General features: G+C 42.3%; 1 protein-coding gene across 1 annotated transcript; it reads right to left on the bottom strand.

The window, feature by feature from the left end:
- Positions 1-4,845: 4,845 nt before the first annotated feature.
- Positions 4,846-67,744, bottom strand: LOC140494012 (uncharacterized). The gene is made up of 31 exons (XM_072592944.1): positions 67,706-67,744; positions 62,843-63,022; positions 61,247-61,318; positions 61,051-61,156; positions 59,245-59,343; positions 58,515-58,689; positions 57,674-57,836; positions 56,817-57,005; positions 54,787-54,979; positions 53,798-53,808; positions 53,406-53,672; positions 51,465-51,602; positions 48,631-48,833; positions 47,330-47,487; positions 44,861-45,085; positions 41,135-41,470; positions 30,950-31,351; positions 29,318-29,488; positions 27,227-27,384; positions 23,836-23,976; positions 22,809-22,950; positions 20,051-20,220; positions 18,068-18,193; positions 17,394-17,589; positions 16,544-16,696; positions 16,065-16,222; positions 14,090-14,176; positions 12,619-12,765; positions 8,195-8,392; positions 7,560-7,681; positions 4,846-5,200 (listed from the first exon to the last, which is right to left on the bottom strand). The coding sequence occupies exons 1-31, from the start codon at positions 67,742-67,744 to the stop codon at positions 5,005-5,007; spliced, it is 5,121 nt and encodes a 1,706-aa protein (XP_072449045.1). The 3' UTR covers positions 4,846-5,004.
- Between the last annotated feature and the right edge of the window lie 58,055 nt (positions 67,745-125,799).

The raw sequence follows: 125,799 nt of genomic DNA, 5'->3' as shown, positions 1-125,799 counted from the left end.
GAAGTTTGGAACTGAGGTGAGGTGGGGGAAGGGGAAATGAGGAAACTGTTGAAGTCAACATTGAAGCCCTGGGGTTGAAGTGTTCCGATGCGGAAAATGAGACGTTCTTCCTCCAGGTGTCGGGAGGTGAGGGAGCGGTGGTGAAGGTGGCCCAGGGCCTCCATGTCCTTGGCAGAGTGGGAGGGGGAGTTGAAAGTTTGGGCGGTGTGGTTGATTGGTGTGGGTGTTTCAGAGATGTTCCCTAAAGCGTTCTGCTAGGAGGCGTCCAGTCTCCCCAATGTAGAGGAGACCGCATCTGGAGCAACAGATACAATAAGTGATATTAGTGGACGTGCAGGTAAAACTTTGGATGTGGAAGGCTCCTTTAGGGCCTTGGATGGAGGTGAGGGAGGAGGTTTGGGGGCAGGTTTTGCAGTTCCTGCGGTGGCAGGGGGTGCCAGGATGGGAAGGTGGGTTGTTGGGGGGGCGTGGACCTGACCAGGTAGTCGTGGAGGGAACAGTCTTTGCGGATGGTGGAAAGGGGTGGGGAGGGAAATATATCCTTGGTGGTGGGGTCTTTTTGGAGGTGGCGGAAATGTCAGTGGATGATTTGGTTTATGCGAAGGTTGGTAGGGTGGAAGGTGAGCACCATGGGCGTTCTGTCCTTGTTACGGTTGGAGGGGTGGGTCTGAGGGCGGAGGTGCGGGATGTGGACGAGATGCGTTGGAGGGCATCTTTAACCATGTGGGAAGGGAAATTGCAGTCCAAAAGAAGGAGGCCATCTAGTGTGTTCTGTGGTGGAACTGGTCCTCCTGGGAGCAGATACGGCGGAGGCGGAGGAATTGGGAATACGGGATGGCATTTTTGCAAGAGGTAGGATGGGAAGAGATGTAATCCAGGTAGCTGTGGGAGTCGGTGGGTTTGTAAAAAATGTCACTGTCAAGTCGGTCGTCACTAATGGAGATGGAGAGGTCCAGGAAGGGGAGCGAGGTGTCAGAGATAGTCCAGGTAAATTTAAGGTCAGGGTGGAATGTGTTGGTGAAGTTGATGAATTGCTCAACCTCCTCACGGGAGCACGAGGTCGCGCCAATGCAGTCATCAATGTAGCGGAGGAAGAGGTGGGGAGTGGTGCCAGTGTAATTACGGAAGATGGACTGTTCTACGTAGCCAACAAAGAGGCAGGCATAGCTGGAGCCCATACGTGCACCCATGGCTACCCCTTTGGTCTGGAGGAAGTGGGAGGATTCGAAGGAGAAATTGTTAAGGGTGAGGCCAAATGAATGAGAGTGTCGGTGGAAGGGTACTGTTGGGGACGTTGGAGAGGAACAAAACGGAGGGCTTGGAGGCCCTGGTCATGGCGGATGGAGGTGTAGAGGGATTGGATATCCATGGTGAAGATGAGGCGTTTGGGGGCAACCCCACCCTCCTCTAGCTTATCTCTCCATGCTTCAGGCTCTCTGCCTTTATTCCTGATGAAGGGCTTTTGCCCGAAACGTTGATTTTACTGCTCCTCGGATGCTGTCTGAACTGCTGTGCTCTTTCAGCACCACTAATCCAGAATGAATTTCTCCATTGTCTGTTCGCTGTAGTGTGATATCTAGGAATGGCAGTTTGTTGATGTTATCCTCCTTTTTAGTGAATTTTATGCCAGTAAAGGTATCATTGATAGTCTTGAAGATTTCCTCTAATTCTAGGACAAGCCAAACAGAGACAGGCACGAAAATTCCTAGAAACATGGCATTCCAACTGGAACTCTATCAACAAAACATTGAGTTAAACCCCATCTACCACCCCCTGAAAAAAAAGAACAGGAAATTACATCACCACAGGAAATGACATCACCAACCCAAAGAAATCCAAAATGAAAAGCAGGAATTATCAACAGTGTGTTGCCCGGAGGCCCACTGAAGATGTTACCTAGTATGGTGACGAAACGTCTGGAAATGAACCTTTCAGCTGAACGAGCAAACTTACATCCGGAAAATGAGGTGCTGTTCTTCCAGCTTGTGCTGAGCTGCACTGGAGGACTGCAGCAAGCCTGTGACAGTGATGTTGACCAGGGAACAGGATGGTGTGTTGAAATGGCAGGCAACTAGAAGCTCAGTCTTTTTTGTGGACAGAACGTAGGTGTTCTGCGAAGTGGTCACCCAGTCTATGCTTTTTCCCCCAATGTAGAGGAGACCACATTGTGAGCACTGAATGCTGCTGAGCTTTTCCGGCAATTTCAGTTTTTGTTTCTGATTTCTTGCTTCTGCAATTCTTTTGGCTTTTTATTCAGTTCGGACTACAATCACTGGAGTTTATAAGAGTGCGGGGCAATCTTAGAGAAACTTATAAAATTTTAGGATGACTCGGCAGAATAGATGTAGGAAGGGTGTTCTCAAATATGGAGTTGGGGCAGAGTTTAAGGATGTGGGGTGGATCATTTTAGACTAGATTACACTCCCTAGAGTATGGAAACAGGCCCTTCAGCCGAAAATGTCTCACTGACCCTCTGAAGAGAAACCCACCCAGACCCATTTCCCTCTGACTGATGCACCTAACACTACGGGCAATTTAGCATGACCAATTCTCCTAACCTGCACATCTTTGGACTGTGGGAGGAAACTGGAAAATCTGGAGGAAACCCACGCAGACAAGGGGAGAATGTGCAAACTCCACACAGACAGTCACCTGAGACTGGAATCGGACCCAGGGCCTTGGCGGTGTGAGGCAGCAGTGCTAACCACTGAGCCATCATGCCACCCTAAAGATGATTAAGATGAAAAATTTCTTCAGCCGGAGAGTGTGAGCCTGTGGAATTCTCTTCCACAGAAAGTAGATTAGGCTAAAACGCACTGTTTTCAAGAGTTAAGAATTCATCTAATCTCTTAAGAGTTTGAAATAGTTCTTATGGCTAAAGAGATGAAAGGTTATGGGGAGAAAGCAGGAACAGGGTATTGAGTTGGATGGTCAGCCATAATCAAATGAATACCAGGGCAGGCTCAAAGGGCCGAATGGTCTATTCCTTCTATTTTCTGTGTTTCATTGTCATTCTAGTTGGTTTATGACTGCCCCTTAGGCAAAGAAATCAGCCATCCTTACCTGTTGGAGCCAATATGTAACTCCTGACCCATAGCAATTTGGTTGATTCGTAAATGCCCTCTGAAATGGCAACAAATTCTGACTCTGCTATACAAGGATAAAAGGATTTGTGCCCTTGATCACATCCAGTTTGTAACCCAGACAAACAAAGCTGAGACCAGACAAAAGGAAAACAATCATTTGTGGCAAGAAGTCTTTGTGCGATGCACAATCTAGGTAAAAAGCAGGTAACGAAACACAAAATTGCTCATGTGAGTGCTAAAGATTGACTTTATTTGATATGATGTTCTGATTGTGACCTTGAACTTTTAGCGGGGTATTCAGAGTATCCTTCAGGTGCGACAACAAAAGCAATGTTGCAGATTACTCATTTACAACTGCACTGTATTATTATGAATTGCAATTGAAAGCAATTAAGTAATCACTGTTAATCTTATTTTAAAAGCACCTGAGGAAATTAAAATAAATCTTCAACAAAACCTGTAAGGATTCAAGTTAACTGCTGTCTCTCACTAAGTGCAAACTATTTCAATTAACTGTTTTGAAAGAGAAACTAAACACACAGAGCAGTGTTGATAATGATCCACAGCAAAAGCAGTCACACAGTTCAAAGATTTATCAATCCTCTGCAGAGGTTGCCAATACTTCTTGAGGAAAAGATGAATTAGTATATAGGAAGAACAAAATTGCTCATAATAATAACAACACTTTATATTTATACAGCTCCTTTAACATAATAAAACATCCTAGGCGCTTTACAGGAGAGATACAGAATTTGACACTGAGCCACATGTCAGTTGATCTAAAGCTTGATGAAAGGTAGTTTGGAAAAAGTGTTTTAAAGGAGAAAATGAGTGTGTAGAAAGATAGAAAGGTATAGGATAGGCACTCCAGAGCTTAGTACTGGATTAGGGGTGCTGGAAGAGCACAGCAGTTCAGGCAGCATCCAACGAGCAGCGAAATCGATGTTTCGGGCAAAAGCCCTTCATCAGGAATAAAGGCAGTGAGCCTGAAGCGTGGAGAGATAAGCTACCTTGTTTTTACCTTTTTACTCCAGAGCTTAGGGCATGGGTAAGGAAGTCATAGAATCATAGAGATGTACAGCATGGAAACAGACCCTTCTGTCCAACTCGTCCATGCTGACCAGATATACTAACCTAATCTAGTCCCATTTGCCAGCACTTGGCCCATATCTCTCTCAACCCTTCCTATTCATATACCCATCCAGATGCCTTTTAATTGCTGCAAATGCACCAGCCTCCACCATTTCCTCTGGCAGCTCATTCCATACACACATCACCCTTTGCGTGAAAACATTGCCACTACCAATGTTGCCGAGATTAACGTCGGCCTGCTCAAGAAGCCAGGTTTGGAGCAGCACAAATATCTTAAAGTGTTGTAGGGCTGGCTTTAATGTGCAGGTAGGTTGCTTTTGAGTGCTGGTCTTTAACCTTCAAACCAGGAGATGTGAGTAAAATCTGTTTCACTCAGAGGGCATTGGGAACCTGGATGTCACTGCCCGTGGGAGTGGGAGACCATATCACAGAATCCCTACAATGTGATTCAGTCCATTGATTCTGCGCCAACCTTCCGAAGAGCATCCCACCTATACCTAGTACCTCCTATCCAATCCACTATGGCCAATCCACCCGAACTTGTTATTCTTTGGACTATAGGATGAAACCAGAGTGCCCGGCAGAAACCCATGCAGACATGGGGAGAATGTGGAAACTCCATACAGACAGTCACCCAAGGCTGGAATTGAACTCAGATCCCTGAAGCTGTGAAGCAGTCGGGCTGACCATTGAGCCACCTTGCCACCCATTTATGACTGGTCCCACTTCAATGCTTTTCTCTGTAGCCCTGCCAAATTCTCCTCATGAATGTATGGTATGATTTTTCCAGGCGCAGTAGTACAATGGTAGGACATCAGGGAAGAGTTCATTTTTTCTTGCTATCTAATTCTGTTTCCAATTCTTCAATTTCCTTTAGGAAGGCTCTTTTCTTGGAGATGGACACCATGCTCCGTTGCACCTTCTGCTCTGCGTCAAAGATTGCGGACAGCTCCATGGTTATATTATCTATCTTCTCTTCAATCTCTTCCAGGTCCAGTTCTGATTTGAATTCGAAGAAACTTCTGCAAAAACATATGAATTTAATTTTACCGCTGCAATGCATTTTATTTTTAATTAATGAAGCTCAAAAAAACCCCACAGAAAATAGGATAAGGAGTAAGCCTTTCAGCCTTCGAACCTGCTCCACCATCTAGTATGATCATGGCTGTTCATCTGACTCAATCTCATGTTCCTGTTTTCCCTCCATCACCTTTGATCCCTTCAGCCCATGAACTCTTTGGTTCAGTGGTCAGCACTGCTGCCTCACAGTGCCAGAGACCCGGATTCAATTCCAGCCTTGGGCAACTGTCTGTGTGGAGTCTGACTCGTTCTGAAGGCTTCCCTCTGGTTTACATTAGCTAGCACTCTATTGTCAAGATTTCACAATGTATAGATCACGATTCTGAATTAGTCAAAACCATGAGGCGATAACCAAATTTAGTTCCATTTCATAGAATCCCTAGAGTATGGAAACGGGCCATTTGGCCCAACAGGTCCACACTGACCCTCTGAAGAGTAACCCACCCAGACCCATTCCCCAACCCTATTACTTTATGTTTCCCCTGACTAACCTACACACCCCTGAACACTGTGGACAATTTAGCATGGCCAATTCACCAATGCTGCACATCTTTGGATTGTGGGAGGAAACTGGAGCACCTGGAGGAAACCCAAACAGGATGTGCAAACTCCACACAGTCACCCGAGGCTGGAATCAAACCCAGGTCCCTGGCACTGTGAGGCAGCAGTGCTAACTACTGAACCACCATGCTCCAAATGATGTTCTAACAGAACAGAACTTATCACAGCCATGGACTGAGAAATATGTCGTAGTAATGGAATGGATCAAAAGTATAATGATAACTGGTTAGAAACATAGGTTTTTTGACTATTAAGTATAACTCATTCTGTAGCACGTACATAGACATTTAAAAATATTTAAAAGATATAGATACATTTACCATTTAAAATTGATAAATTCTATTGCAAATAGCAGAAAAAAAGTGCCAAAGGTGACACACATATGCTGGTAATTAAATTAATGTACAGGACAGATAAAAAGAATTGTAAACAATAGTCGCTTAAAAAAAAGTCCAGAAAGACAAATGGCAACAACCTGGGCATGCAAGTAAAATGTTAATTACAGAAGAAATACTGGAATCATCCAACTGATAACAACAAAATTCATATCACCTGAATACCAATAGTAACCAGGGTGAGACAATACTCAAAGGCAAAGAAATAAAATATCTTTACTGATTATTGTTTAATGAAGGATTGAAGTTTCAATGTATAAGTGAGAGACGGAAGGTGTTTAAACATTGATGATACAAAACATCACAACTTCATTATCATTAAAGGTTTTCAAATATTACTCCTCAGAAGGAAGAATATATCTTACAAATTCAGGGCTTTGTAGTAAAACAGCTTGAATTATTGATGATCGTTCTACTCTTAGATATTGTAGGATATCTTATTTTTGGTTGTTCTAAGATATTCCTAGATATTTTTGGATATTCTTGAACTGTTATAAATAACATCAGAAAGTACTGCTCCTTAGAATGCTGAAGATACATGTAGGTATCTGAAGAAAAGTCATACTGGACACAAATCAATCTTATTTCTCTTTCCACAGACCTGCTGAGTTTCTCCAGCACTCTTTTTTTTCCAGATTTCCAGCATTCATAGTATTTTGCTTTTATGTTAGGTTTGGCACTACATCTTTTGATAGATTTTGGTACAGCAGTGTGCTTATCTGCATAAATTATATTACTTGTTCATTTCTTTTAATAAATTGTAAAATTAGTAAATCGGCACGTGGAAGTTTTTTTGGTTACAGCAGAAATAAACCATCATCTCTTACTTTCTGGAGAGAACAATCCTGGACTCTTAAAAATACCTGGGATGTTTATAGCATAGCTAAGTATTATTAAAATTAAGCAGGCTAGTTGGAGGACAGTGACAATCTCGGACAGCTGCTTCTTCTGTTCAAACCCAAATCTTTAAATATTTGTGAAACAGACCAGCATGAACTCAGCAGCAGAATTTAGTTAAAAAAAAAGTTAGTTCTAAAAATACTTAAAAAGCTATAAATCACTTCAGAAAGAGACATTGAATGTTTTAAGATCTTTTGAAGACTAATTCCTTGTTCCAATGGTGGCTCATTAAGGGATACACCAAATTATAATAAGATGTAGAAATATTCTATAATAAACTTGTGTTCACATTGTTCCAAATGATTTATTGTAAGAATGTATTCTGAATAAAGAAAATACTGAGTACTTATTGATATAGTTTAATATTTATCAAGACATTTCACAACGTGTGTAAAGCTCTAAAAGTAATAGGACGCACATGTTAGTGAGTGCATTGATCCCTTACCCATTGTCCTTCTGTATTTCACTCTCGCTCTGCAGACATTCCTTTATTATGTCAGCTTGTTGGTCTTTCGCTGGCATCCCAGTTGTCTTGCTGTTCCAAGCTTCTGTGTGCTGCTGCAATTGCTGAAAAATACACACATTGATCCATTTAGAAAGCACATGTTCTCAGTGAAGATTCTTAAAGATGAATCCAAATCGGAAGTCTTCCGATGAATTTACAAACTCCCTCCATAAGTTTTCTTCTATACATTTGCCATTTTTGGTTACCTCACACTTTCCACTTTGATTATGACGACTGAGATTTTGGAATTTAAGTGCTCTGAAGTTGCGCATTTACCACACAGTCAGCAACACCAATCACAAAAGAGTTGTTATTTATTACATTACTGAGTCTTTATAGGTTCTTGCTATGTGCAAAATATTTAACATTCAAACAGTCACTGCATTTCAAAGTACCTATTCATATGCAAAGAACATTGTGATGATTCTGAGGGCAATTGGTTGCAAGTCTTTACTTCCTTGCTCTGATTGCTTTAGACAATTGTGGAGCTCAAAGTTTCTCTAAATCAAGGAAAGAGTCAAACTAACAATGCACTATCTATATACTTAGAGGAAAAAAAAGTCAACAACTAATACCTCTGCAAACATTGTTGAGGCTTGTGAATCCTTCATATCAAAATTCAGTAAGTCAGAAATTGCATCAGTATAGATTTCCGGGTGGAATTCTTTCTGGAATAATTTGTTTGAGGTCGGGGCTCTTGGCTTACGTGCATTCATAGGAGGCAGAATCTGGAATCTGATGAAGAACATGTCTTCGAACAAAGTCTTCAATGCCTGAGATCAGAACACAGGAGGCATTTAATTTCAGATTTACCTGCTTGGGGAGAATGCAACAATCAATAAAGTGATTGCCTTTACTGTTCATCCTTTAATTTTTCAGGGAATGTAGGTGTCACTGTCCTTCAATTGAGGGGCAGGATGGGGCAGTTAAGAGTCAACCCCATTCCCTGGAGGAAAGCCAGTAAAAATCTGTGAATGATACATTTGCATTCCAACCTCACCTTGTAGACTTCAAAATGGAGCTGCAATAAGATCATTACCGAGTATTACTGTTTTTTTCTTGTTGGGCTGCTGTGGATTTGGACTCATGGGCAAGATCAGACAAAGATGGTTGATTTCCATCCGTAAAGGACATTAGTGAACGGAATGGGATTTTCTTTCAAACAGCAGTTGATAAAACCATAGAGTTCGAATCACGAATTGAAATTAAATTCCAGCAGTCACCATGGTGAGATTTTAACCAGTGCCTCCAGAGCTTGGCATCTGGATTACTAGTCCAATTACTTCACCACTGTGCCACCGTCACCCTGAAAGGTGTTGTTATAACACGATGATTCCTTTTCTTTATCTGTTCATGGAATTTGGGCTTTGCGGCTGAACTAGCATTCATTACCAATTCCTCTTTTCCCATGAACTGAGGACTTGTTCAGCCATTTCAGAAGGCAGATCACTGACAACCACATTGCTCTGGATCTGGAGGCCAGACTAAGTAATAGAACAAAGAAGAAGAGCAAAGAAAATTTACAGCCCAGGAACAGGCCCTTCGGCCCTCCAAGCCCGAGCCGATCCAAATGTACTGTCTCAACCTGTTGGTCAATTCCTAAGCATTTGTATCCCTCTGCTCCCCACCTACTCATGCATCTGTCCAGACGCATCTTAAATGAATCTCCCGTGCCTGCCTCTACCACCTCTGCCAGCAACGCGTTCCAAACGCCCACCACCCTCTGTGTGAAGTACTTGCCGTGTGTATCCCCCTTAAACTTTCCACCTCTCATCTTGAAAGTATGATCTCTGGTTAATGAATCCTTCACCCTGGGAAAAAGCTTGTTTCTATCTACCCTGTCTATACCCTTCATGATTTTGTAAACTTCAATCAGGTCCCCCCCCTCAATCTCCTTTCTAGTGAAAATAAACCTAACCTACTCAACCTCTCTTCATAGCTAGCACCTTCCATACCAGGCAACATCCTCATAAACCTTCTGTGCACCCTCTCCAAAGTGTCCACATCCTTTTGGTATTGTGGTGACCAGAACTGTACACAATATTCCAAATGTGGCCTAACCAATGTCTTGTGCAATTTTAACATAACTTGCCAGCTTTTATACTCAATGCCCCATCCAATGAAGGCAAGCATACTATACACCTTCTTGACCACTCTATCCACCTGTGCAGCAACCTTCAGGGTACAATGGACCTGCACTCCCAGATCTCTCTGCCCATCAACTTGTCCTAAGGCTCTCCCATTCATTGTATAATTTGCTCTAGAATTAGACTTGCCTAAATGAATCACTTCACATTTGTCTGGATTGAAAGCCACCTTTCCACCCAACTCTCCAGTCTATCTATATCCTCCTGTATTTTCTGACAGTCCCTTATACTTTCTGCTACTCCACCAATCTTTGTGTCATCTGCAAACTTGCTGATCATACCAACAGTGGTATGATCATTTCTAGATCATTTATGTATATTGCAAACATCAGTGGACCCAATACTGACCCCTGTGGGACACCAGTAGTCACCTTTCTCCATTTCAAGAAACTCCCTTCAACTACTACTCTCTGCCTCCTGATGCTCAACCATTCTTTATCCACCTAGCTAGAACACCCTGCACACCATGTGACTTCATTTCTCCATTTGTCTACCATGGGGAACCTTATCAAATGCCTTACTAAAGCCCATGTATATGACAACAACAGCCCTTTCTTTATCTATCAACTTGGTCACTTCCTCGAAGAGCTCTATTAAGTTGGTAAGGCACGATCTCCCCCGCACAAAACCATGTTGTCTATCACTGATAAGCTCATTCTTTTCTAAATATAAATAGATCCTATCTCTTAGTACCCTCTCCAGCAACTTCCCCACCACTGATGTCAGGTTCATTCGTCTGTAGTTACCCGGAATATCCCTACTACCTTTCTTGTACAAAGGGACAACATAAGCAACCTTCCAGTCCTCCGCCACCTCACCTGTATTTAAGGATGCCACAAAAATATCGGTCAGGCCCCAGCTATTTTCAATCTCGCCTCCCTCAGCAACCTGGGATAGATCCCATCCGGTCCTGGTGATTTGTCCACCTTAATAGCCTCTAGCATACCCAACACATCTTCCCTACTTATGTTAATGTGATCCAGTCTAATCAAACTTCTATCGCTAATCTCAATATTCATCATGTTCCTCTCCTCAGTGAACACTGATGCAAAGTAATCATTCAGAATCTCACCCATTCTCTCAGGTTCGGCACACAGCCTTCCTTCGTTATCCTTTAGTGGACCAATCCTTTCTCTAGTTACCCATTTGCTTCTTATATAAGAATAAAATGCTTTGGGATTTTCCTTAATTCTGCTTGCTAAAGCTATTTTATGACCTCTTTTAGCCCGCTTGATTCCTTGTTTAAGACTTGTCCTACTCTTCCAAAATTCATCCAGGGCCCATTCTGTTCTTAGCTGCCTAGACCTTATGTATGCTTCCCTTTTCCTCTTGGCTAGTCATACAATTTCTACTGTCATCCACGGTTCACGAATCTTGCCCTTCCTACCTTTTGCCTTCAACAGGACATGCCTATCCTTCACAGCCGTTAACCTATCTTTGAAAGCCTCCCACATCTCAAATGTGGACTTCCCTTCAAACAGCTGTGTCCAATCCACATTTCGCAGCTCCTGTCTACTTTTGATATAATTGGCCTTGGCCCAGTTTAGTACTCTTCCCTGAGGACCACTCTCTTCTTTATCTATGAGTATTCTAAAACTTACAGCATTGTGGTCACTGTTCCCAAAGAAATCCCCCACCGCAACTTCTACCACTTGTCCTGGCTTGTTCCGCAGTACCAGGTCCAATATGGTCCCTTCCCTCAGTGGACTATTGACATATAGCTCTAGAAAACTCTCCTGCATGCTTCATACAAATTCTACCCCATCCAGACCTCTGACACTAAGTGTATCCCAATCAATGTTGGGAAAATTAAAATCTACCCTATTGCCTCTACATCTATTCATAATCTGTTTCCCTAGTTGTTCTTCTACCTCACGCTCACTGTTGGGAGGTCTGTAGTACAGCCCTAACAATGTAACTGTACCCTTCTTATTTCTCAGCTCACCCATAATGCCTCACTACCCAAGACCACCATAGTGTCCTCCTTTAGCACAGCCATGATATCGTCCGTGACCAGCAATGCAACTCCACCCTCTCTTTTACTTCCCTCCCTGTCCTGTCTGAAACATCTATATCCTAGAACATTTAATTGCCAATCATCATGCCCTTCCTTCAACCAAGTGTCTGTGATGGCAATAATGTCATACTCTCAGGCACCAATCCAAGCCCTAAGTTCATCTGCCTTACACACTATACTCCTTGCATTAAAGTAGATGCATTTCAGGCCACCAGTTCTTTTGTGCTCACCTCCTCTCTGCCTATTCTTCCCTTTATTAATGTTATCTTCACAATTCTCACAGTCTCCAGTCTCCACCTCGCTACCTACTCGTTTTCTCTTCTGGTTCCCAGTCCCCTGCCACATTAGTTTAATGACCATGGATTTCCTTCCCAAAAGGACATGAGTAAACCAGATTTTTTTTATTTACAATGATGGTAACATAGTTTGTATTCGGCAATTTTTAAATTCTAGGTTGTGGTGATTGGAATGAGGTTGGCCGGGTGGATCTCATTGAATATGAGATCTTTGATTGGGGCTGTTCACTTGGAATAATCAGGGAGCCCTAGTTCACAGACATACACAGGAGTTTCAGGGATTCTCCTTGTTGCAGGAATTGGCTCTGAACTAGCTGGTCAGAGTCCATGCACCGTACACATGTAAATAAAGAGTGACTTGGCAATGGGAAACTGGCCTCCATGCAGTTATTTCAATTTTTTTTACTAAATTGAAAATTTTATTATCTACTGACAAGGGATTCAAACCTATGTTCCCTAGAACATTAGACTGGAGCTTTGGATTACTAATCCAGTGACATTACTGCTATATTACTGGCTCCCCTTTCCTCCAACATTACCTGGTGAAAGAGCTGAAGGAACAGAGGATTGGAGTCATCACTGAGCTCATCTGTGGCAAGGTGAGACAGACAGTGGACCAGAAGGACCGAGAAGGTACCCACAGATGCCAGCTGTTGTCTTCGTATAAACAATATTTTCTGAGAATGCTGAAAGAAAAAGCTTTGAAGGTCACTTCATAGTCTTTGATGCTACATTTAGGTTATGAATTTAAGAAAATAGCATTTATTCTGTTTCTGCCTGTATTTTCTAATAAGCAAGGCTACCCCGATTTCTACTGAGTTGACACTAGAAGAACAATTCAACATTATCTTAAAATCAGATTAGGAGAAGCTGTTCCTGCTGCATCAACTGGAGTATTCCTCATCTTTCTATACCTTATAGACAATGTGTGTGACAGCATCAATTGTGGGTACGTCTGTCCACTAGATCATCATGAACTGGGCTAGGATCACATATCAACAATAAAGGAAGATTGGACTGATTTCTTCCTGTTAGATCGAAATCGGTTTTAACACCATAGTAACTCTGGCCAAAAGTGTGTTATATCCATTGAGAAAATTGACAAGTAATGTAAATTTGCTTGTCAGAGAATCTTTGCTATTATCTTTACCCCATTTTTCTAATCAACCTGTTCAGAGACATTATTACACAGCACCGGAGCAGGTGAGACTTGAACTCAGGTCTCTCAGTCTAGGGGTATGGACACTACTGCTGTACCACAAGAGGGCATTTTCACTATTGTACAGAGATTTCCCTCAACTGCAAATTTGAACATTAAGGAGTTTTACCATGCAGTTTTGTGTCAGATAGCAGTATTTTAAAATTTAGCAAAAAAAAATTACTTCCTTTGTGTCTTTTCCTGAGACGTGATGCTTATATTTAACATGGACTTGAAATTTGTGGCTCATGGTTCTAATGACCACAGTGGAATTTTTGCTTTTAGTTTCCTGTGGCATTGATCCCACCGGGAGCTTTTGAGGTCAGCTGGTAGGAACTCCAAAAGGACCTGTGGGCGCCAGCGTAATTATGGGCACATCTCCAGTGCCCACCCACACATTGCTTCCAAAATCTCTGGTACCTTGATATTACTGACCAGGAATGCCCAGAATGCTTCCCACAACCTGAAATTATACCTTTTAACCCCACAAGAGCACAAGCTTCAGAAACATGCTTTTTCATTGTGGATTATTACTCCATCCCTTGTACAGAGCTTTACCCATCATGCCGTACCCCACAACCCCTAACTCCACTGCCCCTCCCTGCCCCCCAGGTACACTGTTGCCCATCTGGAGGCTGGTACATCTCAGTCATCTCTGAGTTACCATGTGGGAGCCCCCAACATAGTAGGTCTGTGTCCCTAGATCACTCAAGTCTGATCACTGACACTATTGACTTTGTAAGGGATGGGATGAGGTTTCATCCCTTCTCAATTCCTGTTCATAAAGACACAAGTTCCACTGAACTACATACCTGATAAAAAAAGGAATTGCGGAAAGCATTGTGCGTGTAATTGTTAGCCGGCAAACTTGAGGCGAGAAGGATATCGACCTCCGGAGCCTTTAGAGAAATGTGAACACGTTATTCTTCAGTTAGAGTAACAGCTAGCAATGAGTACAGCAATTTTAACTTAAAGAGCCAGACAGAAGGTTTGTGGCACTCATTCACCCTTAGTTTAAGATATCATCGCATTGTCCCACTGTTCAATAGACTATAAAATTGAACAGGGTCTAAAACCAGCATTCTATCAATGCTATCCTGATCAATGACCCCCACATTCTATGAATAAAAAGAGGGAGTAATTGTAATTTTACCTACAGGAGAACAGAGTTGGTTATGGGGGGAGAGGGGGGGTTGATGTTGGCATAAATAACAATGTAAAATGTTCTAAAGAGTAAGAAAAGGTTTGAGAAAAGTACAAGGTCAAGTATGAAATATTGATTTGGTTTTCTTTATCATTGCTTTTGGAAATTGTTACTAAATGGATCCTGTTCTCTGTATTTATACATGGAGCTTTGTTTGTAAGAGGATGGGAGACTGTGGTGTCTGGTGCTTACACAGGTCTTAATTTTAAAAAGGCATATTAACTCAGCAAACAGCACTTAAACAATACCAAGGCTAAACTTAAAAGAACCATAGAATTTTATGAAAAAGACCATGCAGTTGTCACACATCACAGTATTAGTCAATCTTAATTTTTCAATTGGAACTAATTCCGTTTACTAATTTTATCTTAATGTCCTTATATATTCTTCCTTTTCAACTATCATATTTCACTTAGCAATGATGTTATAGGTTCTGTTTCAATATTAGGCTGTAATGCATTCCATGTTATAAAACTCATATACATAAAAATATTTTGAACTCCCCCTTTTGTTCTCCTCAGTCTATTCCACCTTGTTTAACCAATATAAGTAATCAGTGATGTAAGTATATGATGCATTTATTTGAAAGTTTGGATTTTGAACTAGTGGCATGTGGGTTTTAGATGATGTGCCTGGAAGGGTGTAATGATTAACTTGTAGCTACTTCTGAAGCTATGGTGATTACTTGTGGAAAAAAAAACTGAGAGAAATAGTTGTTGGAGGTTAATAGGCATTTGTTTATATTTGGAGAGTTATGCACTAGAAGGGTAGGGATTGATTTTTTTTTCTTTTGATTAGGGGCAACATTCATAACTTGAAGAAAGGTTTTGGGTTTCACTTTGGCAGGTTTTGCAGAAATCTTGGCTGAATCTGGATGTGTAAAACAGTTGCTCTGAAGAAAGGGATGTAGTTCAGAACGGTTAAGAAGTTGGTTATCTCAGTGTAAGAAATTTAGTTTAAATATTTCAGACCAGAAATGTTTAGTTACAAACCTGAAGGGATTATTTGAAGCAAAGAAAGTTTAAGCATATTTGTCGGAGGCTCTAAGAAGGGGCTATCAGATTCTACAATTGGAAATTGAAGCCAAAGTTATAATAGAATTGATAGAGAAAGAAATTCTCTATGGTGCGAGTTGTATAAAGGAGTGTTCTTGGGATTAATGGAATTGCAGTTTACTGCATGTTTTGAAATCTTTAAACTTGTCTTATATGTAAATATTTTGGCTTATTCTATTTTAGCATAATTTCTTTTGCATAATAAACTTCTGTAACATTGTCTGCTTGTGATGCAGTGAAAGACTACCTCAGTAAAACACAACAACAAAATATGATCGATCATGCCAGATTGTAGTGCCAGATCTGACATGTCCACGAATAATATTTGCTGAGATCATAACAAATCTCTCAGCATTTGCCCCTTTCATCAGTTTGGAAACCATAATTAATCTTAGCTTTCCCTGTCTCAGTGAAAGAAATCCCATAAGCAACTGAACATGAAGAACAAGGAAGATGAATTAGTTTCGTTTTTGAAATCTTATAAGGAAGGAATGAATTTTGAATAAAAATTGCATCAGAAGCTCTTACATTGATTGATCTCTTCACTAGCTTGGCCACAAAGATTCCAAACCGATAGACAACCAGCTCGGGCACAGAAACCATCTCAAGGGACACTGGCACAAGTTTTCCTTCACATGTCCACTGGGCATCTGTAATATCCATGTATGGTCTGTCTGCTTCTGGAACTAAACAATACCTGATCTCAATTGACAAATGTATGATTCCCAAAAATGTATTTAATCAGAAAGTACAAGTTCAAGATCAAAATTTTTAGTTTGCACAAACAATGTTCTGGTTAAGCTCTGTAGTTTCACTGTACCTGTAAATATTTCTGAAGATATGTTGATTACTTGTAAAAATACATAAACAATTTTAGAGAGAGAGTTCTTGGAAGTTAATACGAAATTGAAAGTTTTTAATGAGTGAACAAAGTAAACGGTTGTGCATTACAAGGTTAGGGATTGGGGAAACTTTCACAACTTGAATCATTTATTAAGTCAATGTACCTTGGTATTTGGCCTCTGTTTGTGTAGTGTTCTGCAGATGGCCATTCCCTTGCCAAAGCTCTTCTGTTTTTGGATTTGTTTTCAGTTGCTCATTGATTTCCTTGAGGAGCTTAATGAGTGGAGATTGGGATAACAGCTTGCCCTTGTCTTTCTCTGCAAGATTGAAAAGATCTACGATTGAGTCAGCATCACAGGGACACAGTGATATGGAATTCCCCTATTGCTCTTCAAATAAACCTCTGGATCAGGTGGATTGATTTATCCAGATTGGTTGAGTTCTGCTTTTGTTTCTTTTTCCAATCAGTACTGTCTAGGTGGCATGCCCTCAACCTTATACCCCCTTCCCCTAGGCTGATTTCTCATTTATCACATGTCTCATTGTAGATTGGCCAGCATCACATTGTCTTTAAATTAAAAGTGCTACATTAATGCAAGGTGCTGTTGTGTCTGCCAAGCCTTTTCTTTAAGCCCATCTTCTGCTTTGAACACAAGGTGGCACAAACAAAAGAGCTGGATGTCACATCTGTTAAAGGTATCAACAACCTTGAATTTAGACTTTCACATTGTACATGATGGATGTGAGCTAGCAGGCTCCACTTTGATGGTATCAGTTGCGAGAATGGCACCAGGTTAATTGCATGGAGGTTGGGTCATGCTGGACTGGAGAGCAATGGTATATTCAGCCTGAATGATGATACAAGATAAAGCAGTAGATGGACATGGGATCAATGGAGTTGGAAAACCATATTGGATAAATTACACATTCAGACCACTAAGCACATTCAATATTTAACGACTGAAGGTAAAGAGATGGGAAAACAATAGAAGTTGGAAAAAGTCCAGTGCTTACCATGATATGCTACAAGATTCAAAGTGTCTGGAGATAGAATGATGTTCTTGTTAGTCTCTAACAGGCCTATTAACTGTTTGAGAAGAGGAAGTAACTTTTGAGTCGTCAAATATGGAGCCTCATACAATTCTCCCTTGGCTCCATGTCCAATCAGCTGGTAGTCTCCAAAACAGTAGAGCTTCCCAGAAAGAATATCCTAAAGTGGAAACGTATAAGAGATAAGAATCACTAATTGCCTAAGCCTAATGATTGTTCTCCATGGCCAACCAAGCAAAGTTACCTGGTGTGTGTGTGAAATATTCACCCTCTATTTAGAAACATTGCTTTTCCAGACAAGATATTTTTTTAAACATCCTAATAATGGCTGTCATGCTGTTGATTCAAGGAAGGTGAAAGCATAGTTTAGGTTTAACAGTCTATTGTAGAAGATAGTGAAAGTAGGAATTGAATTGTTATGGGAGACTGTGGGGGTCTGACTAATAATAAATTCAAGAATGGGTTGGATCAATAATGTGAGAAAAAATTAGTATGTGATTGAGAGGGATCACGAGACACCGTGTTGTTTATAAGTTGGGACTGACTGGATGGACCACAATGACTTCTCCCTCTCCTGGAAGCACACATTCCTGTGGATAATGCACCAACTATCATACAAATAAATGAGCTGTGCTTACCTTGGCTCCCAAAGCACACAGCTCAGCCAAGTCTCGGAGGTGTTCCAGCCTGATGCAGGCAATCTCAAGGCCAGTCCACCTGCTCATCATGCTTTTGTGAAAGTCTTGAGTGAGAAGCATTTTCACCTTCAGGAAAGAGAGAATGGAAGATGAGCAACTAATTCAAACCATTAAATGGGTGAAAATCAAAGGAAACTTCATCCACTCTCAGGAACAAGCCAAATTGGTGAGGACTTGACTCACATTTGTGTGCATTAAAATGAACTAGAACAGATGTATGGCAGCACGATAGCTCACTGCTGCCTCACAGTGCCAGGGACCTGAGTTCGATTCCCGCCTTGAGTGACTGTCTGTGAGGAGTTTGCACTTTTTCCCAATGTCTGCATGGGTTTCCTCTGGGTGCTTTGCTTTCCTCCAACAATCCCAAAATGCGCAGGTCAGGCAAATTGGCCATGCTAAATTGCCCATAGTGTTAGCCAGGGGTAAATATAGGACAGGGGAATAGCTCTGGGTGGGTTACTCTTCAGAGGGTCGGTGTGGACATGTTGGGCCAAATGGCCTGTTTCCATATTGTAGGGAATCTAGTCTAAACCAATCAGATGAGGGGAAGTTAGTTGGTATAAATAATGAGATTTTGAATCCTCAGTGTGATGAAATCAAGGACAGAGTTTTCCGGAAGCAGCAGTGATCCGATTGGGAGAGACTCCAGTCTGGCAGGTGAAAGGACTGAGGACTGCATTACATGGCTACCATCGGGGTTACCATCTTATTCAGGATGATGGCCCATTGCCAAGGGCTGCTGGTCCAAATAGAGAACCAGTAGCCTGGCTGTCTCAGCAGCATCCCCACTGCTGGTGGCCAGTGATGGAGCTGCACCCGGAGAATGAAGGCACATTGATGGTTGTGAACTTGTGAAATTGGCCATGCTAAATTGCCCGTAGTGTTAGGTAAGGGGTAAATGTAGGGGTATGGGTGGGTTGCGCTTCGGCGGGGCGGTGTGGACTTGTTGGGCCGAATGGCCTGTTTCCACACTGTAAGTAATCTAATCTAATCTAATCTAATCTAATCTAAACTTTTAAGATAGGTTAGTGGGATTTGTGCATGCCACTGTCAGTCATGTTGGCCCCTGTGAAGTAGAATAAGATGGAAAGATATTTCAAAATGCCTCCACCAGAGGAAACATTGTTTCAATATTTGCCCAATCAAGGCCCCCTTCAGAATCTTATACATTTCAACAAATTTGGCCCTCATTCTGCTAAACTCTAATGAATGATATTCCTGATGAAGGACGTATGCCCAAAATGTCGACCCTCCTGCTCCTCAGATGCTGCCTGACCTGCTATGCTTTTCAAGCGCCACACATTTCAACTCCAATGAGTAAAGGCCTGACAACCTCTGAACTTGTTCAGTAATGGCTTCAAAATAGAGTGGGTGCCATAGCAAGCCACAAACTCTGACATTTGACCAGTTGCAGTTTTCATAGTGACCTAGTTGGTTTGTTTTCAACGTCACCACACTATTTGAGTTTTAAATTTTTATCTGCTTGCCTTCTCATCTTGTTAAAGTTGTATATCTCAGACAAATAGAATTATTTCAACATTGAGAAGGCTGTTCAGCCCACCATGCCTGTACGAGCCCTCTAAAAGAACCATGCGCTTAATCACAATCCTCTGCTTTCTTCCCTATAGCCCTTCAACTTTTTCCTTTTCAAATAAAATCCAAATCTAGTATAAAAATCACTACTGATTCTGTTCCCACTTTGTTTACAGGCAGCATGTTCCAGATAATCAAAATGGAATTAAGAAGCAGTGTCTTGGGAATCTCTATAAGGCACCATTGCAGAGAAATACCATTCACATTGTTTGGCTGGAGAAATCAACAGCTTTAGTAGTTAAGGAGTAGGATGCTTTTAAATTAATAAATGGTGACTATGAAAAAACAAACTGGACTTAGATGCATCCAACATGGATTAGCATTGCTCACCTGTTGGTGCCTCAGTCTGAAAGTTTCTTGCTGGTCGATATATTCCTGCAGTTGACCCCTTAGATGAACCTCTTCTTGACGCATCTTTTGAGTAAACTGTTTGACCTTCTCGATGAAGGTGTGAGCCATGGCTAAATACAGAAGCTGCTGCTCCACCTCTTCCTTATCCACTACAGATTGAAGAACACAGGATAATATCTTTAAGGACAGCGATTGGTAGATGCAACAAAGAGTGAGGAGAAAAGCAAAGGTTCTGTAGTTATAGAACATAGAACAGTATAGCACGGGAACATGCCCTATGGCCAACTGTGTCTGTGCCAACCATGATACCATTCTAAATTATAGTCATCTGCCTTCTGTTATGAAGATGTGGGTGAACTACACCTTTTAAGAGAGTTAAAAGTGTTCTTACTAAGACACAATGCTCCAGCTACTGGAGTAGCTGGTTGCCTGGAAACAACAAAAAACAGATTCGAATTAGGCAAATCAATCCCCGAAAAAAATACCAATTTCCAATCAAGTTTGAGTATATTGACAACCTTAAAAGCCAATGACACAATCCGATGCTCTGAGGTAGAAGATCGGGGAAAGTTGAACAGTTGGGAGGAGAACTGCCAAGCCCTAGTGGGTAAAAGACTGTCTGAAAAATAGCTCTCTTAAAAGTACCTTTTTCAATAGTAACCTGTGATGCAGAAATTCCTAAGAAGAAGAAAATAAGACACATGAAGATCAAAATAGAAGAACCGAAAGCTGTGTGGTTTTGAGATAAGAAGTGTTATTTTGTAAATCTTAATTGGGAGTTTTATTGGACGAGTATTATAGAAGGGAAGGTAAAAGACAGGTTAGAGTAAGGACTTGTGAATAGTTGTAAGTTAATTATTCTCTGTTATACTTTAAGAGATAAAGTTGTTAATTTTTACTTTAAATAGTTCTGGGCTACTTGAAGTTTTACAGATTACTGCATGGGATAAATCTTTTCCGTGTTGCTGGTTTTAAATTAAGCAGGGAAATTTATCTTGTGTCATAACACTACACATAGTCCATATCCCCCTATCCCAGCATCTCTGAATCAACCTGGGAACATAACTCATTTCTCATATATACAGATTAATGCTAAGACAAGAGGCTCGAGTTCTGAAGGCTACTGCTCTCTCCTTGGACCATCTCCTGATTGGGGTTTTATGGGGGCTAAGGAACATGATGGGAGGATTGGAGATGGGGAGGTGGTTTATAATATCAGGTAAGATGGTGAGGCAGTAACATGTCTATTGCCCTTCCCTACCACTGGCATTTGTCAGTCGTTAGTGGGCACGTTGCCATGTGGAAAAACTGGCAAGTATATAGAGACCAGCCTCTTGCTAGCTCAGGGCTGTCCTCTGACTGGGCACAGTATGTGCCACTGCGGGGAAAAAGGACAGTATAGGGATTCTGATCGTCACAAGCACGTAATGATAGAAGATGTGAACATTTTATGACATGGTCAGATAATTGATCACATGTATTATTGGTAGTTTCAACATGATTGGATAACATAATTAACATTCCAGTTTGGGACCCATGACTATGTGAATACAGGTGGATAGCGAGATGGGTGAGGAAGTGTGTAACCTTTTGATTGGAAACTTATTATCTGTAGAATTAATATAAAACCATTTCCTTTTGTAGTGGAGTTTGAGTTGTGTGTCATCTTTGATGGGTACACCTCCCACGAGCGGATGAATAAACATTTAAACAAAGAAATCTGAGTCTAGTCTGGTCTGGTCCAAATAGAGGATAATTTGTTAACATTGTCCTTTCACTACAAATCTCCCTCAAACCACATCAGTGACAATCTCCTGCCCTCACCACTGACCCTCCCCACTCTGGAACCAGCTAGAGTTCCACAAACTCACTTATTTTGGGGGCTTCCTCCATGGTGACCGGTCCAGGTTGGCTGCAGTCCCATCAGTGGCCATTGCTCCTGGTGGCGCTGTTGAGATTGAAGAGCTGCCAGCTTTCAGATTGACCAGATTAGTTACAAGGGGCGGAAAATAAGAGCCCACTGTAGGCAATGAGCTGCCTGGTTAATGCAAAATCCTATTGGGGCATCTGTATGCAATAGAGATAGTGTTGCCCCTGACTTCCAGGCTGGCAGACTTGGTTTACCACTTTGGCAGAAAACCCTGGCACCTTCTCCTTGTGTCTTTATAACAGAGTGGAGACTTACACTGACGGCAACTTTAAAGTAACATCAGCGCTGAAGTGGCATCACTGACTCTGGAGATCCCAGATCTACCCAGAGAATTTGGTTACTTCTGCCCCCTCCTGGAGTGAATCTTCCCCAAATATCAGATAAAAGTGAAATACTGCGGATGCTGGGAATTTGAAATAAAAACAGAAAATGCTGCAGAGACCCAACAGGTCTGGCAGTGTCTGGAAAGAGGAACAGAGTTAACATTTGGAGTCCGAAGTGAGTCTTCTTTAGTAGTTTCTGTTTTTATATTGTAATTATCAACCACTGCAGAGAGGTCTGCAGACTTTAGATTGTTGATTCATACACTGCCTCATGGATTCCCTCTTATGATAGAAAAAGGGCAGAGTAAAAGGGCATCATGGAGGTAAAAAGGCCTTTAAAGTGTGGATGTGGGAACAGAATTAAATACCTAGAGAAATTGTCTCCACAGTTTGGAAATACTTGGAGCTGGGAGATGGAATGAAGGCTTTGGAAGAAAGACTCGATGGAAAGCTGAATGTAAACAGCAGCTGTCACCGATTTTACCTTGAGAAATCAGAAACAAAATGTCTACCGGCATCAAGGATGCAAGCTGCGACTCCTGTGTGCATCTGCGTTGGGCTTCACTTTGTGCACAGTCTCGCAACGAGTCAATGATATCATCAAAGGCCACCACGTTCTTCTCAACCTTCGGAAATCCAGATAAATAGATTCAGACCTGCTACACACTCTATAGAGAAACAGAATAGTCAAAGCAGGAAACAGTTGATCTGCTGGATGGTCCACAGAGTGTGCACCTTGGGTCTGAAGAAACAACATCTCAAGTTCATTTGTCTGGTTCCAAAAAAGATGAAATAATCTTACTGACTAGTAACTGGATACAAGTGATTATTTTCATTTGTCAAGAGGATGTGGGTTTTGCTGCCCACCTAATTGCCCTTAGTTAAGAGTCAACTGCAGCCAGGCAAGGATGGCATATTGTCTTCCTTAAAGGGCATTAACAAACCAGATGATATTTTTAACAATTAATGGCAGTTTCATCATCATTACACAGACTAGCTTCAGACCAATAAATTGAATTTAAATTCCACAAACTGCTGTGAGTGGATTTGAACTCACATCCTCAGAACATTAGTAGGTGCCTCTGGATTGCTAAACCAGTGATGTCACCAGCACACCATCATCTCCCCATTTAGGGCTGCTCAGTAAAAGTGAAACAAAGTCTTTTTTTAGACCATTATGTATGGAAAACTGAAGTTATTGATCATGGGTAAATCAATTAAATGTCTTTTATGTACTGAGTTGCAGTTTAACATTTATATAGAGATGTAATGTGACACACAAGGATTTTAATTTAGTTCATGAAAGAGATGCATACAAATGTCAGTTTGTGGTGACTAACTGGGTATGTAAAGGCCGAAGATATTGAATTGCAAGCTGTTTGAGTGACCGACCAAACATTATCAGGTGTGATTGTAATACTAAGGAAATGTTTACGTCTGACTGCAATGTTGTATATTTAATAAACTGATGACCTGGCTTTTTTGTAGATCTTACTTTAATGACAATGTACCTTCATGAATTTGCAATCAGCTTTGGTGTCAGATACCTCCTGCAGCAAACCCTTCAAAGCAACATACAGATCTTCCTCTTTCTGCCGTTGATGTTGCCAATTATCTTGCCTATAACGGAGTTCCTCTTCAAGGACATTGAGCTGAACAGAAACACAAATATCACCATCAATTTGGAGCACTGAGTCTTCTTGTAGAATTGAAGCTGTGAACATTTTCAGGATGATATACCTGGCACTTCCACCTCTGCAGTCAGGTTTTGAACCCAGCCAGCATGAGAAGCTGTTTTCAGTATTTTACCCACGCAGTCCCCATTCAATTTCCCTAATCTGACACTCATTGCTGATATTACACATGAAACCTGTTGAGCAACATCATGGGAAATGAATAAATGTTAGTGGTGCTGTAGGCTACCCACACTTTTGAGGGGAGGCTGAAATACTTTAATGGCAGAATGAATATAAACAGGAATAGGACATTCAACTCCTCAAGCTTGTTCCACAGTTCATTAGATTATGTTTAATTGGCATCGCAATTCGATTTACCTATTTTTATGACAGATTACAAGATAGCTTGAGTTAACAAAATTTCTGTTGGTCCCCAGCATTCCCAGACGTTATTGAGAGGCTGTTTTAAATTTCCAATACCCTTCGCGAAAAGGTGATTACACGCCTTAGCTGTAAGCCAGTTATTAAACTTCCTTATTTTGTTTGCCAGCACCACAGAAATGAGCTAAATAGTTGCATGGTATCTTCCATATTAAATCCCTTTATCATGCGTATACCTCATTTAGATGACCTGTCCACCAACAGATATATGCAATATCTAGTGTGAGAATGACACAGGAATGACCAATATGGAAGAAGATCCATTCACTCCAGCATGAAATCCCATAGAAATGGCTTTAGAAATACACACCTCATGTAAGAAAAGTAGCATGACTCAGTTTGTCACCCCAAGGATACAAATACAACAGCATGTGCCTTTCTTCCAGTGAATAATGACAAACAGAAACATTTACACTTATCATTCCATGAGACCATGTTCCAAGAGGGCAGCATTGGTCACAGGGTTGTAATGATATCTGGTTAGAAATATAGTTTTGATTGAGAAATAAATATAATGGATTAGGCAAATACACATAGATATTAAAAGCTTTTAAAGATAAAGATTTTTGTCAGAATTAACCATGAAAATGTATCACAGCCAGCACAAAAATTATAATGGGGACATGGAAACACAACTTATATGCTATTAACTAAATTAATGCGCAGCACAGACAATAATAAAGTATAAACGGTATTTAGTCACTAAAAATGAGATCTTGAAAGACAAATAGTAACATCATACCTGGGCGTAAAATTTAAAATGGTAATTATGGAAGAAATACTTCAAACAGCCACTGATAAGAATGCCAAAGATCCTTATCATGTTAGAAAGATTCAGTGAAGAGTTCATTTAAGATGAGAAGACTAAAGGGAGAGCTGAAAGAGTGTACAGTAAATATTGACTATGTGAAAACTCACAACTTCATAAATGAATCTTCACAGAACAATAAAGTAATAAGAATAAAAAACTGGTGGCTCAGTGCTGAGCTCTGCTGCCTCACAGCGCCAGGGACCCGGGTTCAATCCCTGCCTTGGGTAACTGTCTGTGTGGAGTTTGCACATTCTCCTCATGTCTGCGTGGGTTTCCTCCGGGTGCTCCGGTTTCCTCCCACAGTCCAAAGATGTGCCGGTCAGGTGAATTGGCCATTGCTAAATTGCTCATAGTGTTAGGTACATTAGTCAGGGGGTAATAGAGGATAGGGTAATGGGTGTGGGTGGGTTACTCTTCGGAGGGTTCAGTATGGACTTGTTGGGTTGAAGGGCCTGTTTCCATACTGTAGGGAATCTAATAAAAAAAGACAGCATCAAATGAAAGAGGAAGAAAACTACACAGAGGGAGACATCACATTTGCAAAGCAGGAGAAATCAAGCTAATGTAACAAAGAAACAAAAACACGAAATTGCTGGAAAAGCTGAGCAGGTCTGGCAGCAGTTGAGAGATACACCTGACAGTTTCACTTCTGCAGCCTGGTATTGATCCCAGCTAGCAGAACTTGACTGGAAACATTAACTCTGATTTCTCTCCAAGATTCTGCCAGGCTTGCAGAGCTTTTCTAGCAATTTCTGTTTTTTTTTTTCTGTTTTTGATTTGCAGTATCTGCAGTTCTTTCGGTTTTTGTTTAATCTAAAATAGAATTCTTCAGTGAAATTTTAGAAATATTAGAGGACCTCAGGTAACACTTCTCAAAATATTTTCTCCCACAGGGAGGAGATATCATCCTCGCTCAGAACTTTAAGGTAAAACTTTACTTCATGATGAATATTCTTAGCTATTTTTAAATATTTTATTCTTAGCTAATATTATAATCCTAGATGTTTTTAGGTGCACTTGAATAATTAAAAGTAACATCAAACTATTACATGCAGTATTACATCTTTTGATTGTTTTTGGCATAGCAATATATTTGTACACATGAAACATATTACTTGTTAATTTCTGTTAATAACATGCTAAAGTTAATAAATCATCTCATTTATGTTTGTGTTACAACTAAAATGACCCCTAATGCCGTATATACTTCTTTATGTTGGAAGTCTATGTGCTGAAGCAATAAAAATTGGACCTTAAAGTATCTGGGATGTTTATAACAAAATGAATGATTATTAAAATGAAGCAGGCTATTGAGAAGATGGTTACATTCCTGGGTCACTTCTTTTCCTTTGGGATGGTTATATAAATCTTACAAATCCACAACTTTAAACCTTTAGAAAATTGACAAGCTTGAACTCAGCAGATAGAAGTTTTCAAGGAAATATTCCTGATCTAAGTTCGCTCCAAAATAAAACTGTAAATCACATCAGAGACTATGTTGGAGATAACTATACAACAGTACAGCCTGGTTGTCTGCCAACATGGGTGGCACAGTGGTTAGCACTTATTGCCTCACAGCGCCAGAGACCCGGGTTCAATTCCACCTCAGGCACCTGTCTGTGTGAAGTTTGCACATTCTCCCCGTGTCTGCGTGGGTTTCCTCTGGGTGCTCCGGTTTCCTCCCACAGTCCAAAAATGTGTAGGATAGGTGAATTGGCCATGCTAAATTGCCTGTAGTGTTAGCTGTAGGGGAATGGGTCTGGGTGGGTTGCTCTTTGGAGGGTCAGTGTGGACTTGTTGGGCTGAAGAGCCTGTTTCCACACTGTCAGTAATCTAATCTAAACATTGCATCTCCTTCGTCAAGAGAATAGTTGCTGGAAAGCAAGGCTTTTTGTCTAAAGCACTTTGCTGAAATATTAGCTGAGAAACTATTAAGAGAAGATTCAGTGGTGTCCCAGCTATCTATTACATTACCATTTCTAGAACTGGTTTTCGTCTTACAGAGATTCGGGATGACTGTGTGATGGGTACCACAATTCTAGTTTGTTGATCGATACGAGCGCCAACAACTGGACCAATTTCACCCGTGAGCTGATCTATGCTTCTGGCACCAAGAGTGATTGGTATCAGACCTAGAAAACAGAAGAAACATGATCAGTTCTGAAATGAGGAAATGCATTCTACATTTAGTTTTCAATTGAATGATTTTGGTGAAGATACAAAGCCACAATGTAGAAGGCCATGTGGAGGCTGAAAAAGAGTTAGAAGGAAGCATGACGTTAGTCTGTAGTGTCATAGAATCCCTACAGTGTGGAGGTAGACCATTCAGTGCATCGAGTTCACACTGACCCTCTGAAGAACATCTCATCTGAACCCACCTCATCCCTGTTATCCTGCATTTCCCATGGCTAATCCACCTAGCCTGTACACAATGGGCAATTTACCATGGTCAACCCACCTAACCTGCACATTTTTGTACTATGGGAGGAAACCTACGCAGACATGGGGAAAATCTGTAAACTCAGCACAGACCGTGACCCGAGGGTGGAATTGAACCTGGTCCCACATGCTGTGAAGCAGCAGTTTATCCACTGAGCCGCCATGCCACATGGTAAAAGCTATGGAAGAGCAAGCTCTGGTTTTAAACATATGCGCATTGTTGGAAAGGGGCATATTATAGAAAAACATAAGGAGACCTATCATTTTGAGAATTAACATTGGAAATGGTGATATGTTGGTGTAAACTCAATGGGCTGAATGGCCTCTTTCCACACTGTGGATACGCTATGATTCTATATCAATTCAGCAAAGAGGAAGAATGTGCAGGATGAAATATTTGAAATTTAAGAGGAAGAAGAAAATTCAGAAAAGTGCTTGACAAATGCAAGTAATTGGAAATGGTGGGGAATCTTGTTGCACTGATAAATTGGAAAATGATTAAACCTTACAGCTTGGACGCTGAAGGTCTGAGTGAGAAATGCCCATCAGGTGGCAGACGTTTATTAGATTAGATTCCCTACAGTGTGGAAACAGGCCCTTTGGCCCAACCAGTCCACACCAACCCTCCGAAAAGTAACCCACCCAGACCCATTTCCCTTTGAATGATGCACCTAACACTATGGGCAATTTAGCGTGGCCAATTCACCTGACCAGCACATTTTTGGATTATGGGAGGAAACTGGAGCACCTGGAGGAAACCCACGCAAACACAGGGAGACGTGCAAACTCCACACAGACAGCTACCCAAGGCTGGAATCAAACCTGGGATCCGGGTGCTGTGAGGCTGCAGTGCTAACCACTGAGCCACCGTGTCGTTTATCTCGCGCAAGATCGTAAAACGGGGCCATGATGAACTTCTGATTATGGTATTGAAAGTCAAATCAAAGTAAAAACAAATCTTGAATCACCAGTTTAAAATTTAATGCCAATCTAATGAAAATGGAATCTGAAGAGAGAATACTGGAGATACACAGCATGTTTAATTGTCATTTTCAGAAAGAAAAAATGAGGTAAAGAGTCACGTTGCCTCATAATGACAGTTCTTGCTGAAAATAGGATCCTGAATGTTTTCTTTTCAGATGTTTTTAGATTGTAGACATTTTTTTCAGAATACTTCAATAAAAGTCTGATTTCAGGTGTATGACGCCTCAAGGAAGAGGCTGTCAGAATTTCAAGATTGAGAATTGAAGCAACAAGACAAGCTGAATAGATATGAGTATTATAGAGAGATGCTGTTAGAATTAATGGGATTGCACTTATATGTTCTGAAATGACTAAACTTGTGTTATATGTCAATAGTTTTGTTTATTGTATTTTATCTTAATTTATTCTATGTAAGTAATAAACTTCTGTTTTATAACTTAAACAGCAGCATTGTGTGCTTGTGTTTTAGTGAAAACGATCTCGCTAAAACGAAAGAAAAACAAAATATGATCCATCAAGCCCGATTTTGGTTAGGGATTGGACTTGTCCAGTAAAGACATCAGCTAGGATCACAATAATTCACAAAAATGCAGGCTTTTAAAGGCAGGATTCAAGGCAACAAAGTAACCATATGAACGGTACCTCTTCCATCTGGATCCTCCATGGTTCCAGCAAGAGGGATGAGCTGACCAGTTGCCCTGTCGGTTTCCACCCCTAAAATAGGCACTTCCAGGTCAGAACCTCCAGGATCAGGTATCTGCATCCCAATGACAGCAGGGATCGGCAGGCCAGTGCTAGCAAATGAGATCATCCCTATAGGCAAAACAAAATCAACTTAAAAAATACGTTTTGAAGTTCTGAAAAGGAGACAAAACATAAACAGATGCTGCCAGACCTGCTCAGTTTGTCCAGCCCTTTGTGTATTTACTTCACATGAACTCTGTTCCAGAGTTTTTTTTTAGATTAGATTAGTTCTTTCTCAACTAATGTTGTTCTCTATATACTGTTTTGACAGCTTCCCTGTGTCCTATCTCCTGAAAAGAATGAAAAGACAGGAATAAAAGTATGGAAATGGGAAAACAATGTTCAGCAAGATTGGGATTTTTGAGATTTATTTCATTGGCCGGGGAAAACATGGACCTGGGTAATTTTAAATGGATGAACCAGAGATGGCATTTCTGCGTGAGCCAGGAGCTTTGGGTTTGAGTCCCACTCTGGGGTTTGATGGCTGAGGATTAAAGTGCATTCATAATGTGGCCAAACAGTTTGAGTGTCAACTTGTGCAATCTTCCCGCATACAGCAATAGCAGGTGGTAGGAGTAGGAGACATTCCTAATCAGCCACTAATGGAAAGAAATTGGAGCCTCTGCCATCACCATCCATAGCTCCAGGCAACAAAGTGTTTATAAAAGTGTGCGTTACAACAGCACAAGGACTCCCCGAGTGAAGTGTAGGACACTGCCACAAATGGATGGTCAAAGTAATTTAATGGAGACTAGGACAACATTCAACAGATTGTCAGCCATCATTTACTTGCAACGAGGTAATCAGCTGCTTCTCATACACGTACATGTTCACACACACACACACACACACACACACAGGACACACACACACACACACACACACACACACACAGGACACACACACACACACACACAGGACACACACACACACACACAGGACACACACACACACACAGGTGGAAGACTCCAATTGAAATTTTCAGGATGGATGGAAAGACCTAACCAGAGAAATATTTGGAAATACCATTTACAGGAAGTTTTTTCGGAGGCCAGGAGAAGCAGCGTTGGTGTTGGATCCTTCCTTCTCCTGCTCACTCCCACCACCCCACTCTCCCAAGCTGCCAGTTCATTCATTGGGGGATTCCAATGGATTCCCATCCTCCCAAGTGACAATGGGTCTCTTCTTCAACAGCAACAATTGCCCAGCAAATGAGGCGAGACTCTGAAAATGATTATTTTTATTTGTTCTTGGGAAACGGACATCACTGACAAGGCCAGCATTTAATGCCAATACCTTATGATGGTGGTGCACAAGGTGGGTACAGGGAAATTCATGACACAGCTTTAGGATGTTAACCAAATTTACATGACTCCTGTTGCCAGGGAAGAGGACTGAAGACTCAATTGATTTCACACTCATTTTGAGTAGAAATAAGACTCCTAAATGTTTCAGCAGACCATCAGTGGCTGTCTGAAAATCTCCTACAAAACCTTTTCCAAGTTCAGTTTGATGCATATGTAAGCTTACCCACACTTCCACCATTGTCTGCTAACTCCTTGGCTTCTTTCCTCTGTCTCTGCAGGTTGTACCCTGTGTGAATGATGTGTGCCCAGCTTCTGGCCCGTGCCTTCACCAAATCATCTACTGCGCCCATTAGCAAGCTCAGCTGCTTCTGAGGACAGGAAGGTGTCTCTGACGTCCCCATTGCCATTTCTTCCTTCAACGCTTCCAGCACTTGGGTCTCACAGGATAGAGTGATAGCATCTAGCAGTGACTGGTAACCGCCAGCACATGGTAACACCCGATTCCCTTGTATGTAAGCACCTGAAATTCGAGTACACTTTCCACTGAGAGGCTCCAAGAAACTGTCCCCAACTATCAGGGGAGTGTTTGAAGATTCTGCAACTCCTCCGAGAGGCACCACCAGACCTGAATGAAAATTACTCTATTAAAGACACGTAACTTCTTTTCCAAAATAATTTATATTTATGTAACACATTTAATGTAATTAAACATTGTAAGGCACTTCACAGCAGCATTGTAAAATATATCTATCACACCGAGCCATCTAAAGTAGACATTAGCTCAGTTGACAAGGAAGGAGAATCTGTTAAGGAGAATCTTAAAGGAGGTCAGTGAGATGGAGAGGTGTAGAGATGGAATGCCAGAGCTATGGGCCTTGGCAGCTGAAGGCAGCACTATCACTGTTAGAGGAGTTGAAATCAGTGAAGCTCAAGAAGCCAGAGAATTAGATAAGTGTTAAAATCTCAGATGGCTATGACACTGGAGGAAATCATAGTGATAAGGAAGGGTGAAGGCCATGTAGGTTTTAGATATTTTCTAACCAGCCTGCTCAGAGATGGAATGATATTTCTGGAGAAGTGGGATGTGAACTTGGGTCTCCTGACTTAGAGGTAGGGACACTACCACTGTGCAAGACCCTTGTGATGGGCTTTCTTGTATATAGGATTGAAAAAAACTATAAGCTAATAGCTAGAGTGCCTCATTAAGTGATGTCAGGTGGTACTGGCTCACACGGGATTGGGAGTTTAAGGAGGAGGATCCAATGAACCTCTCCCCTGCTGGACAGTGCCATTGTGTAATAGTTAAAGTCTATTTTGGTGTCTAGAAACTTCCAGAACCTGCTCACAATATTTCCACTGAATTAAAAAGCGTGGACAAGGACTTTAAAATCAAAATGCTGCTTCACCAGGATCCTGAAGATAGAAAGGACTGCAGATGTTGGAAGTTAGAGTCGATAAGCTGGAAAAGTCAATGTTTTGGGTCAGGACTCTTCATCAGGAGCCAGTAAGCACAGGGCCTGATGGGAGAATGGGACTCAATGATAGCGAAGACACAGGCAGCTGAGTTTTGAATGACTGCTAGTTTATGGAATAGACAATAGACAATAGGTACAGGAGTAGGCCATTCTGCCCTTCGAGCCTGCACCACCATTCAATATGATCATGGCTGATCATCCTAATCAGTATCCTGTTCCTGTCTTATCTCCATAACTCTTGATTCCACTATCCTTGAGAGCTCTATCCAACTCTTTCTTAAATGAATCCAGTGACTGGGCCTCCCCTGCCCTCTGGGGCAGAGCATTCCACACAGCCACCACTCTCTGGGTGAAGAAGTTTCTCCTCATCTCTGTCCTAAATGGTCTACCCCGTATTTTTAAGCTGTATCCTCTGGTTCGGCACTCACCCATCAGCGGAAACATGTTTCCTGCCTCCAGAGTGTCCAATCCTTTAATAATCTTATATGTTTCAATCAGGTCCCCTCTCAGTCTTCTAACCTCAAGGGTATACAAGCCCAGTCGCTCCAGTCTTTCAGCGTAAGGTAGTCCTGTCATTCCAGGAATTGACCTCGTGAACCTACGCTGCACTCCCTCAATAGCCAGAATGTCTTTCCTCAAATTTGGAGACCAGAACTGCACACAGTATTCCAGGTGTGGTCTCACCAGGGCCCTGTACAGCTGCAGAAGAACCTCTTTGCTTCTATACTCAATCCCTCTTGTTATGAAGGCCAGCATGCTATTAGCCTTCTTCACTACCTGCTGTACCTGCATGCTTACCTTCATTGACTGGTGTACAAGAACACCCAAATCTCTCTGTACTGCCCCTTTACCTAAATTGATTCCATTTAGGTAGTAATCTGCCTTCCTGTTCTTGCCACCAAAGTGGATAACCATACATTTATCCACATTAAACTGCATCTGCCATATATCTGACTACTGACCTAACTTGTCCAGGTCACCCTGTAATCTCCTAACATCCTCATCACATTTCACCCTGCCACCCAGCTTAGTATCATTAGCAAATTTGCTAATGTTATTACTAATACCATCTTCTATATCATTAACATATATTATAAAAAGCTGTGGTCCCAGTACTGATCCCTGCGGTACCCCACTGGTCACTGCCTGCCATTCCAAAATGGAGCCGTTTATCACTACTCTTTATTTCATATCAGCCAACCAACTTTCAATCCAAGTTAGTACTTTGCCCCCAATACCATCCGCCCTAATTTTGCTGACTAACCTCCTATGTGGGACTTTATCAAAAGCTTTCTGAAAGTCCAGGTACACTATATCCACTGGATCTCCCTCGTCCATCTTCAGAGTTACATCCTCAAAAAATTCCAGAAGATTAGTCAAGCATGATTTCCCCTTCATAAATCCATGCTGACTCTGACCTATCCTGTTACTACTATCCAGATGTGTCATAATTTCATCCTTTATAATAGACTCCAGCATCTTTCCCACCACTGAGGTCAGACTAACTGGTCTATAATTTCCTGCTTTCTCTCTCCCACCTTTCTTAAAAAGTGGTACAACATTAGCCACCCTCCAATCCGCAGGAACTGATCCCAAATCTATCGAACTCTGGAAAATAATCACCAACGCATCCACCTCCTTCAGTACCCTGGGATGTAGACCATCAGGCCCCGGGGACTTATCAACCTTCAGACCTAACAGTCTCTCCAACAACAATTCCTGGCAAATATAAATTCCCTTAAGTTCAGGTCCTTCAGCCATTGTTACCTCAGGGAGATTGCTTGTGTCTTCCCCAGTGATCTCAGATCTGAAGTACCAATTCAATTCTTCTGCCATTTCTTTGTTCCCCGTAATATATTCCCTTGTTTCTGTCTTCAAGGGCCTAATTTTAGTCTGAACCATTTTTTTGCCTTTCACATACCTAAAAAAACTTTTACTATCCTCCTTTATATTATTGGCCAGTTTACCTTCATACCTCATTTTTTCTCTGCGTATTTCCTTCTGAGTAATCCTCTGTTGTTCTTTAAAAGCTTCCCAGTCCTCCGTTTTCCCACTTATCTTTGCTATGTTATACTTTTTCTCTTTTAACTTTATATGTTTCTTAACTTTCCTTGTCAGCCACAGCCACCCATGCCTCCTCCTAGGATCTTTCTTCCTTTTTGGAATGAACTGATCCTGCAACTTCTGCATTATACACAGAAATATCCGCTATTGCTCCTCCACTGTCATCCCTGCTAAGGTATTGCACCATTGAACTTTGGCCAGCTCCTCCCTCATAGCTCCATAGTTCCCTTTATTCAACAGAAATATTGTCACTTCTGATTGTACCCTCCCTCTCAAATTGCAGATTGAAGCTTATTGTATTATGGTCACTACTTCCCAATGGCTCCTTCACTTCAAGGTCCCAATTCTGGTTGACCAATTCTGGTTCATTGCACAATACCAGATCCAGAATTGCCTTCTCCCTGGTCAGCTCCAGCACCAGCTGTTCTAAGAATCCATCTCTGAGACACTCCACAAAGTCTCTTTCTTGAGGTCCAATACCATCCTGATTCTCCCAGTCTACCTGCATGTTGAAATCCCCCATAACAACTGTAGTAACATCTTTGTGACAGGCCAATTTCAGCTCCTGATTTAACTTACATCCGACATTCAGACTACTGATTGGGGGCCTGTAGATAACTCCCAAGAGGGTCTTTTTACCCTTAGTATTTCTCAGCTCTATCCACACTGACTCTGCATCCCCTGATTCTAGGTCCCCCCGCGCAAGGGACTGAATATCATCCCTTACCAACATGGCCACCCCACCCCCTCTGCCCGTCAGTCTGTAGAATGTCGGAAAGGAGATAGGAGTGTGTTGGAATAGTCAATCTCGAGTTAGTGAAAGTATGAGTGAGGCTTTTAGCAATAGATAAACTGAGACATTTTATGGATTCCATTAACCCTTGAAAAGTGCAATGTTTCTGACATGATAATGCACCTGGATACTGTTGTCTACGTTAACCCAGAATGAAAAAAATGCCAATTTTGGACACTTGAAAGGCATAGGGAAATAAATAAATACATTTTGAAAATATTGAAAATATTGAATTTTATGTATAATCTTCCCCAACTCAATTATCTGTCCCTTTTGTTAAGATAGGATTCTGAACTTGTGCCAACTGGTACTTTATTTCATTGTCCTACTATCATAGTTGATCTGTGACTCTACATGACAATGGAAGGTAGTACACTTGACTTAAAGCCTTTACATTGCATAAGTATCAGTTTGGCTCAAGAATAACTCTCATTTTTGTGCCAGACACCTCAATACAACAATGAGGGAATGCTGCACTGTCAAAGGTATTGTCTTTTGGATGAAGCATTATTTTCTTGATCTCATGATGCTCTTGAGGAAGAGCAGGAAGTTCATTCCTTGCCAAACTATCCAAAAGTTATCTGTGAACCACTATTACCAAGAACAGATAAATTACTTGCTTATCAAATTGCTGTTTGTGAAATCTTGTCCACAGGTTGTTTGCCCCATTTCTTAGATTACTTACAGTGTGGAAACAGGCCCTTTGGCCCAACAAGTCCACACCGACCCATCGAAGCACAACCCACCCCGACCCATTCTCCTACATTTACCCCTTCACCTTACACTACGGGAAATTTAGCATAGCCAATTCACCTAACCCATACTTTTTTGGACTGTGGGAGGAAACCAGAGCACCCAGAGGAAACCCACACAGACACGGGGCAAATGTGCAAACTCCACACAGTCAGTCACCTGAGGCGGGGATTGAACCCAGGTCACTGGCGCTGTGAGGCAATAGTGCTAACCACTGTGCCACCGTGCCACCCATATTACTTACAGTGTGGAAACAGGCCCTTTGGCCCAACAAGTCCACACTGACCCGTCGAAGCACAACCCACCCAGACCCATTTCCTGCCGTAAAAACACAGTGACTAATTTCCGGAGTAAATAATTGACGATGAAGCACTTGGAGACTTTGAGAAGCTGTGAATAGTGCTACATAAATGCAGTTTTCATTTCTTTCACATGCAAGTATTTTAAAAAACATCACAGAGGATATATTTTGAAAGCTGTACAAAAGTAATGACACTCTGCGGCATTTGTAACACAGGGAGAAAGCGAGGACTGCAGATGCTGGAAATCAGAGTCGATATGGAATTCCTGACGAAGGGCTTTTTTCTGAAACGTCGGTTCTTCTGCTCCTTGGATGCTGCCTGACCTGCTGTGCTTTTCCAGCATCACACTCTCGGCATTTCTAACATGTCAAGTAGTGTCCAGCACAGCACAGAGGCAGTGGAGGTGACAAGGGAGGTGGCAATGGGTTAAAGCTTGGTGGCTTGTGTTGTAAAACAGATCTTGTATTTGTGAATAATGTTACAAAATGGAAGAATGTCGATGAGGAAGAGGCTAGGGCTAGAGATAGACCCTTGGGATTCTCCAGGGACACCAGTGTAGAGGTGGGAAGAGAAATGATTTCTAGAGATGATATGTCTTGGATTGCAACAACTGAGAGCTGTGACACTGAGCTGGAAGATGAAAGAAAGCCATTAGAGGAAGATGGACTCTGAACATTGTCAAAATATTACAAAGGTGTAGAGGAAGATGAAAAAAGATGGTCATGGTCAAAAATCATTAATAATCTTATTTGTGATATATTGTGAAATATTTTGATAAGTTGAGTGCGTGGGCAAAGATTTGTCAAACGTTTATGAAATACCGGGAAATGTGAAATTGTTCCTTTCAGCAGGAAGGCTAAAAATGAAACGAAGTCACATGACACTAAGTTATAGTCCAACAGGTTTATTTGAAATCATGCTTTTGGAGCGTTGCTCCTTGGTCAGGTGACTTCACCAGTTGGACTAAAACCTGGTGTCATGTGACCTCCGAATTTGTCCACCCTAATCCAACTTTGGCACCTCCACATCATAAAAATGAAATGACAGCAGATCTCTGAGATGTAGCGGGATCTGGGTTTCCTAGTGCATGAACCACATAAGGCTGGAATGCAAGAACAGCAAGTAATGAGGAAAGCTGACAGTATTTATCATAGGGAGAATTGGATAAAACAGTAGGGAGGCAATGTTTCAGTTATACAGAGCATTGGTGAGATCACTTCTGTAGTGCAGAGTGAAATATTGGTCACCTTATTTAAGGAACAATGTAAATGCACTGAGGTCAGTTCAGAGAAATTTGCTGGACTAATGTGTGGAATGAATGCTTTGTCTTATGGGAAAAAGTTGGACAGACCAGGATTGTATCTGCTGCAGTTTAGAAGAGTAAGAGGCAACTTGATTGAAACATACAACATACCGAGTTCACTAGCAAGCAGGAAGGTGGTTTGAAGTGCATTTACTTCAATGCCAGGAGCATCCGGAATAAGGTGGGTGAACTTGCAGCATGGGTTGGTACCTGGGACTTCGATGTTGTGGCCATTTCGGAGACATGGATAGAACAGGGACAGGAATGATTGTTGCACGTTCGGGGATTTAGATGTTACAATAAGAACAAAAGATAGTAAAAGAGAGGGAGGTGTGGGATTGTTAGTCAAGGACAATATTACGGTGGCAGAAAGAACACTTGAGGACTCATCTACTGAGGTAGTATGGGCTGAGGTTAGAAACAGGTAGGGACAGGTCACCCCATTGGGAGTTTTCTATAGGTCTCCAAATAGTTCCAGAGATGTTGAGGAAAGGTTAGCAAAGGTGATTCTGAACAGGAGCGAGAGTAACAGGGTATGTTACTTCACCCTATTTGCCAATGACTTCTCATGCCCCTGCCTTGCTCCAGGGTATGTTAGTTATGGGGTCTTTAACATTCCAAATATTGACTGTAAATACTATAGTTTGAGTATTTCAGATGAGTCAGTTTTTCTGTTGTGTGCAGGAGGGTTTCCTGACATAGTATATAGACAGACCATTAAGAAGCAAGGCCACATTGGATTTGGTGCTGGGTAATGAAACCGTATTGGTGTTAGATTTGGAGGTAGCTGAGCACTTTGGTGATAGTGACCACAATTTGGTTATGTTTACTTTAGTGATGGAAAACGATAGGTATATACTGCAGGGCAAGAGTTATAGTTGGGAAAAGGCACTTTTGATGTGATATGGGAAGATTTAGGATGCTTTGGATGGGGAATGAAACTGCAGGGGATGGGCACAATAGAAACATGAAGCTTGTTCAAGGAACACCTACTGCATGTCCTTGATAAGTATGTACCTGTCAGGCAGGGAGGAAGTGGTCGAGCGAGGGAACCGTGGTTTACTAAAGAAGTTGAATCTCTTGTCAAGAGGAGGAAGAAGGCTTATGTAAGGATGAGATGTGAAGACTTAGTTAGGGCGCTTGAGAGTTACAAGTTAGCCAGGAAAGACCTAAAGGGAGAGCTAAGAAGAGCCAGGAGGGGACATGAGAAGTCATTGGCAGATAAGGTGAAGGAAAACCTTAAAGCTTTCTACAGGTATATCAGGGATAAAAGAATGACTAGAGTAAGATTAGGGCCAATCAGTGATAGTAGTGGAAAGTTGTTTGTGAAGTCCAAGGAGATAGGAGAAGCGCTAAATTAAAATTTTTCATCAGTATTCACTCTGGAAAAAGACAATGTTGAGGTGAATACTGAGATACAGGCTATTAGACTGGATGGGATTGAGGTTCACAAGGACGAGGTGTTAGCAATTGGAAAGTGTAAAAATATATAAGTCCCCTGGGCCTGATGAGATTTAACCTAGGATTCTCTGGGAAGCCAGGGAGGAGATGGCTGAGCCTTTGGCTTTGATCGTTATGTTATCATTATCTACTGGAATAGTGCCAGAAGACTGGAGGATAGCAAATGTTGTCCCTTTGTTAATTTGATAATTATAGACCAGTGAGCCTTATTTTGTTTGTGAGTAAAGTATTGGAAAAGGTTATAAGAGATAGAATTTCTAATCATCTAGAAAAGAATAAGTTGATTTTGGATAGTCAACATGGTTTTGTGAAGGGTAGGTTGTGCCTCACAAATCTTATTGAGTTCTTTGAGAAGGTGACCAAATAGGTGGATGAGGGTAAAGCGGTTGATGTGGTGTATATGGATTTCAGTAAGGCATTTGATAAGGTTCCCCGCGGTAAGCTATTGCATTAAATGCGGAGGCATGGGATTGAGGGTAATTTAGTGGTTTGGATCAGAAATTGGCTAGTTGAAAGAAGACAGAGGGTGGTAGTTGATGGGAAGTGTTCATCCTGGAATTCAGTTACTAGTGGTATACCACAAGGATCTGTTTTGGGGCCACTGTTGTTTGTCATTTTTATAAACGACCTTGATGAGGAAGTAGAAGGATGAGTTAGTAAATTTGCAAATGACACTAAGTTCGGTGGAGTTGAGGATAGTGCGGAAGGATGCTGCAGGTTACAAAGGGACATAGATAAGCTGCAGAGCTGGGCTGAGGGGTGAAAAATGGAGTTTAATCTAGAAAATGTGACATGGTTCGCTTTGGAAGGAGCAACAGGAATCAAGAGTACTGGGCTAATGATGGATTCTTGTTGGTGTGGATGAACAGAGTGAGCTTGGTGTCCATGTACATAGATCCCTGAAAGTTCCAATCAGGTTGATAGAGTTGTTAAGAAGACATACAGTGTGTTAGCATTTATTGGTAGAGGGATTGAGTTTCGGAGCCACAAGGTCATGTTGCAGCTGTACACAACTCTGGTGCGGCCAAACTTGGAATATTGCATACAATTATAAGACGGACGTGGAAGTTTTGGAAAGGGCTCAGAGGAGATTTAATAGGATGTTGCCTTGTATAGAGGGAAGGTCTTATGAGGAAAGGTTGAAGGACTTGAGGCTATTTTTGTTAGAGAGAAGAAGGTTGAGAGGAGATTTAATTGAGACATATCAAATAATCAGAGGGTTAGATAGGATGGATTGTGAGAGCCTTTTTCCTCAGATGGTGATGGCTAGCATGAGCGGACATAGCTTTAAATTGAGGGGTGATAGATATAGGAGAGATGTCAGAGATAGTTGCTCTACTCAGAGAGTAGTAGGGGTGTGGAACACCCTGCCTGTAACAGTAGTAGACTGGCCATCTTTAAGGGCATTTAAATGGTCATTGGATGAAAATGGAATAGTGTAGGATAGGTGGGCTCCAGATTAGTTTCATAGGTCGGCACAACATCGAGGGCTGAAGGGCATGTACTGCGCTGCAATGTCCTATGTTCTCTACTTGAGTGGTCTTGACAGCAACAATGTGGAGAGGATATTTCCTCTTATGGGAGAATCTAGAACTTGGGGTCACCCATTTAAGACAGAGCTTGAGTATTGGATAATTTAAAAGCGGATTCTTGATAAGTAAGGGAGCAAAATATTAAATAGGCAGAAACGCAGATGCGAGTATACAATCAGATCAACCATCGCCTTATTGAATGGTGAAGAGTGTGTGAGGTGTTGAAGATCTACCCCTGCCTCTTTGTAAATATGTACATTTAGCTTAGAAAGAGCTATTGCTGCGCTTCTGATATTTTCTAGCCAACAGCAACAGCAGACGATGGTGTAACAGTGACATCACTAGCCTAGTAATGCAAAGGCTGGCTTTAATGCTTGGGTTAAAAAAGATCAAATGCCAACTGGTGAGATTTCAATTCAATGAATAAGCCTGGAATTCAAAGCTAGGTGTAGTCATGATGACCATGACAGCTGTCATTAATTGCTTAAAAATAAACCATGTGAGTTTTAAAATATTTTACATAGCCAGAAGTACAAGGGGAAAAAAAATCTTGCTTCATTTAAATTACCTCCCCAGTATATTCTGAAACTTATTCAATATGCTTTTGCCCTCCTTATCCAAACCCAACCTCACTTCCCCTGACAAACCTTGCTACATTTTAGATGTTCTCTATTTTGGAATGACATTGCAGCATCATTCACAGATCACTTGCCCTTCACTGATACCTGTGTTGGAATCCAGACCAACTCCAATGATGGATACCACCTGGCCAGTCTTCTCATGGATGATAGGTGCTCCAATTTCAATCGGTGCCAACATGTTTGTGGCTGGGCTAATGTACGTTCCCCCCAATGGATAGGCCAGCCCTGTCCTCAGATGAATGGTCACAGCCAAGATGGGCACCTCAATGCCTGTCACTGCATCTCCAATTGGTCCTCCCAGCCTCAGCTTGCACTGCTGATGCAGGCTCCTTAGCTGAATCTTCACTGGGAGGCCAGTGTTTGGATTCAGTGGGTGAGGCACATATGGAATCAAATGTTCCACACGTTGACAGGCCACTCCTAGGATTTGAAAGTAAGGAATAAAATGAGATTACTTCATATGCATAAATCCAAAATTTCATAAATATGTCAGTAATAGTACAGCACCAACTACTCAGATAGCAAAATTAAATGACATCTGTATATTTTTAGCTTTCTGCCTTCAGAACTGAATGAGGCACTCAAAGCAACCTTTTGTTATTCATTTTTATTTCTGGAATGTGGGCACCACTGGCTAGGCCAGCATTATTGCCTTGACAGCTACTACATTGTTATAACCCGAGAGCCTCATATCGGTCAGACCAGGTAAGGACAGCAGTTTCCTTACCTTAAGAACATGAATGAACCAGATGGGTTTACCTCATAATGTTGTTCTGGTAAAAACTTACACTTACTTCCAGATTTCCCATGAATTCAAATTCCACCATCTACCGTGGGAGCAGTGGGGTGGGGGAGGTGGGTGGGGTGGGTGGGTGGTTGAGCCCAGGTCCCTGGAATATTAACTAGGTCAACAGCCCAGTGACAATACCATTAAGCCATCACCTCCTGATTGGCTTCAAGCATTCCATATTAACAAGCTTCTGCTTTCCTGATTATTGAGCTAAGGAGTTGGAAAGTCATGTTGAAGTTCTACAGGACATTGGTGAGGCCCTTTCTGGAGTATTGTGTCCAGATCTGGTCAACCTGACATCGGAAGGAGATAATTAAATTGGAGAGGGATCAGAGAAGATTTGCCAGGTAGGATATTGCCAGGAATGGAGGGTTTGAGTTTTAAGGAGAGGCTGGATAGGCTGGGGTGTAGGAGGTTGAGGGATGACCTTATAGAGGTTTATAAAATCATGAGGGGCATAGATAAGGTGAATGGTAAGATTCTTTCTCCAAGGGTGGGAGAGTTCAAAGCGAGGGGCCATATTTTTAAGGTAAGAGGAGAAAAGTTTTAAAAGGACATGAAGGGCAACTTTTTTTACACAGACAATGATTTATGTGTAGAATGAATCATAGAATCCCCACAGTATGGAAACTGCCCATTTGGTCCAGCAAGCCCACATTAACCTTCTAAAGGTCTTCCCACTCAGGCTAACCCTATCCCTGCATTCCCCATGGCTAACCCACCTCACCTGAACACAATAGGGCAATTTAGCATGGCCAGTCTATCTAACCTGCACACCTTTGGACTGTGGGGGGAAACCAGAGCACCCAGAGGAATCCATACAGACACGAGGAGAATGTGCAAACTCCTCACAGATAGTCATCTGAGGCTAGAATCAAACCTGAATCCCTGGGGCTAACCACTGAGTCACCATGCCACCCTCAACTGCCAGGGGAAATGGTATATGTATTACAGTATTTAAATGACGTTTGGATAGGTACATAAGTAGGAAAGGTTTGGAGGGATATGGGCCGAATGCAGGCAAGTGGGACTTGGTTTAGTTTGGGAATATGGTTAGTATGGATTGGCCGGATGGAAGGATCTGTATCACTCTAGCACTCTAGAATGTTCACTGGTTATTTCTTTCAGGTTTTTAAAACTGCTTTTGCTTTTTGTTTTAAAAGTCATTTACCTGATGCTTTATGTATAATTCTAGCACAGTAGCATAATGAATTTGTCATAGGACTCGTAATCCCAAGGACTGGGCTCATGATCCAACAATTATAAGTCAATTGCAGGTGCAGCAAGCGATCACGAAGGCAAATGGGCTGCGGGCTTTTACAGCAGGACGATGTGAGTACAGTAGTAAATAAGTCTTGCTTCAGCTGTGTGGGACCTTAGTAAGATAGGACGTGGAGTATCGTGTGTGTTTATGGTCCCCTTACCTCAGGAACAATATAGATGGCATAGATGAAATGCAACAAAGCATCTAAAGACTAATTGCTCGGGTGATGGAACTATCCTGTCAGGAGAGTTTGTGGAATCTGGGCCTGTATTCTCTAGTCTGTAGAAGAATGAAAGGCGATCTCATTGAAACTGACAAAATTCTTAAAGGGGTAGACAGGATAGATGGAGAAAGAATGTTTCATCTGCCTGGGAATCTAGACACACGGTCATGCACTAAGAGGCAAGCCATTTAGAACGGAAATAAGGAATTTCTTTGTTCAGAGTCTTGTAAGTCTTTGGAATTCTCTGCCTCAGAGAGCAATAGAAGCTTAGCATCTTCAAGACAGGGATTAACAGGTTTCCAGATACTCATGAATCAAGGGATATATGGATAGTGCAGGAAAATGACGTTGAGATCGGCAAATCAGCAATGATTTAGAATGGTGGAGCAGGCTCAAGGAATGGAATGACCAACCCCTGCTCCGATATTCCCACGTTCAAATCCTAGAACAGCAGCTCGGAAGTTTAAATTTAACTAATCAAATAAAACTTGTAATAACAATTAACAATGAACACGGTCAGTATGTAATAACTAGGTTGCTATAAACACCTGGAGACACGAAGGACTGCAGATGCTGGAAGCCAGAGTCAAGAGATGTGAAGCTGAAAAAGCACAGTCGGCCAGACAGCATCTGAGGACAGGGGAGTCAACATTTCAGGCCAAAACGTTAACTTTCTTGCTGTAAACATCTATCTGGTTCACTAATGTTCCTTAAATCAGAAAATCTGCTGTCCTTACTCAAGTCTATATGCAGGTCCAGATCCACAGTAATGTGCTTCATTCATTTTTGCCTTCTGATCTACCAAGCCACACAGTTTTATTCAAGATAATGTCTCATCACCATGTTCACAATGACAACTAAAGTGGACAAGAATTGACCTTTCCAGTGACACCCATATTAGATAAATGAATAAAAAGGAGGACTTGTTCCTCTGTAATATCCAGGGGAATAGAGCAAGTGAAAAAAAAGAGAATAATGCCTAGTGGAGTTGGCTGATGGTGAGGGGTTGGAATGAGAAGGATCTCACCCAGGTGTATAGAACAATTCTGTGAGGCATGAAATGGTCCTCAAATTCTTTAGTTATTCAGTGCCTTTGAACAAGATAAAGAGGGTGAAGTGGATGAAAAGTTGCTGAAAGCAGATTAAAACAGCAAGATTCAAAAAGAGAATTAGATAAATACTAAGTTGAAGGGAGAATATTCACAGGACCATAGGAAAAAAGCAGGACATTGGGGGTAATAGGGCAGCTGTGTGAAAAAGGTAGAAATACTTTCCATTGCATCACTCTATAATTCTATGACTGAGTTGAACTAATTACTAGTTTCATCTCTCTGCTCAGCTTGATTGCTCATGAATTATTCCCTTATTTATCAGTATTTAACAAAGTTATTAGGCAAATGTTTCATGTATTGTGTTAAATATAATTATTCTAGTTAGCACACATGATGACTCTGATGCATTGTTTCTACAAGGGTCTTTAACATGTATCTTTTTCTTATATTAACAGTTGGCTCTTTGCTTTGGGGAAGTAACCTGTTGAGTCCGTGAGCGGGATAAGCTGAGATCTTGTGGAATCGTAACACACGTTGCCAGCAATAGGCAGCACCTTCCCAGTCTGAGGGTGCAGGAAATGGCCTTCAGGTACAGGCATGATGTATTTGTTGGCCAGAAGCATAACAGTTTCCGGACGTGGAGTGATCAGCCCTGTCAGCTGATCCAGCTGGAGGAGGTCACAGGCTCGGATTGTTCCATCAGTTCCTGTCATGTGAAATTAAAGTGAGTATTAAAATGACAACATTCTGACATTTCACAATTGGAGTATCTTACAATACCTGCTACCTGCAGAGGCATAGAGTTATGTGGCACGAAAACAGACCCTTCGGTCCAACTTGTTCATGCCGATCAGACATCCCAATCTGACTTTGTCCCATTTGCCCCGCACTTGGCCCACATCCCTCTAAACCTTTCCTATTCATATACCCATCCAGATTACTTCTAAATGTTGCAATTGTATCAGCCTACACCACCTCCTCTGGCAGCTCATTCCATATGCGCATTACCCTCTATGTGAAAGTTACTCCTCAGGTCCTTTTTAAATCTTTCCCCTCTCCCCTTAAGCCTGTGCCCTCTAGTTTTGGACCCCCCCCATCCGAGGAAAAAGACCTTGTCTATTTACCCTATCCATGCCCCTCATGATTTTATAAATCTCTGTAAGGTCACCCCTCAGTCTCCGATGTTCCAGGTAAAATAGACCCAACCTATTCAGCCTCTCCCGATAACTCAAACTTTCCAGTCCCAGCAACGTCCTTGTAAATCTTTTCTGAACCCTTTCAAGTTTAATAACATCTTCACTATAGAAAAGTGACCAGAGTTGTATGCAGTATTCCAAAAATAACCCAACCAATGTCCCAAACAGCCACAACATGACCTCCCAACCCTTATAGGGAGAAAGTGAGAACTGCAGATGCTGGAGGTCAGAGTCAAGAGTGTGATGCTGGAAAATCACAGCCAGTCAGGCAGCATCTGTGAAGCAGGAGAATCAACGTTTCGAGCATAAGCATCAGGAAGAGTTCCCATACCCAACCGAAACACAATGCATTGACTAATAAGGCAAACATACCAAATGTCTTCTTCACCACCTTGTCTACCCATGAGTCCACTTTCCAGGAACTGTGCACCTGCACTCCTAGCTCTTTTTGTTCAGCAGCATTCCCCAGATCTTACCATTAAATGTACACTTCATGCCCTGATTTGCCTTTCATGCAGCACCTTACATTTTTCGAAATTAACCTCCATTTGCCACACCCTTGGCTCATTGGCCCATCTGATCAAGATCCCGTTGTACCATGACATAATCTTCTTCACTGTCCAATATACGACCACCTATTTTGGTGTTATCTGCAAACTTAATAACCATACCTCTTTTCTTCACATCTAAATCATTTATATAAATGATGAAAAGCAGTGGACCCAGCAACAATCCTTCTGGCACACCACTGGTTACAGGTCTCCAGTCTGGGAAACAACCCTCTACCTCCGCCCTCTGTCTCCAAACTTCAAATCAATTTTGTCTCAAATTGGCTAGCTCCCCCTGGATCTCGTGTGATCTAACTTCACTAACCAGTCTACCACACAGAACCTTGCTGAATGCTTTTCTGGAGTTCATATGGACAACGCCTACTGGTCTGCCTTTATTAACCTTCTTTCTCACCTCTTCAAAAAACTCAATCTGGTTAATAAGACACAGCTTCCCACACACACAGTCATGCTGGTGAGGTGCGGTGCGAGGGGAGAATTGGAATGGGGCTCCGTGTTCAGGAATTATGTGTGTTGTAGGTCCATACAATCTACAATAGAATTTAAGGGAGTCATTCTCTTTCACTGGTGCTATGACCTGCAATTTTCCCCTTGCATATTAACTCATCAATTTGGGATGTCTTTTGATTGCATTCATGAAAGACCCATTCTTCATTAAAGGGTTTCAGGCACAACTCAGGAGTGTGATGAGATACTCTCCATTTGCCTGGATTGATGCAGGAACACTCAAGAATCTCATCAACGGTCTGTCATAAAACAGTCTATGTGATTAGCATTCCATGTACCTCCCCCGGTGCAGAGATGTCTGCGATCCGTAGTCAGGGTGCATTGTAGATATTAACCAAGTACAGGATATTCCTAAATCTGGCATATTTAAATAAACATTTCAATGCATTCATTGCACATCTCCTCATGCGAGATATTAACAGACAATTAAAATAACTGATATATTTGACAACTATTGTCAAAATCATTCCTGGCTTTCTTGAAAGATACAAAGAATTAGCAAAATATATATGTTTTTGATTACCATTTTCAATAAGCCATACCAACAGTTTACCCACCTGATCAACGCCAGTTTTCACACCTCACTATCACAAGTCATCCAGCATTCTACATTACTTTAGCAAGAAATAAATCTAGTATTTTAACTGGGAAATGATAATGAACATAATTTTTCTTTACCAATGAGTTCCTCCTTCGAGAGAGCTTTTGATGTGCTCCTGTTCACTAGCTGGGCACCTGTTCCATCTCCCAGGAGAGCCCAAGCGTTTAATCTCTGACACTCACTTGTGATGGCGTCTGACATTTGTAATATCAATGCTTCAAACTGCTCAGCAACTCTGCAAGAGGACATTACAATGGAATAATTTTGGAAATGAGTTTCATCAGGTTAACTCTGCTGCTTGACACTTTTGAACTGTCGCTTTTATGATTTTTGTTATGTGGAAATTCTCAGTTTATTGCTTTGACATTGCAGTCATTTTTACTTAGCAAGTTGGTTATGACTTTTTATAATTTCTATTTTGAAATTTGTGTTGAATCTTGTGCCAAACCTTATTTTCCTGAATAAACTAAATCTCCGAGACCTAGCACTCTGCAAATGGATCCTTGACTTTCTGACCCGCAGATAGCAATCATTAAGGACAGGCAACAACACTTCCTCCATGATAATCCTCAACACCAGTGCCATGCAAGGCTGCATACTCAGTCCCTTGCTAAACGCCTTATACAAACACAACTGTAACCCAATTCAGCTCTCACTCCATTTACAAATTTGCTGATGAAACCACTGTAGTGAGTCAGATCTCAACAACGACGAGACAGAGTACAGGAAAGAGATAGAGTGCTTAGCAGCATGATGTAAAGACAAAAATCTCTCTCTCAATGTCAGCGAAATGAAGGATTTGGTCATTAACTTCAGGAAGTGGAGTGGAGGACATGCCCCTGTCTGTATCAATGATGCTGAGGTGGGGATGGTCAAGGGCTTCAAGTTCCTCGGAGTAAATATCTGTCCTGGTCCATCCACATGGATGCTATGGTTAAGAAAGCACACCAACTCCTCCACTACCTCAGAAGACTAAGGAAATTCAGCATGTCCACAATGATTTTACCAATTTTTATAGATGCTCCATATAAAGCGTCCTATCGAGATGCATCACAGCTTGGTATGGTAAATGCTGTGCCCAAGACCACATGGAATTACAGAGAGCTGTGAACACAGCCCAGTCCATCACACAAACCAGCCTTTCATCCACTGACTCCATCTATACTTTCTGCTGGATACAGAGGGTGAGAAGCAGAGAGAGAGAAGCAGAATGAGAAACAGAGTGTCAGAAGAAGAGGTTGAGAAACAGATTAAAACTTTTATGAATGGTATATGAAGAAAGAAAATTACAATGAATACTTGTAGCCTACTAACTTCAGCGAAGCAACTACATTCCCACCTGCCAACACTTGGTTTTACAATGATCCAGGATCACTACCTAGTGCTTGGCAGTATCTTGTCTCCCTTGCTGTTGACAGTGTGTTCCTCCAGAAACCGGACTGATTCTCTCAGGACCGTGTTGAAGGAGATGTGATGCTCCTCTCGGCATCTCCAGTCACTGTGAAGCAGTTGCTGCTGTCTGTTCAGAACCTCCTTAAACTCCACTCCAATATGCTTTCGCTTCTCAATCTCGGTCCTTATCTGAAAGGATAACACAGGCATGGATTCAGCCAGTCACGTCTTCAATTCCAACCCATTCAGGAATGTGAATTCCAGACACAAGTCTTCAGTTTACAAAAACAACATTTTCAGCTGGGTTCCGAGTGCAATATCAAGGAGTTGTCTCCCTATTAACAGCCACTGCTGTTAACCCTGATCTGTTCTGCCTTCAGAATCTGCTATGAAAGTTATCCAACTTACCAGGCAATGATGGGCTTTTAAACTTCTGCAGGGTATTTACACCTGATTAGGTTACATTTATGTTAGCTACTGTGCCATAGGTACGGGATAATACTGAAAGATTCATTTGACACCATTATAGCTCCTGGTATCTACATATATTACAGTCAGAGGCACTGCTACGTCTGGTAGTACTGAACATTTTAGCTACAAGCTGTAGACTACTTCCTTCAGGGTATCATGACGCAAGTGGTCTCAGTAAGATGGAGACTGAGACCATACACCATTAGGCCACAGTCAAAAAGTGAGGTGCTGGAAAAGCACAACCGGTCAACAGTATCTGAGGAGCAGGAGCGTCAGTGTTTTGAGCATAAGCCCTTCATCAGGAATCAGGTCACATGCTATAATATGGTCATGGTATCATGTGCATGTCTATTAAAGGAAATTCACACACTATCTGAGAGATATAACTTAACAGTTCCTATTAGCTACAATGAGTATGCAACCCATTCTGTAAGCTAACAGTCTTAGTTATGGTGTTTTTAACATTTCCTCTACAACCACTGATTATTGGAACAATTTTAAAGGCGAATATATTTTTGGAAAGGAGGGATCTGGGGACTTGCTCGATCAGCCAATTTCCTTTTATTTTATTTTCTTACTTTTCTACTAGAACTTGCTCCACTTGTGCAAAACCAGAATCCACCATGGAGAACAGCAATCAATAATACAGGCAATCCTTATTTAAGGTTGCCCCTTTTAGCATTGTTTTGCTATAATGTCACTTAGTTCTTAGGACCAAACGTTTCATTGGTACACAAATTGCATAATGCTCAATGTTGTTTACTGACGTGTTTCACTGGACCCATTGCTGACCTCTCTCTCTCTCTCTCTCTTTCTGATACTTCAGGCCACCCTAAGCCTCTAGCTTGTTGAGCTGCATCATACCTAAGGTCCACACTAATCACTCCCCATTCAACAGGCTTCAGTGCTAGGTCCCCTGCTCCTCACCTCTCTGTATCTGCAGCATGCAGGTCAGTGCTGGGCTTGGTAGACCATCCTCTCCTACCCTGACCCACAATCTTGGCAGCATCCCAGCAGCACCCCCTTCCCTCCATCGGCAGTGGCTGGAGGAGCACGGCCCCTGTCACAAGCTGTGGCCCACAGCCAGCAGGAGAGTCATCCGGACTAGAGAGGCCATTACCCCAGTCTCCAGCCCAGACAAGACTCAGCAGCTCCCCTCCTCCATGCGTCCCCATCTACCACTCCCTCGCAATCCACCACAGGAACCAACATCAGAGAGAGACACACTCCCATTGTCCACTAGCCAAGAGGAGGGAAGGAAGTACAGGCCCTGACAAGAAGCACATTCTCAGCAAATAAATGGCCCAAGTAGACCCCAAGGGACATCAGTAGCCAGTAAGAAGGATGCCACGGATCCCCCGAAACACGCCACCAGACAACAACTACAGTGTGGCTTGGAACCTGTTACAGTCTCAGCCTGTGGCCCAGAGCCCAGTGAGCACTCGTTCCTACAGAAGTCAGTGCTTCACCTCAAACTATGTTTTTTTAACACAAGTTCACAATTTTTAGGAATAACACCCCAACTTTAAATGAGGACACCCTGCATGTACTTGAGTCTACTCCAAGTGTCCATGACTCATCTTCAGGTTGGAATCGTTAAAAATCTGGAAGCTAGAGCAAAACAACAGCCAGTAGAATTTGGAGCCTAAAAACTGTCAAGAGTTTAGGACATAGAGACACAATGGAGAGAGCTTGTCCACTTGAGGAGAGCTGGAGATGTGGAGGAGACTAACGTACAACTCAGGAGTCCTTCATAGCCTTGTCCCCATGTTTAATTAAAGTAATTTTTCCTTTCTCATTCAGATCTACTCATCTCATTCTAGTTGCACCCTGTAAGAAAGACCTATGTATCGATTTTCATTGGCACAATACTATTTGATGATATGTATATTGATTACTTATTGCAGATAAAATCATAATGTGCCACGTAAGTTAGACATCTTCCATCAAATTTGCCTCTTTAAGATCTTGGGCATCACTTGGAGACATACACGATGAAGAAGTGGCTACAGTCATGTGCGCAATGTTGTGCCAGGAAGATGATTGAGACTGGCAGGACACATGTTTCATCTGCTGGACATGTGCTACCTAAGCGGCAGTGAAATGGGCACCACCAGTTGGGTGAAGAAGAAAGGGACGGCCAAGGATGACCTGGCAAATTATATTTAAGGAGGAACTTCAGGAGTGAGACACCACTGGTTTGGGGTGAAAGAGATAGTGATAGACTGGGGCTGGTGACAGAAGCTTACTGTGTGTTGTACAGTATGCAACTAGAGGAACAAAGTCCAAGTAAGTTATTCTAATTAGCATCCACAAGCTCAAAATGCAATGGCAGTTTTAAAAACCAACCTTGAGGCACATTTTCTCATGCATTTCCATGTCTTTGTTGTTCACATCTACACATCTTCCAGCGAAGTGCATTCTCTCCATCCATAGTTTCCTGAGAGAAGTGGTCTCCTGATCTATTTTTTGGTACAATGTTTTCACCTGTCAAGAAGAGATTTAGAAGACATCTTTATATTGAACTTCTTAATACTTTATTTGACCTCTTGGTTCCCTTTGTGCAATGGTCATAGGACACTGATATGTATGTCCTACATTTTTTTACAATGAAAACTTAATTTAAAAAAATGCAAAACATGGTTCTATTGGGTTGTCAATAGAATAAACAGAAGTGAGTATACTTGAATATGGATGTGAAAGTTTCAGTGTCAAGTCAGAAATATTAATTAACAAGTTGCAATATCAAATTACACTTTCACGACAAGTGTCAGGCAATGAGCACCTCCAACAAGAGAGCATCTAATCATTGCCCCGTGATATTCATGATTACTGAATGCCCCACTGGAGGTTACAATTGACTAGAAAGTGAACATAGCCAGACTTATATATAGATCATAGAATCCCATTCGGCCCATTGAAGCCACACCAAACCCTCCCCCAACTGAAGAGCATCTACCTTGACGAACCCCCTACCTTATCCACGTAACCCTGCAATTCCCCACTGCCAACCCACTCCCCGAACACTATGAGGCAACTTAGCATGGCCAATTCACCTAACCTGCACATCTTTAGACTGTGGGGGGAAGCCGAAGCAAATCCACGCGGACACAGGGGGAAAGTGCAAGCTCCACACAAACAGTCACGAGAGGCTATATTCGAGTCTGCATCCCTCATGATGCAAAGCAGCAGTGCTAACCATTGAGCCACCGTGCTGCCCTACATATCACAGCTACAAATGCAAGTCAGAGGCTGTCATTCTGCTGTGAGTAACTCACCTCCTGTCTCTCCAATATCTGTCACCTTCTACAAAGTTCAAGCCAGGAGAAGGGATGGGTGCAGGAGTTCCAACACCAGCTAAGAATCCCAGCATCATCCAACACAGAGCAGTGAACTTGTCTGGCATCCAATTCACCACCTTCAACATTCTATCCCTTCATCACCAACACACCTGTGCACCATCTACAAAATACACTGCAGTATTTCACAAACACAACTTTGGCAGCGCTTTCCAAACTTTCTCCACCATCTAGAATGACAAGGCAGCAGATGCATAGGAACATCACAATTTGTAATATTTCCCTCCAAGTCACATACCATCCTTATTTGTGACTATATCACTCTTCCTTCCTGGTTGCTGGGTCAAAGTTCTAGAATTTCATTCCGAGTGGCATCATGGGGTTCCTACATAGCAAGGACTGCAGCAGTACAAGAAGGGACTCCACCAACTTCTCAAAGGCAATTGGCGATAGACATTAAATTCCAGACCAACACACCCACATTCCATGAATGAATAAAAAAGAAGCCAAGTTATCACCTCACACCTGGCAATTTTATGAAACAACAAAATTGCTTTTGAAATAATTCGCTGTGTTGGAAAAGACGATGGATATAAATGTGAGGGAATTGTTTAACTGAAAGCTCTTAGTGGGTGGCACGGTGGCACAGTGGTTAGCACTGCTGCCTCACAGCGCCAGAGATCCGGGTTCAATTCCCGCCTCAGGTGACTCTCTGTGTGGAGTTTGCACATTCTCCCCGTGTCTGCGTGGGTTTCCTCCAGGTGCTCTGGTTTCCTCCCACACTCCAAAGATGTGCAGGTCAGGTGAATTGGCCATGCTAAATTGCCCGTAGTGTTAGGTAAGGGGTAGATGTAGGGGTATGGGTGGGTTGCGCTTCGGCGGGTGCGGTGTGGATTTGTTGGGCCAAAGGGCCTGTTTCCACACTGTAAGTAATCTAATCTAATCTCTTTCTGAGGCTACATCAATGTACACAGCTCACCATATGTCTTACCTCATTCTTATGTTGACTTAATCTGATAGACACAGCAAGTGATTGCTTCAGCAGAATTTGATAGAATGTGTTGGCATTAAAGGACTCCAGGTCAATTTGCTTCTCATAATCCCAAAATTCATCATTTTTCAGAATAGAATCTAAGATAAAATAGTTCTTATTTAATTTCTGAAAGAAATTGTGAAGATCGAAAAAGATCTTAAGAGAACTTGATCTGTGGGATCTTGCTGTGTATGAATCACTGTGATCCCGGGTATGCTTGTCGTACTGCAAAGAAAATCATTATAGATGAAATACTTCCAGGCATTTAGAAATGTCAGAACTTAATTGTATTAATACAAGTCTTTCTCTCTAAATTAATTTTACTTTGTTTAAATAAATTCATGACCTACCTTAAATGAAGCTGCTCAGTACAAAATGAAAAGTCAGCAATCCATGCAGCTAGATGCCAATTCACATGACAGGTAGGATCTCATCAGTCATCTAGAATGAATTCTTGATACATGCGCTTTGTTACTATACATCTGTACAGTTGTGACGTCTGATTGCGGTTGACTTGGAATTAAATGCCAAGTGGCAGATGGAGTTTAATTTAGATAAATGTGAGGTGCTGCATATTTGAAAGGCAAATCCAGGCAGGACTTACACACTTAATGGTAAGGTCCTGGGGTGTGTTGCTGAACAAAGCGAACTTGGCGTGCAGGTTCATAGTTCCTTGAAAGTGGAGTTGCAAGTAAATAGAATAGTTAGAAAGCATTTGGTATGCTTGCCTTTAGTGGTGAGAGCATTGAGTTGGGAGATCATGTTGTGGCTGAACAGGACATTGTTTAGGCCATTTTTGGAGTACTGTATGCAATTCTGGTCTCCCTGCTTTGGAAGGATGTTGTGAACCTAGAAAGGATTCAGAAAAGATTTAAGAGGAGGTTGCCAGGGTTGAAGGGTTTAAGCTATAAGGAGAGGCTGAATAGGCCGGGGCTGTTTTCCCTAAAGTGTCGGAGGCTGAGTGGTGATCTTATAAAAGTTTATAAGATCACGAGAGGCATGGATAGGGGAAATAGACAAGGTCTTTTCCCTGGGGTCAGGGAGTCCAGAACTAGAGGGCATAGCTTGGGAAAAGGTATAAAAAGGACCTAAGGGCCAACTTTTTGACACAGAGGGTGGTGCGTGTATGGAATGAGCCAGAGGAAGTGGTGGAGGCTGGTACAATTACAATATTTAAAAGGCATCTGGATGGGTATATAAATAGGAAGGGTTTAGAGGGAAATGTGCCAAATGCTGGCAAAGGGGACTAGATTTATATGGGATACCTGGTCATCATGGACGAGATGGACCAAAGGGTCTGTTTTCATGCTATATGACTCTATGACTCAGTGATACTTACCATCTCCTTGTTCCCTATCATCTTCATTCCCCTCAATTTGTTCCTTGAAGTGTAGACTCCGATGGAATTTTTTAATGGTGGTGACAGCAGCTCCTTTCGAAGAGTAATCATCAAAGTTGTACACTTTGTGTAGTTCCCGATAGGTTGGTTCAACAGTTGCTTTCTCAGGCCATTTGCACTTTCTAAAGAGAAGCTGAAGAGTTGAGCTTAAACAAAATTTTCCACCCATCAAATTTATCATTTCATGCTTCTTCCTTTCTAGAGGAGAGTACGGTACAAGTTCACCTTGAACCAAACAAACTGTGAATGCTACAAATCAGAAACAAAAACAGACTTTGCTGGGAGAGCTCAGCAGGCCTGGCAGCATTTGTGAAGAGAAATCAGCATTAACGTTTGGGGTCCGGTGACCCTTCCTCAGTCCTGCTGAGCTTTTCCAGTTTTTTCCCCTTGAGGGGAGGCTTGGCCATTTTCCTTCAGATCCAACAATCATTTCACTATTCTCAATAAAATTGATTATTGGATGGAATATACATCTGGCAACCATCATAAGAGATCCTGTTTGGTTCTTCTGCCCAAGTTAAATTTATTCCCATTACTTCACACTGAGATACCTCTCCACAGGAACCTTCCAGTACCTCAGCCCAGTGGCCATTACTTGGACACCAGCAGAGACTCCAGTTGAGGTTGCCAGAAAGTAGCTAGGAGGCAGGCACCTTGCTTTCCTTTTTTGACTCTGACATCCAGGAGTGCTGAAGCCAATTGTAACATCCAGTTCATATTCCCCACCAAAGTCTGAATAAGTGACATTATAAATGATTATCCTGCCAACCTGGAATAAAATAAAAGACTTACATTTATATAGCACTTTTCATGTCAGAAGGGCGTCCCAAGTACATTTCAGTCAATAAAGTACTTTGGAACAGTTAGTCATGTGGGAAAAGCAGCAGTTAATTTGTGCATTGAAATTGCACCAAGAGAAAATAAGCTTCATTAAAATGACTGTTTTCATACACTGTTTTTGTAAATTAATGTCTCTTAATTTAATTGAAAGAAAATATAGTGAGCGATTTGCACACAGCTTACAATATATGTGGAGTATTCATCTGTTACCTTCTTGAGGTAAAAACCCGAATTGTTCTGAAAGGTTTGAGCAGAGCTTTCCTAAATTTTTTTAATGATGCCAAATTCATCTTATAATGCATATTCAAATAGAGCTGCCATATATTTCTTCTTTTGATTAATGGGTTTTAGGCATTGCTGGTTAGTTCAGCATTTATTTCCCATCCCTACTTGTCTGGAAGGCAGTTAAGAATCAATTACATTGCTGTGGTTGTAGAGTGAGATGTAGGCCAGACCAGATAAGGATGGCAGATTTCCTTCCATCAGTTAACCAGGCAGGATCTTATGACAATTGAAAGTGAGTACATGGTTGCTATTTGGTTCGTTTTTCAACTCCACATTTTTACTGATTGCATATTTCACCATTTACCACGGTGAGATTTGAACCTATGTCTCAGAACATTAACTTTAGGTTCTGGGTTATGAACCCAAATAAATGCCTCCCTTATTATTCAGGTAATATTATGCAGTGACACCATGAAATCACATAGATCAAAGTTAGGGATGACCAGCCGAGGAGCAACATCTCCCAATTATGTTAACAATTATACTCAGTGGTTAGCACTGCTGCCTCACAGTGCCAGGGACATTGGTTCGATTCCAGCCTCAGGTGGCTGTCTGTGTGGAGTTTGCACATTCTCCCCGTGTCTGCTTGGGTTTCCCCCAGGTGCTCCGGTTTCCTCTCACAGTCCAAAGATGTACAGCTTAGTGACTTGGCCATGCTAAATTGCCCATAGTGTTCAGGGATGTGTAGGTTAGGTGCATCTGTCAGGGGGAAGTATAAGGTAGGAGAATGGGTCTGGGTAGATTACTCTATGGAGGGTCAGTGTGGACTTGTTGGGTCAAAGGACCTGTTTCCACACTGTAAGGATACTATGATTCTATGAATTATAATTGGATGCCTTGCTTACCAATAATCCTGCATAAACACCGACTATTATGACTGTTGCTAACAGCAAGCTGGAAATGAGGAGCCAGTCTGGTTTCAGCAGTAAATCTGGGTTCCTGCTGATACCGATGCGGATCATGTTTCTAGCTGTGGTTGGGAAGAAGGGGCCTTCTTCATAGCACTGGCCCCCGACAGGCATCACTCGGATATACTGGAAAAAGAACAATTGACCTGTGAATATTTCTGTTGCGTGAGGTAATGGTTCTGACATGGTTCAAGCTGAAGACTGCAGTAAGCTCTACCAGATTGGATGACAGCACAAGGACTTTAGTGAGGAAAGGCAGAACAGCTGTGGATCTTAAAGGAGACTGACCTACCGACCAGATCTCTCCATAATCCTTATAACAATGTCCATTACACCAATGTAACATGTAGCCGTTTTATATCATGCAGCAAATTAGACTTAACTTAAGACAAGAACCTCTTCTATTAGATGACCAAATAGTTTTGCTCCATCAGACAAGACCAAGTGGGGCCTGCAGATCCCAACTTAAAAAGATGGTGACAAAACATCTACTTTATTGGAACCAAAGGTCCAGCTGACTGATACACACAGTGCCAGCAGTAGTCATCTGAACATTTAGTGAAACTGTTTTATGTTAACAATTTCTCATCAAGAAGTCAATATAATCACTGTGTTTTTACAAAGTTCACCATGAAGGAAATCGTAACTTTGGAATTTAATGGCTGAAAATTTAATTCAGAAATGCGGAGTACTTTCAAGGTACATTGCATGCGAACACCTTGCATCATTAAAAATTCAGAACTAAGGGTTCAGAGACAGAGAATCAACATAAGAGCAATAATTGGAACACATACCATCTTCTTGTTAGGGTCCTTGTTCAGTTGGAAGACATGCACCCCAGGTTGTCTGAAGCGATACAATAAAAGCCAGGATGTGCTTGAGTTGGGTTCCATCTCCTCTGCAAGGCCACGGAATGGTCCCCAGTCAAACTCACTATTAGTGTTGTAAAGATTTTCACTAGAAAGTAAAAACAATTCAGTCTTTCTCTTGCTAATTTTGTTTATCAACTTTGTGTATAAACCTCACGAAAATGTTTGGATATTATTAGTGTCTCCTGTCTCCAGGCGTCCCGTCCAAATGGGTGATGGTCTATGAAACCTTGACCAATGTGTAGTGATAGATATAAAGGTTGAATAACCTTCATTGCGTGGTAACAAGACATTCAGCTCAACCAGTCTCTGATGGTATTTACCCTTCACACATGAACACTTTCTCATGCACTGAGACAATTTCTTTTCTTATTCTTTTATTCTTCTAATGAATCTGAAAATTGAACATAGTTTCTGCCTCAGTCACTAATGAGAAAAAGAATTTTCTAATCGTACAACTTTGTATAAAGTAATTTTTCAGTGTGTGTGTTGTAAATACCTTAATTTAATTCTGAGCTTATAACTCTCCAGTCTCACATTCTATTTCTACATCTGTGCGCTCTATCATTCCATATTACAAACAGGTAAAGTTACCTGTGTCAATATTATTCTAATGATAGAAGATTCAATTTTAAAGAGAGTTTTTCTTTTTCTTTGCCACATGCTTATCAATTCTCAGGTAATAATTTTCCTAAAATCACATGCTGGGATATTAAATCGGGTGAATAGTGCTAAAAGATGTTAACCGATGAACTATGATACATACATATTGTACACAGGGTAATATCCACAGGACACAGTGAACAGGATAATACTCCCAAGGTGGATGCAGGTGGTGGGGTTGAAGATGCCAAAAAACAGAATGCCATTCGTGGTAGAGTCAACAAACTTTCTTGACCAGCGAGGTTCAGGATCACCAGGACTTCGTGATGTTGCATTATCTAAGGGATAATAGACACACAGTCTGAGAATAAATTCAAAATGAAGCCTCACGCCAAAGAAGAATAAGTGTGGTTCAGAAAAATCCCCTTTTTGTGACAGAAAGTAGATTAGATCAGGTTAATGGATGATTAGATTAGATTCCCTACAATATGGAATCAGGCTATTTAGCCCAATAAGTCCACACCGACCCTCCGAAGAGTAATCCACCCAGACCCATTTCGCCACACTTATACTTTACTAATGCACCTAACACGATGGTCAACTTAGCGTGGCCAATTCACCTGATCTGCACGTCATTGGACAGTGGAAGGAAACCAGAGCAAATCCACACAGACCCTGGGGAGAATGTGAAAACTCCACACAGACAATCACCTGAGGCTGGAATTGAACCTGGGTCCCTGGTGCTGTGAAGCAGCAGTGCTAATCACTGAGCCACCATGCCACCCAAGAGATTACAAACAATAATAAAGAACAATAAAGTTATAGCAGGAGATACACAAGCAGTGACAAAATGGTAATGAGTGTGAAGTGATATTTAAATAATACATCAGTACCTGGAGACACATTTATTAATGGATGATGTTGCAGGTTCATCTCCAGCAAATTCTTTAACTTCATGGGATCTGGATCATAAACACCCAGAAAACCTGCATCTGAAAAACATGATTAAGTACAGATATCATTTTCTACCTATTCTGTACGCCTTGAACTGTAAGCTTGCTAAATGACAAAATTAAGCATCAGCAATACATTTTCATTATTCAGCCATTTGTAGTCAGAGTACTCAAGGGCTGCTTCTTTTTCAAACATGGATCATAGCATCAATGAGAAAACAGGGCAAAGAATTTACTGAATGAGATGGAAGTAGGCATCGTAAAACATACAAAACATTAGGGTAGATCTTGAAAAGGTTCAGACTGGTGGCATGACTGGACAGACCAAACAACCGAGAGTAGGCTTAAAGTCCAACTAAAATTGCACTTCTGGCCTACTTTCAATGAGAAGTCTCCAGCAAAGAGGATGTTGGTCAGATCAACGAAAACTCCGGGGAAGCTGACAGTCGGGAAGAGACTGAGGGTGGGCTGCCTTTAGAGTCTTTAGTGGTTCTGTAGAACTACTCGTGTTCCTCCAGGGTCCACTTGCAGGTGGGGCAAGCATAAAGAATCCTCCCTTTTTGGTCATAGCTTCCAGCGGTCTTTTCAGGATCAATGGTTCAGTTATAAATTGATTGGAGTATGAGCAGCCTAACTTTGGGAAAAGGCCCTGAGACAGGCATTTGGTCCCACATTTCTGTTAATAATGAACCAATGCCTGGTTCTAGGCGACATCAAGGATTCCAGAAAAATTGCCTGTCTCAGAATAATATCAAATCTATTTCAAGTCATCGCTGTGACTAAGGATGTAGCCCCACAAAAGAAAAGGTCATTCTTCCCATCCAGGAAACAGTTCAAACATTCCTATTTCTAACACATTGTGTCTAATCTCTGCCCTGTCACATCATAACCAACTTCCCTTTTGAAAGGTTTCAAAAAGAAATATCTTTAGTGGAAGGATTACCTCAACAAGAACTATATTTCTTAATCCAACTGAACTGCAAAGATACAAGAATTATATTTCTCAATCCAGCAGAACAGCAAAGATACAAGCCCTTGATTTCAGTTCATTGCCAATTTATTCAAACATTAGCTTCCTCCCTCAGTAAAGGACAACCATTGTGTTATCGCTTATTGAAGCAGACCAGGGCTTAGTTCGTGTGTTTGTGTCTAAATGAATAGACCAACCCATGAACACACAATAATGGGAGTGAAACTTAGTAATCTCTCCACCTTTAGGAAGCTGAGATTTGAGAGAGTGCTGTGTCTTTTATAAAGTCGTACAGTACAGAAACAGACCCTTTGGTCTGAACATAATCCCAAACTAAACTTGTCTTCCGTGCCTCCTCCTGGCCCATATCCCACCAAACCTTTCCTGTTCTTGTACTTGTCTTTTAAACATTGTGACTGCACCTGTATCCACCATTTCCTCAGGAAGTGTATTCCACATGCGAGCCACCCTCTGTATAAAAAAATTGCCCCTCATGTCTGTTTTAAATCTCTCTCCTCTCACCTTAAAAATATGCCCCCTAGTCTTGAAATCTCTCATCTCAGGGATTACTATTAACCCTATCTATATCCCTTATGATTTTATAAACCTCTATAACATCACCTCCCAACTTGCTCTGCTCCAGTGAAAAAAGTCCCAGTTTATCCAGCCTTTCTTTGTAATTCAAAGCTTCCACACCTGTCAACATCCTGGTAAATCTCTTCCGAACCATCTCTAGCTTAGTAAGTTCTATGCAAGTGCACACAATAGATTCTTACCAGACATTTCCACCAAGTGCACTGGTTGTTGCTGGTGACACTGGCCTCCCTCGATGACATTCCTGCTGTTCAAAACTCTTCCAATACTTTTTAAAGGCAAATCAATCTAAAGAGACACATATAGTTCTGTTGTATTGAAACAATTCCATGTTTTTAACCCCTAGCATTGCTGATAGGTTTACAGTGGGCAAATTACCTCAACATCAATTCTTCCACGAGATGCACAGGAGCCAGTGTCAAAAACTTGTGGGGACATCAGATCTGAGCTCTGTCGTGTTCAATGTTACAATCAGTTAATGTAACAATCAGGAGAAAGTGAGGACTGCAGATGCTGGAGATCAGAGCTGAAAGTGTGTTGTTGGAAAAGCACAGCAGGTCATTCCTGAAGAAGGGCTCATGCCCAAAACGTCGATTCTCCTGCTCCTTGGATGCTGCCTGACCTGCTGCGCTTTTCCAGCAACACATTTGCAGCTCTAATGTAACAATCAGTTCTGTTCACTGTGTAATGGGAGATCAATTGATGGAGATTAAACCCAACTTTATCTCATGTCAAAGTCTACGTGTTTCAAGTAAGGTAAGGTCTCAACCTTGACATACTCAGAGTTAAAATTTCATTGGTTCTACAACAGATGAGGCAACGTATTCGACCAGATCGCTGTCCAGCAAGTGAAGAGGACAATCATCCCACTGGAGCATGAACCCTGGTTGACAATATCCCTCTCTCGTACAGAGGTGCTGGAACTAATTTCACTCCCTTTCCTGCCACCTGTCTTCAATTAGTTAACTCAACTATCAGAAGGATGTGGTAAAACTTGAAAAGGTTCAGAAAAGATTTACAAGGGTGTTGCCAGAATTGGAGGATTTCAGCTATAGAGAGAAGTTGAGTAGGCTAGGGATGCTTTCCCTGGAGCATTGGAGGCTGAGTGGTGACCTTACAGCGGTCGATAAAATCATGAGGGGTATCGATAGGATAAATTGACAAGGTTTTATTGCTGGGGTGGTGGAATCCAGAACTAGAGGGTATAGGTTCAGAGTGAGAGGGGAAAGATATAAAAGGGGCCTAAGGGGCAGTTTTTTTACATAGAGGGTGGTGCATGTGTGGAATGAGCTGCCAGAGGAAGTGATGGAGGCTAGTGCAATTGCAACATTTAAAAGGCACCTGGATGGGTATATGAATAGGCAGGGTTTGGAGGGATATGGGCTGGGTGCTGGCAGGTGGGACTAGATTGGGTTGGGATATCTGGTCAGCATGGATGGGTTGGACCGAAGGGTCTGTTTCCGTACAGTATATCTCTATAACTCTATGATTCTATAACACAGATGAGAGCAGACGCTGGTTATTTCTTTGCTGGAGTTCAGTAAAATGAGGGGGATTTCATAGAAATCTCGAAAAGTCTGACAGGACTAGAGAGGGTAGAAACAGGAAGAATGCTCCTGATGGTGGGACAGTCCAGAAACAGGGGTCACAGTCTAAGGATACGGGGTAAGCCATTTAGGACTGAGATAAGGAGAAATTTCTTCACCCAGAAAGTGGAATTCACTCCCCCAGAAAGCAGCTAAGATGGAAACTTTGTGTGATTTCAATAAGGAGTTGGATATAGCATTTAGTGCTAAATGGACTGAAGCATATGGGGGAAAAGTGGGAACAGAGCACTGAGTTAGATGATCATAATGAATGGTAGGGCAGACTCGAAGGGCCTATTTTCTATGTTTCTACATTTAACTCAGTCAGTGCAATCACCAGATGAACCAAGACAGAAGCTGCTTTCTTTTCAATAGATCCTGTCATTACCTTTGAACCATCTCTGAAAGTGATACGGAACTGTGCTCCTCTTTCACAAGCGATCTGCAGCCTGCTCCACTGTAACTGCCTGCATTTCCAGTTGCACACTGAGTCCAACCTCTGTGCCTGACAGAGACACAGGCCGAGAACTCGATCAAACCCCTGGTAATCGACAGGGGAAGCGCAAACCTGTGACATAACCAAATATTCGGTTATCTTAGATCAGTTAAAACAGCGTGGCAGAAATATCAAAACAGCTGCATTGCAATGTACGATAATGACATTTGTTTGGACCGATGTTTCAGTACGTGAACTGTTCAAAGTCACATGAAACATTGTGGGAAATAAAAGTAAAATAATGTGGATGCTGAAAATCTGAAATAAAAAGCAGAAATTGCTGGAGAAACTCAGCGGGTCTAGCAATATCTATAGAGAGAGAAACAGAGTTAACAGCTTGACTCCAATTTGGCCTTCCTCAGAGCATTAACCTGTTTTTCAAACACTTGCCCCATGTCTCAGAACACAACCTACTCTACCAATGGAAGTATTACTTTTCCTTATGATTTTACTGAAAACATTAATATTATTTTTCACAAGTAATTGTAGCTGCTTGACTCTAGATGGATGTAAAAGGAGTTCAAACAAGATAAAAGTGGGCATAACATTGACAATGGGGAGTGGTTGTTACTGGCGATGCCCTTGTTGACTATCAGAACAAACATCAGAAAAACATTACAAGGAGAGTGACAGAAGGTCCCATCAAACCAAAACTGCACTGCGTTATGTATTCTGCTGAATATTCCCACAAAAGATGGCCAGAGTCTAATAGTTATATCTAAAGCTGGCGATGATGTGCGGTTGAAGTTTACAGAGTGGTGTGGTCCCCATCCCCTGGTGAAAAAGCCAGGGTGGGAAGAGAAACACCCCATGATTCTGAAGTTTACCCCATACCAATTTAATGCTGAGCAGCTTTAATTACTCCAAGGAGAGACTGTCACAGGAGGACGCCTCATCTTAATTTCCACATCTTTCTCGTCTCTGCAAAGGCAGATGGTAACATTGCCCACTGCTAGAACTGTAGGCAGACCCACCGAGAGCCCAGGGAACTCAGGGTCAGTGGGGTATCTTGGAAGTGCAGTGCTGGGGTCAATGGACAGGAAGAGGATTAAAGATTAAAGTGGAAGGGCAAATAACCTTTGGAGGATTATTTCCATTGGATCCAAAGGGACCTAAAGGCAATCCCTCCTCGCATTGCCTAGCTTACTACAAAGGCCTGGGTGTCCCTCTGCAGCTGGTAAAATATTAGCAACTGTAGGATGGGATCCTTAAATGGCCAATAATTGAGCACTTCAATTCTTCAATAGCCCAAGAGCATGTGCGTTTCCCTGTCCTCTAAATATGGCAATTATTTTGGGGGTGGAAGATGTCAGGAAAGCTGCCACTGGGTTTTATGAACTCCTGGCTAAAGGTATGAAGGAATAAGGTAGGAGTGGATTAGGGTATTGAGCGCAATGATCAGCCGCGGTCATGTTGAATGGTGCAACAGGCTCAAGGGCTCAAATAGCTCGCTACTGCCTCTACATTCTATGCTTTTATGTCTCATTACTGTACCATGTAACCCTCCTCACTGGGTGCTGGGGAGCAGGTAATCAGTGTGTTTGAAGGTTTGTGATGTGAAAGGTGAAATAAAGCTCTGGTTAGGAAAGTCTATGCCTAGATTCTGTCCAAATAATCTTTTAACTTCTTTTGTTTGGTGGCAAGATGCACATTCACTATCCATCCCATGTTGCCCTTAAGGAAGTGGTGGTGAGCTGCCTTCTTGAACTGCTGCAGATGTAGGTAACCCCACAGAGCTATTAGGGAGGGAGTTGCAGGATTTTGACCTGGTGACAATGAAGGAAAGGTGATATAGTTCCAAGTCAGGACGGTGTACGATTTGGAGGGGAACTTGCAGGTGTTGACGTTTCTACATATCTGCTGCCTTTGTCCTTCAGGTGATAGACATTCTGGATTGGAACATATTGAGTTTCTCCACATTACTCCAGAGACAACATCTCTAAAGCTATGCTCTGGGATGTCCCGTGCTCATGAAAGGATCTTGATTAAGTCCTTTTTGGATACACACCTTCAGAGAACAATATTCTTTCCACTCATCATTTGTGAGACAGACTCCATCCTGATTTCTGCTGGTCCCATCTCGGCAGATATTGTACAGCTTTCTGACGCATGCTCTTGTTCCTTTAGATACCAATCGGTGTCTCAAAGCACATGTGCAATGAGAATCACTAGGCTAAGAAAGATCCAATCATTAATTTGTATAAAACACATCCTCCCTGTCTAACAACTGTGAGGATAAGTTGGAAGATGCCTCAGAGCTCTTGACAGAGGGTGGGGGAATGGAAACAGAGTCACAGTGACTGAATGGCAAAAAGCTCGGTCAAAATGATTGGTTTTAACAAAGTTGTAATGGAAAAGGAATAAAGAGAGAGCAGAGGGGCGCCCAGAAGTTTGAGACAAGGAAGCTGCTGGGTTCCTCGATTAATGCTAGAATGCTTGGAAGGCAGATATACGAAAGACCAATGTCATGGGATCGATAGGTGCAAAGGAGGTTGTCAGCAAGGACATGAGTGGGAAAGCCTATTGCAGGGTCAGGATATGGTGTCACATTTCGTTCTTTTCTGTATTGATCCTCCTGTGGTTCTGGAACTTTGCTTTAGTCAGCTTTTGTCCATGGGGCTACATAGGCCTGAGTTGAACTTGTGGTTAAAACAAATGACCCACTCCCTCAAATCCCATCATTCCTCACTGGGAGATGACACTGCCTTTCTTTTCTTCTCTCATGGGATCTGCATGTTTCACTGACAAGGCCAGGACTTATCATCCATCCCTATCTGCCCAAGGCCATTTCAGAGGACAGTGAGGATGCACCCACATGACTAGGCTTCTGGAGTTACATGTAGGCCAGACCATGTAAGGATGGCAGATTACCTTTCTTAAAGAAAGATCATTATTGAACCAGAATAAATTATTTTGAAACAGCAATCCATGATAGTTTCAGGATCATTATTGCTGACACAAGTTTTCAATTCCAAATTTATTAATGAAGTTGAAATTGCACCAACTGCTGGGGTGGCCCACGTCTCCAAAGCCTAGATCTCTGGCTTACTAGGCCAGTGATATCACTGTGGCACCACCAACTCCCACAGGGGCAGGTAGCCTCATCATTTGAAATTGGGCAAGCATCTGGTGGTTTAGGGTAGGATCTGCTTTGCATTAGCAGCATAGTTTTAACAGAGGATGGACTGGGCAGTGGAGACTAAAGTTGGCCATCAACATTCTTAATGAAAGTTGATTGACATCAAATGCACTGCAAATGTCACAAGTTGGAAATTACTAAGCACAAGACTGTATTGCTTTCTCATGCAATAAGAGATCAAGAAGTCAAATGGTTTAAAATGAGAATGTTGACATTGCTACCTGGAAGATCTCCCCTTTCTGATGGCAAACACAGATGTCCTGTCCTTCTTCAGACTGCTCAGCCTGGGAGCCACAGAAGAAGCAGGCTCCCTGGCCTGTTAAATGGTTGAAGTAGTTTGTAGGACATTTCAGGCAACTGTCAGCACTCACTGCTCTTTCGCTCGGATTGTAAGTACCTTTCGGACAGGGGATTGGCTCAGGGCTTGCCTGAGGGCAGTAGTGACCTGCAAACAATTGTGGAGAACATGATTTCTTTCATTGAATTATCCATTCTGACAAGTTGTGTCCTTTAGCAAACTCTGTATAGCAGGCTCTGAGCAAATAGTAGCTCATTAAGTTGTTCACTTTATTCATGAAGGTTTCAGAGTTTACAGTTTATCTGGTGGAAAGGAGCAGATATCAAGGGGACAATAATATTTTGGCTTAGTAGTAAATTTCTGTTCCCTTAAATAAGTTTCTGTTAACTGTTAATCTGCATTTTTGTACAATGCCCATTCAACCCAATTTTGTTAATTTAATGTTTAAAAGAGTATAGAGGTCTGAGAAGTAGCAGGACTATTAAATCCCTGCTGAGGATATTTGCAAATGTTATATTAGTACAAGTTAAGTTTCACAGCCAATAATTAGCTGTGCCATCAATACAGTATTCATGATTTGGAGGAGCCAGTGTTAGACTGGGGTGGACAAAGTTAAAAATCACACAACACCGGGGCTATAGTCCAACAGGTTGATTTGGAAGTACAAGCTTTCAAAGTGCTGCTCCTCCACAACCACCTGATGAAGGAGCAGTACTTCCAATTAAACCTGTTGGACTATAATCTGGGGTTGTGTGATCAGTATTCAAGACGGATTCCCTGGGGAGACAGTGGAGACAGCAATTCCACAAAGCAATGGGATAGAGTATTAAGCATGAGGGCTGGAGAGTATTGGATACTTTTCAAACTTTGAATGAGGTGTAACTGAATCTCTCTGCTCTCTATATTCCTCTGTTTTTCGTACATCACCAAAATGGCAGGAATTCAGTTGCACAATTAGTTCAATATGCAAGTATCTCAAATGTATAAATAGAATCAAAAGTGGACTAAAATTGTGTTGTTAGACATGATGCTGGTTCAGATATCAGTCGTTCAGTGAAAGGGAAGCCATGATGTGAAGGTGCCAGTGTTGGATGGAGCTGGACAAAGTTAAAAATCACACAACACCAGCTTATAGCCCAACGGGTTTATTTGGAAGTACGAGCTTTCAGAGCACTGCTCCTTCAGCAGGTAACTAATTATCTGATGAAGGAGCAGTGCTCTGAAAGCTAGTACTGTACTTCCAAATAAAGTGTTGGAAGTATTGTGTGATTTTTTGTTAGCAATGAAAGAGAAGATATTGCTCTTGAAGCACACATACCTTTTGGACAGATGTAAGATCTGGCTGATACAACCCCATCGTCATTCACATTCGATGGTGGATCGGTGGTGGTAGCTCCTTGAAGACAGACCACCCCTGCTTGGCATTTGAGACAGACCTGACGATCATTGTGGTTCCCATAGTAACCAGCAGGGCACGGTTCACAAGTATTGTTGAAGGTGCTTCTGTTAGATCCATTGTACTCCCTGTATCCCAGAGGACACTTCACTGGCTTCCTGGCACCAATGACTGATAAAGAGAAGTTAGTGGTATGTTTGCCTTGTGGTCCCTTGAATGAAGCTGTCATTCCATTCCCACCAGGCCATTGTATTGAAGCCATATGATCAGGTAAGGGATGAGTAGAGGCCTTTCAATCCTACCCAGAGGCCACCAACATTCTATTTTCACAGAGCCGTGGAATAATAAAAGCATTTTGTGCATTGAGCCCATGTTGGCTGGCTGTCAAGCAATCAGCCCATTTATAGTTTATTTCACCCTCAAAAATAGAACCGTAATATGTTAAAGTACAGAGGGAGGCCATTTGATCCATTGTGTCTGTATCAGCTCCCTAAAGAGTCACACGACTAGTTCCATCCTCCAGCCCTACCTCTGTGAACATCCCTTTCAAATATAATCCAGCTCTCTCTTGAAACCTCCTGTGGAAACCGCCTCCATCACTCCCTGGGCAGCACATTCCAAATCCTAACAGCTCTCTGAGTAAAGAAGTTTCTCCCCATCTCACTCAAGCTGTTTTGCTGACAAGATTGAAATTGTGGCCCCTTGTTATTGACATTCCTTTTGAATTGCATATCTGCTTCCACGCCATCAGAGGGAGCACTTCTCACTCATGACGACTTGCTGCAGAAAAAAAACCTCTCAAATTCCACCTGTATCTCTTGCCTAAAATGTAAATCCCTTTAACAGTCAGCTGATGGGAACAGCTTCCTATCTGATCATGAACTCTATATGAGCATTTAATCCCTTAAGTTTATTTTTCAGTTTATAGGTGGTTCTTCTATAATGCAATGGCTGAGTTCTTGTGCAACCCCACATTATAGAAAAATCTCACTTTCTGTTTAAAGTGCTGGCAATGTAATTGTGTTACAGCCAACAGTGTCCACAATTTGTCAATCGCATTGCAGCCAATGCGCCTTAATGAAATGCGCGTTATAGCAGAACAACCTGCAGTTTGAAATCGTTTGTGTTTAAATTAATGGCTGACTATAGTTATTTTAACTTTCTTACCCCATCTGGAGCCATCATGGCTGAGAACAATGTCCTGAGGACAATAGTGACCAGCTGGACACTCAATTGGGACCTGGGATCCTGTAGGACAGTAATAACCAGCTGGACAAGGTAAACGGAGTATAGGTATGGTGCAGCAGTAACCTGGAACACAGAACAGAGTTTGCAAATTCTTTTCCTGTCATTTCAGCTTCTAAAAACACATTCTTTCACAGAAAAGTGTTGTTTAAGGGTGTCTTAATTCCTCAGCCCACATTCATGTACATACACAGGATGAGAGATGTTGTAAATTCACCTCTTGCTAATGTCAGCAGAATGGAATTATGGTGAGGTTTTCAAACATAAGAGATGTAATAGTCGTTTAACTCCAGGCCTTTTCTGTTATTCAATAATTTCACAGCTGATCTACTTGAGGTCTCAGTCTGCACCCCCCAAAATAATTTCATTTCCTTGTCTATCAAAAATCTAATTCAGCCTTGAATTAAAGTTCATCTTCCAGTACTTTCTGAAAGTCCATACTCCTTGTGTGATGCTTTGATAGAAAAATATTCACCTCATCTGAAAACAGAGATCTCTTATTCTTCTCCTGTTTCCCTTGTTTTAGTCCCCCCCTCAAGAGGATACGTTCTCTCTGTGCCCCCTTAATCCAGCCTCTTCAACATCTTTTTTGTTTCAGTAAGATAATCGTTCATTCATCTTAACTTCAATTAGTATAGGCTGAGCCTGTTCAACCTTTCTTTATAAAATATGCCCTTTATCCTGTGAATGAGTCTGGTTTTTCAGATTAAAGAGCAGGTCGGATCCTATCTGTTTTGCTGAAGTATCTGGGGAAGAGATATGCAACATATGGGGAAGAGATTTTCCCTTCTATACATAAAAAAGTTGCCAATTCATTTATAAAGAATTATTTACAACTTCTCAAAGTGATTGAAATGGAGAAAATCTCAGTCATAGAGTCATAGATATGTACAGCATGGAAACAGACCCTTCAGTCAAACTCATCCATGCTGACCAGATATCCTAAATTAATCTCGTCCCATTTTCCAGCATGTGACCTGTATCCCGTTAAACCCATCTTATTCATATACCCATCCAGGTGCCTTTTAAATGTTGTAATTGTACCAGCCTCCACCACTTCCTCTGGCAGCTCATTCCATATACGCAATCCCTCTGCATGAAAATGTTGCCCCTTAGGTCCCTCTTAAATCTTTCCCCTCTCACCTGAAACCTATGCCCTCTAGGTTCGCACTCCTCTACCCTGGAGAAAAGACCTTGTCTATTTATCCTATCCATGCCCCTCATGATTTTATAAACCTTTAAAAGTTACCCCTCAGCCTCTTACGCTCCAGGGAAAACAGCCCCAGCCTGTTCAGCCTCTCCCTATAGCTCAAACCCTTCAACCCTGGCAACATCCTTGTAAATTTTTTATGAACCCTGTCAAGTTTCACAATATCTTCACATGCAAGATGACGCCTCTTGATAATGTCATAATACTTCAGTTGAGATTCGATTTTTGTACACATGTTCAACAGTGGGACTTGAACACAGAACTTTGTGATTTAGGTGAGGGTGTTACTCACTGTTGTTACTTTAGAGGCTGTGAGTGAGAAATTAATATTTGAAATAGCGGACACTTTGAACAAATATTTTGGATGAGCCTTCACGATAGAAGACATGAAAGGTCTCTCAGAAATGTTAAAAAAGTCAAGAGGTGGCAAAGGAAGGAAGGAACTTATAGTGATCACTAGAGAAAACAGATTATTAAAATTAATGGATCTGGCAGCTGACAAATCTCCTGAACTTGGACAAAGTGAGGACTGCAAATGCTGGAGATCAGAGTCGAGAGTGTGGTGCTAGAAAAGCACAGCAGATCAGGCAGCATCTGAGGAGCAGGATAATCGACTTTTCGGGCATAAGCCCTTCATCAGGAAGGGCATAAGCCATCCTGATGAAGGGCTTTTGCCCAAAACGTCGATTCTCCTGCTCCTTGGATGCTACCTGACCTGCTATGCTTTTCCAGCACCACACTCTTGACTCAAGTCTCCTGGGCTTAGCGGTCTCCTGGTCTTAAAAGATGTAGCTGCAGAGATAGTGGATGCTTTGGTTGCAATCTTCCAAACTTTTGTTGATTCTGGAGAGGTTCCAATGGATTGGAAAACAGCAAATGTAATACCACTAATAAAGAAGGAAGAGAGATAGAAAATAGGAAAGTATAGTTTGCTTATCCTAAACCTATCACTCAGAAAATCCTGGAATCTCATATTAAGGATGTAGTAATGAGACATTCAGGAAATCATAACATCATGCAGCAAGAACCAACACCATTTTATGAAAGTGACATCATGTTTGACAAATTTATTAGATTTCTTTGAGGGATGTAGTGAGCAGGATGGTGTATAAAAGTAAGGAAATCTTGTTACAACTGCACAGGACCTTTGACAAGACTGCACCTAGAACATTGCTGACAGATTTGGTCTCCTTACTTTAAGGGGACATACTTGCATTGGAAACAGCTCAGAAAAGATTCACTCGGCTGATTCCTGTTAGTAAGCTATTGTCATAAGAGGAAAGGCTAGGCAAATAGGGCCTATACTCAGTGGCATGTTGAAGAGTGAATTATTGAAACATAAGATTCTGAGGGGGCGCGGTGTTACAGTGAACAGAAACATTTTTTTTGCAATAGCATTTTCTAGGGATTAATGTACGGGAAACAGTATAACTTGTGTGTGCTGATCAGTCCACTGTGTCAGAAATATGTAACACCTTGAGAATTGTAAGCATAATTTAAACATACAAAGTATAAATTTACCTGGTATGTTACTGCACGTCCCAGGAGGGCAGCAAAAGTGATTTCTTTCAGGACAGAAAAAGCCAGGAGGACATGTGGCATTGGTGTCCATTTGAAAATGAGCATGGCAGTAATGGCCAGCTTCAGAAGGGTGGCCACTCTCTTGGCCAGTTGCATCCTGGTCACTTCTCGTAGGACAATGAGCTGGTGGACAGGTTCCTCCAACTTCAGCATGGGAACCTGTAACAGCAAAAGCAACAGCACGCTTGCAAAGTAGCCAGTTTCTCTGCATGTCATTTATTTTATAATTTATACCTGTAGTCGGCAGTGTTTCTGTATTACCCAGTGAGGATGTGGCATCCGCATTTTCTCAGGTGTGAGAAGAACAATGGAGGGCAGAAATTAATGTCTGCAGCACCTTCCAAAACCTCAACGTTCAAAAGCACTTTACAACCAACAAGGTATTTTTGAAGTTTAGTTAATGATATCATCTAGAAACTGCAACAACCGTTTTGCACACAGCAAGATCCAACATGTTGCAACGTGAAACAGGCAATGAACGTGAAACAGAACTCATCCAACCCTTCTTCAAAGTAGCCCCATGGAATCTGTTACACCCACCTCCGAGGGTAGGTGGTTTAATGTTTCATCTGTACAGAGTTCCCTCAGTACTGGCACTGGGATTCTCCAGAACATTAGCCTGGAATTCTAGTTTACTAATCCAATAACATTACCACCCAATGTGAGTCATAATTCCTCAGTATGAGTCAGGAAAAGTCTTGTGGCATGTGCTGAGTTTCAGTGTCAAAAAGCATGGTGCTGGAAAAGCACAGATGCCTGATGCCGGGCTTATGCTCAAAATGTCGACTCTCCTGCTCCTCGGATGCTGCCTGACCAGCCGTGCTTTTCCAGTACCACACTTTCTGAGTCTGATCGCCAGCATCTGCAGTCCTCACTTTCTCCTAGCAGAGTTTCAATGTTTGTTTTGCTGTTGCTTAAAGGTCACATCAATTACTTTGTGATTATCATTGGGTAACTCAAAGCAATATAGACAGCAATGAGTCATGACAGTTCAGATTTATTTGTTTCCAGACTGGAAAGCAATTTGCAAGAAGAGAGAGAGAGAGAGGTCAAAAAAAAAGAAAGAATACATTATTTTCCCTTTCACAGGAATGTGGATATCTGAATTGTTCCAGCTTGCAATCCTTGATGTCTGAAATGAAGAGATAAAGTTCCTTGTTAGAAATCCAATGAGCTGGAGGATGTGGTGGAACTAGGGGGTGTAGGTCAGCTCTAAGCCAGTATGTGGCGGTGCTGATGGAGACAGAGGTTGAGAGGATGCTGATGGCAATACATAGCACTGAGTGTGGATCTCAGGATGCAGTGAGAGCAGCTGTCTGAGGAGTGCTGTACATCATCGAGATACCTGAGATCCCTCGTGGACTCAAAACACAAAGGATGAAACTTCAGTCAGAATCCCCACGGGGTGCGTCTGAGCCGTGGACAGTTACTGAGAAATGAGGTGTGGCTGTGGAAACGTGCCTTAGCAAAGACTTTGTCAAATACTAGGACAGCAAACAAAACTAACAATGGCAAACAAGAAGAACTGGAATCCTGTCAGAGACAGGAGCAGAACCTCTTCAAGGTGGAAGAGATGTTGCAGTGAGTTAAACACTAAAATAAAATGAAGAATTGTGGATGCTGGAAATCTGAAATAAAAACAGAAATTGCTGCTGAAACCTTTCATCCACCCCACACCCGGTCCTGTTATGACACAATTTGCTTTTAGCACAGTCACCTGTTTTGATGCACTCCTAGGCCCGTTATCACATTGCAGACCAACTTGAATTATCCAATTGACCAGCGGGAACTATTTTGTTCAGGTAACTGATTGTTCGGATAATGGATTATGCGGATAATGGAAAACGTTTTTACAGGACTGTGAGATCTTGTTCAGGTAATCCGAAATTCGAATAATTGATGTTTGGATAATCGAGGTTGTTCTGTATGTGGGTTGCATTCAGCACAGCTGACCCATTTTCTCACTTTTGGCTCTAATTATCTCTTATTCAGCTTTTCTTCTGGACTGCTATCTGTTATCTCCTTGTTTACTTAGTGTAGCGATTGGAACCAGGGCCTGGTGAATCTCATTGACGATGAGAGTATTGATTGGGGTTGTTAACCTGGATCGATCAGGGAGCTCTGGCTGACAGATATAACCAGGAGATTCATAAATTCTCTTCAGTCGAGGGACTGGCTCTGAGCTGGCTGGTCAGAGCCCATGTACTGTGCTATTGCTATTGAGAGTGTGGTGCTGGCAAAGCACAGCAGGTCAGAGAGTATCTGAGGAGCAGGAAAATCGATGTTTCAGATTCCTGATGAAGGGTTTTTTTCCAAAACATCAATTCTCCTGCTCCTCAGATGCTGCCTGACCTTCTGTGCTTTTCCAGCACCACACTCTCGACTCTGATCTCCAGCATTTGCAGTCCTCACTTTCTCCGTGTTGCTATTGCAGTCAACCTAACAATAAGAATTTTATTTGAAGGTATTTTATTCAAACATTTAGGCTGCACCTTTGATAATACAAATAATTGAGAGGCTTCTTACCAACTGCACAACAAATGTTTCTCTCATACTCAAAATGCACACAGAAAAAAATCAGAAAATTCCCAATTTGGAAGCCTGCACAGCTGCATTGGTCGATACACTTCACTGAATTCAAAAGTTGCTTTACAAAATGCATCAGTACCCCCTGGTAGTTGCAGACAGTAATGCAACCCAATTGCATTTGAATTAAGCCAGTCTGGAGTTCTTCATTTTGTTTAGTTTTCTCAGGCTTCAGTATTTATGACAGAGCCACTTGAATGTTAATAAATAATCCCACCATTTTGCATATGTCAGTACCTGTGAACAGTGACTGATTAGGCTTCTGATTTATGAACCACGAAAGAGGCAACAGCTCAGAAAAGAATAAGTGGAAGACAGAAAGACTTAGAAAACTCAACTTGGACAAAGTCAAATATAATTATAAAAGGAACCCAAAGGGCATGAACCTTCATTTAGTATTTTCATTGCAAGGCAGCAAATGGATGATATTGGACCTGCTCCCTTACATCCCGCCCCCATTATATTTTCTACTGAAATCATAATGGAATCAAGAATCAAACATTGTGTAAAAAAGATAGCTGACCTATAAAAATATCACTGCAAATTTGAGGAGCCTTAGACAGACAAGGATTGGACACCATACAAGTGATGAACATATCTTAACTATTTAGGTCAGGACTTTAGATTAGATTAGATTCCCTCCAGGCCCTTTGGCCCAACAAGTCCACACCGACCCTCTGAAGAGTAACCCAACCAGACCCATTTCCCTCTGACTAATGCACCTAACACTACGGGCAATTTAGCATGGCCAATTCACCTAACCTGCAAACCCATGCAGGGGGAATGTGCAAACTTCACACAGACAGTCACCTGAGGCTGGAATTGAACCGGGGACCCTGGTGCTGTGAGGTAGTAGTGCTAACCACTGAGCCAAACCTTTGCTCAGTTTCCAGTTCCACATGATCTGACAGCTCTGATGATGCAGCCTAGCTCTTAGTATAATGGTTCTTAATTAACTGATCCGCAAACCACTCACCTCTCTACTCGTCTCTCAGTCATGAAAACGAGAGTGTCTGTGCAGAATAGGATCAAGACCCTTGCTCAGAGGAATGCTGAGCAGACGTGCTGGCATCCTAGCCAGGCTCAACAGCAAAGCATTACCCCCTGCCATCCAAGGAGCTAAATATGGACACAGCACAAAGCAAAATATTGCAGAGGGTGAAAATCTTAAATAAAATCTTAACATGCTGGAAACACTCAGCAGGCCATGTGAAAAATAAAATTAGAGTTCCAGGTCGATGATCTTTCATCAGAACTGAGCCACGTCAGAATGTGATTGGTTTTGAAAATATTGGATATTGTTGTGAATGCTTCATGCTGATGTGTTGGGTACCCCCATGATAGAAGGTGGCAACACCTGAACCTCATCCTCCAGTGAATTTAATTGTCCAGCACCATTCATGACTGAAGTGGCAGCTCTGCAGAGTTTAAGTCTGACCAGCTGGTTATGCAATCGCTTAGCTCTGCCTATCACTTGTTGCTTATACTGTTTGCCACACAAATAGTCACACATTGAAGCTTCATTAGTTTAATACCTTAATTTTAGGTGCTGCTCCTGGTATGCCCCTCTGCACTCTTCAATATACTAGGTTTCATCACTGACTTGATGATAATGATAGTATGGGGGGATATTCGGTCCAGGAATTTGTAGATTGTAACATTGACTCTGTTTTCTTTCTGCAGATGCTGCCAGATATTAGATTAGATTACTTACAGTGTGAAAACAGGCACTTCGGCCCAACAAGTCCACTCCGACCTGCCTAAGCGCAACCCACCCAAACCCATTCCCCTACATTTACCCCTTCACCTAACACTACAGGCAATTTAGCATGGCCAATTCACCTAACCTGCACATGTTTGGATTGTGGGAGGAAACCGGAGCACCCAGAGGAAACCCATGCAGACACAGGGAGAATGTGCAAACTCCACACAGAGAGTCGCCTGAGGCGGGAATTGAACCTGGGTCTCTGGCGCTGTTGAGGCAGCTGTGCTAACCATTGTGCCATTGGGCTGAGTTTCCTCTAGCAACTTCTGCTTCTGTTTCAGATCTCCAGCATCTGCAGTTCTTTGCCTTATGTAAGGTTGCAGATTGTATTGGAAGTAGAATTCTCCAGCTGTTGGTGACCCATGGTCCCTCATGAATTGAATTGTCAGGTCTGTACAAAGTCTCTTACATTCAGCATGGTGGTCGTGCTACGCTGCACAATGGAGGCTATCTTTAATGTGAAGTTGCTCAAGGACTGTCAAGCAGTCCCTCCTATCAATATCATCTTGGACAGAAACACCTGTGACATTGGTGAGTCGGTGTAGATTGGTGAGGCTGAGGTCCACTATATTTCTCCTCTTGGTACCAGTCACAGGCCCAGGCTGGCAGCTATGTCTTTTATAACTCAGCCGGACTGGTCAGTAGTGCTGCAGAACCATTGTTGCTAATGGACATTGTAGTTACCAACCCAGACTACTTTCTCTGATCTTGCCACCTTCTGTGTTTCCTCCAAGTGGTTGTCAACGTGAAGGAGCACTGATTCAGCGGTGGAGGCTGGTGGGCGGTTGCAAGTGTGATTGGTGGTAATCATAAGGTGCTTTCCTTGCCCATGTTTAAAGTGACAGCATGTGACTTCATGCAGTCAATGTTGAGAACTGCAAGGTCAACTCCCTCCTGACTGTATACCACTGAACTGCCATCTCTGTGGCTCTGAGAAACCAGTGAGATAGGAAGTGTCCACGGCTGATGATGGTGGTGTCTGTAAGGTATTATTTTTGAGGATGACTGTGTTGGCTTGTTCCTTCATTAATCGATCGGATAGCTCTGCCAGCTTTGATGTAGAAGGGGAGGACTTGAGAGAGTTGATACTGCTTTGTTTGCTGTTGTTATTTTAGGTGAGATTACCTACAGTGTGGAAACAGGCCCTTCGGCCCAATAAGTCCACACCGACCCTCCAAGGAGTAAGCCACCCAGACCCATTTCCCTCCGACTAATGCGCCTAACACTATGGGCAATTTAGCATGGCCAATTTACCTGACCTGCACACCTTTGGACTGTGGGAGGAAACCGGAGCACCCAGAGGAAACCCACGCAGACACAGGGAAAATGTGCAAACTCCACACAGACAGTCACCCGAGGCTGGAATTGAACCTGGGACCCTGGTGCTGTGAGGCTACAGTGGTAACCATTGAGCCACCATGCCATAACTGGTGCTTCAGTCAATATTAGGTAGCCTTCCTGGTTTCATTCCTTTATCAAACTTTGTAGGGGGTAGATACAACTTGCTTATCCATTTCAGAGAGTGTTTAAGACATTGCTGTGGTTCTGGAATCACTTGTAGGCAAGACCTGGTGAAAATGGCAGATTTCCCTCTCTGAAGGACATTACATTTATATCTCAATTCTACCTTGGTTTCATTGTTTTAAGCTCTTCTGCCTTACAAGAACTCTGTAAGAGATTGTTGGGCATTTTGAAGGGTTAGATTTGGCACTTATATTTCATGTTTCATAGTTCCTTCACTATTCTTTCTCTGAATTTATAACTTGATAATTCTCTGAAATAAGTTTCAATTAGTCCCCACCAGCAGCTCATTGCTGCTTCTTGGGCAAACAGTGGCACTCCTGTGGACAGGAGAGCAACTCCCCCTCTTTGGAGCTCCTTGGTAAAAGGACCCAGGTAGAAAGTAGTGGGTGAAAACTACCTGTTAGTACCTTGGGAGTAGTACAGACCAATGGGACGGATGTGCGCTCAAGAACCTGGAGATCAATTTCCAATCAGACAATAGAAGCTAGTGTTGCAAGATCCTAATCAAATTAGCACAAAGAGATAAAACAGTTAGGGACCTATAAGTATATCCTGTTCTAAAATTAACAACAGTAAGCTGCATTCATGCTTCAGCTGTTAAACATACCATTGTATTTCAGCAGCATTGGCAAACACAATTTGGCACCAATTCACATACAGAGTCGTTAAGGAATTGTTATGCATCACTCAGATAGTGTGATGGAGATCCTGATATCCTGGAGTATTCTCAGAGGTCAAAACTTTTATCAAAATACACAAAATCTCCAATTTTCTTGTCTGATAGAGTCAGATTAACAGAAAATGTGGACTTTCTGCACTTAACTAGAACTACTGTTTGTTACCAGTAATAACAACTGGTAATCAACAATGAACTGCTGACATATATCTCGACTAGTTAAGAATATAAACCACCCCTCCCACTTCACATACGCTCAAACAGAGACAGGCAGGTATGACATTGATGTTTTGGATGGAGAGAAATAAAATGCTGAGGAAAGAGTTCAATCGCACCAGTCTTCAGTGTATGATGGAGGGTTTCCCCCTTGTTTTCCCAAGTCCTTTAGTTGTCCAAGCTTTTCCTTTAGATCTGTTCACTTCTTCACAGGCCAACAGACCAATTATGTTCACAAATCATAAACACGCTGACTTATTGGCTAAACGCAACTGCTGACAGAAACTGGTGGGAGAAAACAACAGGCTTTTATTTTAGCTTCATGTATTCATGTATTTTACTGCAGAGAGAAAGGGAGAGACACACATGCTCATCACTTCCATGCCAGAGGTCCAAGGGTTTCTGCCTATATTGTTCACATCCACAAGCTGTTCAGGTGCTCAGCATCCAATCAGATAGTTTTCTCCAAGCTGATGATCTTTGGCATCCACAACTGGACACAATTCCACAAAACAATCGGCATCTGTGGCCCCCAAGTCTCACTATGAACCCATGCCCTGGTTCTGTGCCATTTATTTATACCTTCTCCCACCTTGCAAACAGTGTAAACAGAAACCACAAGGAGTTTCAGTAACTTGCATTTTAAATATACAGCAATTCCTTCCTCAGTCCTATGTTGTAAAGATAGTCCTTCTCCTAATTCAGTCCACAATCAAAAATAAAGTAAAATAGAAAAATAGGATCTATAAGCAAAGCTTTGCCAGGAATGGTTTCAAAGCTTCCTCATGGAGAAAAAGCTACTAGGATTTAGGTAAGAAGTTCCAGAAATGGCTAAGTCAAGCAATTCAATAAGTAACTCAGACTGCTGTGGCCAATAAAACAAAGTGAAAAACAAAGAGTGTAAGGAAAATGTGGTAGAATAAGAGGAGGAGGAGGAGAGGAAGGAGAAAAAAAAAGAGAGAAAGAGAGAAAGAAAGCAAGGAAAGTGGGCAGGAAAGAAGAGAAGGAGAGAGGGATGAACAAAGGAAAAGTTTTGTTCCTGGGACGCAGGCCTTGATGGCTAGGTGGGTATTTATTGTACATGTTTAAATGCCCTTCTTTTCACTAACTTGGGATCATACAAAGCTTCTGACAGATAAAAATATACTTTAAATTATAATCACTGTTGTAATAGCAAGGAATAAGAATTTATTTGAGTACATCAAACTTCCACACATAGCAATATAATAAATGATTGGGTAATTAGTTTTATGTTAGTTGAGATTTAAATATTGGTCTCTGTTCCCACTATTTTATCTCTTGAGAAAATTACAATAAAAAAACCTTCTGCTTTGTAAGATTCTGTTCTGGAATCTTAACATTTCAGTTCTGCTCTGTGTGTTTCACTGTGGCCCCTCAACACAGGAATAAGACTGTGCCCAAAGTGAATAATTCCCACACCAATCTCTCCACCAATCTGCATGCCTTTATTATTAATGATAAAATAGGTTCACATAAAATAAAACATGAGGTTATTGAAGCCAGAGGGTCATTACTACAGAAGCCCTACCATGTGGAAGCAGGCCACTTGGCCCATCAACTCCATAGTGACCCTCTGAAGAGCATTTCCCACTCGTTACCATATCCCTACGTTTCTCACATTTCTAGATACTACTTCCATGGCAAATTCACCTGACCTGCATAGTGGAAGGAAACCGACACAGACAAGGGAATACATGCAAACTCCACACAGACAGTTATCCAAGGCTGGAATCAAACCCAGATCCCTATCACTGTGAGGCAGCACTTTGAACCACTGAGCCACCATATCATTGAATTAACAGGTGATAAATTTCCTTGCTTAACATTTTTGTATGAGGTGCACTAAACAGGATTTACTTGAAGCTGCTTATTCCTTGTGATTTAGTTGAACAAACTCAGTCCAAAATTGAAGATAAAAACAAATGAAAGAAAAGAGCTTGAGATTGGTCTTAAACTAGCTGCAATATTCACCTTGTAACTCCCAATGGTGTTGAGTAGCACCTCAGCTTATAGCAATGCTTTAATTCTTCTCCCAACGCATATGGAACATATTAATCATTCCATTCTATTGCATGGACATTGAGGGTTGATGACATCCAGTTGGGAAGGGTCTGAATTAATTAGGATGATTTCTGGGTAGCACGGCAGTTAGTTTTGCTGCCTCACAGCAACAGGGACCCAGGTCCAATTCTACGCTCGGGTGACTGTGTGTAGAGTTTACATATTCTCCACGTGTCTGTGTGGGTTTCCTCCTGGTGCTCTGGTTTTCTCCCACAGTCCTAAGATGTGCAGGTCAGGTGGATTGGCCATGCTAAATTGCCCATAGTGTCCAGGAATCTATAGGTTAGATGGATTAGCCATGGGAAATGCAGGTGGATCTGGATGGGATTCTCTTCAGAGGGTTGATGTGGACTTGTTGGGCTAACTGGCCTGCTTGGCTGAAGTAAGTGGTGTACCTTTCTGTAGAATTGAAACAGTGGGAAGAAGAGTTGAATGAAGCGAGGCTGATGTTGCAACATGAAAGGTGGTGCAGCGGTAAGACCCTGATAAAGATGGTGGGAAGGGTTCAATTGTTGTTGTGAAGGCAAGGCAAAAGGAAAAGATTTCCTCTGCACACTAAGCGGACTGAACACTAATCCAATTCTTCATAAATTCACCATGCAGTAAAGAAATCATTCACTCCTCAGTGTCACTCTTTGTGCTTACTTTCCTGATAAACAAGAGGTTTTTAATCACATTCTCCTCATTTCACTCCCTTAAGCTGTTGATTGTTCTCAGGGTTATAGTTCTTGCAGCCGTCACCTCCAACACCTTATAACTATTTCTCCACACGTCCTCTCACCAGTGAATGTCAGAAGGTTACCTGACTGACTGGGGTGCCAATTTATCAAGACCCAGAATGCCACACTGATGAGCTGCAGGTAGGCTCAGGTCACATGGAAGAAACTTATCATTCCATCCTAACACATGGATATTGAGGGTTGATGAAATCTTGTGAGGAAGAGTCTGAATGATTGGGATAATTTCTGGGGGGTGGTTATTTTTTACAACTTCTCTTATTACATGGGTTGCTGGCTTGGCCAACATTTCTTGCTCATTGCTACTTAAACTCAAGAACGAACAGTACGCCTCTAATTGTCTCACACCACAGGAATTTCTTTATATAATACAGCATTTTAAGGCTGTTTAATATACAGAATGACGCCATCTACTTGACTCCATTTGAATTCTCTTAAAAATGCTAACTGTCATCTTCAGTATGTCACAGACCAGAAGTCAATTAAATTGAGTGTACTCACTTGCCCAAAGGTTTCATTTCAACGGAATGCAAGCTCTTGGTATTAAATAAAGAGCTTTGTTAAACAATAAATTGTATTTATTAAAAGTACTGCACAGCAAGTGCCTGGCAGGGAAGATGTGCCAACATCAGAAGCACTGCAAAAGTTCTGCTGGTACAGTTCCAGCCTAAAGCTGTGTGTCAGAGAGAAAACAAAACAGTAACATGTAAATAGTTTTATATCTCATTACGTGTTGAAACAAGTACGGAAAAGAACAGAATTCGACATCTATGTATGGCACGACTTACAAAGACTAAGGTTTTATTGAATTTGCACCTTGTCATGTAAAACTGGAAAAGCATGTCTTACCTTGGTGGAACCGACTTTCTTTTTCTAATTTTTGACAAAGTAATCAACCCATTTATATGAAGTGTTAATCCATTTGTTTATGGACAGGAAGACAAAAGGAATATCTCAAAACCTTTCATGCAAGAAACTATGTGGCCATGTCGTTAAATGTGGCAACCTTTGAAATAGGGTCAGATCATGGGAAAATGTTCACACATAGATAACTCGATTTGTTTAATTTTCTATGTTAACTTGGAAGACGGGGGATTCAATCCTTTTTGAATTTTGCAGTGGGACTTTTAACAGCCGCCTGAAGCAATAGAACATACAAATAAGCCCTTAATATAATGTCTCACAGAGCCATAAAGTCATAGAGATGTATAGCACGGAAACAAACCCTTCAGTCCAACTTGTCCATGCCGACCAGATATCCCAAACCAAAACTAGTCCCACCTGCCAGCACCTGGTCCATATCCCTCCAAACCCTTCCTATTCAAATACCCATCCAGATGCCTCTTAAATGTTGCAATTGTATTAGCCTCCACCACTTCCTCTGGCAGCTCATTCTATACACGTACCACCCTCTGCGTGAAAAAGTTGCCCCTGAGGTCTCTTTTATATCTTTCTCCTCTCACCCTAAACCTATGCCCTCTAGTTCTGGACTTCCCAACCCCATGGAAAAGACTTTGCCTATTTATCCTATCCATGCCCCTCATAATTTTGTAAACCTCTATAAGGTCACCCCTCAGCCTCTGACGCTTCAGGGAAAACAGCCCCAGCCTGTTCAGCCTCTCCCTATAGCTCAAATCCTCCAACCCTGGCAACATCCTTGTAAATCTTTTCTGAATCCTTTCAAGTTTCACAACATCTTTCCGATAGGAAGGAGACCAAAATTGCACGCAATATTCCAACAGTGGCCTAACCAATGTCCTGTACAGCTGCAACATGACATCCCAACTCCTGTACGCAATGCTCTGACCAATAAAGGAAAGCATACTAAACGCCTTCTTCACTATCCTATCTACCTGCAACTCTACTTTCAAGGAGCTATGAACCTGCACTCCAAGGTCTCTTCATTCAGCAACACTCTCTAGGACTTTACCAATAAGTGTATAAGTCCTGCTAAGATTTGCTTTCCCAAAATGCAGCACCTCGCATTTATCTGAATTAAACTCCATCTGCCACTTCTCAGCCCATTGGCCCATCTGATCAAGATCCCATTGTAATCTGAGGTAACCTTTTTCACTGTCACTACACCTCCAACTTTGGTGTCATCTGCCTTCCCTGTTAGGCCCCTTGCATTGAATAATTGCAGTTTAATTTATCAGTCCTACCTTATTCTCTGCTTTGTCCCTGCCTGCCCTGACTGTTTGACTTGCTTCTTTTCTCAACTCAACCGGTCTCAGATTGATCTCTTTCCTCACTATCCCCCTCGGTTCCTCCCCCCCACCACCTTACTAGTTTAAATCCTCCCAAGCAGTTTTAGCAAATCTCCCTGCCAGTATATTAGTCCCCTTCCAATTCACACGCAATCTGTCCTTCTTGTACAGATCACTCCTACCCCAGAAGAGATTCCAATGATTCAAAAATGTGAATCCTTCTCCCATACACCAGCTCCTCAGCCATACATTCATCTGCTCGATCCTCCTATTCCTACCCTCACTTGGATGGTGAAATAACTCCATAGAGGCTAGTATCCCACGACAAAGTCACCCTTTGTTTATATATGGCGAATCCTTGACACTGATCCATCTCCTCAGAAACAGCTCTCAGAGTGAACAGAACCTCCCTCACTCCTGTTTATATCTGTCAGCCAGGATTCCCTTATTGGACCAGATTACCAGTCCCAATCAGACAACTCATATTCTATGAGGTCTACCTCAATCACTACAAATAGCACTTCTGACAATGTTCTGCCTCTTCTCCTTTGGATTGCGTCCAATATTATGAGATTAATTCCTGAAATGGAGTTCAATGAGAATTTTGTGTGTATTTGTTGATAATTACCAGTAAACCAAAAACCAGTGATCCCAGGTGATTAAAAATAAATACCCCAGCTACTTAGGAAATTACAGCAAATCAAACACTTCCAATGGAATCCATTGTGAAGCATCCAACGAAATATTCAAATTCCAGAATGCAACACAGACACAAGATCCCACAAAACAGTAACATGATGACGACCAGGTTCTCAGTTTCTGTGATGCTGATTAAAGGATTGGTAATTGCTCCTTTTCAAAACAGTACCATGGCATCTTCCATGTCTACCTGAGACAACACCTCAGTTTTAACAACATATCTAAAAGGCAGCACTCTCTCAGTATTTCTCTGGAGAGATTTTTGTGCCGGAGTTCTGGAATCCATAGCCTTGTGACTCAGGGGTGCAACAGTGCTGCCAACTGATCCACCACTTGCACAACGCTGATGATACAAGTTTCCAAGTTATGGAAACAAGCAGCTAGATTTGGAATCTTTATTTCATCAAAATGGTCAAAAAAAAGTCCATAGCTTCTTCCGACTTTGGGTGCTCATTTCCCATTTGGAATTACTCGTGAGTTGAGTTCTACACTGGGGTTGCCAAATTTGTCAGAGAACAGGAAATTGAGATCGGTCAGGACCAAGACTTTTAAAGCATTGATAGAAACTGATTAGTGAATGTCTGGTTAAAACAAGGATTGAAGTTGTAGGAATTGTAATAAATTCATTCACTAAAGTTCATTATACCTTGAGCTATCTCACACAATTATCCTGTGTCATGCTGCCTAACTGGATGTTTTAATGTCTTACATTGGAATGTTTTGAAACTGTAAAAGAATGACAAGAATTATTGCTCCTAGCTACCGTGACCAAAAAGAACAGATGACATGTGGCTCAGTTAAGGTGGCACAGTGGCTAGCACCGCTGCCTCACAGTGCCAGGGACCTGGGTTTGATTTCAGCCTCGGGTGACTGTCTGTGTGGAGTTTGCACTTTCTCCCCGTGTCTCCGTGGGTTTCATCTGGGTGCTCCGGTTTCCTTCCACAATCCAATGACGTGCAGGTTAGGTGAATTAGTTGAGCTAATTTGCCCATAGTGTTCAATGATATGTAGATTAGGTGCATTAGTCAGGTGTAAATGTGGGATGATACAGCAGAGGGGTGGGATACTCTTTGTGGGGGGAAGGGGTCAGTGTGGACCCGTTGAGCCAAATGGCCTGTTTCCACGTTGTAGGGAATCTATTCTAATGATCCCATTTATAGGTGAGAATTTTATGGCAAATTAGCAGAGTGAGATGATTAATCACTCAGCAGTGCCTATCTGCTTTGGTTCAGGGTCACTATTAGATGGATAGGCCATGGGGCAGGCTATCCTGTATTTAGAAAGACCAAGAATTGTGACAGCTTTAGCTAGGCTACTGTCGATTGTAAATCTTGAGTGCTGATATGCTGTCATCCATACAGCATGCAAATTACATGATTACTCCAGCAAACACACATTGGAGATAGAAACCAGCGAGATATCTTGAACTGGCTCTGGGATAAAGCCTGGGACACACTGTGGTTATTAAATGTTGAGAATTGTTTAACAGGCAGAAAGGAGACAGTTGGAATAAATGAATCTTTCTTAGGTTGGCAGACTGTGATCAATGGGGTACTGAAGGATCAGTGCTTGGGCCGATTCACATCCGGGCCATTGATTTGGATGTAGGGACCAGATGTAATCCTTCCAAATTTGCCGATGGTACAAAGCTTGGTGGGAATGTGAATTGTGAGGAGCATGCACTAGAGGGGATTTCAACGTGCTGAGTGAGTGGGACAGAGTTGGCAGAATAAATGGAAGATTATCTAATTTGATGGGAGGAAAAGGTGGAAGAGTATTTCTTAAATGGTGAGTGAAAAATACTGATACTCAAAGGGAAACAGGCCTTGTTATTCACCAGCCATAGAAAGCTAGCATGAAGGTGCAGTATACTATTCAGAAGGCACACAATACGTTAGTCTCTTTAACGCAAGAGGATTTGAGTACAGGAGTGAAGAGGTCTTACTTTAATTATAGAGAACCAACTGAGACTTCATCTGGACCTCACTTTCTAATTGCCTTGCCTGTGGTAAGATACACTTGCCATAGAGGGAATGCAGCGGGCGTTTGCCAGATATTGGGACTGTCTCATGAGGAGAGACGAGGGATACTGGCCCTGTGTTAGTGAAAGTTTAGAAGAATGAGAGGCAATCTTATCAAAATCTAATACGCTTTTTTAAAAGGGATAAACAGAGTTGGTCAGAAAGGATGGCGTAGGGTCTGGAACCAGAAGACAGATTCTCAGAATAAAAAGGCAAGCCAGTTAAGATGGAGATGGGGGGGGGGGGGGGGGGGGGGAGGAATTTCTTACTCCAAAGATTGTAAGTCTCTACACCAAAGGGCTATGTAAACTCAGTCATGAAGTAAGTTTCAGACAGAGATTGATGGATCTCTAACTATCAATACCATTGGGGGATATGGGAATAGATTGTGAAGACAGCACTGAGGTTGATGAGCAGGTATGAGCTAGAATGGCAGAGCAGATTCAATGGGCTGTATGGCCTACTCCTGCTCCTTTGTTCTTATTTAGCTCTGTGACAAGATGACTATGTCAGCCATTAGGGAATTTCAGGAGAAGTATAAAACATCAAACAAAAAATAAATGGAGATACTAGTTACACCCATTAGGATCTACAAAGAGAAACAGTTTACCAATCTGATATTACTTATCATCAAGACTTACAATGAATGTGATGACAGAATCCTGAATGTTGGTTTCGGTAGAAGTTTAGATGTTAAAAGAAATTAGAAAGGTTTATCTATCCTTGTAATACCAGCTTAGAAATAAACAATGTACAATCATGCAGAATTTCTTGATATTGTTTCGAACAAAATGTCTCATATTAAGATAAAATTTTTCAAAACCTCTAGACATTTCCAACTGCTCTAAGTCTGGGTTGTCACTGCTGTAAGATAGGAAACTTTTTAAATGTTCACAAACAGTGATGTAGCAAAGACCAGCTAATCAGGTATAGCCTTGGTGGTTGAAGGATTAATGTCAGCTTGGAGTGTAGAAAATCTCTGCTCTCACTCAAGGCACTCAACAGGAGTGCTACAAGGCAAAATTTGACACTGAACACAGGTGGATTGACTAGAACAGTGGCCAAACACAGCAGAGGGAGATAGTAAGAGGTTTAGGGTGGGAATTTGGACAGGTTCTGTAATAGAAAGATGAGCTGCTTGAGTGGATTGCAATCCATGTCATAAAGGTGAGGATTTACTTCAAGGCTGTTGAATTGTGAAATTTGGATAATGAAATATGGGTTTCTGAACACTTCAGACATCCCACTGAGATATTGTCACATTGTGTCTTGCAGCTTGTACACAGTACACCTTTAAGATATATGCTCATGAGACTCAGCAAGATGGCGGCGATTCAGTAGAACTGCCGTGGTCAGCTCTGCCTAACAGCCAAGGCATATTGGTGGTTTTTGCCATACCTAGCTAACACCCATGACAGAGTTGTTAATTTAAAGCCTTGGGAACACATATTTGTTAATATTTGGGAGTGGGAAGGATGCCAGAGGGAAAGGGAGTGAGGAACAGCAGCAGGGAGGTCACTCCCCTGCAGCACTGGACACACCAGAGACCGCAGCAGCAGCGTCTCCTGCACCCCCGAGGGACTTAATGGCCTCGGAGGAATTAGCAGCGATGATGGCGAGACATTTCGCGAAGGTTGAGGTTGCGATCGGAGAGATCTGTGCCCAGATCCAACCCAGCGTGTCCATGCTGCAAAAGCATGAACAGGAGCTCCAGGGCCTCGGGGCATGGATGGAGGAGGTGGAGGATCGAACCAGGGCCTCGGAAGCGGCGATTGAGTCCTCGTCCTGATGGAAATAGACCCTGGAACATCAAGTATGGGCCTTGCGAGATCAGGTCGACAACCTCAAAAATTGAGGTCAGAGGACAAATCTATGGATTGTCGGGCTCCTGGAGGGTGAAGAAAGTGGGCAACCAGTCAGCTTCTTTGAACACTGGCTGCCACAGTTCGTGGGCCTTCAACTCGAGTCTGGCTGGCTGCAGATTGAAAGGGCCTATTGGATTGCAGTGCACAGGTCTGGGCCGGTACAGCGCCCCCGCCTGGTCCGAGTGCACTTCCACACAAGCAAAGCTTGATAGAAGCCTCCAGATCACTGGGAAAATACCCACAGGCACTGCTGCACAAGGGGTCAAAAATTATGTTTTTCCAAGATTTCTCAGCAGCATTAATTCGAAAGAGGAAATCCTTCAATGAAGTTAAGAAGAGGCTGAGGAACCTGGGGTACCCCGCGGTATTCCGTTTCAGCCACGAGGACTCAATTTATACGTTTGACTCGGCAGATAAAGCCAGAAACTTTGTGGACATTTTAAAATAGTCCGACTGATCTGAAAAATATGGTTAACGTTTATCCTCATTTCCTTCTTTCCCTGTGTTTTCCCTTTACCCATTGTTTTCTCTTTCCCTAACACCTTTCTTTTTTGACTGAGTGGAATGGCTGTATCTTTTTTTATGTCTTAGAGCAGTTTGGGTTGGGTGGAGTCTTTGCTAGGTGGGTGGAGGTTTTGTATCGCCACCCTTTGGCCACAGTCATCACCAAAGGGGTGAAGTCTGGTAACTTTAGGATTGGTAGAGGTAGTCATCAAGGCTGCCCCCTTTCACTTGTTGTTTACGTTGGTGATAGAGCTGCTGGCTGAGGCCATTCGTCAGATCGTCCACATAGCTGCTCCGGAAGTGGGATCAAGGGCACACAAGATTACAAGATCCATTCCCCATATTTACCCCTGACTAATGCACCTAACACGATGGACAATTTAGCATGGCCACTTCACGTAACCTGCACACTTTTGGATTGTGGGAGGAAACCGGAGCACCCAGAGGAAACCCACGCAGACATGAGGAGAATGTGCAAACTCCACACAGACAGTTGTCCAAAGCTGGAATCAAATACAGGTCCCGAGTGCTGTGAGACAGCAGTGCTAACCACTGAGCCATCGTGCCACCCCTTTCTATGCTGTCCTTTGTGTGCGATTGGGTAGGTAATGATCCAGGCTCAATATAGCTGGATATCGAGGCATACCAGGCAAAGTGCTCTCTTATTAACCTGTTGTTCACGGATAAGATGAAGACAGTTATGGACCACTGCCGTTGTTATTAGCAAGGTCAAGGCATGGAGGCCGATGCGTCAGAGTGAGAGTTGCTTTTACAAGACTTCGTTACTCACCCCCATAGTTGGTATGCCGAGGTTCCGACCAGGACTGATGGACTCAGGGTTCAAACTTTGTGCAGTGAGAGGAGTTTCCAGTTTGGAAGACTTGTTTGAGGGGGAGATTATGATGTCTTTCGAGCAACTGAGCCGCAAATATGGGTTGCCCAGCAGAGATCTTTTCTGTTTTTTTCAGGTTAGGGATTTCATCCAGAAGAAGACTACGATTCTCACTAAATCCTATAAGCCCGAGACAGAGAGTTTGTTGCTACGCTCCACAAGCACCCTTTCGGTTAGTGCCCTCTATTGCCTACTGGGTGGCATGGTCTGGTAGGATGTTAACTGGGTTAGGTGAGGTCGGGGAGCAAGAGCTAGGAGTGGAGATCTCTTCTGAAACATGGGAGAATTTTTGGGAGAATGCACAAAAAATTTCAATCTGTAATAGGATACGTTATGCAGTTAAAAGTTCTGCACAGGGTTCATTTGGCACCGAACCGTCTAGCGAAGTTTTACAAAGGAGCATCTTCAGTGTGCTCCAACTGTAAAATAAGTGTAGGTACTCTTACCCATTGCCTCTGGACATCTCACAGGCTCCGTGTTTATTGGAGCGCTGTGGCGGGAGAGATAGGGAGGGTATTGAGGACCGAAGTTAAAGTAGACCTGACATTTCTCCTTCTAGCTCTACCAAAATTTATTATCTTTAAATGGGCATTGGAAAAAACTATTCAATATTCTTACTTACTGTGCACGGAAGAATATTCTGATGAATTGGGTGTCTGAGAACCCACCGGGCTTACTGGGATGGAGGAAGTTAATTATGGAGCACATTCCCTTAGATTATTTTCACAAATATGGTGCATCACACAACAGACCTTTTTTTATATGACATGGCAGCCCTTTTTGAGTTATATGGACACAGATTTGTCTTCTATCTTACCTAGGGCGTTTGTGTAACCAGGATGGTTAGGTTTGCTGAGCCCTGGGCCCTGGAAGAGGGACTCCTGAGTTAATATGGGTATATATACAATGCTCCTGTTTTTTGTTTGGGAGCTCTGTGCCAAGCATTGCTATTTTGTGTTCTTGTGTGTTCATTTGTTTTTTTTTAAGTCAGTTACTTATTTATTGGCGTTATTTTGCATAGTGTTTGGTTTTGTTTAGTCTTATAGGGTAGGTTAGTAGTTAGTAGGCAGTAGTTGTATTGTGTTGTATGGTAATTTGCATTTTTAAAATTATACTGGTATTTCTTATATCTTCCATAAATTTATGCTTTTGTGAAGTCAAAAAAAAGTTTTTTTTTGCGAATAAATATATTTACAAAAAAAAGATACATGCTCGTAACATCATCACCCCATCAGAGCATATTACCTGAAAAGTATAAAGGTTTCAGTCTCCATTTTATCTGGGGCCACTTGAAGCATACCAAGCTAATGAAAGCAAGGAACTACTTGTGATCAAATAACTTAGCGTTAGACCGATATTAAGCAGTCTGTGATTGTAATACACATACACATCTGTTAATCCTTTCATTACAACATGAGCCACATTTAGTTGTTTTCTGACAGGGGCAGACAGAAGTATTTTCTCATCAGATATAAAGACCCTGTTGGAGACAAAAGCTCACATAACAGTGACAGATCATAATTGCAGTGCAGTGGATGAAAAACAGTGGCTACGTATAAAATAATCTCATCTTTCAGTGGCAGACACCTGAAAATCCCACTGAAGTACAGTTGGGTAACACCCCTAGACTTCAAACTCTAGCAGTTCCAATTTCTAAGGGTAGAGATTTGCTGATTAGAGCTCACAGCCTGTAGAATTCTATTTGGATAGAGCTGTTTCTGATGTTTACCATTTGGGCTGCTGGTTAGTTGGCCAAAGCTTCGTTAGGATTATTGAGAATGTACCTGGTTGAACTTGCAAAGGTTGGTGATGGCCTAGTAGTGTTATTGCTGGACTATTAATCCAGAGACCCAGGTGGGGAATCTGGGTTTGAAATCCACCATGGCATATGGTGGAATTTGAATTCAATAATAGCGTGGAAGTAAGAGTCTGGTGATGACCATTGTCAATTTTTAGGGAAAACTCATCTGGGTCACAAGTGTTCTTTGGGAATGAAATTGCCATTCTGATGTGGCCGTGCCTATATGTGACTCCAGATCCACAGTAATGTCATAGAGTCACAGAGATGTACAGCACGGAAACACACCCTTTGGTCCAACTCATCCATGCTGACCAGATATCCCAACATAATGTAGACCCACTTGCTAGCACTTGGCCCATATCCTTCCAAACCCTTTCTATTCATATACCCATCCAGATGCCTTTTAAATGTTGCAATTTTACTAGCCTCCACCACTTCCTCTGGCAGCTCACTCCATATACGCACCACACACACTACATGAAAAAGTTGCCACTTGGGTCCCTTTTATATCTTTCCCCTGTCACCCTAAACCTATGCCCTCTAGTTGTGGACTCCACCACCCCAGGGAAAAGATCTTGTCTATTTAACCTATCCATGCCCATCATGATTTTATAAACCTCTATAAAGTCACACCTCAGGCTCCGATGCTCCAGGGAAAACAGCCCCAGCCTATTCAGCCTCTCCCAATAGCTCAAATCCTCCAAACCTGGAATATCCTTGTAAATCTTTTCGGAACCCTTTCAAGTTACACAACATCTTTCTGATAGGAAAGCGACCAGAATTGCATGCAATATTCTAAACGTTACCTAATCAACACCCTGTACAGCCACAACATGACCTATACTCAACACTCTGACCAATAAAGGAAAGCATACCAAACACCTTCTTCACTATCCTATCTCCCTGTGACTCCACTTTCAAGAGCTATGAACGCACACTCCAAGGTCTCTTTGTTCAGCAACATTCCCCAGGACTTTATCATTAAGTGTACATGTCCTGCTTTGATTTGCCTTTCCCAAATTACAGTGCCTCGCATTTATCTAAATTAAACTTCATCTGCCACTCCTCAGCCCTTTGGCTCATCTGATCAAAAGTCCATTGTACACTGAGGTAACCTTCTTCACTGTCCACTACACCTCCAATTTTGGTGTCATCTGTAAACTTACTAATTATACCTCCTATGTTCATAGCCAAATCATTTATATAAATGACGAAAAGTTGTAGACCCAGCACCAATCCTTGTTGTATTCCACTGGTCACAGGCCTCAGTCTGAAAAGCAGTCCTCCAGCACCACCCTGTGTCTTCTACCTTTGAGCCAGATCTGTATCCAAATGGCTAGATCCCCTTATATTCCATAAGATCTAACCCTGTTAACCAGTTTCCTATGGGAAACCTTGTTGAATGCCTTACTGAAGTCCACATAGACCACGTCCACCACTCTGCCCTCATCAATCCTCATTGTTACTTCTTCAAAACCTCAACCAAGTTTGTGAGACATGATTTCCCATGCACAAAGCCATGTTGACTATCCCTTGTCTTTCCAAATACATGTAAATCCTGTCCCTCAGGATTCCCTCCAACAACTTGCTCCCCACCGACTTCAGGCTCACTGGTCTATAGTTCCCTAGCTTGTTCTTACCAGCTTTCTTAAACAGTGGCACCACGTTAGCCAACCTCCAGTCTTCCGGCACCTCACCTGTGACTATCGATGATACAAATATCTCAGCAAGGGGCCCAGCAATCACTTCTCTAGCTTCCCACAGAGTTCTCGGGTACACCTGATCAGGTCCTGGGGAGTTAACCACTTTTATGCATTTCAAGACATTCAGCACCTCCACCTCTGTAATATGGACATTTTTCAAGATGTCACCATCTATTTCCCCACGTTCTACATCTTCCATGTCCTTCTCCGCAGTAAACACTGATGCAAAATACTCAGTTAGTATCTCCCTCATTTCCTGTGGTTCCACACATATGCTGCCTTGCTGATCTTTGAGGGGCCCTATTCATTCCCTAATTACCCTTTTGTCCTTAATATATTTATAAAATCCCTTTGGATTCTCCTTCACTCTATTTGTCAATGCTATCCCATGTCCCCTTTTCGCTCTCCTTAATTAAACTCCTACTGCCTTTATACTCTTCTGAGGATTCACTCAATCTCTGCTGTCTATACCTGACATATGCTTTTGTCTTTTTCTTAACCTAAACCTCTAGTCATTTTTCTCGTCATTACGGAAGATCAACTGCTCTACATAGCCAACAAAGAGACAGGCATAGCTGGGGCCCATACGTGTGCCCATGGCTACGCCTTTGGTCTGGAGGAAGTGGGAGGATTCAAAGGAGAAATTGTTAAGGGTGAGGACCAGTTTGGCCAAACGAATGAGAGTGTCAGTGTAAGGGTACTGTTGGGGATGTCTGGAGAGGAAAAAACGGAGGGCTTGGAGGCCCTGGTCATGGCGGATGGAGGTGTAGAGGGATTGGATATCCATGGTGAAGATGAGGCGTTGGGGGCCGGGGAAACAGAAGTCTTGGAGGAGGTGGAGGGCGTGGGTGGCTATGTAAAACAGTTGATCTTCCGTAATTACACCGGCACCACTCCCCACCTCTTCCTCCGCTACATTGATGACTGCATTGGCACCACCTCGTGCTCCCACGAGGAGGTTGAGCAATTCATCAACTTCACCAACACATTCCACCCTGACCTTAAATTTACCTGCACCATCTCTGACACCTCCCTCCCCTTCCTGGACCTCTCCATCTCCATTAGTGACGACCAACTTGACACTGACATTTTTTACAAACCCACCAACTCCCACAGCTACCTGGATTACACCTCTTCCCACCCTATCTCTTGCAAAAATGCCATCCCGTATTCCCAATTTCTCCACCTCCGCCGTATCTGCTCCCAGGAGGACCAGTTCCACCATAGAACACACCAGATGACCTCCTTCTTTAGAGACCGCAATTTCCCTTCCCACGTGGTTAAAGATGCCCTCCAACGCATCTCATCCACATCCCGCACCTCCGCCCTCAGACCCCACCCCTCCAACCGTAACAAGGACAGAATGCCCCTGGTGCTCACCTTCCACCCTACAAACCTTCGCATAAACCAAATCATCCGCCGACATTTCTGCCACCACCAAAAAGACCCCACCACCAGGGATATATTTCCCTCCCCACCCCTTTCCGCCTTCCGCAAAGACCGTTCCTCCGCGACTACCTGGTCAGGTCCACACCCCCCTACGACCCACCCTCCCATTCTGGCACTTTTCCCTGCCACCGCAGGAACTGTAAAACCTGTGCCCACACCTCCTCCCTCACCTCTATCCAAGGCCCTAAAGAAGCCTTCCACATCCATCAAAGTTTTACCTGCACATCGACTAATATCATTTATTGTATCCGTTGCTCCCGATGTGGTCTCCTCTACATTGGGGAGACCGGGCGCCTCCTAGCAGAGCGCTTTAGGGAACATCTCAGAGACACCCGCACCAATCAACTAAACCGCCCCGTGGCCCAACATTTCAACTCCCCCTCCCACTCTGCCGAGGACATGGAGGTCCTGGGCCTCCTTCACCGCCGCTCCCTCACCACCAGACGCCTGGAGGAAGAACGCCTCATCTTCCGCCTCGGAACACTTCAACCCCAGGGCATCAATGTGGACTTCAACAGCTTCCTCATTTCCCCTTCCCCCACCTCATCCTAGTTTCAAACTTCCAGCTCAGCACTGTCTCCTTGACTTGTCCGGACTCGTCCGACCTGCCTATCTCCTTTTCCACCTATCCACTCCACTCTCTCGTCCTTGACCTATCACCTTCATCTCCTCCCCCACTCACCCATTGTACTCTATGCTACTCTCTCCCCACCCCCACCCTCCTCTAGCTTATCTCTCCACGCTTCAGGCTCACTGCCTTTATTCCTGATGAAGGGCTTTTGCCCGAAACGTCGATTTCGCTGCTCGTTGGATGCTGCCTGAACTGCTGTGCTCTTCCAGCACCACTAATCCAGATCAAGTTGTCAACCAACAGCAGATCAGGATAGCTGCACAGGTGCAGGATCAGCTGATCAGAACAAGTTGTCACATCTCCAAAACTTACATTGAAGAAGTTTGAATTGCAAATCTTGTAAATTGTTTTTTTATCTATGTGTATAGTTATCCAATTGATAGCATTTGCTGATGTATACTTTGAGATTTCCTTTTTCTTCTTTGGAAAGAGGAGAATGTTTGGTTTGCTCAGTTAATTAAGAGTTAGCAGGCAGTTTAACATTAAGGGATGTGCTTGTAATATCAGAACAATAGCAAACATGTGACATGAGGTTAGAAAGGACTCAGTCTCCAGCTTAACTGGGGGCCATTTGAAACATGACATGCTGTTGCAAACATGCTGTTTGTACTGTAGAGCTTAGTATTAGCCTAAACACGGATGTGCCTGTGATTGTATTATATGTATCTATCAGGTGCCTTCATAATACCTGCTAAATCTTTTAGTATTACATTAGCCACATTTCATTCTTATGTTACAGGAGCTAATTTAATGAGGTAGAAAACACCAGGCTTAAGGCAAAAACTCACATCATAGTGGCAAATCTCATGCTTTCTTGTAATTTTCTTGCAAAAATGTTAATTGTTGCTCAGTTGTACAGACTTAAGTATTGTTGAAAAAGGGTAGGGTCCATTGAAGCCTTTCATTTTGTACTCAATCAGGAGAAATACCAATGTAAAGAGAAGTAACAGTTTTGTGCTGTATGAGAAGAAGGGCCTGCTTGCTTTGCAAGCTCATAGGTACGTTACGAGAGAGCGTGCACTAGTTTGATGTTGAATGACAGTTAACGGTTAATCTGTGTTCACATTTAAACCAGGCAGATTGATTGTGGTTGGTCAACACATTGCTCTGAGCCAGTGAATTGCTGTTGCCTATTCTGCATATGCATATTCTTCCTATCTGCGAAGTTGAAGACTCAGAGTATGTATGTATATACTGGATTAGTGGTGCTGGAAGAGCACAGCAGTTCAGGCAGCATCCAACGAGCAGCGAAATCAACGTTTCAGGGCTTTTGCCCGAAACGTTGATTTCGCTGCTCGTTGGATGCTGCCTGAACTGCTGTGCTCTTCCAGCACCACTAATCCAGTATTTGGTTTTCAGCATCTGCAGTCATTGTTTTTACCTTGTATGTATGTATATATCTAGCCCTCCAGTCCACACAACTGCATCATCCTGCAAACCTGATTGGCATCTTAAATCGGTTGTCGGAGTAATTTTTAGTACAATTAGGATTATTTTGCAAATATTGCCCAACTGTGGAAACACATCTAATTTTGATGCTAGTTTTATAGAGTTGTTTGCCACTAACAGGATGCTGCCTTCAATGAAATAAAAAAGGTTGTTCTGCCCTTCACACAAATGAATAACATGCTGAATTCCAGTGCTGATGTGATGATTAGTGTATAGTCATATATCTCAAATACAGCAAATAGCAGGTTCCTTTGACTTTTTGCAATACATAAAGAATTGGACATGCCTGACAAGGTCTAATTGCAAAACTCTAAGTTACAATGACACAAAAACCATTATTTTGTTTAATAGCGTGGAAGTAAAAGCTTTCTTTGCAATTTCTGAAAGTCAGACAGTAGTCACTGTTGGGTAAGACAAAGACAAATTCAAAGTAGGATAGTATATTCTAAGAGACCGGGTTGTATAGTGTGTACTGAGCCCTGTTCGCATTGTAGGGAAAATTCATAAGGGCTGATCGACTCAGGGTTGTATCCATGAAACAAGGTCAATTCATGGTGTCAGCTCAAACCACAACTTGCTCTGTGAACAACTCACCTCAGTTGGACTGAGGAAAGGGCTTAGATTAGCTACTGTGCATGACAGTAAAATCCAGATAAAAATCCAGATGAAAAGACAAAGAATTGCATCCAGATGAAAAGACAAAGAATTGCATTCCCATCATCAGTTTACTTATTCAGAGCACGGAGAAAGCAAACGATTGAAACAGTGGTAATAATGCAGGAGACAGATAACAACATCTTTCTGCTAATCTCCAACATTAATGTATGAAGGAGTTAGGACACTGTATCTCTTAACAGAGCTCCATCATCCAACATGATCAGGACTGATCTGATTATCTCACTTTCCTGTCTACCCCTGATAACTTCTGACCCATTTGCTTATTTGTGTACCACTTCCTTAAAACTATTTAAAGACTTTGCTTCTACTATTTTTTCAGGAAGAGATCTCCAAAGATTAGCAACCCTTTGAAAAACCTCATCTCTGTCTTAAATGGTTGACTTGTTTTTAAGCAAGTGATTACTAGCTCCAGGTTCTCCCACCAGAGGAAACATGCTTTCCACATTTACCCTGATGAAGGGCTTTTGCTCGAAACATCGATTTTTCCTGCTCCTCGGATGCTGCCTAGAGCACTACTCTATTCTTGATCCTTCCACATCTACCCTGTCAACAGTGCTCTCAAGATCTTTAATGTTCCAATCAAGTGCCCCCTTACTCTTCTAATTTCCAACAGGTACAAGCCTGACCTGTTCAACTTTTCTACATAAAGAGATTTGATAGAGGTGCCCGTTGTTATGAAGAGTCAGTGTATGGAGCAGATTGTAAAAAATGTTGTCTTTGGGCGGACGAGTCGAGAACCAGAGGACACCATTTTAAGGTGATTGGCAAAATAAACAAGTGACATGAAGATAAAAGCTTTAAGTAGTAAGTCGTTAGGATCCAGAATTCATTGTGTGGAGACAAATTCAATAATGGCATTTCTAAGGGAAGTTATCTGAATAAAGTAAAATTGCAGATCTACAGGAAAGATTGCAACAAAGGTTGACTTAAGTGATTTGCAGAGAATCAGTGCAGACACAACAGGTTCTCTCTGTGCTGTTCCAAGCTATGATCATAGTATGTGGACTGTAGCTCACTACTACCTTCTCAAAGGCAACCATGGATAGGTAATAAATACTAGCCCAGTCAGTGATACCCACAACTTGTGAGTGCACAAAAAAATCATTTCTGGAGAAAAATCTTTGTTGCTAGATCTTAAAACATTATTAAAAATCACACAACACCAGGTTATAGTCCCACCGGTTTATTTGGAAGCACTAGCTTTCAGAGTGCTGCTCCTTCATCAGGTGGTTGTGGTGTAGGACCATAAGACACAGAATTTATGGCAAAAGCTTCGAAAACTAGTACTTCCAAATAAACCAGTTGGACTATAACCTGGTTTTGTGTGATTTTTAATTTTGTCCACCCCAGTCCAACACCAGCACATCAACATCATTAAAAACATGATGTGATGGTAATGCTGGAGATACATTTCAAAGCATCACCTTCATTCCCTTCCAGGGTTTGAAAACATTGCAACTCCTTATTTCCCTTCGATCGCCCAACTATGATCTTACTTGGTCTCTCCTTCACTTTCAGATTTGCTGATATCTGACAGTATTCTGAATACAATGCTTTTGGAATGCATTTGCCCCCCCCCCCCCTCCCCCCCCCCCCCGATTCCAAGAAGCTAACAAAGTAATGTAACTATAAATACCATCGTCTTGCTGACTGATGCCAAATTGTATGAAATGGTACGGGATCATATTTCAATGTTAGAACACCTTAAGATACAGCAAAGTTAACTTCCTTAAAATAAACAGAGTCGGTTCCAATTCAGTAGGCCATCCATCATTCATCCTTTTAACAGCATGACTCTCCTTACACCCAAAGCTATTTTCTTTGGAAAGACTCTTCTCAAATGTTTGGAAGTCACATCCAAGAAAATGACTATTTCATAGATTAATTGTAATTTGGTGCTTTATGTCAGCTCTTTCGATAATCTCGCAGCAGGATGACTCACCCTCAAGTGCCTGAAGGAAAGAAAAACGATCGCAGCAAGATATGGAATAGCACCCCAGTAAGGCCTGCTTTTGCTGAAATTGCGTGACTATTTACCCACAGAGATTTGACACTGGTCCAATGTTAAAGAATCTGGGCACTCGACCAAGTGCCCAATTTACATGAGTACACATTTTTAGGAGGTAACAGGTGACTCTGATCAACCATTGTGAACTGTATTTGGTTTGTTCCAGGCAGTCCGTAGTAGCCTCATAAAATGCAGTAGTGTTCACTATTGTGTTCCACAGTGCCACACCCTCACACTGGTCAAAAAGCTGTGGGCACGATTTTGTCCTTGTTGCTGAAGAAGTGGAAATAGAACTAGAATTCTGAATCACAGAGATGTACAGCACAGAAACGGACCCTTCCGTCCAATTCATCCGACCAGATATCCTAAATTAAGCAGATATCCCAACCTAATGTAGTCCCACTTGCCAGCATTTGGCCCATATCCCTCTGAACACTTTCTATTCATATACCCATCCATATGCCTTTTAAATGTTGTTATTGTACTGGCCTCCAGCACTTCCTCTGGTGGCTCATTCCACCCTCTGCGTGAACATCAGAGCATAAGGACTAGGAGCAGGAGTAGGCCGTCTGGTCCTTGGAGCCGGATCCGCCATTCAATAAGAACATGGCTGATCTTTTCATGGACTCAGGTCCACTTACCCACGATTTCACCGTATCCCTTAATTCCTTTATTGTTCAATAAAAAATCCATGTTAGCTTTAAAACGTTAACTGAAGTAGTGTCAGCTAGGCAAGGAATTCCATAGATTCACAACTCTCTGGGTGAAGAAGTTCCTTCTCAATTCAGTCCAAAATCTGCTCCCTCTAATTTTGAGGCCATGCCCTCTTGTCCTCCCTTCACCTGGCAGTGGAAACATCCTCTCTACGACTATCTTATCTATTCAATTCATAATTTTACATATTTTTATAAGATCCCCCCTCAATCATCCAAATTCCAATGAATATAATTGCAATCTCTCAGTTTGTCTTCATAAGTCAACCCTCTTAACTTTGGAATCAACCTAGTGAACCCCCTTTGCACCCCCTCCAGGGCCAGTACATCTTTTCTCAAGTAAGGAGACCAAATCTCCACACAGTATTTCAGGTGCAACACAAGCTCCTTGCTTTTAAGCGCAATTCCTTTTTATAATGAAGGACAAAATTCCATTTGCCTTCCTAATTACTTGTTGTACCAGGAGACTGACCTTCTGTGATTCATGCACAAGGACACCCAGGTCCCTCTGCATAGCAGCATGCTGCAACTTTTTACCATTTAAGTAATAATCCATTTTACTATTACTGCTAACAAACTGTATGACTTCACATTTATTTATATGGCATTCCATCTGCCAGACCTTTGCTCACTCACTTAAAGTGAGTTTGCGTGCCTCTGCAAAGTTTCACAGTCCTCTGCACATTGTGCTGTCACTCATCTTAGTATCATCTGCAAACTTGGACACACTACACGTGGTCCCTAACTCCAAATCATCCATATAAATTGTAAACAATTGCGGTCCCAGCACCGATCCCTGAGGCACACCACTAGTCACTAATTGCCAACCAGAATCGCACTCATTTATGCCCACTCTTTGCTTCCTGTCAGTAAACCAATCCTTTATCGATGCTGATACTCTATCCATAACATTACGCATCCTTATCTGTGCGGCACCTTGTTGAAGGCCTTTTGGAAATCTAGGTACACCACATCCACTGGGTCCCTGTTCTCCATCTTGCTCATAATATCTTCATAGAATTCCAAAAGATTTGTCATGCATGACCTGCCCTGGGCAACCTACAGCCCAGAGGACTCTAGATTTGCTAGAGCTGGAAGATTTAAACTAGCAAGGAGTGGGTTTCGGACCCAGGTTGATACACAGGAAAGAGATCAATCTGAGACTGGTATAGTTGAGAAAGGAAGCGAGTCAAACAGTCAGGGCAAGCAGGAACAAAACAGAACAAGGTAGGACGGATAAATTAAACTGCATTTACCTCAGTGCAAGTGGCCTAAGAGGAACGATAGATGAACTCAGGGCATGGTTCAGAACATGGATCTGGGATCTCATAGTAATTACAGAAATCTAGCTCAGAGATAAACAGAACCGGCAGCTTAATGTTCCAGGATGCAAATGCTACAGGAAGGATAGAAAGGGAGGCAAGAGAGGAGGGGGAGGGACGTTTTTGATAAGGGTTTGTTAAGAGCGTACAAGAACATTTTCTGAGTCAGTCTGTGGATGTACTACTAGAGAAGGTGCAAACTTGACCTACCCTTGGGAAATAAGGCAGAGACTGAGGTGTCAGTGGGGGAGCACTTTGAGGCTAGTAATCACAATTCTATTAGCTTTAAAATACTGATGGAAAAGGATAGACCAGATCAAACAGTGGAAGTTCTAAATTGTAGGAAGGCTAATTTTGAGAGTATTAGGCAAGAGCTTTCAAAAACTGATTGGGGGCAGAAGATCACAGGTAAAGGGAGGACTGGAAAAAGGGAAGCCTTCAGAAATGAGATAATGAGAATCCAGAGGAGGATATTCTTGTTAGGTGAAAGGAAAGGCTGATAGGTGTAGGGAATGCTGAATGACTAGAGAAATTGTGGGTTTTATTAAGAAAAAGAAGGATGCATTTGTCAGGTATAGACAGGATAGACCGAGTGAATCCTTAGAGTATGAAGGCAGCAGGAATATACTTAAGAGGGAAATCAGGAGGGCAAAACGGGGACATGAGATAGATTTGGCAAATAGAATTAAGGAGAATGCAAAGGGTTTTTACAAATACATTAAGGACAAAAGGTAACATGGGAATGAATAGGGCCCCTCAAAGATCAGCAAGGCGGCCTTTATGTGGAGCTGCAGGAGATGAGGGAGATACTAAACGAGTATTTTGCATCAGTGTTGACGTGGAAAAGGACATGGAAGATATAGAATGTGGGAAAATATATGGTGACATCTTGAAAAATGTCCATATTACAGAGGAGGAAGTGCTGGATGTCTTGAAATGCATAAAGGTGGATAAATGCCCAGGATCTGATCAGATGTACCCTAAAACTCTGTGGGAGGCTAGGGAAGAAATCGCTGGGCATCTTATTGAAATATTTGTATCATTGATAGTCACAGGTGAGGTGTCAGAAGACTGGGGGTTAGCTAATGCGGTACCATTATTTAAGAAAGGTGGTAAGGACAAGCCAGGAAACTATGGACTGATGAGCCTGACGTTGTTGGAGGGAATCCTGAGGGACAGGATGTACATGTATCTGGAAAGGCAAGGACTGATTGGTATAGTCAACATGGTTTTGTGCGTGGGAAATCATGTCTCACAAACTTGATTGAGTTTTTTGAGGAAGTAACAAAGAGGATTGATGAGGGCAGAGCAGTGGATGTGATCTATATAGATTTCAGTAAGGCGTTCAACAGAGAGAACTAGCCATTTGGATACAGAACTGGCTGAAAGGTAGAAGACAGAGGGTGGTGGTGGAGGGTTGTTTTTCAGACTGGAGGCCTGTGACCAGTGGAATGCCACAAAGATCGATGCTAGGTCCACTACTTTCATCATTTATATAAATTATTTTGATATGAACATAGGAGGTATAGTTATTAAGTTTGCAGATGACACCAAAATTGGAGGTGTAGTGGACAATGAACAAGGTTACCACAGATTACAACGGGATCTTGATCAGATGGGCCAATGGGCTGAGGAGTGGAAGATGGAGATTAATTCAGATAAATGTGAGGCGCTGCATTTTGGGAAAGCAAATCAGAGCAGGACTTATACATTTAATGGTAAGGTCCTGGGGAGTGCTGCTGAACAAAGAGACCTTGGAGAGCAGGTTCATACCTCCCTGAAAGCGGAGTGACGGGATAACAAAGAAGGCATTTGGTATGCTTTCCTTTATTGGTTAGAGTATTGAGAATAGGAGTTGGGAGGTCATGTTGTGGCTGTACAGGATTAGGCCACTTTTGGAATATTGTGTGCAATTCTGGTCTCCTTCCTATCGAAAGGATGTTGTGAAACTTGAAAGGGTTCAGAAAAGATTTACAAGGATGTTGCCAGGGCTGGAGGGTTGAGCTCTAGGGAGAGGCTGAATCAGCTGGGGCTGTTTTCCCTGGAGTGTTGGAGGCTGAGGGGTGACCTCATAGAGACTTATAAAGTTATAATTAGATTAGATTCCCTCCAGCATATAAACAGACCCTTCAGCCCAACAAGTCCACACCAAACCTCTGAGTAACCCACCCAGACCTATTCCCACATTCTATATTTGCCCCTGATTAATGCACCTAACACTACAGGCAATTTAGCAGGGCCAATTCACCTGACCTGCACATCTTTGGATTGTGGGAGGAATCCAGAGCAATTGGTGGAAACCCACACAGATATGGGGAGAATGTGCAAACTCCACATAGACAGTTGCCCAAGTTGAGAATCAAACCCAGGTCTCTGGTACTGTGAGGCACCAGTGCTGATCACTGAGCCACTGTGCCATCATGAGGGACATAGGTAGGATAAAAAGACAAAGTCTTTTCTCTGTGCTGGGAGAGTCCAGAACCAGAGGGCATAGGTTTAGGGTGAGAGGGGTAAGATTTAAAAGGGACCTAAGGGGCAACTTTTTCATACAGAGGGTGGTATGTGTATGGAATGAGCTGCCAGAGGAAGTGGAGGCTCATTGGAGGCTGGTACAATTGCACCAATTAAAAGGCATATGAATAGAAAGGATTTGGAGGGATATGGGCCGGGTGCTGGCAAATGGGACTAGATTAAGTTAGGAGATCTGGTCGGCATGGACTAGTTGGACCGAAGAGTCTGTTTCCATGCTGTACATCTCTATGACTCCATGACTCAACACTGAGTTCTCCAAACTTGTAATAACAATTTCAAATAATATTAAATAAGCTGCATCAATACTCAGCTTAATCAAATTCTGTCACAAGAAATTTGGGAACCAAGTGGAACCAAGTGGAACAAATTTTCTGTTGTGTAAGGTGGAGCAAAAATTTCCATCAGATACCCAGGACTAAATCCCTCTGAATTTGGGACACGAGTTTGTGGAGTTCACATTTGAACTAAGAGTCACTGAGCTCTCTGGCTGGGATAGACATGGCAGTATGCAAGCCTATGGGCAGCTGTCTGGAACAGGGGTTATACTAGTAAAGACCCCCCCACAAATGCCTCAGCTAAAGGCAATGAAAACCTGCCTGCAGAGCAAACAACTGAGTCATTCTGCAGCCTCCAAAATTATGAAACCATTCACCTTTTAATTATTAGCTTGGACGCAGAGATACTGAACATTCCACACCATTGCCCAACATGCAAACCTGTTTGTCTTGAATGGGAAGGCCTTCACGCTATGAGCCACACCTTAACCTCCACCCATCTAAGAGAAATAATGGACATTCAAAACAATTGAAAACCCACTCACTTTAATCAGAGAACCATTCACACCTCTTCCAATACTCAGGAAGCTCTTTCAGCCCTGAGAGGAGTGATCCAATCCAGATTTGGCGGGAGATAAGGAAACCAACAGTCAGTATAACTGGGGAACCTTGATCTCTGTCAAAATGCACCGCAACAGATACAGTAGATGATATGGGTGGAGGTGCAGGATAATCTCTGCCGAATGTGGAAGGACAGCTGTGTCCATTGCACCTTCTTTTTTATTGGATTTTACTCTCTACATCATGGAAACAGGCCCTTCAGCCCAACAAGTCCATACGACCCTCTGAAGGCTAATCCACCCAGACCCTATATTTACCCCTGACTAATGCACCTAACACTATGGGCAATTTAGCATGGCCAATTCACCTGGCCTGCACATCTTTTGGATTATAGGAGGAAACCGGAGCACTCGGAGGAAACCCACACAGACACGGGGAGAATGTGCAAACTCCACACAGACAGTCACCCAAGCCTGGACTCAAACCCAACAGTACTAACCACTGAGCCACCATGCTACCCCAAACCTCCACACTCCTCATCTACTGTGTCCGTTGCTCTCGATATGGTCTCCTCTACATTGGGGAGACAGAACGCCAACTTGCAGGACATTTCAGAGAACAGCTCTGGAACACATGCATGAAACAACCCCACCATCCTGTGGCTGAACACTTCAACTCCCCCTCCCACTCCGCCAAGGACGTGCAAGACCTTGGCCTCCTCCACCACCAGATTCTGGTCACCCGATGCCTGGAAGAAAGATGCCTCATCTTCCGCTTTGGGACCCTCGAACCACACGGGTTCAATGTTGATTTCACCAGTTTCCTCATCTCCCCCCCCCCCCCCCCCCCCACCTTATCCTAGATCCAACCCTCCAACACCGTATGGCCTCTCAAACTATCCTACCTGTCCATCTTCCATCACAGCAGGACTGTCAATGCTACAATTATAAGCTCTTCATTAGGAATGTGGGGGACGCTCAAGGGGGCTGAGAGATAAATGGGAGGGGGGTGGGGCTGGGGGCGAAGGTAGCTGGGAATGCAATAGGTAGAAAAAAGGTGGAGGGGAATAGTGATAGTGTCATAGAGTCATAGAGATGTACAGCATGGAAACAGACACTTCGGTTCAACCCATCCATGCCGACCAGATATCCCAACCCAATCTAGTCCCATCTGCCAGCACCTGCTCCATATCCCTCCAAACCCTTCCTATTCATATACCCATCCAAATGCCTCTTAAATGTTGCAATTGTACCAGCCTCCATCAGTTCCTCTGGTAGATCATTCCATACACGTACCACCTGTGTGTAAACGTTGCCCCTTAGGTCTCTTTTATATCTTTCCCCTCTCACCCTAAACCTATCCCCTCTAGTTCTAGACTCCCCAACCCAGGGAAAAGACTTTGCCTATTTACCCTATCCATGCCCCTCATAATTTTGTAAACCTCTATAAGGTCACCTCTCAGCCTCCGACGCTCCAGGGAAAACAGCCCCAGCCTGTTCAGCCTCTCCCTGTAGCTCAGATCCTCCAACCCTGGCAACATCCTTGTAAATCTTTTCTGAAACCTTTCAAGTTTCACAACATCTTTCAGATAGGAAGGAGACCAGAATTGCACGCAATATTCCAACAGTGGCCTAACCAATGTCCTGTACAGCCGCAACATGACCTCCCAACCCCTGTACTCAATTCTCTGACCAATAAAGGAAACCATACCAAACATCTTCATCACTATCCTATTTACCTGCGAATCCACTTTCAAGTAACAATGAACCTGCACTCCAAGGTCTCTATTGTTGGACACCTGGAGGTAGTTTGGCTGTTGGCTCTTCACCCAGTTTCTTCAATCGATAGAAGGATTGAATTATGTTGTATCAGTAAATACCATTGCAGTTCATGATCAAAGCAGTTTAACTTTGTTAGCAAACTCACATTCCCAGCCCCGACCCACGTATTTACTGACCCATACATAACTGGATGCATATCAGTTGACTGAAAATTTTTTAAACTATTTTACCAGCATTTTTCAATTCCAAAACTTCACCAAGAAATAATGAGGTTTGGAGATGAACAACAATTCTGTTCTTTGACCTAAATATATTATTTTGCTGCAATCAATCCTGTCACAGATTTCATTTATGGGAGAATACAGATTATTTCCAGAACACTTCAGATAGATCAAAGTTGTACAAAACTGGGGCATTGAACAGCCACTGAACAGTGACTGCCTTGAATCCAAATTACATCTAAAAGGTGGGATTCCTCTGGGAGCTGCGGTTTCCTCCCACAGTCCAAAAATGTGCAGATCAGGTGCATTGGCCATGCTCAGTTGCCTATAGGTTAGGTGTGTTAGTCAGAGGGAAATGGGTCTGGGTGGGTTACTCTTCAGAGGATCGGTGTGGACTTGTTGGGCCAATGGGCCTGTTTCCACACTGTAGGGAATCTAAAAATAAAAATTAATCTAATAATCACATTAATCTTAAAAATATATACTTTCTGTACTGCACTATTAATACTGAATTATAGATGCTTTACTCTGCACAATATAATGATAAAATCTGTTGTTTTTATTCATTCTTGGGATTTGGCAATCAATGGATGGATCAGCATTTATTGCCAATTCCTAGTTGTCCTTGAGAAAGTGATGTTGAGCTGCTTTCTTGAACTGCTGCAGTCAATTTGGTGTGTAGGTAGATTCACAATGCCATTAGGGAGAGAACTCCAGGATTTTGACCCAGAGACATAAAAAAAAACATGATAAATTTCCATCCTTCACATTGTCTCTGTGTCAAAGTCCTGGAGCCTCATCTTTAACGACACTGTGGGTATATGTAGCTTGCCGTGGGTATATGTATCTTACCATAGACTGCAGTGGTTCAAGAAGGCAACTCAGTTAACTGAAGGGAAATGGGCGAAGGGCTTAACAAGCCTGTCCCAAATCCTACGACAAGCAAAATAACTATGTATTTATTAAGTAAGGAATTTAAGTAACTGTGATTTTAAGCCTCAGTTTTGAGTTAGTTTGTGTATTTGGGCGATTGCCCACTCTAATAAGCAATAACACATTACAATACAAATACAGGTCACCACACGTTTGACTGGCTAATGTCTTTTGCTGCAAGTTTTACATTTATACATACAGGTATCAAGCATTTATTTTAAGCAAAATTCTTGCACAACTGCATAAAACAAAGGGATCAAATTTGGGAAAATGTCATACATCAAACAGTACAGATAAGCCATTATTATAAGAAATGATAATCAGCTCATGACAGGCAAGAACAGACAGTACAGCTGCTCGTAAGTCAATAGATAAGACTAGAGGTTAGCAAAAGTAGCAAAAAGACAAAACTAAAGTTGAATTGAATGCATGTGGCATTTGAAACAAAAAGGTGAACTGATTGTGTGAATGGAAATAAAAATGGTCGACAAGAACAAGTTGCTGGGAAAACTTAGCAGGTTTGGCAGCATCTGTGAAGAGAAACATTTTGGATCCGGTGACCCAGTTTGGAGGAAGTGTCACCAGACCTGAAACTTTAACTCTGGTTTCTCTCCACGTATGCTGCCAGATCTGCTGAGCTTTTCTAGCAATTTCTGTTATTGTTTCTGATTTACAGCATCCACAGTCCTTTTGGTTTCTGATAAATACACATAACCTGATAACCATTATGTAACCGTGACTACAGGATGGAGACCTGACTATTGAACTGGGAGAAAATGAGGACTGCAGGTGCTGGAGATCAGAGTCGAAGAGTGTGGTGCTGGAAAAGCACAGCAGGTCAGGCAGCATCCGAGGAGCAGGAGAGTTGACATTTCGGGCATAAGCCCTTCATCAGGAAGATTCGTCGGCTCTCCTGGTCCTCGATGCTGCCTGACTGGCTGTGCTTTTCCAGCATCACACTCTTTGAACCTGAATATTGAATTTGGGAAGGATCTGAACCAAGGAGAAGGTGGAGATGTGGCTTATTTAATTAAAGAAACAAGTAACATATTAGGCAATGATGAGGTAAGTTGAGGAAATTGGGGTGTAAAAGTAGTTTCAGTAGGGAAAAATTGATAAAGGCAAGAAGCCACTTGTGGGAGTCTTCATAAGAGTTAACTCATGGTATGATAGAGCATGCAAGATGACATAATGGGGGCTTGTCAGAAAGGTACAACACAAACCATAGGGGATTTTAGTCAATGTATTGGCTGGAAAAGTCAGATGAGCAAAATCATCTTCATGTGGAATTTTTGGAGTTCCTTAGAACTACATATTCTGAAGCCAAGCGGCGAGAGTGGGCCATTCTTGATCTGATATTGTACAATGAGATAAGATTGATTGATGACCTCATAGTGAGGCACCCTGAAGTATCAGAGATAGTAATGTTCTATGTTCTATCGTATGGTTGAATTTCACATCGAGTTTGAGTGAGAGGTGGTGAGTCCAAGACTTTCAGTTTAAAGTTAAATAAAGGCAATTATGAGGACATGTAAACAAAGCTCATTAAAGTGACTGTCAAATTAGATTAAAGAATAGGTCAATTGTAATGCAATGGCAGACTATTAAGAGACTATTCCAAAATACAAGAATCGATAGATTACACATTGGTTACACATTGCAGAAGGTTCTGTTATTTTTCATTCATTCATGGGATATGGGCTTTGTTAGCACGATCAGCATTTACCTTTCAATAAGAAAGAAAAGTTCCAAGGGAAGACCATGAAACCATTAACCAACTACGGTTAACTAGAGACGGGGGGGAACATGATGGTTAGCACTGCTGCCTTACAGTGCCAGGGGCCTGGGTTCAATTTCAGTCTCAGGCAACCATCTGTTTGGAGTTTGTACATTCTCCCCATGTCTGTGTGGGTTTGCTCCCGGTGCTCTGGTTTCCTCGCACAGACTGAATGTGTGCAGGTAAGGTGGATTGGCCATGCCAAACTGCCCATAGAGTCTAGGTATGTGTAGGCTAGGCAGATTGGTGACGGAAAACGCAGGGTTACAGGGGTGGGTCTGGGTGGGATGCTCTTTGGAGGGTAGGTGTGGACTTGATGGGCCAAATGGCCTGCTTCGACACTGTTGGATTCTAAAGTCAAAAGCAGTATCAAACTTAAAGAAAAAGCTAATAATTTAATAAAGATTGGTGGCAGCCAGAAAATTGGACAGAATAGAAAAGCAGCAAAGAATGACTAAAGGATTAAAAGGCAAGAAAACTTAGTAAAGGAGGGAAATGTAGCTAGAAATATTAAGGCAGCAAGACTTTCTATAGATCCTTAAAACCTTTTGCTAGGGATGCACTGTGCAGGATGACTGCAATGTGTCATTTTGTTTGTCAAGATGTAACAAATGGTTGCCATAGAGATCGGTGCTGTGGCCTCTTCATTTCTCAGTTGATATAAATGACTGGGATGAACAGACCAAAGGTATCGTTGTTAAATTTAATGATGGCACAAAGACAAGCAGGAAAGTACGTTTTGAGGAGGCCTTTAGAATTCTACAGAGGGATGTGGATAGGTTAAATGAATGGGCAAAGAGCCAACACATAGGCCATAAAGTGGGAAAACGTGAAGTTGTCCATTCTGGGACTAAGAACAAAGAAAACTTCTGCTCTAATTAGTTAAACATTGCAGAAAGTTCTGTTACTTTTCATTTATTCATGGGATATGGGCTTTGTTAGCACGGACAGCATTCATTGCCAATCCGGCATCCCTTGGGAAGGAATGTAAATTACCTCTTGGATTATTGTAGTCCATTTCCTGTAAGGACACACAATGCTGTTAGAGAGGGAATTCCAAGATTCTGACCCAGTGACACTGAAGGAACAATAATATAATTCCAAGTCAGGATGGAAGTGACTTGGAGGGTATTTTACAGGTGGTGGTGTTCCCATGTATCTGTTTCCCTTGTCCTTTTTAGTGGTAGTAGTAGTAGGTTTGGAAGGTGCACTTTAAGGAGATTAAGCTGGTACATACTGTTGCTTCTGTCTGTCTGTGTTGGAGGAAGTGAATGTTGAGGATGTGATACCAATGAACCGGGCAATCTTTCCCTGCTTATTGACTGTTGTTAGAGCTGTCCTCATCCAGGTAATTGGGGAGCATTCCATCAAACACCTGACTTGTGCCAAATAGCTGGTGGACAGGTTTTGGAGAGTCAGGAGGTGAGTTACTGCAGGATTCCTCGCCTCTGTCCTGCTCTTGGAGCCACAGTGTTTACATAGCTAGTTCAGTTTAGTTTCTGGTCAATATTGAAAGTAGAGATTCAGCAATAGCAATGCCATAGTATGTCAAAGGATGGTCTCTTGCTGAAAACGGCCATTGCCTGGCACTTATGTTTCATGCCACATTTCAGCGCAATTCTAGATTATTGTGCAGTTCTTACTGCATTTGGAAATGGAGTGTGTCAGTTCCTGAAGAATCTTGAGACATTGCACAGTGAACATTCGCACTTCTGTTCTTATCGTAGAAGGAACATCATTGTTGAAGCAATTGCAGCTGTGTCTGGGATACTACCCTAAGGAACTTCTGTAGCAATGTCCCAGAGATGAGATGACTGATCTCGAATACTGTATCTACGAGCATGTTTCTTCGTGCTAGATTTGACCCGAACCAGTGGAGAGCTCTTCCACCTATTCCTGTTGACCTTAGTTTTGCCAGGGCTCTTTGAAACCATACTCAATCAATTGGCATCCCCAGCAGTCACTCTCAACTCCCTTCTGGCGTTCAGCTCTTTTGTCCATGTTTAAACTAAGGCTGAAACGAGGTTAGGAGCTGAATGTCCAGTATCAAAGCACATGAATTACAGAAGTTAATATACAGTTTCAAGTAATTAGGAAAGCTAAAATAACATTATTGACTATTGTAAAGGGGATTGAATATACAAGTAGGGTGGTTATGCTTCAGTTATATAGGGCATTAGTGAGACCACATCTAGAGTAAGACCATAAGATGTAAGAGTAGAAGCAGATCAATCAGCACATTGAGTCTACAGTGCCATTTAATGAGTTCATGCCAGTTCTGAGTATTGTGTGCAATATTGATTTCCTTATTTAAAGAAGGAGTTCAGAGAAGGCGAAATAGGCTAATACCTGAAATGAGCAGGTTGCCTTATGGGTCAAAGTTGAAAAATCATGGTTTGTATCCACTGGAGCTCAGGGAAGTGAGAGGCAATTTTATTGAATGGTGTAAGATTCTGGGGACTCTTGATAGGGTGCACCTGGAAAGAGTGGGAGAATGTAGAAGAAGGGGTCACAAGGGGTTTACTAGTGAGGTAAGAGGAAATCTTTCTCACAAAAGGATTTTGTAACACTTTTTCTCAAACCGTGGTGGAATCAGAAGTTTAGAATAATTTAAAGACAGACATGGAGTGGCTTGATAAGCGAGAGGTGAAACATTATCAGCGTGAGGTGGCAACATGGGATAATCAGATCAATTATGATCTTATCAAAAGACAGAGCAAACTTGAGGGGCTGAGTGGCCGACCCCTGTTGCCAGTTCATATGGTCAATGATAAATTGCTCAACTTCTGGTTGGTAAGATATAATGAGTGGTGTTCCATAGGGACTAAGATAGATACAGTATTGCTGTCCTTATACAAGGAAAGTGGTAAATGCATTGGAAGCAGTGCAGACATGGTTAATTGAAATTGGTGAATTGTCTTATGTGAAAAGGTCAAGCTTGTATCAACTGGAATTTTGAAGAGTAGCAGGCGACCTAATTGAAAGATCCATGGTGCTGTGCGCTCCTGCCAGGTTGGAAGTGAAAAGAGTACTTCCCCTTGTGGGAGAACCTAGAACTAATGTTCTCTGTGTAAAAAATGAGGAGTCAGCTATTTCAGAGAGAGGAGGAGGAAACATTTTCTTCTCACAAAGTTCTGAAAGTCATTGAAATTCTCTTCTTCAAAAGGCATGAAGAATTGTTGAATATTTTTAAAGAGGAGGGAGATATATTTTGCCTTGTTTAACAAGAATCTATCAGGATATGCAGGAATGTTGATTTGAGATTAGATTAGATTAGATTAGATTCCCTACAGTGTGGAAACAGGCCCTTCGGCCCAACAAGTCCACACCGACCCTCTGAAGAGTAACCCACCCAGTCCCATCTCCCTCTGACTAATGCACCTAACACTATGGGCAATTTAGCGTGGCCAATTCACCTGACCTGCACATCTTATAAGATGAATGTTATTGTTTTATTTTTCTGGCTTTATGTTTTGCATTTTGGTTTATTTTCTATGTTTTAAGATGGCACCAGAGAATGGCAACATTTAACAACACTGCACTGTATTTATAAGAAATACACATGACAATAAATCAAATCAAATCAGATGAGACAAAGGTCAAGTCTGACAAAGATGCTGAGGGACCTAACACTGATGATGCAGATGCTAAGGAAGCAGGGCAGTGGTAAGGCAGACAGACTCAGCTAAATTTGAGGCCAAATGGCTATGCAGTGATGTCAGACACTCAAAAATATTAACTTGTGGTACCAAAGCATTCCTGCCTTTAACTGAGTTCTTGTTTCTTCAAATGTTGGATATTAAGATACTTTTTCTCTGATTGTAAGCATATTTGTTCTTTTGACACTAATAACCTCTGGTTCAACTTCCAGAGCATCAGAATAGGGTTACATAGGATTATGTAAGCATCCTGCTGTTGTCCCTGAGAAAGAGGATGTCAAAGGGTCTGTGAGGGAATCATTAGGGAGGGGTTGCTGGAGCATGGGTCTCATTTGGTGAATCTCCAACATCTCTTGAGCTGGGTGGGGATGATCAGCTGAGAGTGAAGTGCTGTCTGGGTGCCTTTATAAGTAAGCACTCAGAGTTGGAACTCTAGAATTTCTATTCATAAAATATGGCGTTCTAGCTGCACACGCACATAATAAGCTGAGAAGAACGTAAAACTTCTGAACTGAAGCAGTCCATGTCCAAATACAGCAAGACCTGGGCAATATCTAGACTTGGGCTGAGACACAATAATTAACCTTTACCTCACACTAATGCCAGGCAATAACTATCTCTATAAGTGAGAAACCAACCATCATTCCTTTGCATTCAACACCATCACTGAATTCTCCAGTGTCAGCCTTCTGCAGATTACCAATGACCAGGAACTGAAATGGACTAGTTACATAAATACTGTGGTTACAAATCAGGTCGTACGGTAGGAACTTGCAGTGAGTAACTCACCTCCTGACTCCCCAAAGTGTGTCCTCCATCTACAAGCCACAAGTCAGGAATGTGATGGAAGACCCCCCACTTGCCTGAATGGGGGGAGGTGATGGTCTGATGGTATTATTGCTGGCCTATTAATCCAGAAACCTAGATAATGTTCTGGAGACCAGGGTTTAAATCCCGCCATGGCAGACAGTGAAATTTGAATTCAATAAAAATCTGGAACTGAGAGGCTAATGCTGACCATGAATCCATTGTTGATTGTTGGAAAAACCCATCTGGTTCACTAATGTCATTTAGTGAAGGAAGCTGCCATTCTTATCTGGTCTGGCCTACATGTGACTCTAGCCCCACAGTAGCGTGGTTTACTCTTAACTGCCCTCTGGGCAATTAATGCTGGCCTGGCCAGTGATGCCCTCATCCCGTAAATTAATAAACAAGCACCAACAACATTCAAAAAGCTACCATCCAGGACAAAGCAGTCCACTTGATTGGCACCACATCCACAAACATCCCCTCTCTCAACCATTGATGCTCAGTAGTAGCAGTGAGTACCATCTACAAGATGCACTGTAGAAATTCACTAAGACTCCTTAGAACAGGACATTCCAAACCTGTGACCACTTCCATCTCAAAGGATAGGAGCAACAGCTACATGGGACCCACCACCAGCTGCTGGCTTCCTCCAAGCCACTCACCAGCCTGACCTGGAAATGTATTTGCACTCCTTCGGTGTCACTGGGTCAAAATTTTGCAACTCCTTTCCAAACAGCATTTTGGGTTTACCCAAGGCACATGGACTGTTATGGTTCAAGAAGGCAGCTCACCACCACCTTCTCAAGGGCAACTCAAAATGAGTAAAAGATCTGGCCCAGCCAATGATGCCCACATTCCATGAATGAATTAAAATAAAACATGTGGGCATCATTGGCTGGGCCAGATCTTTTACTCATTTTGAGTTGCCCTTGAGAAGGTGGTGGTGAGCTGCCTTCTTGAACCATAACAGTCCATGTGCCTTGGGTAAACCCAAAATGCTGTTTGGAAAGGAGTTGCAAAATTTTGACCCAGTGACACCGAAGGAGTGCAAATACATTTCCAGGTCAGGCTGGTGAGTGGCTTGGAGGAAGCCAGCAGCTGGTGGTGGGTCCCATGTAGCTGTTGCTCCTATCCTTTGAGATGGAAGTGGTCACAGGTTTGGAATGTCCTGTTCTAAGGAGTCTTAGTGAATTTCTACAGTGCATCTTGTAGATGGTACTCACTGCTACTACTGAGCATCATGGTTGAGAGAGGGGATGTTTGTGGATGTGGTGCCAATCAAGTGGACTGCTTTGTCCTGGATGGTAGCTTCTTGAATGTTGTTGGTGCTTGTTTATTAATTTACGGAATGAGGGCATCACTGGCCAGGCCAGTATTAATTGCCCAGAGGGCAGTTAAGAGTAAACCACCAACCCACCCCAAGCCGATGTCTCTCCTGAATTCTCTGTCCATCTCTGCATGAAAAGAAAATTCTGCCGTAGGTCAATTTCAGTAAAACCAAGGATTCCATTCACATTAAGAATACTCAACATTGCAGTCATCAAACACAGCTGCCTCAGCATCTGCTACAACCTATAACCTTTAACCTACAACCTCTAACCAACAACTATATTTGCTAATGAAATAGCACTATTCTTTCAGCAAAACAACACTGCTTTCAAAAATAATTAGGTGAATGTCTGTAAATCTATTTTTTTACTTACTCTTTGAAGTAATGCTGAACTTTTACACTCCATAACCTTTACTACCTTTACCTCAGTTTTTTGTCCCCTCAGTATCTTGATATCTAAGATTGTGCCGTGTGTGGCAACATCATATATTTTTCACTTGTACACCTGTACTTGAGTACACAAGACAATAAAATCTAAATCTAAATGGGAATCCTTATCAGAATTATTTTGTTTTGAAATCTGCAAGATTTACAACTCATATTCCTGAAGAAGGGCTCATGCCCGAAACGTCGATTCTCCTGCTCCTTGGATGCTGCCTGACCTGCTGCGCTTTTCTAGCAACGCGTTTTCAGCTCTGATCTCCAGCATCTGCAGTCCTCACTTTCTCCTCGAAGATTTTAACTCATATTCCTTGTCAATTAATCAGAATCAATCAGTTGCATTAAAAACCCATTAGACAGAGGGAGATAGGCATTACAAAAGGTGATAAGATCTTGTTCATGGAGTGTCTTTTGGAATCTGACTTTTGTTAGCTGGCAAAAATGATTCACAGTGTATTTTAATATTTAAATGGTAGACATTGTACCAGCTTGATAACATTGTATTATTTACAATCTTCTGATCTTAATTTAGAGTTCCAGACTTTTTTTCTTATCAACATACTCAATTCAAGAATCCATTTTCTGACAAACCTCATTCTTATTCTTTGGGCAGATGCCTGCTTTAACTTGAAAAAGATTGTAATTCCTCACTGGTTATTGTGTTTGGTGAGTACAATGGAAGAAGTGACAATCAATAATATTACTCAACTGCAGGAAGCTTTATAGCCACTGAACATTAATCACACATTTTAATACGAGAGGATAGAATGCTGCACTTTTTTTTAGATGTCAGTAGTACCATTTTTTTGGAGTGAGGCTGAGGGAGATTTCTCACCATATCGTACCAAACTCCCCTCTTCAATCATCCTCCCCTCCCCAATGTTGTTCCTCTTGTTCAGTGCTAGCCCCATTATACCACTCTCTGAACAACTCACTATCAATGGCTATCCATCTAAAGTCCAGCATTCCTGGTTCTCCCGCCATCTTTAAATAACCACTGGGCACCCAGACAAGCATTAGCAATTGGCATTTCTCTTCACCAGCAATGTATCATAGAATACCTACAGTGCAAAAGCAGGCTACAGTGAGTCCTCACCAACCTTTCAATGAACATTCCACCCAGACCCAACCCCTACCCTGTCCCTGTAACCCTGCATTTCCCAAAGCTAATCCATCTAGTATGCACACTATGAGGCAATTTAGCATGGCCATTTCACCCTAACCTGCACATCTTTGGACTGTAGGAGGAAACCAGAGCACCCGATAGAAACCCACACAGACACAGGGGAGAACATGCAAACCGACAGACTGAGAGCGGAATTGAACCCAGGACCCCGGCGCTGCGAGGTAGCAGTGCTAACCACTGAGCCACCATGCAAGGTAATGACACAGCAGACACAAATCTCCCCTGGACAGATCCCTACTGACCAACTGCCTGCCTTTTAAAAAGCATGAGAACCTTAGCTCAGTTAGCGAGGCAGCTGGTTTTTAATACAGAGTGATGCCACCCATCACAGGTTCAATTCCTACACTGGCTGACATGATCGTAAAGCACTGTGGGATATAGGTAAAGTAGTGTTACTTCTGCAATTATAATTACTTATACAAGGTAAATGCACTCACACCAGTGTATAATTGTTTCAACCAAGAGCTGAGTCAACAAGAATGAAAACTATGTGGAGGAAATATATAATTGTTTTTGTATTAGCTAAAATGTGAATGCAAGAATAAAACGTGCCTGCTAACAATGGTAGACAAATAGATAAGGTGCTGTGAGGATGTAGGTTAAGCCAGATATGCTTGTACAAGCAGTAGTTATAAGCATCTGTTTCCCACTTTTGCAAAAACACAAAAACAAACCCCAATTAAAAGGTCATAAGGATCAATATGGTTGGGGAAAGAGAGGAGACGGCACTGGTGGAGGAAGTAAATAATCATGAAGAAGGATATACCTAACAATAGGCCATAGCAGGATGTGGTGAAATGGCCGAGTAAAACTTGTACTTTGTTATGCGCAACATAAGGCAAGAGATAAACAATAGTAATGGGCACCGGGTTTGGAGTAGTGAATCCTATATAAGATATGTACTTGCTAAACTCTGTGTGCCCCATTCCAGGCACCACATTTGCAAGCGTATAATAAACATACTGATTGCTTCAGATCTTGTCTCGGACTGAAATTATTGAAGTGAGTGAGCTTTGTTTCTCACAGAACTTTCCTTCTCAACCTTTTCCCTGGCCTGAGGTATGGGGACCCTCAGTTTAAACCACCATCAGTTATCTCTCTCTCTCTCTATGGCCATAATAGGACTCTGATCACCTCACCTAGGTTCTGGCTGAAGGACTAGTAGGAAGGCATGGTTGCAACACTAAGTTACCTGGTTATGGTTAACAAGGAAAATTAGGGATCGTATTAGATCTAAGGAAGGGGCACACAAATGGGCCAAAAAGAGCTGAAGACCTGAAGATTGGGAGCAGTTTAGATTTTAGCAAAAAGAAAACAAAGCGATTAATTATGATAGGAAAAGCAAAGTTATAAAAGTAAGCTTGCAGGGCATGTAGATATTTGATAGAAGTTTTTACAATTGGTATATGAAGAAGAAAAAAAGGTTTATCAAAGATAAATGACTTAGATGAGGGAGTCGAAGGGTGGGTCAGTAAATTTGCAGATGATACAAAGATAGGTGGAGTTGTGGACAGTGAGGAGGGCTGTTATCGGCTGCAGAGGGACTTAGATATGATGCAGAGCTGGGCTGAGGAGTGGCAGATGGAGTTCAACCCTGCCAAGTGTGAGGTTGTCCATTTTGGAAGGACAAATAAGAATGCGGAATACAGGGTTAATGGTAGGGTTCTTGGTCAGGTGGAGGAACAGAGGGATCTTGGGGTCTATGTACATAGATCTTTGAAGGTTGCCACTCAGGTGGATAGAGTTTGTAAGAAGGCCTATGGAGTATTATCGTTCATTAGCAGAGGGATTGAATTCAAGAGTCGTGAGGTGATGTTGCAGCTGTACAGGACTTTGGTTAGGCCACATTTGGAGTACTATGTGCAGTTCTGGTCGCCTCACTTTAGGAAAGATGTGGAAGCTTTGGAGAGGGTGCAGAGAAGATTTACCAGGATGTTGCCTGGAATGGAGAGTAGGTCGTACGAGGATAGGTTGAGAGTTCGGCACAACATCGTGGGCCGAAGGGCCTGTTCTGTGCTGTATTGTTCTATGTTCTATGTTCTCGGCCTTTTCTCGTTGGAACGGCGAAGGATGAGGGGTGACTTGATAGAGGTTTATAAGATGATCAGAGGAATAGATAGAGTAGACAGTCAGAAACTTTTTCCCCGGGTACAACAGAGTGTTACAAGGGGACATACATTTAAGGTGAAGGGTGGAAGGTATAGGGGAGATGTCAGGGGTGGGTTCTTTACCCAGAGAGTGGTGGGGGCATGGAATGCGCTGCCCGTGGGAGTGGTAGAGTCAGATTCATTGGCGACCTTTAAGCGGCATTTGGATAGGTACATGGATGGGTGCTTAATCTAGGATAGAAGTTCGGCACAACATCGTGGGCCGAAGGGCCTGTTCTGTGCTGTATTGTTCTATGTTCTATGTTCTATCCCTTACAATCAGAAACAGGAAAAGTTATAATGGGGAACAAAGAGATCGTAAGACAATTTGTTCCAAAATATATATTTGTCTTCACAAAGGAGGACCCAATAATAAAAATGTTGGGAAACTGGATTAAAGGCCAACAAATCCCCAGGGCATAGTCATCTACATCTAGGCCACCCACTTAAGGAAGAGGGCTGAGAAATAATGGATACGTTTGTGGTCACTTTCATGATTTGATCAACCCTGGAACATTTTCCATGAATTGGAGTGTGGCAAACATAGCTCCACTATTTAAAAAAAAGGTGGAGATAAAACAAGGAATTATGGCCTGATATTGGTCATAGGATCCATTATAAAAGATTTAATAGCAGTGTACGGGGGAAACAGTGACAGGATTGGACAATGTTAGCATGGGTTTACAAAAGGAAAATCATGCTTGACGAAGCTATTGGAATTTTGACAATGCAACTAATCAAGTTGATCAGGGGAGCCAGTGATGTGATTTACTTGAACTTTCAGAAAGCTTTTAATAAGATCACAAATATGAGATTAGCATGTTAAACTAAAGCATATGAGATTGGAGGTAGTGCACTAAATGGACAGAAAACTGGCTGGGAGATGGGAAAAACAGAGTAGGAATAAACAGATAATTTTCTGAGTGGCAGCCAGTGTCTAGTGAGGTACTGCAGCGATCAGTGTTTGGGCTGCAGCTATTCACATACGTATTAATGACTTAGATGAAAGAGTAAGTATAATACCTCGAAGTTTGCAGATGCCAGAACATTGAATGGAAAGGTGAACCATGAGGAGGATGCAGAGATGCTTCAGATTAGACAAGGTTGAGGTACATGAGGAGATGTTAGCAATTCTGGAAAATGTGAAAATAGATAAGTCCCCTGGGCCAGATGGGATTTATCCTAGGATTCTCTGGGAAGGTAGGGAGGAGATTGCAGAGACTTTGGCTTTGATCTTTACACCATCATTGTTTACATGAATACTGCCAGAAGACTGGAGGAAAACAAAAGTTGTCCTCTTGTTCAAGCAAGAGAGTAGAGACAACCCTGGTAAATATAGGCCAGTGAGCCTTACTTTGGTTGTGGGTAAAGTTTTAGAAAGAATTATAAGAGATAGGATTTATAATCAACCAGAAAGGAATAATTTGATTAGGGATAGTCAGCATGGTTTTGTGAAGGGTAGATCAAGACTCACAAATCTTATTGAGTTCTTTGAGACAGTGACAAAACAGTGCTGAAAGATGTTTCAGGCTACAGAGGGACATGGATAAACTGAAGAGCTATGCTGAGAGATGGCAAATGATGTTTAATGTGGAAACGTGTAAGGTGATTCACTTTGAAAGGAGTAACATGAACACAGAGTACTGGGCTAATGGTAAGATTCTTGGTAGTGTGGATGAGCAGAGGGATCTCAGTGTCCATGTGCAGAGATCCCTGAAAGTTGCCATCTCAGTGTCCATGTGCAGAGATCCCTGAAAGTTGCCACCCAGGTTGATAGGGTTGTTAAAAAGGCATATGGTGTGTTAGGTTTTTATTGGCAGAGTTGGATTGAGTTTTGGAGCTATGAGGTCATGTTGCAGCTGTACAAACTCTGGTGCGGGCGCACCTGGAATATTGTGTACGGTACTGGTCGCCGCATTGTAGGAAGGATGTGGAAGCATTAGAAAGGATGCAGAGGAGATTTACCAGGATGTTGCCTGATATGGAGAGAAGGTCTTATGAGGAAAGGCTGAGGGACTTGAGGTTGTATTCATTAGAGAGAAGAAGGTTAAGAGGTGACTTAATAGAGACATACAAGATAATCAGAGGGTTAGATAAGATGGACACTGGGAGCCCTTTTTCTCAGATGACGATGGCGGGGACCTAGCTTTAAACTGAGGGGTGATAGATATAGGACAGATGTCAGAGGTAGATTCTTTACTCAGAGAGAAAGAACAGCATGGAATGCCCTCCCTGCAACAGTAGTAGACTCACCAACTTTAACGGCATTTAAAAATGGTCATTGGATAAACATATGGATGATAATGGAATAGTGTAGGTTAGATGGGCTTCAAATTGGTTCCACGGGTTGGTGCAACATCGAGGGCCAAAGGGCCTGTACTGCGCAGTATTGTTCTATGTTCTATGTTCAGTCTGATTTGGACAAGCTGGATGAGTGAACAAACACATGGCTTATGAAGTCGGAGATGGAAAAATGTAACAAGAGAAAAAACAAGGCAAATTATTACCTGCATGGCGATAGATTGGGGAAGGGGGAGGTGGATTGAGTCCTGGGTGTCCTGAAAGCAAGTCCTCAGCTGTAGCAGGCAGTGAAGACAGCAAATGACATGTTGGCCTTCATAGCGAGAGAATTTAAATACAAAAGTAGGGATGTCTTGCTGCAATTGTATGGGGCCTTGGTGAGACCACACCTGGAATATAGTGTGCACTTTCAGTCTCCTTATCTGAGGAAGGATGTTTTGGTTGTGGAGGGAGAGGAACGTCATTGGCAATCACTCACTAATAAGTATGATTGTCCAGTGAGGAAATTCCATGTCACTGGTCATGTGTCCTCTGTCTTTTTGTGGCTGATGAGACTGATCAGAGAGTAGAATCTCCAGCAACACATTCAGCAGGTTTTGCACGAGGCAAAATTGGTCCTCAGCCTTGAAATTGCTGTCATTCATTTCTCTGGTTGATTCTCCACACCTTTTTTACTCAAAGAATTTTACTCAAAAAGCCTCAGACAGCACTCTCCTCCAGGTCAGTCACTTCTGAATGAGTGTCTCCCAAACATTAACATCTTGTTGCATTTCTTCAGCAAAACCCTTCAAGGATTCCTTGAAACACTTCCTTTGTCTTCCATTTGTCAGAATGCCTTCCTTGAGCTGAGCGAAGAAGATTTGATTAGATTAGATTACTTACAGTGTGGAAACAGGCCCTTCGGCCCAACAAGTCCACACCGCCCCGCCGAAGCGCAACCCACCCATACCCCTACATCTACCCCTTACCTAACACTAGGGGCAATTTAACATGACCAATTCACCTGACCTGCACATCTTTGGAGTGTGGGAGGAAACCGGAGCACCCGGAGGAAACCCACGCAGACACGGGGAGAACGTGCAAACTCCACACAGTCAGTCGCCTGAGGCGGGAATTGAACCCGGGTCTCTGGCGCTGTGAGGCAGCAGTGCTAACCACTGTGCCACCGTGCCGCCCACGGAGACTGAAAGTGCACACTATATTCCAGGTGTGGTCTCACCAAGGCCCCATACAATTGCAGCAAGACATCCCTACTTTTGTATTTAAATTCTCTCGCTATGAAGGCCAACATGTCATTTGCTTTGATGATTGAAACTCAGGCATCTTAATCACATGGAGAAAGTGAGGACTGCAGATGCTGGAAATGAGAGTCAAATGTGGTGCTGGAAAAGCACAGCAGATCAGGAGGCACCCGAGGAGCAAGAGAATCAATGTCGATTTTCCTGCTCCTCGGATGCTGTCTGACCTGCTGTGCTTTTCCAGCAGCACACTTCTTAACCACATGGCTGGCTCAGTGGAATTGTTTGCAGATGATCATATAACAAAGGGAGCACATTAAAAGGCTTAGCAGTCTAATAGGGTGGCACAGTGCCTCAGTGGTTAGCACTGCTGCCTCACAGCACCAGGGACCCGGGTTCAATTCCTGCCTCAGGCAACTGTCTGTGTGAAGTTTGCATATTCTCCCTGTGTCTGTGTGGGCTTCCTCCACAGTCCAAAAATGTGCAGGTTAGGTGAATTGGCTATGCTAAGTTGCCCGTAGTGTGAGGTGGATTAGTCAGGAGTCAATGTAGGGGAATAGGTCTGGGTGGGTTGCTTTTCGGAGGGTTGGTGTAGACTTGTTGGGCAGAAGGGCCTGTTTCCACACTGTAGGGAATCTAGTCTAATTCCTGCAAAGGCAGGACTGATGTACAGGGTGAGACTGGATTTTTCACTGATTTAGAAGAACGAGGGTGATCTTCAGACATGTACAAAATTCTAAGCAGGACTAGACTACAGTCTAATGGAAGAAGGAAAATTCCGTTCTGCATTACTTTTGTATATAGTTCATAGGCAATAAATATTAACAATTTGCACTAACATGGTGTTCAACTCTAGATGTCTTAAGCTCTGAAAAATCCCAAGCAATATTGTGGTAGTGAAGAAACAACAACTGCACCATAGAGTGATAGAGTCATGGAGATATACAGCATGGAAACAGACCCTTCGGTCCAACCCGTCCATGCCAACCAGATCTTGAAGTAGGGCTCATGCCCGAAACGTCGATTCACCTGCTCCTTGGATGCTGCCTGACCTGCTGCGCTTTTCCAGCAACACATTTTCAGCCAACCAGATATCCCAACCCAATCTAGTCCCACCTGCCAGCACCCGGCCCATATCCCTCCAAACCCTTCCTATTCATATACCAATCCAAATGCCTCTTAAATGTTGCAGTTGTACCAGCCTTCTCCACTTCCTCTGGCAGCTCATTCCATACACGTACCACGCTCTGTGTGAAAAAGTTGCCCTGTAGGTCTCTTTTATATCTTTCCCCTCTCACCCTAAACCTATGCGCTCTAGTTCTGGACTCCCCCACCCCAGGAAAAATACTTTGCCTATTTATCCTATCCATGCCCCTCATAATTTTGTAAACCTCTATAAGGTCACCCCTCAGCCTCCGACACTTCAGGGAAAACAGCCCCAGCCTGTTCAGCCTCTCCCTGTAGCTCAGGTCCTGCTAAGATTTGCTTTCCCAAAATGCAGCACCTCATATTTATTTGAATTAACCTCCATCTGCCATTTCTCAGCCCATTGGCCCATCTGGTCCAGATCCTGTTGTAATCTGAGGTAACCCTCTTCGCTGTCCACTACACCTCCAATTTTGGTGTCATTTGCAAACTTACTAACTTTACTTCTTATGCTCGCATCCAAATCATTTATGTAAATGACAAAAAGTAGAGGGCCCAGCACCGATCCTTGTGGCACTCCATTGGTCACAGGCCTCCAGTCTGAAAAACAACCCTCCACCACCACCCACTGTCTTCTACCTTTGAGCCAGTTCTGTATCCAAATGGCTAGTTCTCCCTGTATTCTGTGAGATCGAACCTTGATAATCAGTCTCCCATGGGGAACCTTGTCGAACGCCTTACTGAAGTTCATATAGATCATATCTACTGCTCTGCCCTCATCAATCTTCTTTGTTACTTCATCAAAAAACTCAATCAAGTTTGTGAGACATGATTTCCCACGCACAAAGTCATATCCCTAATCAGTCCTTGCCTTTCCAAACACATGTACATCCTGACCCTCAGGATTCCCCCCAACAATTTGCCCACCACTGAGGTGAGGCTCATCAGTCTATAGTTCCCTGACTTGTCTTTACCGCCCTTCTTAAACAGTGGCACCACGTTTGCCTATCGATGTGACTATCGATGATACAAATATCACAGCAAGAGCCCAGCAATCACTTCTCTAGCTTCCCATAGAGTTCTGGGGTACACCAGATCAGGTCCTGCAGATTTATCCATGTTTAACTGTTTCAAGACATCCAGCACTTCCTCCTCTGTAATCTGGACATTTTGCAGGATGCCACCATCTATTTCCCTAAAGTCTATATCTTCCATATCCTTTTCCACAGTAAATACTAAAGCAAAATATTCATTTAGTATCTCCCCCATTTTCTGAGGCTCCACACAAAGGATCTTTGAGGGGCCCTATTCTCTCCCTAGTTACCCTTTTGTCCTTAATATATTTGTAAAAACCCTTTGGATTCTCCTGAATTCTATTTGAAAAAGCTATCTCATGTCCCCGTTTTGCCCTTTGATTTCCCTCTTAAGTATACTCCTACTTTCTATATACTCTTCTAAGGATTCACTCGATCTCTCCTGTCTATACCTGACATATGCTTCCTTCTTTTTCTTAACAAAACCCTTAATTTCTTCAGTCATCCAGCATTCCCTAAACCTACCAGCCTTCCCTTTCACCCTGACAGGAATATACTTTCTCTTTGATTCTTGTAATCTCATTTCTGAAGGCTTCCCATTTTCCAGCCATCCCTTTACTTGCGAACATCTGCCTCCAATCAGCTTTCGAAAGTTCTTGCCTAATACCGTCAAAATTGGCCTTTCTCCAATTTAGAGCTTCAACTTTTAGATCTGGTCTATCCTTTTCCATCACTATTTTAAAACGAATAGAATTAAGGTCACTGGCCCCAAAGTGCTCCCCCACTGACACCTCAGTCACCTGCCCTGCCTTATTTCCCAAGAGTAGGTCAAGTTTTGCACCTTCTCCAGTAGGTACATCCATATACTGAATCAGAAAATTGTCTTGTACACACTTAAGAAATTCCTCTCCATCTAAACCTTTAACACTACGGCAGCCCCAGTCGATGTTTGGAAAGTTAAAAATCCCCTACCATAACTACCCTATTATTCTTACAGATAGCTGAGATCTCCTTACAAGTTTGTTTCTCAATTTCCCTCTGACTTATGGGGGGGTCTATAACACAATCCCAATAAGGTGA

The sequence above is a fragment of the Chiloscyllium punctatum genome, chromosome 23, assembly GCF_047496795.1.
Source record: "Chiloscyllium punctatum isolate Juve2018m chromosome 23, sChiPun1.3, whole genome shotgun sequence".
In the NCBI taxonomy this organism is placed as follows: domain Eukaryota; kingdom Metazoa; phylum Chordata; class Chondrichthyes; order Orectolobiformes; family Hemiscylliidae; genus Chiloscyllium; species Chiloscyllium punctatum.
The sequence above is the reverse complement of the archived record's forward strand: the minus strand, read 5'-3'. Positions and strand labels throughout refer to the sequence as shown.

Coding starts and splice junctions, on each gene's coding strand:
- LOC140494012 (XM_072592944.1), bottom strand. CDS start 67,744: ATGGGGTTGTATCAGCCAGATCTTACATCTGTCCAAAAG. Junction 22,951..23,835: donor CTGATTGCAAATTCATGAAG/GTACATTGTCAT, acceptor GGATTTCCGAAG/GTTGAGAAGAACGTGGTGGC. Junction 8,393..12,618: donor TCCTTCAGCTCTTTCACCAG/GTAATGTTGGAG, acceptor TTCTGATCTCAG/GCATTGAAGACTTTGTTCGA.